The 130,497-nt window shown below is 49.0% G+C and overlaps 2 protein-coding genes across 5 annotated transcripts; one reads left to right on the top strand and one right to left on the bottom strand.

Annotated features, from left to right (window-relative positions):
- The first annotated feature begins 10,164 nt into the window (after positions 1-10,164).
- On the top strand, positions 10,165-23,764 carry SCML4 (Scm polycomb group protein like 4). The gene is made up of 7 exons (XM_038761370.1): positions 10,165-10,305; positions 13,028-13,157; positions 16,737-16,937; positions 17,285-17,479; positions 20,198-20,458; positions 21,780-21,928; positions 23,547-23,764. Exons 1-7 carry the CDS (start codon positions 10,168-10,170, stop codon positions 23,670-23,672), a joined length of 1,200 nt encoding a protein of 399 aa, XP_038617298.1. The 5' UTR covers positions 10,165-10,167; the 3' UTR covers positions 23,673-23,764.
- Positions 23,765-31,632: 7,868 nt separating this feature from the next.
- LOC119940764 (sine oculis binding protein homolog) lies at positions 31,633-129,993 on the bottom strand. 4 transcript variants are annotated; one of them, XM_038761061.1, is made up of 8 exons: positions 129,370-129,993; positions 111,570-111,708; positions 109,064-109,249; positions 100,428-100,579; positions 69,301-69,396; positions 64,148-64,216; positions 37,683-39,748; positions 31,633-33,293 (listed from the first exon to the last, which is right to left on the bottom strand). In XM_038761061.1, the coding sequence occupies exons 1-7, from the start codon at positions 129,463-129,465 to the stop codon at positions 37,685-37,687; spliced, it is 2,802 nt and encodes a 933-aa protein (XP_038616989.1). In that variant the 5' UTR covers positions 129,466-129,993; the 3' UTR covers positions 31,633-33,293; positions 37,683-37,684. The 4 variants fall into 4 exon arrangements, with proteins under 4 accessions (XP_038616989.1, XP_038616990.1, XP_038616991.1 ...); XM_038761062.1 differs by lacking the exon at positions 64,148-64,216; XM_038761063.1 differs by lacking the exon at positions 69,301-69,396.
- Between the last annotated feature and the right edge of the window lie 504 nt (positions 129,994-130,497).

The raw sequence follows: 130,497 nt of genomic DNA, 5'->3' as shown, positions 1-130,497 counted from the left end.
CCCTCCCCACAGCACCTGTATATATGTTTGTACAGATTTATTACTCCATTTTACTTGTACATAGTCACATATTATTTTGTTAATATGTTTTGTTTTGTTGTCTGTCTCCCCCTTCTAGACTGTGAGCCCGCTGTTGGGTAGGGACCGCTTCTACATGTTGCCAACTTGTACTTCCCAAGCGCTTAGTCCAGTGCTCTGCACACAGTAAGCGCTCAATAAATACGATTGAATGAATGAATATTGTGTGCCAAGCACTTTTCTAAGTGCTGGGGGCAGTTACAAGGTAATCAGGTTGCCCCACATAGGGCTCACAGTCTTTATCCCCACTTTACGGATGAGGGAACCGAGGCTCAGAAAAGTGATGTGACTTGCTCAAGGGAACACAGCAGACGAGTGGAGGAGTCGGAATTAGAACCCGCGTCCTCTGACTCCCAAGCCTCTGACTAAACCACGCTGCTTCAGAAAATGTCGTCCTCCAGCCCCGGCAGGTGACACGATAGCAGGGCTGCGCTGGAGCGGTGCGCCCTTTTAATGATGATGATGGCGGCATTTATTAAGCGCTTACTATGTGCAAAGCACTGTTCTAAGCGCTGGGGAGGATACAAGGTCATCAGGTTGTCCCACAGGGGGCTTACAGTCTTAATCCCCATTTTACAGATGAGGTCACTGAGGCGCAGAGAATAATAATAATAATGATGGCATTTATTAAGCGCTTACTATGTGCAAGAATTTAAGTGTTTACTATTTTTTCTTTGTTTTTTTTTAAATCAATCAATCAATCTTATTTATTGAGCGCTTACCTTTTGGGTGCACAACCCCGTGGGCCCGCACCACCCGCGCCTTTCCTTTTCGCTTACTGAATCCCGCCCGCCTCCAGCACACTGCCGTCCTCCCTTGGGGGATGGGCACCTTCTGGTTTCCACGGCAACAGAGGATGGTCCCTTTAAAAACCGCCGCCTTGGGACCTCCCATGCCCTTCTCCAGGGCGCAGTCGAGAGGGCTGTAACTCCGGCGCCGAAGAAGGAGCCCAAGTCCTTTTGCCTTCCAGCCCGTGCTGACAAAAAACTCCACTTTTTTCTCAGCTTAGTTGCTGAGGGGCGAAATACCCTAGTGCAGTCATGTGCATCCATCCATTCATTCATTCATTCAATCGTATTTATTGAGCGCTTGCTGTGTGCAGAGCACTGTACTAAGTGCTTAATCCACACATAAGCACTATCCATCATCATCGTCATCATCATCAATCGTATTTACTGAGCGCTTACTGTGTGCAGAGCACTGTACTAAGCGCTTGGGAAGTACAAGTTGGCAACATACAGAGACAGTCCCTACCCAACAGTGGGCTCACAGTCTAAAAGGGGGAGACAGAGAACAAAACCATACATACTAACAAAATAAAATAGAATAGATATGTACAAGTAAAATAAATAAATAAATAAAATATATCCACACGTAAGCACCTGCATGTGCCCCTCCCAGCACCTCTCACATACACACATTCTACCCACCCACACCCACATACCCATCCAAACACACACACACACTCTCACTCCCCCCTCCCCACCCAGCCCACAGGCCCACACCCATTCCTTCCTCCCCGTCACTCACTTTTCTATGTGGAAAATGCGTGTGTTTTTGAAAGCCAGTGGTTAGCTCACTCTCCGGACATGATGTGGTTGTGGCTGTGATGAAAATTCCTCTCTGTAGCTATGGTACGCTGAGTTTTCTGCCGCTACCGAAAGCATTAACGTAATGAGATGTTTGCAGCCGAGTGGCGAGCCGCTGGAGGCATGTAGTGTGCTCCTGATGGCCAGGGAAGAGGTGGATTTTTGCGGGGAGTGTGGCAGATGCTAAAAGCCACCCAGCCTCCTGGGCTCCGGGCCCTGCTGTGGGGAGCTAAAGAGGGGCTCTGCCAGCTGCATCAGTAGGTAAGGGGGGCTGGTGGTTTCGGGCTTCTGAGCGGGCAGTTCGGGGCCTGATTGTAGGCTCCCGTAAGGGAGGTGAACACTGTCGGAGGCTGAGTGCCCAGTGGTGTTGCACGGTGGATTCCACCCTGCAGCCCCAGTAGCGCTGACACCAATCAAAACTTTCACCCAGAGCCCGGATGACATGCAGGGCTCTGGGAGGAGGGTGGGAATATCACTGATTCCTGCAGAGGAAGGCCCATGGGGAGGCTGGGCGTCAGATCCTAGGGCCCCTTCCTTTGAGCATTTGGGAATGTTCATTGCGGTTCAGAGTGGCTCAGTACAGCTGGTTCGGTGTGGCTCAGTGCAGTTTAGTACAGCCAGCTTTGTGTGTGTGTGGGGGGGGGGGGGGTCAATACAGCTGGTTCAGGGTGACTCAGAGTAGCTCAATACAACTGGTTCACTGTGGCTCGAAGAGAGGCTCCACCGCTCAGTACATCTGGTTCAGTACAGTTCAGTGTGGCTCAGTCTGGCCAGTTCAGGGTGGCTCAGAGCAGCGCAGTCCAACCCGTTCAGGGGGTGGGGGTTAAAGTGCCTGAGTACAGCTGCTCAGTGCTGCTCGGTTCAGGATGGCTCAATACAAATCGTTATGGCCAGCTCAGTGGGGTTCATACAGCTGTTTTAGTGTCACACTGCACAGTGCAGCTCGGTAGTTCTTTGTGGGCAGGATTCATGTCTACCAGCTCTTTTGTACATTCCCAGGTGCTTAGTACAGTGCTCTGCACACAGTAGGTGCTCAATAAATATAACTGATTAACTGGTTGCTTGAGAGCCTTCTCAGTCCTCAGTGCCCAGCGGACTCTTATTATTGTCTTTCTGAAGCCCCTCATCTTAACCTGTGTAACAGCCCGGCAGTATTCACCTTGGAGTGAATAAATAAGCCAACAGGTTGGCTAGGACTTTTGCTATGGACTTTTTCTTTTATAGTATTTGTTAAGTGTTTACTACTTTTCAGGCCCCATACTAAGCATTGGAGTAGATATAAGCTAATCAGATTGGACATAGTCCACTATCTCATGTGGAGCCCCACAGTCTTAACCTCCATTTTACAGATGAGGTAAGTGAGGCACAGAGAAGTTAAGTGACTTGTCCAAGTTAACAAAGTAGAAAAGTGGTGGAGCCAAGATTAGAATCCTGGTCCTCCTCACTCCCACTAGGCCATGTTACTTCTCCGATTGGTCAGAGTGACAGTGTTCGGTGATCTCTGCTCTTGGCAGATTTTAAAAAATGTTTTTTGTCTTCAAGATGCTGGCACCAAATTTTCTGGTCCCTGACCAAAAGGTATAGATGAGAGGCCACCCCTGGGTGGAAGAAGTATTGAGTTCATTTTGGAAACCAAGTTGATTAGAAGCCAGTAAATTCCTAATAATAATTCTTAATAAAAACTGTGGTGGTGTTCAGTTACTATGTGCTAAGTACTATATTAAATTAAGCTCTGAGACAGATACAGTTAAGCACATCAGACAGCCCCTGTCCCACATGGAGTTCACAGCCTAAATCTGTGGAAGCAGCATCGCGTAGTGGATAGAGCACAGACCTGGGAGTCCAAAGGTCATGGGTTCTAATCCTGACTCCACCATTTGTCTGCTGTGTGGCCTGGGCAAGTCATTTGGCTTCTCTGTGCCTTGGTTACCTCATCTGTAAAATGGGAATTAAGACTGTGAGCCCTATGTGGTACAGGGACTCCATCCAACCCAATTTGCTTGTATCCACCCCAGTGCTTAGTACAGTGCCTGGCACATAGTAAGCACTTAACAAATACCATAATAATAATGATTATTATTATTATCTGATTTTCCAGGCTCTTGTGTCCACCCCCTTGGGGGAAATGTGGTCCAGATATTTGTGCCATTTCATATCTACCCGCTCTATTGTATTGTACTCTCCCAAGCATTTACTACAGTGCTCTGTACACAGTAAATGTTCAATGAAAACTATTGATTCACCCCAGGCTGCAGGAGGGGAAAGGGTGACTGAGCGAGGGGCAGGTCCTCATCTCTGGAAGGATTTAGACCTACCAGTGACCTCTGTTGTTCAGAAGGGTTTCCTGTGGGCCTGTTGGCAACTGGCAGGGTTTTATGTCCCCTTACTCCCTGGTTTGGGAAAGGTCTTTACAAGGGATGGAGAGAGTGACTGTGTGTGGGTGTGTATATGTGTGCAGGACCATGCCCTGAAAGTGTGTGTGTGTGTGTGTACGTCCACGCTAGCCAGCAAACTCTAGCTATTTGCTAAGCACTGAGCTTACTGAGCTTTTTGGGCACCAGAATTTCAGGCAACTCCACCTGAATTTTTTTCTCACACTCTGTGTCATTGCTTTTTTTACTTTCATTTTTCACTCCCGTGATTTCATATGGTATAACTGCTTAACCAGTGTAGGTACCATTTGTACTGGAGCTACCCCAAGGATGCTGGTGAGGAATGAGAGCTCTGGGAGGGTCGAGGCAACCCTCCTCTGCCCTCGAAGCCCTTCCCCAGAATTCTGTGCTGTGAAAACATTGGAAACATTTATTGTTTCCATGGGAGGGCAAAGGGAGAGGGAAAGAGCAGTGGCCTTAGAGCTAATGGCAGCACAGGGATGTGGGCATAGGGGCATGGGCAAGGAGGGCACAGCTGCAGGGATATGAGCAGGAGAATGGGCACAGGAACATGGGCAGGGGTGTGGGTATAGGAGAGTGGGCACAAAGGCATGGGTACAGAGTGCATGACCCTGGGTTTGAGTGAATGGGAGCCTTGGGGCGAGTCCATCCATTCTGAAAATCCCTGGTCCTGACCCTGGTCCCAACAAGGCAGTCGGGGGCAGCTCTCCAGACTTTCCCAGCTTCTGGGCCTAGCTGGCACTGTGCTGGGCAGTTCCTGCCATTTGTCAGAGGGGAACAGTTGCCTTCTGTCCCGCAATTCAAACAGTGCTTGGGGCGTTTTCTAAGGGGGCTGGGAACCTACTGAGATTGCCCACTCCCATTTGGGACCGGGGGAAAGGTAAAGCTAATTCCCTTCAGTGTCCTGCCCATTCACAAACTTCTGCAGCAGTTTCAGGCCACGTCTTGTGCCCTTACATTGGGCAGGGGTTGCATTGGTTGGCACAGAATGTGCTCCGTTCAAACATTTAACCTGAGATCTAATCGGAGATTAATCTCAGCTCCAGATCTGGCAATGATTTTTTAATATCACTGCAAACTCTCACCTCGGTTTGTTGGAAGCTGAGATTGTGTCATGTCCTTTATCTGTACGAGGAGTGAGAAAGGTGGGGTGCAGGCACGGTCGGGGGCTGGTGTTTCTGTGGTTGGTGTCAGTGATCTCAGCCTGAGGCGGGCCAGAGTGTCAGCAAAATTGTCGGCGAGTCTGGTTGGGGGTCCCTGTAAGCCCATGGGAGTCTTGCACAGGCACAAACCAACCGTCCAGCAGCCTTTGGCCTGGAAGAGGAGCTCAAAGAGTTTGGGGAAGCAGCATGGCCTACTGGGAAGAGTACAGAGTACATGGTTTCTAATCCCAGCTCTTCCACTTGTCTGCTGTGTGACCTTGGGCAAGTCACTTCACTTCTCTGTGCCTCAGTTACCTCATCTGTAAAATGGGGATTAAGACTGAGCCCTAAGTGGGACAGGGACTGTGTCCAATGTGATCAGCTTGTATCTACCCAAGTGCTTAGTACAGTGCTTGGCACATAGTGAGTGCTTAACAAATACTATGTGATACTAAATAATACTAAATTATTAGTATTATTACTGTTATTATTATTACTATTATTATTATTGAGTAAGTGCTATCATGTGCCAGGCACAATGCTAAACACTGGGTAGCTGGTGCCCAGAACCTACCTGAGCTTCTCTAAACAGGTGATGAGACAGAGAGAGCCTCACTCCCTTCCCCAGAGTGCTCAGCCATCTTGAGGGCGGAGAGCTGGGGTGCTGAGCCAGGGCCCTGCTCCTTGGTCTGCAGTGAATTTGCTGACTCCTTGGCTGTCAGATACGCTGTGTGAACCACAAGCCCCCTACACTGGGATCCTGTTGGTTCCTTCTTTCTTCCTCAGCCTGCTGGATCCGCCCACCTGCCTAGGTCCATGCTTGCGTCGTTGCCCAGATTCATGCCCAGGTCCATGCTCAGGTCTCAGATAACCTACTGGTGCATGCAGTGAGCTCTCTAGCAAAGGGTTCTCATCCTCCCACCCCCCCTAAATCAATTAATCCTATTTATTGAATGCTTACTGAGTGCAGAGAGTACCGTACTAAGTGCTTGGAAGAGTACAACATAGCTGAGTCAGTAGACACGTTCTCTGCCCACAGTGAGTTTACAGTCTAGAGGGGGAGACAGGCGTTAATATAAATAAATTACAAGTATGTACATAAGTGTTGCCTGTTTACTTGTTTTGATGTCAATCAATCAATCAATCGTATTTATGGAGTGCTTACTGTGTGCAGAGCACTGTACTAAGCACTTGGGAAGTACAAGTTGGCAACATATAGAGACAGTCCCTACCCAACAGTGGGCTCACAGTCTAGAAGGGGGAGACAGAGAACAAAACCAAACATATTAACAAAATAAAATAAATAGAATAGATATGTACAAGTAAAATAAATAAATAAATAGAGTAATAAATATGTACAAACATATATACATATATACAGGTGCTGTGGGGAAGGGAAGGAGGTAAAACGGGGGGGATGGAGAGGGGGACGAGGGGGAGAGGAAGGAGGGGGCTCAGTCTGGGAAGGCCTCCTGGAGGAGGTGAGCTCTCAGTAGGGCCTTGAAGGGAGGAAGAGAGCTAGCTTGGTGGATGTTGGGAGGGAGGGCATTCCAGGCCAGGGGGATGACATGGGCCGGGGGTCTGTCTCCCCCCTTCTAGACTGTAAGCCCGGTGTGGGCAAGGATTTTTCTCTATTGCTGAATTGTACTTTCCAAGCGCTTAGTACAGTGCTGTGCACACAGTAAGCGCTCAATAATACGATTGACTGGCTGAATGAATGAAGTGCTGAGGAGCTGAGGGAGGGGTGAATAAAGGGAGCAAATCCAAGTGCAAGGGCGACGCAGAAGGGAGTGCGAGAAGAAGAAAATAGGGCTTAGGGAAGGCCTCTTGGAGTTGTGCCTTTAATAAGACTTTGAAGGTGGGGAGAGTAATTGTCAGCTATGAAGAGGGAGGGCATTCCAGGCCAAAGGCAGGACGTGGGCAAGAAGTAGGCAGTGAGATTGACGTACAGTGAGTAGGTTGGTATTAGAGGAGTGCACAGTGCGGGCTGGGTTGTAATAGGAGAGCAGCATGGTGAGGTAGGAAGGGGCAAGGGGATTGAGTACTTTAAAGCTGATAGAAAGGAGTTTCTGTTTGATGTGGAGGTGGATGGGCAAACACTGGAGTTTCTTGAGGAGTAGAGAAACATGAACTGTAGAAAAAGATCCAATCTACCTTCTCCCATGATAGATGAGGTCCCCTGGGTGTGGAGGAGGAAGAAATGCTGAAAATACAGGAAAGCATTTAATCCCTGAGGAGGCACCCAGGATCTCTAAGGAGTGCTGGCTCTCTGGTTTATGGTCCAGCTCCTTGGAATTCCTTGTGATGTTTGAAAACCTGAGGGGCAGCCCAAGACAGGAGTGTGCCAAAAGATGCCCATAAGTTTGTAACCAAGGCACGGCCTGGGCCCAGGGCCAGTTTGGCAACTGGTTGTACCAATTTCTTAACTTGTTTATGGAAGTTTTGGTGAGGTAGGAAGGGTGGGGTTGTCCCCAATTTATAGATGAGGAAACTGAGACTAGAGAGCAGAAGTGATGTTCTCTCTTTCCTAGTCAGCGCTCTTTCCCCTGAACCCCATCCCGGGGTTCCAGTAACACTGCTTTTAAAGCTATCCTCCTGGTAAATTTTTTGGAGTAGCTTGGCCTCAGAATGTATAAACAGCTGTAAATATGCCAGCGGGACTGTTCATTCTTTAGACAAAGTGTCAAATCAAACAAAAAAAAAGGAAAACCACCATCGCTTTCTCAAACTAAATGTAAAACAGAGAACAAAACAGGAAACAGTGGTTGGTTGAAAGAAAGGAAAAACATCAAGCTGCCTTCCCCAGTGTCTCTGCCGCCACGGCGCTGAGGCTTGTACCCATAGCGAGCCTCTTGCCTGCAGCCATGACCACGACCACGAACATACATGGGCCGACAGTCTTCGATCTGCAGGGCTGCTCATACGTGTGCGGCTGTGCAGTGTGTACCGCACGGGGAAGACTTGGCCGGCCGGGGATCGGTGAAAAGTAAATCAGCCTCTCCCATCCCTTCTGGCCCACAGCGCCTGGGCGGGCAATGCACCTCAATGCCATTGCTTTGGAGTCACCAGCCAGCCTATCCACCAATGGATGTACTGAGCTCCTTCTCAGGGTGAGGTACTGTCCTGAGCACGGGGGAGAGCATAGCAGAAGCCAGACACATGTGCTCTGTTACGTTTAAGCTTCGTGTTGGCCATCCCAGCCGGCCACAGGTAGCAGGCAGGGTGGGCCGAGCCCCTGTACTGGCCCCAAGACTCCTCCAGCCCTCAGTCAGGAGGTCCACATGAGGGAAAGGCTGCTTAGTGGGGGCATCCCAAAGGGTAGCCATTGGGTCTGGTCGGCCAAGATCATGTGGTTCTAGCAGGACTGAGCGTATCGGTGGTGATGGGCCTCAGAGGAAAGTTTGGCAGGGTGGGAGGGGCCCAGGTGCTTCTCTCCAAGAGCTCAGAAAGTGGGAAAGAATTCAAGCAGTACCACCCTGGGTCAGCTGCCAGTCTTTCCCTCAGCCCATTCTACCTGGGGGCGGCCACTAAGGGTGTCACCCTGGATCAGCCACCTGGATCAGCTGCCTGGGGGGCTGCCACCGACGATGCTTGGAGACGCGCCTCCTGGACCTCTCCCCAATCCCCCTGGCCTTGGATGTGCCAGTCAACTCCCTCCAGATAGTCAATCATGAGCTTGTTTCTACCTTCTGGAATTTCTAGCAGCTCTCACTTTCCCCTCTCCGGGTCCACTGTGGATTGTCCAAGCCCTGAACTCCTGATCTTCCCAGGCAGACAGATTCCTGGGGCAGCCAATACCATACAGTTACCACTGGCTGGGTGGTTTGGAGGGCCAAAGCAAAGTCAGGGTCTCTTGAACAGTAAGCCTTGGTGAGCTAAATCAGTGATTCCAAAATAGCGATCCACTGAGGGAGGGGCACCTGACCTTAGGAGTCCTCTCCCTGAGTTTGCTGCAGCTTTGTCTTGCTATGGCAAGAACTTGATGATCAGGGCTACCTAGGAGAGAAAGAGTGCACACCTTGGCCCTAGCTCCTGCTGCTACTACTGGGAAATGGCTCCTTTTCCTGGGTGTGGATGGTTGTTGGGGGGTCCAGGAAGCCCCTCAGTTCCACCTGGCAGAACTCTCTTCCTTGGCTTAGCCCCACCAGGCCTTGGGGACCACCCGGAGCTACAGAGATTGGAGACTAGCCCTGCGTCTCGCTTCCTCTCTAGCTCTGGCTTTCTGGCTGGGAAGAGAAGAAAGCTTTCTGTCTGAGCTTGAATGTACACGAGATATTAGCTGATGAAGTGAACTGTTTTTCAAGAGTTGTATTTTCTCTTAGGGAGCACCAAGCACTAACAAATCACTGAAATGAGCCTAACACCAATCCCTGCCCACAACCACCAGCCATGCAAGTCATGGCTTTTGGGGTGTGGGGAGCTTCTGCTGCGCTTCCTGACAGTCTGGGTCTGCTGGCTAATGGTGTAGTGACATCTGCACTTACATCTCCACCCCCATAAACTGGGAAAGTGAAAACAATCTGTGTGTGTGTTGCGTCTGCATGTTTGTCTGTCAGTCTCTGAATGGGTGCCCTAGCCTGGGTCTGGGTGTGTCAGAGTCTCGGTGCAGTGGTGTGGCCTAGTGGAAAGAGCTTAGGCCTGGAAATAAGAGGACCTGGGTTCTAATTCCAGGTCCACCACTTGCCTGCTGGGTAACCTTGGGTGAGTCACAACTTCTCTGGGCCTCATTTTCTTCATCTGTAAAATGGTGACTAAATACCTGTAAACCCCCTTGGATAATGAGCCCCATTTGGGACAGGGACTGCATCCAGCCAGTCAGAGGCGTTAGGGGAGCATCAGCATGAGGCCCCATCTGGCCCCGCCTTGGATCCTGATGGCCTCGACAGTCATGTCTCGTTCTGCTTTGTGTCCGTGCAGATTTCCAGGCTCGCAGGCTGGTGGTGAAGAGAGGCTGGGCCAGTGGGGATGCAGTCGCCGGAGGCTCCAGGGCGGAAGCGAGGGCGGCCCGGGAAGATGTCTAGACATAGCCTGTTCTCAGCTCCTGCGGGGTCCATACCGGATACGGCCACCACCAAAAGAAGAGGGAGGAAACCGGGCTGCAAGGTAAGTCCAAAGTGGCCCAGCCTGAGATGGGACACAGCAGGTCTGCCCCGGGGCCAAGATGGAGTGAGGCTGTTCAAGGAGCATTGGGTTGTCGGGGGGGGAGGTGGGGGCGAGAGAAGAGCAAAAAAAAAACAAACCAAAAAAACTCCTCTCGGGTCAGCACCTCACCCTGTCTCAGGTGCTCCGGCCGGCCAGGGGTGGGGAGAAGAGGCCATCGTGACCCCAATTTACAGATTGGAAAGGTTGACTGGAACTAGGCAGTGTTGGGCGGCTTGAGGTAGAGTCTGGTCATCGAAAGCTTGAGAAGCACGAAAACCCTCACGCAACCTGCCTGTCTCGAGTCCATGCGCCAACTCTCTGCTCCCAGCCCAGCAGCTGGCTGAGCCCCTCATGGATCTTTTCACAGAGAAAGCAGTTGGCCACTCTCAGACCCTTGATTAAAGAGCAAAGCCTGGACAGCATCAGAGACAAAGGGGAACCGAGAGCCAAAATTTCAGCTTGCAAATTCAGAGCTTGACTTGCAGTCAGTCTCTTCATCTGTAAAAGAGGGGTAAGATCCTTGCTCTCCCTGCCTCAGTCTGTGAGCCCAGTGTGGGACAGGGATTGGGTACAACTTGATTACCCCATATCTACTCCAGCATTTAGCCCAGGACTTGGAACGTAGCACTTACCATCTTTAGAGTTGAGACCTTAGCCAATCCCTCTGGTGGTCTAGTTAGTAAGTAGAGGTGTAGCATGACCTAGTGGAAATAATAATAATTATGGCATTTGTGAAGTGCTTACTATATGCCAAGTACTGTTCTAATCAGGTTGGACACAGTCCCTGTCCCACATGGGGTTCACAGTCTTAATCCCCACTTTACAGATGAGCTAACTGAGGCACAGAGAAGTTAAGTGACTTGTCCAAGGTCACACAGCAGACAGTGGCAGAGCAGGGATTAGAACCCATGATCTTCTCAGCCTAGTACTGGGCTCTATCCACTATGTTATGCTGCACCTCTTGGAAAGAGTGCAGTTCTCGGAGTCAAAGGACCCAGGTTCTAATCCCGGGTATGCCACTTGTCTGCTGAGTGACCTTGGGTAAGTCACTTCACTTCTCTGTGTCTCAGTTTCCTCATCTGTAAAAATGGGGATTCAGAGCCAGTTCTCCCTATTACTTAGACTGTGAGCCCCATGTGGGACAGGGACTATGTCCAACCTGATTAGCTTGTATCTATCCCAGAATTTAACAAATACAATAATAGTAAAATTACCATAAAATAAATATAGTCTCTTGGTCAGTCTCTTAGCCAATTCCCCTTGTGAGCGAATTAATAAGTAGAGGAGCAGCCTGGCCTAGTGGATAGAGTCCAACCCGATTTGCTTGTGTCCACGCCAGCATTTATTACAGTGACCAGCATGTAGTAAGTACTTAACAAATATCACAATTATTACTATTATTATTATTTATTAGAGCATGGGCCTGGGAGTCAGCAGAACCTGGGCTCTAATCCTGGCTCCACCACCTGTCTGCTGTGTGACTCTGGGCAAGTCACTTCACTTCTCTGTACCTCAGTTACCTCATCTGTAAAATGGAGATTAAGACTGTGAGCCCCATTTGGGACGGGGAATGTATCCAAACTGATTAGTTTACATCTACCCCAGTGCTTAGAACAGTGCTTGGCACATAGTAAGTGCTTAGCAAATACTATCATTAATTAATTAATTTGTCAACAACAAAGTGAAGAAGAGCGATCCAGGTGAAACCCTTTCTTGCTTGGCACGTAGTAAGGGCTTAACAAATAATATATTATTATTATTGTTGTTATTGGTATTATTATTATTCTTATTATGCCCTTGCCCCCACTGTGCTGGGCAGTAGTAATTCCTGCCAACCAGTCTGGTGCTGGTGGACTTAGGGCAGTAAGCTGGCCCTTCCAGTTAATTGGCTCAGGTATTTTGTTTCTCACTGTGCTGTCTGGGACCTTGACTCAACCCCTGGGCAGGAGTCGAGGCAGAAAGGTGAAGGCTGCAGTGGCCAGTGGTGGGCTTGGGTATTAGCAGCAGAGGTGGTACAGGAAAGAAAGCAGGTAGGCCTGGGTTAACTCTCCTGTGGGATTGGAGCAGTTGGGTTTAGTGGGGCTCCCTGAAGAATTTTTTTCCTAATTTAAAATAGGTCTTTTTTTTGTAATTTAAAATGAAAACACCACAATTCTGACAACATTTTTAATGTAAGGTGAAACATTTGAATTAGCATTATGATGTACTCTTGCTCCATGCAAGTCTTAGAATGTGTAGCATTTGCATAATGATTTTCCCGATGTAATTATGGATTTATTTTGCCGGGGGCCCCTTTGTCCTGAGTCCCTGGATGCCAGCCCCTAAAGCTTTTAGGTTAACCTGACCCAGAGACCAGGTGTGCATGGAGTTAGGCCCACACTGTGCTGTAGCTCAGTGCAGAGTGAGGCGTCTCTGCAAGGCTACCAACTCCAGCCTTGAGGAACCACCTTAAGGAATAAGGTGGTTCCTTATTTTAGCCCCACACCTTCCTGCCAGAGTTTCTCCAGCCAAGGTCTCCCCTTGTTGCAGGTGTCCATGTGCACCCTGGTCTCAAGCCAGGCCTGAAGGGGAGCCTGCTGGCAAGGGGAGAGGGGGCTCTCTGGCCATCATAGTGCCAGGGGATGGGAAGGGAGGGCATTCTACTCTGGAGGTCCCCAGTCCACCAGTTGGCTCTGTCTTGCAGCTGAAGCCTCCTGTTCTAATGACCCCCCTGAGCACTTCACCTCCGCGAGGCCCCCAGGAGCCAGGGGTCAGCTCGACCCTGCCCGATGCAGCCATGGTGTCCAGCTCCTCCACCCTGCAGACTCTCAAAGGTGCGTCGGCTGCGGCCAGGGGAAAGTCTGTCTGATTGCGGGCAGTAGGATGGCCACAAAGGGGCTGCTCTCTCTAGTAGTCCCCAAAGTTTCTTTCTTGAATTTGCTATGCAAGAATATTCTATCTGTCCTCAGATAGGAAACCCACCATCTTGCCTGGGTTGGCAGAACATTATTTTCCCATTGGCACCAGGCCTGGCTACTGCTGCAGGCCCATCTCCCTCAGCAAGCTCGCCCAACCCTCCAACCTACTATCCTGCCAGCATGTTCTGTGGCACTTGGAAGGGGATTTATCCTGCCGAGGTAATTCTGGGGTGAGCCAGCTGGGGCAGGTGCTTGGCATAGACTTGGAAACCAAGTTAAGCTTCCGTGAAATTGCAAACAGAACTTTCACAGAGGAAATAATAATCTCATAGCGAAGGCTGTGGCCTCCTGCTCCTGGGGCCTGCTGGGCTTTGCTGGGGAGATGGGCAGGCAGAGATGGTTCTCAGGAGCAGGGGGAGGAACCAAGCTAGAACAGGTAGACCTGTCTGTTGTAGCTAACGCTCCTGCCCTAGGGGGAATGCACACCCGATTTTCATCATTCTTAGAATCTCCTGACGCCACCACTGAATACTGGCTTCCCAGAATCTCTAACTCCTCCAGAGTGCCACATTATTTCAGTGGATTTTTCCAAGAACGGGGAAAAGGCTGTTTCACAATCCTTGAGACGTGGGCAGATGCCTCCTTTCCTAGTGCTGACCACTCACCGAGTCACCCTCTGTCCCAGTTATGGCACCTACCAGGTGCCCACCAGACCACTCCTCGAGAGCTGTGTATATGTATATATGTTTGCACATATTTATTACTCTATTTATTTTACTTGTACATATCTATTCTATTTATTTTATTTTGTTAATATGTTTGGTTTTGTTCTCTGTCTCCCCCTTCTAGACTGTGAGCCCACCGTTGGGTAGGGACCATCTCTATATGTTGCCAACTTGTACTTCCCAAGCGCTTAGTACAGTGCTCTGCACACAGTAAGTGCTCAATAAATATGACTGATTGAGAGCTGATCCTCTGCAGGAGGGATGAGCTGATTGCTTTTCTCCTTCATTCACTGCGCTGCTCCTGCTTCTGCTCCTGGTCTGACCAGCCCTGCTTTGGGGAAATCTAACAAAGCATGTTAACCTGAGGCGGAGCACTTCCCAAACACCATCTGTACATTGTACAGATGTTTGTTAGTAAAGTAGAACAGTGCTCTGCACACAATAAGTGCTCAATAAATATGACTGAGTGAATTGTAACCCCCTCGGAACCCGGCGGCCCGCATACTGACACCCTCTAATGGCGAGCCCCAAGAAGACTCTAGATGTACCGTTGACACAGAAGGGCTAATCACAAATCAAAAATATTTATGGAGTACCTACTGATCACTTTGGAGAATTCAGTAAAGTTAGTAGATGTACCCTCAAAGTTCTTACAATCTATCTAGGGAGGCAGACACTAAAATAAATTACAGGAAAGAGGAGGTAATATGGTATAAATATACTTATGTAAGTAATCAATCCATCAATCAATCATATTTATTGAGTGCTTACTGTGTGCGGAGCACTGTACTAAGCGCTTGGGAAGTACAGGTTGGCAACATAAATAATAATAAGTAATAATAACAATAATAATAATAATAATAATAATGACATTTGTTAAGCACTATGTGCCAGGCACTGTACTAAGCACAGGGATGGATACATGCAAACCCGGTTGGACACAGTCCCTGTCCCACATGGGGCACACAATCTCAGTCCCCATTTTATAGGTGAAGTCACTGAGGCACAGAGGGGTGAAATGACTTGTCCAAGGTCACACAGCTGACAAGCGATAGAGCCAGGATTAGAATTTTTGACCTTCTAACTCCCAGGCCTGTGCTTTATCCACTATGCCATGCTGCTTCCCCAAGTGCGATAAGGTTGCTGGTCGGGTGGAGAGATGGGGTTGAGTGTAAGTATCCATGTGCTTAGAGGGCTGGGAAGTGTTGAAATGGCAGTAGAAGGGTTATAAGGTGGGAAGGTGAGAAATTTGTCAGGGAAGGCTTCCTGGAGGAGATGAGATTTCAGAAGAACTTTGAAGATGGGGTGAGCAATAGTTTGCCTGATATGAAGGAGGAAGCAGTTCCAAGACAAAGAGAGAGGAAGGACAAGAGGGTAGGGACAGGAGAGACAAGAACAAGGCTGAGTGGGCAGTTTAGTGAGAGGAACAAAGAGTAAGAGTGAGAGGGTGGTGGGTGAGGAGAGTGGATAAGTAGAAGGAAGATGACTGAGTGCCTTAAAGCCGAATTTCAGGAGTCTCAGCTTGTTGTGGAGAGGAACGTGCATCTACTGGAGGTTTTTGAGGTGTGGGGAAACATATGCAGAATTTTTGTTCTATAAAAATGATACCAAGAAACAGTGTGTCCTAGGGGAAAGAGCATAGACCTGAGAATCAGAGGACCCTAAGCTCTAATTCTGCCTCCATCACTTGCCTGCCATTTGTCCTTAGACAAGTCACTTCACTTCTCTGTGCCAGTTTTCTCATCTGTAAAGATTCAATACCTGTTCTCCCTCTTACTTTGACTGTGAGCCCCAGGTGGGACAGGGACAATGAATGATCTGATTATCTTGTATCTACCCTAGCACCTAGTAGCCCTTACACCAGTGCATGGCCCATTGTAACTATATAAGGGACGAGGCTGGAAGCAGAGAGGTCAGCGAGGAGGCTGATGCAGAAGTCAATTCTGGATATGACAAGTGACAAGATCTGTGCAGTGATGGTTTGTGGGCAGGGGAAGGAGGGGGGTCCTGGAGATGTTGTGGAGAGTGCGCTGGCAGGAGTTGGCATCGACTGAATATGGAGGTTGAAAGAGAGGGAGGAATCGAAGACAATGCCAAGATTGTGGACTTGAGATTCTACTGGTCACTAATGTTGGAATCAGTTGGGTCCATTAGAATTGCTGGGGAAGGAGTTATTCCTCTTATTTCCTTGTGAAGCCAGTCAGCCCATTCTGGAAAACCCCCAACGAAGACAACAGGAGGGGCCTGTGACCTCTCTGCAGGGGCTCCAGCCCAGCAACATTTTGGGGTTTCATCCTGCCCTCTCTGAGCTCTTCTCGAGCTCAACAGCAGGAGAGAGAACTGTTCCCAACTGAAGGCTGTGGACCCAGAGCCTCGGGACACCTCAGGGTTAGGAGACAGGGACCAGGGGGCTTTTGAGGTTATGTTCTCTTGCCCAGTGCAGGTGGGGGAGCAGCTAGGACCAGTGGAGAGGTGTTTGGGCTCCCTGCTCCCCATCGGGGAGGTGTAGACTGTGAAGCTGCCTTCTCCGCTCCCCCCCCAGCAAGCCCAGTTCCCTGAGCCTGGTGACTGCCAGATATATGCAGCCGCAGCCAATCTGGCCTCAACCTGAGAGCAGGCTGAGCCAGTTCAGGGGTCCAGGCTTGTTCCTGGGGGCCCTGCGGCCCAGCCCGGAGGCCTCAGGGGCAGAGTCGGAGAGAATGAGACCTCGGGGCTCAGGGCCCCGCGCTGACACTGTGCTGTCTGTCTCTCTCTGTCTCTGTCTCTGAAGTTTGCATCTTCATCAACAAGCAGGCCGGCTCTGGTCCATATCTGCAGCGACGGCGAGTGCTGCGGCTTCCGGCCCACTTTGGGCCTGCGCGGCCAGCAGCAGCGCTGCAACAGGTGGTGCAGGCCTGCATCGACTGTGCCCGCCGGCAGAAAACCGTCTTCTCCCTGGTCACGCAGGGCTACGGCCGCGAGCTCGTGTCAGGTGAGCCCAGGGTCAGAGGAGCCAGGAGGATTTGGCCTCCAGCACTGGAGGAGGCATGGGCACCTGCCGGGGAGCTTGTGGACTGGGGAGCTGAAGAAACAGTGGAACCTCAGAGACAGGGGGAACAGAAGGAACAGAGGAGTCTGGGAGCAGAGGGAGCAGGCCAGAAGTCCTTGGGTGGGTTTTCCTGAGATAGGACTATCCTGGACAGGGGTTTCTGCTCAGAAACTTGAGATATTCAAAGGACCACATTAATGGAGCTTGGGCCTTGGTCTTAATTGGGTTAGGGGCCCTTCAGCCCCAACCCCACAAGTGCTTGTGCCCAGCCCTGTCCCTTGCTCTTTCAGTCTCGGCCTCCTTCGATGGGCAGCAGCACCAGCTGAGCCTGCCAGTGGTCAACAGCCCAGGCTACGTCCTTCGCTTCCTCCAGCAGCTGTGCCGGAGCCTGCTGTGTGACGATCTGTTCAGCAGCCAGCCCCTTCCTCAGCCCGGTGGCATGGCCGGCCCCCTGGGGGAGCGTGATGCCAGAGGGATGGAGGCTGGTAGGCTGTGGGGCCGGGGCTGGGGAAGGGGGACAGGGTGGTAGGGCCGAGGAGGGGGATGGGATGAAGTGTCTGGGGCAGGGGATGGGGTGAAGGGTCCCCCGGGGGAGGGAAGTGGGGCTGGGGAATGGGGATAGGGGGAAGGGCTGGGGGATGGGGGTAGGGAGTTAGCTGAAGGGGAATAGGGAGCTGGCTGGGGTGAGGGATTGGGAGGGGGGCTGGTGAAGGGGGTTGGGGAGGGGGGTAGAGAAGGTGGCATGGAGGAGGACTAGGGAGGGAGGTAGAGTGGGGGGCTGGGGAGGACGGTAGGACAGAGGCAGGGAAGTAGAGGTAGGATGGTGGAGCTGGTGTGGGGGTAGATGGCTGGGAGCTTTTCAGCCTGCAGGGGGTGGTTGGGGGAGGGGGTCTGGAGCCCCAGCTGTCCCCCTTTGGTTCTGGATGTCTCCGTACGGGGGTTGGGGGTAGTGGGTTGGTGGGGGGTGTTGGAGGGCAGAGAGTGTGTCAGGGATGGAGGTGGTGGTGGGGAGTGAGGAAGGTGGTGAAGGTTAGGTTGGAGGTCAGAGGGAGGCGGGGAGAGGTAGGAGTGTGTGCCGGGGTGCGCTCCTTAGTGGGGGAAGCCTGGCTCCCGGTTCGGTTGCGTTGGCCTATGTTGGTTGCGTAGGCTGATCCTGCCCTGCCTTAGAGGGAGCTCTGTGCTGACACAGGGCATGGGGCTGGGCACTTCCTGTGGCCACAAGTGGTTCTGGATGTGGCATCACCTCCACCCCAGGGCTCAGATGCGTGGGGGTGGGGGTGGCCGGAGGGTTTGGCAGCCTGGGCCTATGCTGGGATCAGTTTCCCACAGGGATACGTTGAACATCGGGGCCACTTCCACCAGCTAGCCCAGACCAAAGAACCAAGACCAGGCAGGTCTCTCGAAGACTCTTCCCTCTTCTTGGTAAACACCAATGGACAGCAGCTGCCTTTTTAACAGGACCTACTCCATGGCAGATTTCCTGAGCCCTGAACAGATTTGCCTCTTGAACAGAAGGTGCCATTTCCTCTGGCTAGATCTCTGGTTCTCCTCACCGGGGTAGGGGCAGGGCTGACTGAGAGGCTCCATTGGCTGAGTCTTTGACTGGCAACAAGATCCCATGTTCAATTCAAGTCTCCACAGCCCTGGGTTTGGGCACACAGATGGCATGGGGAGACTGTAGCGGGGCTCCAGGCATCCTCCCTTCACCTCCCCTGCTCTCTCTCCCTCTCCCCTACTCTACCCCTCCTCTCCCTGCTCCCCTTCTCCTCCCTCCCCTCTCTGCTCCACGAGGCTGTGCTCACCGCTGCCATGTGCTGGCACTCAGCTGGGAGCCTTGCTTCCCTCGCAGAGAGAACTTGGCGAGGTCTGTGGGCCTGACTCTTTTAAGACAATAGCCACCCTGTGTGCCGGGCAGCAGGGCAGTAGCATGTTGTCCTAGCTGGGGCTGACAAACTGCATCCATCCCTGAGGGGGAGCCCAAACTGCTCCCGCATGTTCCAATCCATTGCCCCAAGGGCCACAGGTGGGGCCCACAGCACCAGGAAGGAAGAGCAGTCAGGGATCTAGAGAGGTCACCTAGGTGGTGTTGCCCATTTCCCAGCTGCATTAGAGGGTGCCATGACTTGATTTCCCCTAGAGAAGTGGGAGTAGCCCTGAGAGATTAGGATCACCGTTCTGCCTGGATTGGGTGTCCGGTCCCCTCCTCGGCAGCCCCAAGAGATGCCTCAGTCAGCCACTGCAAGCTGTGGACTTCGCAAAATGGGCTGCCCTCAGCCTTGCAGGGGCTGCCTGGGCCATGGCCCAGATGACCGGGTCCATTCTTTGCTCCTCCTCTTCAATCAATCAGTCAATCAATCAATTAGTGGTTTTCTTTGAGCACTTAAAGTGTGCAGAGTCCTTAGTAGACGTGATCCCTATTCAGAAGGACCTTGCAGTCTACAATCTTCCTCCTCCTCCTGTAGACCATCTCCACAGAGCATGGACCATGTCCGGGAGAGGAGGCACAGTGAAGTCCCTCTGCAGCACTGGGACGGGCCCTGCTGCCCATAGCCTTTTTCTAAGCCTCAAAGCTCACCCCTTTACATACTTAGACTTCCCCCCATCATCCATCTCTCTACTCTCTTTCTCCCATTGCCAAACTGCTTCTGTCTTCCCATTAGACTGTAAGCTCCTTGAGGGCAGGCTTAGCACAAAGGCCTTAGCACAGTGCTTAGTACATACAGCATAGTGGATAGGGCATGGGCTTGGGAGTCAGAAGGTCACGGGTTCTAATCCCGGCTCCACCGCTTGTCTGCTATGTGGCTTTGGGCAACTTAACTTCTCTGGGCCTCAATTACCCCATCTGTAAAAAGGGATTAAGACTGTGAGTCCTATGTGGGACAGTGACTATATCCAACCCAATTTGCTTATATCCACCCCAGCGCTTAGGTACAGTGCCTGGCACATAGTAAGCACTTACAAATACCACAGTTATTATTATTATTAAACTTCAGCCAGTCAGTTCTTGACCTGTTGGAAGCTGTGAAGGGAAGTCTGGTCAGGAGGAAATTAGAAATTGTTGTTTATATGGTTTGATTCCCACGGGCCCCCCGCCTTTCAGCCATAGCTGGTGAGGGACGTGGGCCCCCGGAAACGATTTCCCACAACTGGAGGCTTGTGATGCCAGGCTTTGACCTCTGTTCCCTGCATGGCTTCTTTCTTAGCAGAAACACCACTCTCTGGTGAGCTGGAGAATCCGGTGGGCGTGAAGCGCTTCCATGGGGATCCTACTGGCTCAGCCTCAGGCTGCTTGGGCTCCTCCCCATCGTGCCCCTTGCCCGGTCACCTCAGGGGAGGAGTCACTCACTACTCTGGGGCTGCCGCCTCCTTCTCCTCCTCTTCCTCCAGAGCATCAGTGACCACAAAGAAGCATCTCACATCCATTCCCATGAGAAAAGGAACTTATCTCAAAGAAAACCGAAGAGGTAAGATTCAGCATTTGATTCTCTCCAGGGAGCCAATGGTTGACCAGTTGGAATTCTTACCCCCAGGCCTGTAACAATGCCCACCGCCCCCCAGCCTCGTTCACATGCTCACAGCCACGTCGACTTTGCCCCCCATGAATGCTCCTTGGGCATCAGACTGTAACAAAGAGACTGTAGCCAAAATCAAATGCCTGTCATATGAAAGGGTCTTGGGTCATTCCTGGAGCTGTTCCGACAGAGATTTGTTATTCTACAGAGTCTAAGAAGAGAGGTGTAAGTCCGTCTGCCCGCTGAGGCACCTCCATTATGGCACTTGGAAGGCAGAGCAACCTGTATGACCTCCCAACATCTTGACCTTATTGTAGCACTGAAGTGCACCCTGCCCATCCCAGCCCAGCCCAGTCAAGAGGCTTACCAAGGGGCTACCTATTGGGCATCCAACCTTCACTCAGTCATAGCCTGGGAGAAGCAGGCTCAGAGAGAAAGGGTCTTGCGTGGCCCTAGATGAGTCTGAGTGTCAGACTACCGGAAGGTCCCAATTTCCTAATTCCCAGTTCCAGCCTCCCCTTGGCCCTGCCAGGAACCTATGGGGCAGAGAGCACTGGGTCTGGAGGGTGGCAATCTCCTTGATGCTGGCTGACTGACCAGTGGGGGCTGCAGCCTTGGAGAGGACCCTGCAGTGGACAACCTCCCTTCCCCTCCCTTATCTGAAAGTTGCATTTGATTTTACCCAACCCACCCACCGGACGGGGCCCAGGATCCCAGCTACCAGTCGCAGTACTGTTACTGCCAGAGTGCCCTGCTCTCCCACCCCACCCCAGGGGCAGCTGTGGGATCTATGGGGGAGGGTCCTATAGCAGTGTGGCTCAGTGGAAAGAGCACGGGCTTTGGAGTCAGAGGTCATGGGTTCAAATCCCGGCTCCACCCAATTGTCAGCTGGGTGACTTTGGGCAAGTCACTTAACTTCTCTTTGCCTCAGTTCCTTCATCTGTAAAATGGGGATTAAGACTGTGAGGCCTGTGTGGGACAACCTGATCACCTTGTATCCCCCCAGCACTTAGAACAGTGCTTTGCACATAGTAAGTGCTTAATAAGTATGATCCCCTCTCCTTTCCCCCCTCTCTCAGCTCCCAGGGTCAGCTGGGGAATCCAGTGTCTCCCTTTTCCTTTCCCTACTCTTCCGACTCCCAGGAAAAGGGGTGAAATCTGGTGGTGGGGGTGGGAGCCAGAACTGGAGGGATTCGGCTCTCACAGGTGTGTGTGCGTGTGTGTGTGCACATCTGTCTGTCTGTCTTTGTCTTTGTGTGTTGTCCTTCCTCAGCTGCAAGCAAGCCTTCTCCAGACTGGCAGCCAGCAGCTGGACCTTGGGGCAGAAGCCCATCCGCCTGGACGGTGGATGATGTGGTCTGCTTTGTGAAGGGCGTAGATCCTCGGGCATTCGGACCCCATGTGGCACTCTTCAGAAAACACGTATGTTGAGCCCGAGCCTACCCCCGAAGCCCCAGATCAGACACCCTTCCCCGGTGGGCAGAACCAGATGAGGGGTACTTTCCAGTGAGCCCCGATTCAGAAGAGCTGATGTTGCCCTTGCCCCAACCCACCCTGAGCCTCCTCAGGAACCCCTGCCTGACTCTCTCTCTCCTGACATCGAGTACTTCTCACGATGAGGCAAACCCAGTGTTTCTGGTGCTCACCTGATGCTCACCTGGGTCCCAATGACCTCCAAGACCACCATGACCAGTGGTCTCTCCTGGCCTTCCTGTCAGAGAGCTGCCTCTGTTCACCCAAGGGAATGTCACCACTCGGGGACAGGACAGCCTGGAGATGGTGGGGGGCAGGGATGTCACACATTTGGGGCCATCCTTTGTTCCTCATGCAGTGTTTTGGGGATATGGAATATTTCATCTACTTCCAATAGCAGCCTTTGTCCAATGGAGGCCAAGCAATCAATAGTATTTGTTGAGCATCCATTGTACGCCCAGCACTGTACTGAGCTGCTGCTTGGTACATAATCCCTTGGGGTGGCATTCCCCTTGTTTGGGCAGCGATAGCAGTTTCTTTCAAAGAAAATGTATTTTATTCCCGGACTGGCTGTGAAACGGTGGACAGTGCCCTCTGCTGGCCCAAGGCCACTCTGCAAGCCGGAATGACCAGCCTAATATCACTGCAGACAATAATAGTAATTAATCAATCAATCAATCAATCGTATTTATTGAGCGCTTACTGTGTGAAGAGCACTGTACTAAGCGCTTGGGAAGTACAAGTTGGCAACATATAGACACAGTCCCTACCCAACAGTGGGCTCACAGTCTAGAAGGGGGAGACAGAGAACAAAACCAAACATATTAACAAAATAAAATAAATAGAATAGATATGTACAAGTAAAATAAATAAATAAGGTACTTGTTAAGCGCTTACTATGTGCCAGACACTGTTCAGAGCACAGGGGTAGATGCCGGTTAATCAGGTTGGACACAGTCTCCCCACCATGGGGCTCACACTCTTAATCCCCATTTTACAGATGAGGTAACTGAGGCCCAGAGAAGTTAAATGACTTGCCAGAGGTCACACAGCAGACACGTAGCAGAGTCGGAATCAGCAGTCAGGTTCTTCTGACTCCCACACCCGTGCTCTATGCACTAAACCTCGCTGCTCCAGCTCGCCTGCCCCTCCCTCCCTCGCCTGGCCTCTTCGTGGTAGTGATAGTAGATATTTGGAGAAGCAGCCCACGCTGCTTCTCTTAGTGGAAAGAGCACGGGCTTGGGAGTCAAAGGTAGTGGGTTCTAATTCCGGCTCCGCCACTTGTCAGATATGTGACTTCGGACAAGTTGCCTAACTTCTCTGTGCCTCAGTTACCTCATCTGTAAAATGGGTATTAAAACTGTGAGCCCCACGTGGGACAACCCGATTACCTTGTATCTACCCCAGCGCTTAGAACAGTGCTCGGCACACAGTAAGTGCTTAATAAATACCACCATCAAGTAAGCGCTTAACAAATACCATCATCATCATAATATGCAAGTGGGAATTAGACTTGTTCTCTTACCCCTTGCCGCTTTCTCCCCCTACTTCCCCCTGCTCCCATCAGGAAATCGACGGGAACGCCCTCCTCCTCCTCAAGAGCGATATGGTTATGAAGTATTTGGGGCTGAAGCTGGGACCCGCCTTGAAACTCTGTTATCACATCGACAAACTGAAGCAGACCAAGTTCTGAGCTCCCTGTGGCTGCGCCCCCCGCCCACCCGGCCCGAGGGTGGAGACCCCAGCGGACCAAGCCCAACATCGCCGAGACTCCGCCAGCATCCCCCCGACCCACTGGCCAGTGATGCCTTCAAGCTTGGTCATCTTGGAGCCCGAAGCCGCCCCCTGTCTCCGGGCCCCCGGGCGCCCTTGGTTAAAACTCCAGTCGGCGGCGTCCCGGGGCCAGGACTGTTTGGACAGAGGGTGGGGATGGGACCAGCGGAGAGCGATGCCCAAGTGACCCTGGGCCTTGGCGAGTGGAGAGGGCCCTGAAAAAATGCCACCTCTTTCGCCCCAGCCCCCGCCAATTGACCATCGCAGGCCGTGGCAGGGACACGCACTTTCCCACCCAAGTGGGAGAGAGAAGTCCGTTTCCACCCCTGTTGGTGCCAACGCAGGTGCGGCGTCTTCTTCACCTTCGGGATTCTACTTGGGGCAAGGCAGACTCTCAAAGCCGGGATTTTAATGTGCATCTTAAAATGGATGCTGCTACAGAGAAGAACCCCGAAAGGGATTCCCTCCCTCCGTGCCACTTTTTCAGTGAAATAACAGAGAGAGAGTGTGCGTGCCCGTGGCCCCATTGCATGTGTCTGTGGTATACTTTAAAAGTAGAGACGTTTCTATTGCGTCAGTAGTTTTTAATATGTTCTGAGTCAGTATTCCCTTGTGGAGTCATTCTCAGTAAAGGTTGTGGCAGTTTGGGGGTCTTTTCCCCCATGTTTCTTTCTCTGCTCCTGCGACAGCCCTCCCCTCAGGACCTTGATTGACTTTAATCATCATCATCATGGTGTTTGTTAAGCGCTTACTATTGCCAGGCACTGTACTAAGCGCTGGATTTTGCTGATGGTCCTTGCTCGACTTTGGATTTTAAGTGGCTGGCCGCTTCCTGATCTTCCTGCATGGCACCGATGCCCATTCCCTCCCTGTCCCAGATTTTCTTCCAGCCCCTCCTGCCCGGCTCCTGGGGCGGGGCATAAAGCAGCGGGAGAGCCCTTGGGCCATACCGGAGGCACGGGGTCAGGTTGTGGGAGGGAGCCGTGGAGCCCTTGGGGTGACCCCACTCCCCCCGATTGCTCTCGTGCTTGAGCCGGGCCCTGGGTAGACCTAGGGTCGCGCTCCGTCAGCCAGGCAGCGCCGCGGGCCCCTTGGAGGGACGGCATAGGCCGCAGAAGTTGTGGGTTTTTTCTTTGTTTGTTTTTTAACGAAGTTTGGGGTTTGGCGAGGCGGGGGTGAACCCGAGGATGACTTGGTTGGGAACCAATTGGGACTGAGACCTCTCTAGGGGAAGGCTGGGGCCTGGGCCGGGAGGTTTCCCCGAGCACGGTGAGGCTGTTTGGCCCCGCGGTCCAGCCAGCAGGTCCAGCCCGGAGGCCCAGCCCGGGCCCCGGGAGGGAGGACGCCCAACCACCACCCGCGGGGTGAGTAAGTACCGCCACACTTTGGGTTCACGGCTTCGGGGCGCTGGACATGCTAGGGGCGGCGCTAGGCGCATTTCTCCATTAATAGTAAATAGTAATAATAATAATAATAACGGTATTTGTTAAGCGCTCACTAGGTGTCAAGCACCGTTCTAAGCGCTGGGGTAGATACAGGGTAATCGGGTTGTCCCACGTGGGGTTTACAGTTGTAATCCCCATTTTACAGATTAGGAAAGTGAAGTGGCTTGCTCAAGGTCACACAGCAGACAAGTGACAGAGCTGGGATTAGAACCCACATCCTCTGAGTCCCCAGCCCATGCTCTTCATGGGTCCTTGGCCTCACTCATCAAGTTCAGGAGCTTCTGCACCTGCTGCGACAGCTGCGCGTTCTTCCTCCCACGTGGGCCATGGAGAAGGGCGCACAGAGCGCCAGGTGGTCGCGGTGAACGGTGGCCCGGAGTTTTCATATGCTATTTGGTCTCCAATTGCCAGTCAGGCGGTTCAGTGAAATATCATTTCGCTGCTGATTACTCTAGAGGGAGAAAATGTTTTCATTCTCCTTCTGATTCTGCGCTTGGCAAACGCCCAGGAGTTTCCTCTCCACTTGCGGTCTTCGATTAGAGTCCAGGCCAATGTTGGGAGCATTGTGTTATGTTCTGCGTTACCATTACGCAAAGGCCCGGATCTTGGATCGGTAGAAAGATGTGGCTTCTGCAAAGGGGAGAGTAACAGAGTTCAAATGAAAGTCCATCGAATGAGTGATCAGAAGTTCTTTTCACTGTACCTCAATTAATTTTGATTCTTAACAGTTTCCGGCTTTAAATGGCAAAACACATGCTTCCATAACTATGCATACAGATATGTTTATGTGTAAACAGTCATATAACTGCATTCAAATATAATAATAATAATGAATAATGGCATTTGTTAAGCGCTTACTATTTGCGAAGCACTGTTCTAAGCACTGGGGGGGATACAAGGTGATCAGGTTGTCCCACGTGGAGCTCACAGTCTTAATCCCCATTTTACAGATGGTTGAAGTAACTGAGGCTCAGAGAAGTTAAGTGACTTGCCCACGCTGCTTCTCTATTTCTTGTTGTATTTTACTTGAGAAGCAGCGTGGCTTAGTGGAAAAAGCACGGGCTTGGGAGTCAGAGGTCATGGGTTCTAATCCTGTCTCCTGTCAGCTGTGTGACTTTAGGCAAGTCATTTCACTTCTCTGTACGTCAGTTACCTCATCTGTAAAATGGGGATGAAGACTGTGAGCCCCCCGTGGGACAACCTGATAACCTTATATCCCCCAGCGCTTAGAACAGTGCTTTGCACATAGTAAGCGCTTAATAAATGCCATTATTATTATTATTATGTGACTTATCAATCAAAAAACACAAACGAAAATCTTAAAATACATCATTTACAGCGTTGCAGGAGTCCTCTGCAGCCCTCGCTTTATTCTCTGTTTGCTCCGTTCGGGCAGATCTCTGCGCGCTAGAACTCATTCATCGTCCGGTCGCCATAGCAACACGGATCGCGGTGGGTTTGCGGGAGGAGGTTGGGGGAGCGGCCGGGCGAGTGTCCGGAGGAATTTCGCTGCAATTCAGCGAGAAAGAAAAATGTCTCTTCAGCCACATGCGGACCTTAGAGAAAGCTGCCGGCATCCAGACCTCCGATGAGTGCGTCTTCCCGTCGGAATATTATTTGAACCCTTCTAAAATTCAGCCAGTGCCCTGCCAGCCCAAAGAAGGACCTGTGACTCTAACGATTGACTATTTAATACTAACTAGACCCTCATTTCCTCGTCTCCCACTCCCTTTTGCATCGCCTTTGCACTTGGTTCGCACCCTTTATTCACTCCTCCCTCAGCCCCACAGCACTTGTTTTTATTAAAAATAATAATAATAATGGCATTTATTAAGAGCTTACTATGTGCAAAGCACTGTTCTAAGCGCTGGGGAGGTTAGAAGGTGATCAGGTTGTCCCACTGGGGGCTCACAGTCTTAATCCCCATTTTACAGATGAGGTAACTGAGGCACAGAGAAGTGAAGTGACTTGCCCAAAGTCACACAGCTGACAATTGGGGGACAATTGGACCCATGACCTCTGACTCCAAAGCCCAGGCTCTTTCCACTGAGCCAAGCTGCTTCTCAATAATAACAATAATAATAATCGTATTGAGTGCTTACTGTGTGCAAAGCACTGTACTAAGCACTTGGGAGAGTACAATATAAAGTCACATTCCCTGCTCACAATCTAGAGCATAAACATATACGTAATTTATTGATATTACTATCTGTATCCCCCTCTGTACTGTAAGCTCATCGTGGGCAGGGAACATGTCTACCAACCCTGTATACATTGTATTTGCAACATATACATAGCATGGTCTAATAGAAAGAACATGGGCTTGGGAGTTACAGAAACTGACTTCTAATCCCAGCTCCACAAGTCACTAAACTTCTCTGTGCCTCAGTTACCTCATCTGTAAAATGGGGATTCAATCCCTGTTCTCCCTCCTACTTACATTGTGAGCCCTGTGTGGGACAGGGACTGTGCCTGACCTGAATATCTTATATTTAGAAGCAGCGTGGCTCAGTGGAAAGAGCCCGGGCTTTGGAGTCAGTGGTCATGGGTTCAAATCCCGGCTCCACCACTTGTCAGCTGTGTGACCTTGGGCAAGTCACTTCACTTCTCTGGGCCTCAGTTACCTCATCTGTAAAATGGGGATTGACTGTGAGCCCCCCGTGGGACAACCTGATCACCTTGTATCCTCCCAGCGCTTAGAACAGTGCTTTGCACATAGTAAGTGCTTAATAAATGCCATTATTATTATTATTATTATTATATACACACAATAAGCGATCAGTGAATAAAATTGATTGATTACCCAAGAGTGAGAAGACGAAAAGAGCAGTAAAGCTGTAGGTGGAGGAAGCCGTGCGTGTGCAGGAGGTGGAGGGAAGAGGGGGCTCAGGGTCCCTGGAGAGAGGAGAAGTAGGCAAGGGGTCTCGATGGGCTCAGGCCCCTTTAGGAAGCGGGACGTCTAGGAGCAGCAATTCAGCCTCCGCCGCTTCTCTTCTTCCTTCCACAACTTCTCAGCCTAATGGATGGATGGAGCGGCGATGGTCACCCCTGAGAGCCCACTTCAGAAGCAGTGGTAAAGAGGGGGACCCTCCCCCCCGCGTCAGCCCTTATCTGTTCCCCTCTCCCACACCACCTCCCCCCGGCATCTGAGCCATCTCGGTGAACCCCCACAGCTACGGGGCAGGGAAGCTTCGGGACCCAGGTTGCCAAGTGGAAAAATATTTGGAGGTTTGGAAAAACCTTGCACATAAATTCCCAAAGGCATGAAACGCCGAGAAGAGAGATGAAAGCAGAAGCCAAGGAAAAGCCGGGCCAGTGCCAGGGCTTTTTGTTTTTTCTTTTTAAATTTTATTTTTAAAGAGGCAGATGAGAGAGAAGACAGGAAGGCATGGGCTTCCTTCAGTGATTCTCCTGCCTTGGGGAGCCTCCCCCCATCACTCTCCTCCCCCACTGGTTCAGGATTCCCCTCACTGAACTGGAATTCGATGTGCCCCGTTTTTCGACCCTTCTGCCCCGGGCTCGCCACTGGCCTGGCTTGGGAGGATGATGAGGAGCATGAGGGTGGGTTTGTCCAAAGGGACCTGCTAGGAGAGGCCAGGCTGATGGATTTGGGGGGGGCCTCCTTTCTGATCTGGACTCATCTGGCCGTGGGCTTGAAATTCCCAGCATGGCCTAATGGCAAGAGCACGGGCTTGGGAGTCAGAGGCCATGGGTTCTAATGCCGGCTCCTCCATTTGTCTGCTCTGTGACCTTTGGCAAGTCATTTCACTTCTCTGTGACTCAGTCACCTCATCTGTAAAATGGTGATTAAGACTATGAGCCCCACGTGGGCCAACCTGATTAACTTGTATCCACCCCAGTGCTTGGAACAATGCTTGGCATATAGTAAGCGCTTAACAAATACCTTAATTATTATTATCAGAGTGACCACCTCTAATCTGGCCCGGCCCGGCTTCACTCAGTTCGGAAGGGCCTTGGGCCCAGGGGTGGGGAGGGTGGCAGGTGTTTGGCCTTGACGCACTAAAGTCAGGAGTCACTCTCTACCCCCTCTGCCCTCTCTGGCCTGGGAACTTCTTTCCTGTTGCTCACCTTGGTGCAAGCAGTGGTTCAATTTCTCAGTTTTTGGAAAAGAAAACCTTGCACGGGGTTAATGTTTCCCCAAGACAGGGACAAAATAGGTGGCTGAAGTCAGGTCAGAAGGGTGAATTGAAGTTTTATTAAAAAAAACCCTTGAAAGAAGGATCAATAAGAATAAAATATCATGTGGACTCGCAGGCCCGACCCAGAGTCTGATTTCAGCTACCATAGCTGAAGAAAAGGCCGGAGGGAACAGGAAATGGTGGGAGCTGTGGATGTTTTCAATCCCCTTCTCCAACCACCATGATATTTTGCTTTGTAATAGTTATATTTCATAAAGAAAGGATTGGAAGTTATAAAAGTAATGTTGCCTAAGGCTTCTAGCCAAACGTACGGAGAACCCCAGCTTCCCACCTCTTCCACAAGTCAGCAAGATAAATCTCCCTCCTGAACGATTCCTCTGTTTCCCTCTCCCTCCTCCCTGCGGTCTCCTGGGATTTGTCTTGTGGCACCATTTTGGGTGCCCTCAAGCATCGACCCTCCAAGCCAGGAACGCCTTGGGAGAGGTGGGATGGGAAGGTAGAAAATGATCTAGATCCGATGGATAGAACAGTGTCACGGTGTAGTAACTGGATGGGACAGCTTCCTTCATGCAAAGGCGGCTCCATTCTGGAGCCAACATGAGGTGTGTGTCTGGGGGTTGGGGAGAGGAGGAGAGATGAGGCAGTTGGGCCAAGGCCTTGCCCCACTGCTCCCCTCCCTTAAAGCAGGAGAGGGGTGAAAGTTGGGGGGCCTGGAGCTGGTCTTGTCCCTGGCCGAGGTGTACATGATGGTATGTTTCCCCACTCCAGGCTGGGGCCGCTGTGCCCAGTGGGACCTGTCCTGGATGGCCAGATCCCCAGAGGAGAGGGATGCTCCAGCTGTCCAATCTGAGCTGTGGGGAAGAGCAGAGAGGCACCCTCCCCCACACATCTGGAGCCCCCCTTCCTCTGGCTCCACCACTGGCATGGAAACCTGAGAGAGGAACGGGTGTTGCTTCCCAACAGGCCACCTCTGAGGCCTGCCTGCCCGCACCAGGACAAATGTTTTCACAGGCCAGGTGGCTTGGGCCTCTGGGTGTCCAGGATTTCTGATTCAGTGGGTGGTAGGGGCCTGTGGCAGGGGAGTGTGGAGGCTGGTGGGTGCAAGAGAGGAGAGGCCCCAGACCCTCTGCCCAGTTGGGCAGGTCTCTCCCTCTGCAAAACCAGTCATGGCAGCACTGGGACATCTAGGAGGGAAGCAGCATGGCCTAGTGGATAGAGCAGGGGCCTGAGAGTCAGAAGGACCTGGGTTCTAATTCCGGCTCCGCCACTGTGTGCAGGTCACACAGTCTGCTGTGTGACTTTGGGCAAGTCACTTCACTTCTCTGTGCCTCACTTACTCATCTGTAAAATGGGGATTAAGAATGTGAGCCTTCATCTGGGACAGGGACTGTGTCCAACTTGCTCAGCTTGTATCTACCCCAGGGCTTAGAACAGTGCTTGACGCATACAAGCTAATCAGGTTGGACACAGTCCCTGTCCCACATGGGGCTCACAGTCTTAATCTCCATATTACAGATGAGGTAACTGAGGCACAGAGAAGTGACTTACCCAAGGTCACACAGTGGACAAGAGGCAGAGCTGGGAAGGTCCTTCTGACTCCCGGCCCATGCTCTGCCCACTGGGCCATGCTGCTTCTCCTGTGGCCTGCAGATGAAGCTAAGGTGCAGGGACAGCAGCCTCCCAGGGATTCGGCCAAGGGAAAGGCTTTTCGGGGGATGCTGGACTCCAGAGACCACCATCCCAACCTGCCTAACTGCAGAAAGCCGGCAGGGATGAGGAAGAAGTGAGGTGAGGCCAGGCAGAAAGGCAAAACCTCTCGATCAGGCTTGAGGTTTCTCTTGACACTTCAGACCCCTTTCACGCTATTTTCTGAGCAGAAGAGAGATGGGAGAAAAGGGCTAGGAACACGTAGAGCCCTGGAACCTTTGTCTGTCACAATTTTTTTGGTTCAAATTGTTTTACAATTTCAGGGCTGGTTGGGAAGAGAAAAGGACACCTTACTGCAAAAGGAAAAGAACAATAATAAAAACAGCAGCACGTTTAAGTGCATTTTTTCTTTATGTTTTATTTTGTTTTAATAAATCTGACACCAGTCAGGGAGAGACAAAAACACTGTGAGCCCAGAAGGACAACGAGCACAAATTGGTGTTGTTCCTCCATGTGAGGGGCCTTACGGGGTGTTCAATTTGCTTCTGGAGATTTTTTTTTCTCTTGTTCCTTGTTATAAATCTCTCCCCCAGTGGGAGCTCCCCACCCCTGCCCATCCCCTCCTCTTTCCCCAACCCTCCCACCCCCCAATTTTCTTCTTAAAAAGTGAGCTGTGTTGCCCAGGGCACCTCCCCAACTCTCCCAGCCCTAATAAATAAGGAGCACCTGTAAAACAGTAGCTTGACTTGTTAAGTGAGTCTGTACAAAGGAAAATAGAGAAATACAGTATATATACATAGCGTCCACAGTGCCCATGTGTACACGGCTCCCGTTCCTGGCTTAGATCCCACCCTGTCCCCGCGCCTCGTGACAGCAGCCTACTCTCTCTGCTCCTCTCAGCTCTTCTCTGCGGCCTTGAAGGCCAGGGTACCCTCTGAACCCTTCAGGGTGGACAATTGCTTTATTGGAGTTAGTAAACAGATACACTGAATCACAAGGTGATTTTTTTTTGTCTTTTCTTTTTTTGTCTTTTTTTTTTTTTTGCCTTTTGTATGTCAGAATGGGGCATGTCACAACCGTCTTACCAACCCCGTGCCCGTATACATGCTCTAGTGGACTTTTGGACTCTCGGCTACCACTGTACAAGTGCACACAATAAATCTACCCTGTCATCCTCCACCCACTGACTGAGGGTCGAATTGCACATTTCTCTTCACCATGACAGGAGAAAGCAAACAGTGAAACAGAATCACGGGGCATCTTTCGCGCTTTCCCCCATTTCCACCAGGCTCCCACACCATTCCAATTGCCAGGAAAGGGCTCAGCGTGCACAGAGACTGTCTCTCTAGCTTTCTGGATCACGGAGAACCAACAGGGTTGAAATTTCATCCACGCCTCTTGCGACGCCTAGCAAATATTCCCCGTGGATTATTTTACACCTGGAGGGAATTTTGGTCTTTAGTTCAACACTCTTGCACTGTCCCCAAATGGGGTGCTAGGTCGGGGAATTTAAAGAGAAAGCTGAGAAGAATAAACATTTACTGAGTTCTCTTGGCATTCAGTCTCTGAAAAACCACAGTATAAACTATTCATGCTGCTTCTTACATCTGTCAAATCAAAAATTAAAAGCCATAAAAGTGTAACACTGAAAATATGGCATTAAAAAGGACAAAGGTGGCCATTGTAAAAATAACAAAAGTATATTAGCCAATAAAATATTCTAACTCTTCATTTAAAAGTGCATCCTGGGCCAGTTGGAGATGACGCAGAGGCGTCGCCGTTTCCGCCCTGCCCCTTCCCCCACCGAAACTTGAATAGGTCCAAAACCGTACAATGCAATCACGACTCTTAGTGTAGCAGCAAAACCACAGCAGTTTTTGAAAAGACAAAAATGTAGGGAAAAAAAAATCCAGATCCTCGTCCCACTTCCAATTTCTGAGCCTTGAAAGACAGAGAGAGAAAAAGTACTCCATGCCTAGGTTGGTCCGTGTGGTCGGTCGATTTCCTTTCACTTTATCATGTTTTGGTTTTGTTGCAATCGGGCCAAGGCGAGCCCCCTGCTCCCGTGGGCAGGCAGCGGCAGGGCCCTTCTGGGCCCAACGGCAGGCAGTTGGAGGCTCGGCTTGGCGGGGCGGCTCCTAGGAGAGCCTTGTCGTCAGGAGGCTGGCCTGCTCCCTCGCTGGCGTGTGAGCCCTGGGGGCTGATGGGCAGGCCAGCGGGTGTCCGTGGTGGAGTGACGCGTTCGCTCTGCTCCCTTCCTCCAGGCACGCTGCCCTGCAGCCAGTAGCCCTGCAAAGCAGACGACAGAGCCGGTGGTCAGTGCCTGGGAGCCCCTGAGCTCCCCTGGGCAAACAGCTGCCCAGGCCCCACAAGCAGTCCAGCCCCGGGAGGGGGACACCCCAAGCAATGTCGGCCAAATTAGGGTGGGCTCTGATCTGGAGGGTGGAAAGGAATAGGGGGCACCAGCAGCAGAGGGATGGCTCCAAATGATTCCAAAACAACAGGCAAAGGGTGTCCTTTCCTGATTCTCTGGGCCCTGGAGGAGTCGGGGGTTTGGCCTTGGCCAGCCAGGAATCAGCAAAGGATCAGGGGCTCCTGCTTTTAAACCTAGGAAGTCATCAACCACGCCACCCATGAGGCTGGCCCCAGATGGAGGTGGACCTGAGTGGTGGACGGTCTCACCACCCCTGGAGGCCTCCAGGGTGGTTTGAGGCTTTCCTGTTCCCACCTGAAACTGACCACCCACTTCTTGCTTCTCGTGTCTTGCTTCGCTGCTGATAGACGCTTCCATTTAAACCCCATCTGCCTCCATCACCAGGCACACTTGGTTTCAGTCCTGTAGACTGTAAGCTCCTTGTAGACAGGGAGCATGTCTCCCATCTCTGTTTTACCGTACTCTCCCAAACGCTTAGTACGATGCTTGGCACACAGTAAGTGTTCAATAAATACCACTGATTGATTGATTGACTTGAGGTGGAGGCTCACATTGCCCTCCTTCCAGCCCTGGGTGGTGATGGGGATTTTCCTCCCCGGAATCTGGGTGCTCCACAGCAGGCCCTGCCAGAGCTGCAGCCTTCCACTGGCAGGGCGGGGTTGGAGAGAGTGCTGTAGAGCCAAAAAAGTCTACAGCAGCAGGTGGTGGTCTTAGACCCGGACAGTTGTCCCAAGGAAAACTCTGTTGGCTAAGAAATCAATACAAACTGGTTTAAGAGGGTGGCAAAGCTTCTTGGGGTGAGGTGAAATCTACATGGATGTTTTACACCCTGCTCCCAGTGGGGGCAAGGTGAAATAATGACAGTAAAACTGAACCAAAAACTAGTTAACGATGTTCATTTCAAGGTGCAAATGCCAGAGAATGCCAGCGCTCAGAGCAGCATTAAGTCACTATGCCAGGGGCACTTTTGGAAGAAAATCTGCTTGCCAAAATGTGCCAAACACTACAGATATACTGTGAGAATTATGAATAACCTTTCCTTTGGAAGTTTCTATAGGGCGGGAGAAATAAAAAGGAGGTAGGTGGTCAGAGAAAAGAGGATTCAGTGTGGATTAGTAAAGTCTAGTAGACATGTGGCTTGTGCTTCTGGTGTGTATCTCTCAGGCGTTCAGTACAATACACTGCGCTTATTGGCAATGTTCAATAAATACCATTACACTGTGAGCCCCATGTGGGGCGGGGACGGTGTCTGACCTGATTATCTTTTATCTACCCCAGCACTTAATACAGTGTCTGGTACATAGCAGGCGCTTAACAAATACTATTGTCGTCATTACCTCCCTATTAGTAGAGGTGGCCAGTCCTCTCTTACTGGACAGACACCCTCTCCCCAGCTGCCTGCAGGGGAAGGCTGTAAGCAAGGCCTCTGCCTCTTTGTTCTCCGCCCAGGACGGTGCCAAAAGCCCAGTTTCTCCAATCCTTCTGAAAATAGCACACTCCTCATTACCATTGGCTTATGGAAAGGTGGACATTTCAAAACTTGGCCTTTCAGAATGGCTTCTTCAAGGGTGATGTCTCACAGTTGGTATTTTTATTTATTTACTTATTTACTTTTTGGCCTTTTCTTTCTCTGTAAAATTTTTATGGGTTTAAAACTCATCTCTGGACAGAGACCAAACATGTACAATTCCAGCCTAGGAGAAAATATTTCAGGCTTTATCGAAACCATTGTGGAGCCTAAACTATAGCGTCTGCCGTCCCGAATGCTCTAATGATCCTGATTATTCTCTGGGTTCTATTATTGTCCGGAAAAGTGTATGTGCTTCCCCCAAATTCTGGCGGCTGCGTGCAGCTGCACCGCACCACCCTTCCATTTCCCACCTCCCGCTCTGTCACATTCTGAGCCCTGCCAATGTACGGGAACAGTAGGGAGAGGAGGAGCCGGGCCCTTTCCTTTGCGGCAGCTCCCAGGGCCAGCAGGTGGAAGAGTTGCTCCCGGAGGCTGGCACCTGGGCACCAGGCAAAGCCCACACTGCTCCGCTCTCCCCTCCAAATAGCGTGGATGAAAACGGTCACATCTATTATTGTTATTATTCGATAGACAAGGTTGATTAGATCTTGGATTATTTGGGAATGGCCATTAAGGGTCATATTTGGGATGCCACAGTATTAAAAATGAAGGAGGATGGGGAACCTGGATCTATTTCTGCTTTGGCAAATGCCTCAAACCCTGGGTGAAACATTTTGGGTTTGGCAAAAACCAAACCCTGTTTTGCCAAGCCCTTTGGCCTTAATCTGTAAGCTCCTGGGTATCAGAAGGGAAATTTAATCTGCATGCTCCTGACTTATTTGCACTTCACTCCATCCAAATGTTGTCTTGAGAAGAGGGAAATCTCAGGCCTAGAAAGCGAAGTGGGTTGTCTGCTTGTCCTCAGTCCTTTTCCCACTTCTCCCTGGCCAGGTCACAAACTCCAGGGGTGGCCTTGGGTTCTTGCTGCAAAACTGCAGGTAGCAGTGCTGCCCTGAATTGATTTAAATAAGTCACCGATGTCTAAGTTCCCCTCTGGACTACAAGCTCCTTGAGGGCAGGAAGCTACCGTACTCTTCCAAGCACCTAGCTCAGTGCTGTGCACCTACTAGGTGCTCGGGACATAAGATCAATTTGTTGACTCATTTAGGCAATCCAAAGGGGTCATCCCTTGACCCTTCCTTCACCTCCACCCAGGTTACACATTCACACGATGGGGAGCAGCTAAGCCTTAGTTAGTATGAGAAAAAGAACCAGGACTTTTAGATTTGGGTCAAGTTATAGGTGAGCTAACTTCATTTGCAATATTTCAAGCTTTCTGCCTTTTCTGAATCTATATGTCAGACAACCCTCAGTTTGGCCATTTTTACATGAATTGATGTTAATCGGTCAGGACACAACAAGAATGCAGTTGAAGTTAGGCCCAGATCTTGGGGAGTCCGTCCGCTGACCTTATCATCTCTCTCCCCTCCCTCTCTCTTTCTCTCTCCCCATCATCATCTCTCTCTCCTTCTCTGCAATAATATTCACACCTCACTCAAGCCCTGTATTCTGGTGGGAGAGAGAAAGGGGTTCAGGATAAAAGTAGTTAAAATGGCAGTTTCTGCAGTTCATAACAGGTTATAATAATGATGATATTTGTTAAGCGCTTACTATGTGCAAAGCACTGCCATCACAAAGCGTAATAACAACATTTGACTCTTAACCAAATGGGCTCCAGATATTTCCAAATTGTTCTAAATATAAGCTTAAGATGCAAAAGAGTTGATGATGGGCCACAGAATGTGATGGAGATAGTTTAAAACTGATCATCATTCTTACCGCACAACACCCACTCTATCCTATTTGAAAAACCTGCGGGTTTGAGCATTTCCACTCACACAGATTCAGCTCCCGCCTGGATTTACAAACAAGACCGGCAGGCTGAGAGGTAGTTTTCCGCTCCCTCAGCAAACGCAGTTCAGCGGCTTGGCTTCCAGATAATGCCTTGTGGCAGGTGGGTATAAATCGAAGAAAGTAACATTTCCAAACGACCAGGAGACCACAGCCGGGCTTCTTCTCACCCCCTGCCTGCCCGTCTCTCTGCCCTCCTCGCTGGGGAGCCCGACTCCTTGGTGGGGAGCCGAAGCTTCCACCTCCCTGAGCCTCCGCGCAAACACCCACCTGTGTGAGCGGACCGACTAAGGCCTAAGAGTCAGTGCAGGCTAGAGCACGAAGGGAAGTTGCTACAAGTTTTTTTGGGTTTTTCTGCCCCTCCGGCTATGGATTACTGTAAACTGCTCAGCCCTCTGGGGGGACTGAGTGGTGCGGCTCTGGACAGCCCCTAGGAATCTCCTCGCAGAGTCTGGGGCAGTGGAACGGAGGGAGTTTCCCCGAGCCCAGCCCACTCTGGTCTGAGCCGGTGAGCAGAAGATAGGGGAGTGGTGGTCCCAGCCCAGTTTGGGTGCCTCCCAGTATGAGGCCCGACAGCTGACCTGCCCCTAAGCTGAGAGTGCCACTGAGACTGGGCAAGACCAAAATATCATATGAGCACAACACTGGTTTCCCCAAGTTGGTGTTTCTGGCCTGGGCCATGAAAACCCAACCCTCCACTGCCCCGGCCACCATACACCCCCGGGGACACCCTGTTCCCATCCCCTCAGAGCCTCTTTCCCCCGCCACTCCCACCTCTCCCCACTACAGCAAGTTGAGAGAGCGCCCACTCAGGGACACGAACCTCTATTTGTTCTGGTTGCGGATCCGGAGGCACCTCCTCTTGAGCGGTGGCTCTAGATCTTCGGGCCCGGCGCCCAGCAGGGGGGTGGCGATCCTTCCCGGCGCCAGTCCCGCCTTGTCCACGGGCTTGGGCACAGGCTGGATCACGCAGCCCGGCTTGGGCAGCATCCTCAGAGCGTATGCGTGGTCCTCGTCAGCTGGGTGGTTGAGGCCAGGGTCTGTCTTGTCGCCCCCGGAGAGGGCCTCCTCCCCCAACAGCTTCTTGGCAGTCTCTCCATCCAGGAGGTGGGGGGTGGCACAGTTGTTCTCTTTGACAGACTCCAGCTCGCTCACGGCCGGCTCCGGGGGCGGCGGCTTCTTCTGCAGCAGCGGCGGTGGTGGCGGGGGAAGAGGCGGCAGGAGGGGCAGGGGCGGCAGCAGGGGTAAGGGTGGTGGGGGCACCTCCACTGGCTGGTCTGAGCCCCGCAGCCCCTCGGTGCTCTTCATACCGTTCACAATGACATTGCAGACGGCGGCACCTGTGTCCGGCCCTGCGGCGGGTGGGGTCGGCCCGAGCGTCAGGGGTCCCGGGCCACCCGTCAAGGGCTTGATGTCGGTCGCGGGGTGACCGCTGCCGTCCCTGAAGCCACCTCTGCCTCGCCGCTCCACAGCTCCGACAGGCGGGCTGGCCGCCCCAGGGCGGGCCTCACGGTCCTCACGCCTCGCCGGCCCAGGTGGGTGCAGGGCCCGCTGGATGACATGGTGTAGCCGGGCCCGGTGGCCCAGTGTCAGGTCAATGACGCCGTCCTGGGGGCCAGGAGGTGGCCGGCCAAAGTCGAGCCTGCCACCAAGCGGGCTGCCCGGCCGGAGAGTCAAGTCGACCACTTGGCTCTTCCCATGGTCCTGGGGCGCGGGGGCCTGACCCGAAGGCCGACCGGAGCTGCCGGGGGGGGTGTCAGAGGGCGCGTCAGGGGCCTTGGAGGGGCCCTGCTTAGGGTCCCGGGGGGATAGGGAGCGGCCGCCCGGCTTGGCCCCAGGAGAGTCGCCGGGTGGGCTGGGAATGAGGCTTTCCCCATTGCTGGAGAAGCCACTGGGGGGCTTGGAATCTCCAGCATGGGGGACAGGGATGGGGATGGGGATGGGCACGGGCAGGGGCACGATGACTGGGTATGGCACGAGGAGCGTGGGCGGGGGCACCAGCGGGGCGAGAGACGGCAGGCCAAAGTTCATCATCTGGGGCAGGGGCAGCGGTCCGTTGGGCATCATGCCCACTGGCGGGTGCGGGAAGGGCAGGCTGGGCAGAGGGGCCCCGGGCGGAGGTGGGGGCAGCAGGCCCGGAGGGTTTCCGGGCATGGTGGGCGTGGTCGGGGGGTGGATGTGTGGGGAGAGCATGGGCCTGTGCATGGGGCTGGAGGTGGGGCCCAGGCTCCGGGGCCCCCCCGGGGCTGGCCCGAGGCCAGGGAGCAGGGGGTTGGGCAGGGGGCTGTTGGGGGTGGAGGCGTGGTGGGGTGGCCCACGGATGAAGGGCGGGCGGATCTGCTGCAGGATCTGCTGCTCCATGAAGATGGGCAGAGGCACCGGCCCTCGATTGGTCATCACCATGGGCGGACTCCGGGGGGGCACGCCCATCGGAGGAGGCACAATGCCGGCCGGGGGCTGGACCGACACTGGGGGGAGGGTGGGGGCCTCACCAAGTGTGGGCATGGACTTGGGGATGGGCGTGGAGGCTTTGGCGGGGCAATGGGGGGTGGTGGCAGGTGGGGAGGTGGCGGCCGACGGGCCAGGGCCCTGGCTCTGGCCGGCAGCAGCCGGCCCGGGGGACGAGGACTTGCGGCGAGCCTCCGCCAGAGGCAGGTTCCAAGAGTCGGGCGTGAGCAGCTGTGCACCGGGACCGTCGGCCTTGCTCTCCAGGGCAGGGTGCAGTGGGCCGCACAGCCCAGCTGGGAGGTTGGCCTGGGCCTCTTTGTAGAAGATGTCCATCTTGTACTGATTGAGACACTTGGCGCTGCAGAACTGGAGCCGACGCTCCCCGTCCCCGAAATCCAGGTACTCCTTGGTGTGTCGGATGTGCTTGCACCAGTCGCACACCTACAACACAGAAGCAAAGATACCAGCCAGTGAGGCAGACAGCCTCCCTGGGTGGACGGAGGGTGTGCTGTGGCCTGGAGTGGGACCACCCTCCTCTGCCCAGGGACGTTCGGCTCTCCTGATGACTCTCCCCTACCCAAGCACCTTGGAGAAGTGCAAAAAGTGGATGACTGGATAGATGTTGGTAAGCACGGTCACCCGCCCCTCTGTGCCTCTGGGGTGAGGGGAGGGGAAGGGGGCGCCGAGCCTGACCCCTTCAGCATCACTAACTCGTGGGAGTGGGTCTGGGAGCTGGACCGAGCTGGCACATTGCTTGGAGAAAGGGGCAAATCTGAATATATTTGAGAGCAAAGGTCCCTCCCCAGGCATTTCGGTAGGGGGTTTCTTAAGCATATATCTTGATGCTCTAGTTCTTCCTCCTGCTGGTAATCAACTTTAGGATCTACTTCTCTCTCTAGATGGTCAGCTCCTCGAGGGCAGGGATCATGCCCACTGACCCTATTGTCCTCTGCCAAGTCTTCAGGGCAGGTGGTCTGCCAAATAGAGCTCAGTTCATGCTCTTGATGGACTGATTGACAGGAGAAGCAGCGTGGTCAAGTGGAAAGAGCACATTCTGGGAGGCAGCGGACCTGGGTTCTAATTCTGGCTCTGCCACTTGCCTGATGTGTGACCTCGGGCAAATCACTTCACTACTCTGGGCCGCCGCTTCCTCGTCTGTACAATGGGGATTTAATACCTGCTCTTCCTCCCACTTAGACTGTGAGCCCCCTGTGGGTCAGGAACTGTGTCCAACTTGATTGATTATCTTGTATCTACCCCTGCGCTTAGTATATTGCTTGGATCATAGTTAGTGCTTCAAAAATTCCATTGTTATTATGATTATGATGATGATGATGATGATGATGATGATGATCATGTCATTCACCTCCTCAGGGCTCCAGTCAGCCAGGTGTCCAGGTGTCCAGCCCTGCAGTTGGAATGGGGTCCACGAGGCTGAAGAGCAGCCCTGAGGACCTAGCCCTGCCACCTCTGCCCTCCAGGGGATTGCCTGGACCTGGCTGTGTGGTCGGCCAAAGGCCGGGCCATTTCCAACCTGGGCTGGGGCAGGACAACTTTCTGCGCCACCTGCCCACTCTGCTTCAGCTGTCAGCTTTTGGGTGACGTTCCCTGGCAGACGGCTTATTTAACAACTTTTCAAACACTGCAGGACACTTTCCAAAAGTTGTGCTGGCTTTTCCTCCTCGTACCTACCGTGGACCTGGCAGGAGGCAGGGCAGATGTAGTTTACACTGGGCCGTGGAACTAATGGAACTGTGAACGCTTCCTATCTGGAATCTCCAGACACCAAAGTTCAAATGACAGTCATCCTAGGCTTCAGAATCCATGACTTTGGAGAAATTATTGTAATTTCATTAACACATTAATTTTGCAACACCATCGGTTCACACAGATGGTGAAGACATGATCTACAATTCAAATATGACTCTTGTTTGCACAAATGCCTTTCCTTCATATGGCATTTTAAGCAAGAATTAGAATGAGTAATCTTGCCATAGCTATAAACAGATAAACAGATGTCAAATTTTTCAACAGCTCTTTCGGTGCTTTTACTTTTGGGAACATAATTTTATCCACACAATCACTTTTTGTCATTTCCTCAGTGCTCAGATACTAAGTTCATGGAAATTTTAAATATTCCTCTCAATGAATGGGTTATCATTAACCTTCTGACCGTGTCCAAGTGAATGCTGATGGGTTTCCAAAAAAATACCAAATCAGCTTTAGAGAGGATTCATATTTTCGAAAAAGAAATAAGAAAAAATAGTTGTTATAAAATACTAGCTTTAAAAAGTTGATGCATTTTAATAGCAATAACAAATAATGCAAAACAAACAGATGTTGGGTTATTGATTAATCATCTCACTGTGTGCTCAGCTGTCCTTTATTGTAAACAGAGGAGACATTTTTTTGGGGAGGTGCTGCATGTGTATGTGTGTTCATTCACTCCTGGCTCCTTTAAACTCATTTTTGGGCAAATGCCTAATTGCCCTTTTCCATGGAATAAGCCAGGTAGTTTGTGATCAAACAGCCACAGAAACTGCACATATTTCCTTCCTCCATAAGCTTTTCTTTCAGTTTATTTTAGCCTTAAAAGAAACAGCCCTTTGAAAAATGGCATCGACCAAGTTACCTCTATAAATGGGACCGAAAACCCTTTGTAATTCTCAAATCTGCCCTAGTAATCCAATTGGGGAAAGGAATACCACTAGAAACCTATTGTTGATAGTTAAATCATGCTGCCACGAAGAAATGGAGAGATGTTTACCTTCCCCTCATTCCTTCCTCCCCACCATATCGGTCCAGAGGCATGAAGGATCTGACTGGTCCTCACTCGGGCCACAGCTTTGTTGAGGGGAGGGTCTGGGGGGGGGAGGGGGGCAGAAGGGAGCTGCCTTGCATCCCATGGTGATGATGATGACCCAAGCTTCTAGGACAGGAACTGCACACATAGACTGAGATTGTGGGACTCACAATCTCCTTATCTCTGATCTCTTTATCACCTATGTGCCTCGGTGCTCCTTAGGGAGCTTGGCACATAGTTCAGGCTTTACAAATACCACAGCTAATTCAATTTTATTCAGCTGACTCCCTCCTTCATCTGGAGGGTAAAAAGTCATCACACTGGCAGGATCCAAGCAGCTTTCTATCTTGGAGTCCTGCACATTCCGTTTCTAGAGTTAGTGAACGTGGTACATGACAGGGTTTTACCGTTCCTTTTATGGGATGCAACCATGTGCAATACCATCATATTCCCAAATTAGGTTATTGAAGAAATCCTACTACTTAAATTTGCCAGACTGCAGAGGGAGAAGTCATTGAGAAAATATGAGGAGTACAGGAACTCTCTGATTTATCAATGGCTTAGATTAGCCAATGAAAAGGAAACACATCAGAAAGCACATAAATAAATGCCTTTTGGATCACTTTATGCATCAGCAATCAGCTGAGGATTTTATCAAATTACTGTGGTGCCTTATTCCTCTAGTACTTGGTTGTCTCCAGGGACTCCAGTGTCACCTCCAACTAAAAGCATATTTTCTCTCCTACCTACTTTAACCTTTATGAATCTTGCTTAAAAAGAAAAAAACAAACCTCCCAGTTTGTCCTGTTCCTTGGTGAATTACTGAAAATGAGAAATGTAGTACCCACTTCGCTTAACTGAAACATTGATCATGGGCCTGCCACTCTATTTTATTGCCAGATAAAATTCATTGAAGAAACCAAGGCTAAAAGCCATAATTGTGTTGCCCAGCAAAAGCATCAGAGTGAGCTAACCGGTAGTTCACACTGTTCCAAGCTTTGGAAGTCGCTACGTCTAACAACATGGCTTGTCTCTCTGCTGCCTGGGCCACAACTCAGATCTACAGAAAATGGGGCAGAGGGGAGAAATTCTTCAAGAAAAAAAAATTGTCACTTCAGAAATGAACGCAAGATGTGTCCAGAAAGACCTATTATTTAAGATGAGACCAATGAATTTCTGATCCTGACGCCTATCTCACGAGAGACAATGAGAAGGAATGGGCCTCATCCAATTCACAGCTTGCTAACCAGAGACTCCAGTAATGAAATATTTTTCCAGTGGGTCTATGCCAATTACTTAGATTGTGGGCCCCAGGGGAAAATATGTATCTCTACCTTTCAGCAGAAGAAAATAAGATTTGCATATTCACAAAATACATGGCATGTGGCTTATAAACTCCTGTTTTCTAAATAGTAACATTGGGTTTCTTACAAGTGGTTTTAAATCTTTGAACTGCATTATTTTTCTCCCATTATTATGCACTGAAGTGCAGGTTCCTGCAGATACTCAAAAAGAAGATATTTTTAAGTGTGATGCTTTTACTGGGATTTGGCATGGCTTTTAGTGACTGTCTTGTCCCTTACTGAGCAAGGTGCTGGGCTAGCCCCCTTGGAGGCGGCTGGAGAAGACTGATGTGAGAAGTTGCAAGATGCGGGTGTTGCCTGAGACCCAGCCGGGAAGTTGTAGCAAACATCATGTGACAAAAGCACCGGGAACTGGATGGACGAAGGCAGCCGCCCTTCCTGGGCTAAGCCCAGGTCTAAATAGAATAATAATAATAAGAAGAAGAAGAAGAAGGATTGGTATTATGTGTAAGACCTAGGGTAGATGCAGTACAATCAAATCAGACACAATCTCTGTTCCACATGGGGCTCACAGTCTAAGGGGGAGGGAGAACAAGCATTTTAATTCCCATTTTACAGATAGGACAACTGGCGCCCAGAGAAGTCAAGTGACTTGCCCAAAGTCACACAGCAGGTACGGGATGGAACTGGGATTGGAACCAGATTGCCTGACTCCCAGTCCTGTGCTCTATCCATGAATACTTTAGGAATTTATGAGGCAGCGTGGCCCAGGGCTCAGAGTCAGATGGCCAGGTCGCAGTTCTGCCTCTGGCCTGTTGCATGACCGTGGACCAGTCGTTTAGCCTCTTCGGCCCATTGCTCCCGCATCTGTAAAATGGGGGCTTAGACAAAACCTCCCTTTCCCTTCCTCACAGGGACATTGTGATGACAAAAATGAAGTGATGTGAAAGTGCTTAGGGAAGAAATGCAGTGCATGAAGGCAGGGTCCAATTCTGAGATCAGATGTGGAACTTGGGGCTCAATGGCAGCCAATAGCCCACTCCCCAGACTGCTCAGAAAATGTTCTTTCAGCAGAAAGGGGACTTGCTTTTGACAGAGGGATCCCAAGGCCAGGCCTGTTGGATTCCCAAGTGCTTTCCACCTGATGTTTCTTGAGAAGGACAACATGCTACCCAAGCAGAGTCTCGAGTGGGACCCAAAGTTGCTCTGAAGATGTCCCTAAAAGGCTAAGCCTATCCCTCTGGACTTTGAGCTCGTTGTGGGCAGGGAATGTGGCTGTTATGTTGTACTCTCCCAAGTGCTTAATACAGTGCCCTGTACGCAGTAAGTGCTCAATAAATACTACTGACTAATTGATTGATGCAGCATATACAACCATGCTGGGGTGGAAGCTGATCTGAGCGGCTTCTGGCCTAGGTGGTGAGTACGCTGAGCAGCTGCCGTTGGGAGCCTATTAAAAAAGCTGTCTTCTTAACAGGGACCTGGGGGCAGGCAAGAGTGAATTATGAAATCTCTTGCTAAAAATATGCTTTTTCTTGATGGAGACCTTAGCAGCAGCCTAACGATCCAATTTTACTAATGATTTAACCTTAAAAAAAAAAACAACCTTCCATCTCATCTTCCCTCCCAAATCCTCTCCTCCACCTGATTTCCCATCACTGTTGACATCGTTACCACCGTCCCTGAAGCCCATAACCATGGCATTATCCATGACTTCTCCCTCTTTCTCAATCCCTATAATTTTGTCTGTCATTAAATCCCACTGTTTTTTTCCCCAATCAAATGGCGACCCCACTGATCCAGAAAACGTGTCATAACTCACCTTGACTATTACCTCAGGCTTCTCACTGGTCCCCGGGCCTACAGTCTCCCCCTTCTTCAGCCTATATTTCTCTGCCTCCCAGATCATTTTTCTAAAACATTATTCTGCACACATATCCTCACTCTTCAGAAACCTCCACTGGTGCCCATTTGTCTCCATGACAAGCAGAAATTCCTGACCATCAGCTCTCTCCCCCAAACTCTCTGTTCCTCTTAAGCTAACCTACTCATTGTGCCTCATTCTCATCTCTTATAAAAATAATAATAATAATAGTTAAGCACTTACTATTTGCCAAGAACTGTTCTGACTGCTGGGTAGATATAAGATAATGAGGTCGAACACCATCCCTGTCCCATATGGGTTTCACAGTCTAAGTAGGAGGGAGTACGATTTAGTCCCCATTTTACAGATGAGGAATCTGAGGCACAGAGAAGACTGGCCCCAAGTCACATAGCAAAGTGGCAGAGCCAGGATTAGAATTCAAGTCCTCTGACCTCCCATGTCCCCTTTCGACTAGGCTATGCTGCTTCCTCTCCTGCTACTAACCTCTTGCTCACATCCTTAGCCCTGCCTGGAACTCTCTTCCCCTTCATAGCCAAAGTCCACGGCTCTCCCCATCTTCAAACTCCTTCTGAAATTGCATCACCTTCAAGAGGTCTCCCCAGTGTCCACTAACTCCATTATATTCTCCCAAGCACTTAGTATAGTTTTCTGTACTCAGAAAGTGCTCAATAAATACTCCTGACTGAATGATGCCTTAATTCCTCACTTTGTATTCTCCCCAACCAATCACTTCAGCACTGCTTTGCAACCTAAGAATTTAAGTATTCACAGGGAAGCAATATAGCTTAGTGGAAAGAGCATAGGCCTGGACGTCAGGGGACCGGGGCTCTAATTCCCAGCTCTACCACTTGTCTGCTGTGTAACCTTGGGGATACCTTGGGCATAAGATGATGGGAGGGGAGGGTCAGACCTGGTTTTTGACTCTCATATGATGCTCTGGCCCCAGGCAGCGCTCCAGGTCACTTCTATGGGGCTAAGGAGCCTGGTTCTTGGTTGCTTGGTAACACAAATGTGTGCCATTCACTGAGTCTGGGGCACCCACTCCCCTCAGACAGTCTCCGTTCTTGCCCCAGGGAACCAGAGGAAGATGGGGATGGGATCTTTTGGCTTCAGTAGGAATGTGTAGAGCTTGGGTGAGAGAGGGTCTGTCTCTTTCATTTCCTTTAGGGATATTCCCTGGTGAAGCTTTCTGATTTCTGACCTGCAGGACAGGGGTTCCTCTCTGGGCTCCCCGAGGGGTTGCTGGTCAGCTGTTGGCTCCCAACAGTGCTTTGGGCGCACAATCTTGCCGCTGCCAGGCCCCACCCTGTGCTGATACTTCCTCTGAGCTCATCTCAGTCCACCACCTATCCATACCCAGACTGCATCTCCCCTGCCGGTGCTGCCCAGCACTGGCACCAAACACTGCTGTAGCAAAGTTTTTGGAACTCCATTTGCACCTGCTGTGGCCTTGGCACCTGCCCCTCCATTCTGACCCTTGGCAGTTTTTGACTAGTAGAGGTGGTAGTAATAGCAGTAACAGTACTTTCCGAACACTGTGGGCACAGGGCACTGTTCTAAGTGCTTGGGGAAATATAGCACTTTCCCGAGATGCCAGTTTATACGTCTCATGGCTCAGGCTCCACATTTCCATTGAGACAAGAAATAAATATGTCCTCAAACCTCAGTTGAGGCAATAACAGTGACCTCCCTTGTTTCTCGTCCACCTTAACTCCCAACCAGGGAGATTTGTCTGGGAACATTTTTGCCTCTGAAACTGGGAGCCTGGGGGGCTGACCCTGGACCAACTATCCTGCATCCACCCTGGCCCTTGAGCATGCTACGGGACACACAGTCAGTGCAGGATCAATGGCATAATAATGACTGATGAATACCATTATTTTTAACCAGAAACTGCTGTTGATAGTACTGTGATTATGAGAGGCTGTAAGGAATATCGCAGAGCCCAAAGCTGTTATCGTGGTCTTGTAACCAACTTCAAGGCTGGGGATGCCACATACTTTCCCTGAGATGTAGGCCAGACTCACGTTATGACTAGGGGCAAGTGGGTTTTGGAGAAGGAGGGATGCCCAGTCCAAGAGAGGAGGGAAAAAATAGTCCCCTGGACTGAGGCTAGTATAATCGCTCCTGTGACTGGCACTTCACAGTCCACCTGAGAGCCCCATGGTGAACTAGATGTTACTGGCACGACCATCGTCTTTGCCTGGGTTAATGTAACTCTTGCCTTGTTCTCAGGCTCCACCACTTGTCTGCTGTGTGACCTTAGGCAAGTCACTTCACTTCTCTGTGCCTCAGTTACCTTATCTGTACAATGGGGATTGAGACTGTGAGCCCCACGTGGGACAGGGACTGTGTCCACCCCAAATATCTTATTTCCACCCTAGCGCTTAGTAAAGTGCCTGGCACATAGTAAGTGGTTAACAAACAGCATAATAATAATAATAATAATAATAATGATGATAACAAGTATTAATATTACTACTGAGTGCTTCCCCATTCATTTCCAGCACAGCTGAGGCTAGGGTCCCGGGCTACTCTGTGAGAGGAGTGAGCACACTGTAGCCCTCACTACAAAGGTCATTTGTGTGTTGCAGTCATCAAAGTGGAGTGCAAGGAGGGAAGGCCAGTTAACTGGGAGTTGTCCAAGTGCCACTGAGATCTGAGGGATGGGTTCTGTTAACATCCCCTTACTGGATTTTAATCATTAAAACAGTGCTTGTTTGGAGGTTCGTTCTTCCTTCTTAGTTTAAAATAAATAACCTGCGTGTACAGCCGCTAAACCTCTTGTGGTAGATTTTAGGCAAGATGAAGTCCTGGGTAATCTTGCAAGGGGGACTTGGTGCCATTTAGTGGTTGAGCTGAAACTCACCTGGCTTGCCCATTTGCCTTGGCTCCCCAACATGTTCACTGCTCTACTACTAGCAACAGTAGCAGTATTTAAGAAGTGCTTACTGTTCAGAGAACTGAACTCTGCCTTGGGAAACAATTCACCGTAGGGAATTAGACATGGTCCCTATCCCTCGGGGGCTCACAATCCTCGGGGCTAATGAATTGTATCTGAGGACCAAATAAGGCACGGTGAGAACCCTGACTCATTCATTCATTCAATCGTATTTATTGAGCGCTTACTGTGTGCAGAGACTTAGACAGAGGGTAGTGACCTGAGAAAAGGGAATCCAGGCAACCTCTATAGTGGAAGGGGGAAGGGAGTCACACCAAGTGAACTGTGCCCTGCCGGAACAAGAAAGGGCAATGTTTGGAAAAAGCAAGGAAAGTGCTCTGTGGAGACTGGAAGAGACTGTGCCAGCTAGGGCTGAGCAGCGTGGTGTAGTGGCTAGAGCACAGGCCTGGGAGTCAGAAGGACTAATTCTGCCCCTGCCACTTTTCTGCTGTGTGACCATGGGCAAGTCACTTTACTTCTCTGTGCCTCAGTTACCTTCATCGGTAAAATGGGGATTAAGACTGTGAGCCCAATGTGGGATAGGGACTGTGTCCAGCCCAATTACCCTTTTATACCCCAGTGCTTAGTACAGTGCCTGACACACAGTAAGTGTTTAACAAATACCATTATTATTATTAGCATAGGTGCAAGTGACCCATTGTCCTCTCCCAACTCAACATGAGTGGACAACACTCCGTTACGCTACAGAGGCATTCTTGGCTGAGGGTGGGAGATGTAGGGGGCCCGATTGCTTGTGCCCATCCTGGGAGAGAGTACCTTCACCTGCAGCATTGACTATACTGTGGATGGAAAAGAGTTCCTGCATTTGTGATCCTGGAACCCCCACGCCTGTTAGAGCCACACTGCAGCAGTGATTCGGAGGTAGGGGAGCCTGGCATCTGTGACCAGAACCATTGCCACCTGAGGGAGATGGCTGTCACTGTAGAGACAGGATGGAGGCTTCCTCTCTGGAGTGGTGCTCCTTGGGAAGTCCTGCTGCTCTATCAGCCACCGCCCCATCATCTCCAAGAAATTCCAAAATGGGTAAGCAGTTCAACTGTAGATTTTTGCTTGTCTTTTCTGACCTTTCGATGTTGCATCTTCTTTGGCCCAGTGTTGCTCTAATTTGGCATACCCGAGGATGGAAATGAAACATTTCCAACCTGCAGGAGGCAAGCCCCGTCACCCAAGGCGAGGATGGGAGGTCAGACTGCACTGGACTCAGATGGCCTGGGACTCGAGTGTGGGCAGGGAATGCCACCGACCCCACCCGGGGCTGCCACCTCAACCATCAGTACACCGCAGTTCCAGGATAAGGTGACTGTGGCAGGGGTGGTGGTGTCAGGCTGCTGCAGGGTGTGAAGACTCGTTCTTCCTTTTGGTTCTAGCTCCAGAGTTTTTTTTCAATTAATGCTGCCTGCAGATTAGCTGTGTTTCAGGGCTCTTCTTTGAAAGCAAAGCCCAACTTTACTTACTGTAGGAAGTGTAGGATTCTCCTTGCATCAGGCGCAGCATTTCCGCCAGGGCAGGAAAAAGTAGGCCTGGGGTGGCTGCTGCTCCCTGAAGTGTCTTTCCCAGGTATCTAGTGCTGCTCTGGCTGGTGGATTAACTGATTTGATCTCAGTGATTTGATCTCACAAGGCTTGTGGTTGGGAGGCGGTGTTCTCTGGGCGCAAAGTTCTGTTCTTTGTGGTGGTCTTGGCCATGTTTCAAGGCAGAAGCAGAGAATTGGGTGCTGAGTGTCCTGTCCTCTGTGGACAAGTGGGTTCTGAGGTCCCGGCGTGCCTTGGTCCCAAGTGGGAAGAAATGTGCTTGCGAAGCTCGGGTTCTTCATAAGATCACGTCTCCATCTCCGGAAAGGGAACAGGTTTAGCTCATTTAAACTGACAGCTCTCCATTACCCTGGGGCAGGGTTCGGAGAGCATGGGAAACTGAAACGCATACTTGATGATGATGATAATAATAATGATTATTACTGTCATAAACCTTTAATATATATATAAGCACTGTTCTAAGCACTGGGGTAGATACAAGTTTCAGGTCAGACAAAGTACCTGCCCGACATGAGGCTCACAGTTGATGTAGGAGGGAGAACACAAATTTCAACTCCATTTTTACAGATGAGGAAACTGAGGCACAAAGAAGTTAAACAACTTGCCCTAGGTCACATAGCAAGCAATTGGCAGAGCCAGGATTAGAGCCTGGGTCTTCTGACACCCAGGCCTGTACTCTTTTCACTAGGCCATGTGGCTTCTCATAATTAGAAAAACTCATCTTTACCCACTCATTTCAGCCCCTTTTCCCATCAAAGATTTGTTGGGGAAGCAATATTGACAACACCTGCCCCCCACCCCTCCTTCTCCCTTATCCTGTCCTGCCCAGCAGCTATGGGCAAGCATTCAAGCGAGGGGGAGGAAAGGCAGCAGTGGGTCCAGGGAGAGAAAGGAGAGGCTAGAGCCTGGATAATCAGCTGCATCACTGATGACTAACTGAAATCTTTTGACCCATTTCTGTCCTCAGGAAGATTCTCCTATCGGAAATTCTTGCTGACTAGAAAGCAGATAAAGCCAAGTGTCTACTGGAAGATGCTAAGAAATGTAAAGCCCAGAAAGGGCTCCCTAGATGAGGGTTTCTGCTTAGAAGGCAAAATCTCAGGCAGTATGGAGTTGGGTTCTCTCTAATTACCCTGGCCCAACTCCAGGGGCCAGAATTGGAGGGTTTTCTACAGCAGATTTTCTAGCGAGAAAGAACTTGGAATTTTGAGCAAATTCTCTAGAAATGTATCCTTAAACCCATAAAGATATGAAGTTTTCCCTTCATATTAAACTTACAATTTTATTTCCTTAATGTCAACCCATGACTCCTGCCCTAATTATATCCCATGCTTTAAGCTAAATACACCCTCTTCCCCTTAGAGGAATACCTGTGCTTCAGATATTTGACCTCAGTTTCTTAGTTTTAACTTACACACACACACACACACACACCCCATATATCTTTTCTTTGAATTTACTGTAGATTTTACACTTGACTAGCATGGGTACGTGTGGTCTTGCCTCACGTAAAGCTGATAATCCCTCCAGTATTCTTCCTTGTTGCACTGTTGCACTCCCCAACACCTGCCAAGTAAGGGTCCCATATCCCTTCTCCTTGCTGTGCAGAGTACTTCCTGAATCAGCTGTCCTAATAGTGATCTTCTTTCCTGTGGCCAAGTTGCTTTGTCTCCTGCTGCTTCTCCTAACCGTCCACTGTGGGCCAGATAGTTTGAGGCTTGGCTTCCTGGTGTCTAGAAAACATTCCTCGGGCCTTCTCCATTTACCATTTCCCCATTTTCCTGCCCCCACAGAAGATTAGCTGGGGCCTATTCCCTACTAAGGAGTGAGTGGAAGTTGGGGGTGGGCAATGCCACGTTCTAGGGCATCATTGCTGTGACTGGGTCTTGTCTGCTGCTGAGAATGAGCTATAGACTTACTTGCAAGTGGAATTGCTCTGGAAGCTGAATATGGCCATCGTGGTGGGCCCGGTCTCACCACCCTCAGGTCTATTGACTTTCATTTGGTCTGATTCTTCTTAATAACAATAAAAAAAATGGTATTTGTTAAGCACTTACTACATGTCAAGCACTGTTCTAAATGCTAGGGTAGATACAAGCTAATCAGGTTGAACACAGTCCCTGTCCCACAGTCTTAATCCCTATTTTACAAATGAGGTAACTGAGGCACAGAGAAATTAAGTGACTTGCCAAGATCACACAGCAGGCAAGTGGTGGAGCCAGGATAAGAACTCAGGTCCTTCTGACTCCCAGGCCTGAGCTCTACTCACTAGGCCATACTACTTCTCTTACATTCTTGTCTCTCAGGACCTGAGAGCATATATTAGCCATCTCTCCTAGGTTTTGTACTTGTGCCCGGCCTGCCTTCATTGGATAAAGTGCTGCCAGGAGTAGGATTCAGTGGCTGCGGGCTGCTGAGGGTCTGCAACAGGGGCATTTGGTCTGGGTGTGGAGTCTGCAATGGGTAGTCTGCTAGGAAACCAATTTTTTTCTGGCTATCGGTCCACTGCACTTTCCTGATTCTGACAAACAGTTCAGAAACCTCTACTGATTGTCTTGTCTGTGTGCTCCCAGAACCCTGCCTTCAACCTTGAGGAGTTCCAATCTGAAAGAGTCAGGGACTTTCCACAATACTCTTAACTTGGGAATTGAGTTGTCCAATAAATGGTATTTATTGAGCACCTACTGTGTGCAGAACATTGTACTGCTTGGGAGAATGTAATTCATTCAATCACATTTATTGAGCGCTTACTGTGTGCAGAGTACTGTACTAAGCACTTAATGTAATGTAATTGAATGTAATGTAATTGATCAAGGAAGGTTGCAATTATATTCTGACACCTTGGGTGTACAAGCATGGCTGCCAAAGTTAGGTTGGGCAAGACTGGCCCTAATTTATAATAATGGTATTTATTAAAGGCTTAGTATGTGCAAACACGGTTCTAAGTGGTAGAGTAGATACAAAGTGATTAGACTGAATACAGTTTCTGTTACTGTGGTGACCTTAAATTCTCAGATGGCCAGCTGTATCATGAATGGATAATTTTAGGGGCTTGATAAAATATTTAGGACAGGCAGCCGGTGTTTTTGATCTAGTGGTGATGTCAGGTTCTGTTGCAATTTCCCCAAGCCCCATGCTTGGAGCTTGTTTTAGCACCGTTCCTGGGTGTGAGGTGTCCTGGGGCTTTGTGGAAACTTGGGAGCCTGGGGTTTACCCTGCCCCTGGGGAGATGGCCCGATGTCTGGTCAGCAGGGAAGAGGAACGAAGTTCCATGCTAGGTTTCTCAGCCTGCTCTTTTCCCCCTTTCTTCTTGTGGGCAGTCAAAATGGTGGCACCATTCCCATAATGACCAGGATAATAACTGTGGTATCTGTTAAGCACTTGCTAGGTGCCAAGCACTTTGCATGGTGTAGTGTTAGATTACAGGCCTGAGAGTCAGAAGGTTGTGAGTTCTAATCTTGGCTCTGCTACTTGTCTGCTGTGTGACCTTGGACAAGTCACTTCCCTTTTCTGTACCTCAGTTACCTCATCTATTTAATGGGGATTGAGACTGTGAGCCCCATATGGGACAAGGACTATGTCCAATCCGATTTGCTTGTATCTACCCCAGCACTTAGTACGGTACTTGGCACACAGTAAGCCAATTATTGAATTATTATTGAATTATTATTATACAAGAGAATCTGGTTAGACACAGTCCTTGTCCCACATGGGGCTCATAGTCTGGGGGGAGGGAGAAACCGAGGCACAGAGAAGTGAAGTGACATGCCCAGTGTCACACAGCAGGTAAACGGGGGAGCTGGGTTTTATCCAAAGAAGGATTTTTTCTCCAGGCCACAGTGCTTCCAGGTCCTAGGAAGTTTCCAGGGAATTCCAGATATTGAGAGCAATCCTGGGAAGAATGCCCCCTTCCTGCTTGAGCCCCTCAGGGGAATCTGGGAACTTGCACTCCTCCATGGCTCTAGCTGAGAAGGGGCTCCCACGCAGTGCTGATGCAGGGCTGTCCAAGTGCTTCCAGGTCAGAAATTCTGCCCCGTTGTTTCCGTAGCCTGCTTGAGAGTCTAAATTTCTCCAGTCAAGTGGCCCCCGTCTGCCAGGGCCGGGGGACCTGAGGAAACAGATGGGACAGCTCTGAGTTTCTTCCCACTGGACAGCCAGATTCCGGCTCTAGATGGCTGGTTTCGCCTTCTGATTTTTGTTCTCTTTTCACCTCTGTCGGTTTCCGGTCATCACTGGAAAACGGCCGCTCAGATTGCAGCTGCACCCAGCTCTCGTCAAGGCCTGGAGTTGCATTTTCACAGAAACAACCTTAATGCAAACTTCTGCTGTTACGCTCACCATATCCAAAGTCCATGCAGGCTCCCGATTTTCTCTTGCATCATGTCGTGCTCTCACCAGAGGGGGGCGCCATTGGCTGACGTTCCCTAATCCTGCTATCACAGCCTAACTGTTACCTGTCCTGGACACCTGCATCCTGGCAGAAGCAAGCGTTGAAGTCGCCTATGGGGGTCAGAAAGGGAGAGGTGGGGAAGCGAGAGGCAGAGTGGCCCACACTTCCAGAATCCTGGCCTGAAAGTCCGGGCCTGCCAGCTCCCTGGTCAACCAGTTCTCCTTGAGCTAGGCAGCGGGGCTCGGACGCGAAGGCTCTAGGGGTTGGGTGAGGAAACTGCCCTCAACGTAAGTCTCAGGGATTTCTCTTTCCCGTTCTCAGGGTCACCCCGAGTGCACTGGTCTACTCGATCCTCTAACTGATCTGGTTTTCATTGAACATATTTTTATTCATGACTGTCATCTCTCAACACGAATCTAGTTAGCTAGCCAGGCATCCTCCCTGGAGAGGAGGCACTGCCCATTGGTAGCTTCTCCCTCCCAGGCTGGACTCTTCCTCAGCCTGCAGTTGGCCAGGGGCAGGAGGTTGCTCAGTCCGAGATGCCAATGGTGCGGAGGATTTCAGGAAACCAGACTGTAAGGAGGTCCCTGCCTCACCTCCAGGAGACTCGTGAGCCCCAAGACCCAGGGAGCCCCACCTACCCAACAGCCAATTCCAACCAAGGTGGCATTTTGCTCATTCCAATTCCCAGGCTGCCGGATTGAAATGTGAATATCTTGCTTGTGGTCAGATATTAGGGACAGCAGGCCATGGTAGCATCTACCACTGTGCTAAGTGATTAGTACAGTTCTGTGCACACAGTAAGCGCTCAATAACTACCACTGATTGCCCTTTCAAGCTGGCTAAAAATAATCTCACTAATAATAATAATTATTATTATGGTATTCGTTGAGCTGTTACTATGTGCCAGGCACTGTACTAAGCGGTAGGGTGGACACAAGCAATTTGGGTTGGACCCAGTCCCTTGTCCCACGTAGGGCTATTAGGGCTCACAGTCTCAATCCCCATTTTACATATGAGGTAACTGAGGCACAGAGAAGTTGAGTGACTTGCCCAGGGTCACACAGCAGACAAGTAGCAGAGACTCCAGCCTCCAAACCTGCATGAGGTTGGGGGCTTTGTTGTTGGATTGTTTCCTTTACTTTCCTCTTCTTTCCCACATTAGCATCCTGTCAACACCCTTCCCTCTCTCCCATACAGCATGACTCAGTGGAAAGAGCCCGGGCTTGGGAGTAAGTGGTCGTGGGTTCTAATTCCGCCTCTGCCATTTGTCAGCTGTGTGACTTTGGGCAAGTCACTTCCTTCTCTGGGCCTCAGTTCCCTCACCTGGAAAATGGGGATTAAGACTGTGAGCCCCATGTGGGACAATCTGATTACGTTGTATCCTCCCAGTGCTTAGAACAGTGCTGGGCACATAGCAAGTGCTTAACAAATGCTGTCGTTACTATTATTACTATTATACCTGCCAGGTGCTGAATGGGTCAGCTCCCATGGCCACACAGGGCTTGAAACAAATTCTCGGTTCTCATCAGCATAGTAAGCGCTTAACAAATACCAAAATTTATTATTGTTATTATTATCACTATCAGTGGGCTTGCTCCAGAGAGTTGTCCATGAAGGGAGGTGGCGGCAAAGACCAGGCCATGCTTCTGAAAGAGGCTGGGTTGATCAAGTGACTGCACAAGGCAGGTGGAAAGGTGGTCCAGGGAACACTCTTCCCTCTGCTTCCAAGCACAGGCAGAAATGTCAACAGGTGCACAGCTGCTCTCGTCTCTGCATGTTAACTTTGTCCTGGGTAAATGGCACCCTCGCAGGCTCTGTATGTTCAGTTCACCATGTGTCTGGCTGCTCGCATCTTCCCAGAACGATATTCGGCCACTCTGCTTAGCACTTGTAGTAGAACAGGGTAGAGCAGATACTTTTGGAGGGGCCAGGGAGCACAGGCCAGAGCAGACAGCACCGTCGGAGCAACACCTGCCAGGCAGCTCTGCATCCAGACTGGTTGTCTAGAGCTGCCATGGTGGGGTTTCTAGAGCGTGCTTGGCTAGGACGTTGCTGCTGTTGTTCTTGTTATTGTGGTTGATGATGGAGTCTTTCCTTGGGTGTGTGTGGAGGAATTGATGATAGTGCCACTCACCCTCACTCTCTCGTCCCTGCATGTTGTGTTCTTGTTGGGGCACGGAGGGAGTCAGGGAGTGCCTGCCCAACAATGGGAGCCTGTCTGGATCAGCTTGCTGCTGTTGCTGCTGCTGCTCTGCTGGAAGAACAGTCACTGCGTCTGTGTAGGGCACGGATTGTACTGCAGCACGAGCTTTCCTCAGTGTAGGCTCTGCAAGAATCTGTATCCCCCTGTGAGCTGCTGGCCCGTCCCAGGATAAGGTGGGCACTGGGATGCTACCCAGGGCTCCCTAGGGTAGGGGCTGCCAGGTTCTGGCCAGCATCGTCCAGACAGAGCAAACAGGTCAAGCTCAGCTCCAGGCTTATGGCACTCAAGGCCTCTCCCCATTTCAATGGTCTGGTTTCATGGCGCTGGGGTCTCAGACACATAATTTTGTCGGGGCCATTCTAATTGCATCTTGCACTTTGCTCAATGAAACTCCATCTACTTCTCTGCAAATAGATGGATCTCGTGCCAGATTGAAAGCCTAATCCTAAAGTCCCCCAAGGCCTAATCCCTCCACTCAACTACTGTATGTGGGAGTGAATGCCTGGGCACTGCCAAGGGGCTTGGCTCTCCTCTGCATGTCCAGGAGCCTGAACCAGGGGCCCAGAGGAAGTAATGGTCCCCACACAGCTCTCTCTGAACCAGATTCTAACCTCTCTAACCCGCCAGGTCCCTGACCAGGCTCAGAGTTTCCAATCAGGGCTGAAGAAACCCAAAATGGCCACTTCCTGGCCTGCTTGTTCAGTGAAGCCTGTTCTTTCTCCCAGCCTCCAACCCACCCTCACAATCCCTGCCCCTTCTCACCCTGCACTCCCAAGGGAAAGTTGGCAATCTCTAAGTGTAGGAGGAAATGGGAACACGCAAAATTGGCCACGTTTGAGGCACAATAGGAAATTGCAATGTCAATCAAACAGACTGACATCCAGATTGAACAGTGATCGGAACTTATGCAAACCTCTATGAGGTTGCAGCTGCTGCTGTTTCTTGGTGAGATCAGTGCCAGATGAGAGAAGGGACAATGTTCAGGAGGTCAAGCCTCAAAACAGTTCCAACCAAATTCCCAGAGGAAGAGGGGGAAGCACCTTTTTCTGTGGGGAGGATGCGTCCACCTGGCCCTGCAGCCTGGTCTAGTCTGGTCTGTCCCACATGGGGGACTGGGTAGCTTATTCTTCAAACAATCAGAGCCAACTCTACAGGCACCCAACTGTGAGAACCGTGGTTAGTGGCAGTGCACACAGCTGGACAGAATTCTCTTTCCCCACCTCCCTGTCTCATCTGAGGTCTTGCCCTCTGCCCCAGTAATGAACCTCACTCCTGCCCTCTCCAGCTCTGGACCAAACTGGGCCACCTGTACTGCAGACACAGCCAGGGGCCAGGGGAGTGCAACCAGCCAAAGGGAACTTCATTGCCAGTTGTTTGGACAGCTCAAAAGGCTCAGTCTTTGACTGGACATGGAGGCGGCCACAGGGAGCTGGGAGGGACCATGAAATGGGGGAACCTGCTTCACCCTCTCTGGTCCTAGGACCCCAGTGCCCCCAACGCTAACCTTTGCAGTGCACCCAGAGGCACTCAACTTCTCAAGCCCTAGCAAGGCCAGGGTCGAGCAGACAAGAGCGGTCGTTCCCCTCCTTGATCTCCAATTTGGGGTCCCGAACATTGCTATCCGTTACACATGGGAGGGACCAGTGAACATGGGTTGATCGGACGTGAAATAATGTTGCTTAGCAGGTGTTCACAGTCCTCAAGCCCTTAGACAAACGGCTCTGAATTAAAGATGCAAAAGAGAGGAGCAGCTAAGTGGAACAGCATTTGGACCTATCTTGTTTGACTGTTTACCCCCATGATGTCAAAACAGGCAGACTTCCCCTCAGCTCCTGCCTTTGTCCCACAGTGCTCTCCAGCCCTGATGATTTAGGGATGCTCCAGGCGGTTCAACCCGAAAAAAATGCTTGGTTGGGGTCAGCCTGAATGACACCTGACAGCCTGACTCACCCCTCACATCCAAGCCGTCACCAAAACCTGCCGGTCTCAGCTCCGCAACATTGCCAAGATCCGCACTTTCCTCTCCATCAAAACCGCTACTCTGCTCGTTCAAGCTCTCATCCTATCCCGTCTGGACTACCGCATCAGCCTCGCCTCTGATCTCCCGTCCTCGTGTCTCTCCCCACTTCAACCCATACTTCATGCCGCTGCCCGCATTGTCTTTGTCCAGAAACACTCTGTGCATGTTACTCCCCTCCTCAAAAATCCCCAGTGGCTACCAATCAATCTGCGCATCAGGCAGAAACTCCTCACCCTGGGCTTCAAGGCTCTCCATCACCTCGCCCCCTCCTACCTCACCTCCCTTCTCTCCTTCTACAGCCCAATCCACACCCTCCGCTCCTCTGCTGCTAATCTCCTCACCGTTAGGCCTCGTTCTCGCCTGTCCCGTCATCGACCCCCGGCCCACGACATCCCCCGGGCCTGGAATGCCCTCCCTCTGCCCATCCGCCAAGCTAGCTCTCTTCCTCCCTTCAAGGCCCTACTGAGAGCTCACCTCCTCCAGGAGGCCTTCCCAGACTGAGCCCCCTCCTTCCTCTCCCCCTCGTCCTCCTCCCCATCCCCCCGTCTTACCTCTTTCCCTTCCCCACAGCACCTGCATATATGTTTGTACATATTTATTACTCTATTTACTTATTTTACTTGTACATATCTATTCTATTTATTTTATTTTGTCAATATGTTTGGTTTTGTTCTCTGTCTCCCCCTTCTAGACTGTGAGCCCACTGTTGGGTAGGGACTGCCTCTATATGTTGCTAACTTGTATTTCCCAAGCGCTTAGTACAGTGCTCTGCACACAGTAAGCGCTCAATAAATATGATTAATTGATTGATTGATCGACAGCACCCTGTCTGTTGAAAGACCAGATGCTTCTTCCACAGGTGGCTCTACAGCAGTAACCATCCATCAGCCCTAATATACTGACCAAGTATTTGACAGCCAAATTTAATACTGCTGTGACTAACCTCAAAGCTGATCAAACAGTTGCATGGCCCTGCTACTTTCTGGTAAGGTTACATCCTGGTGGACTTGCACTCATGTGAGTCCACATTCCATCCTGTTTCGGTAATCATCTTAACCCAGCCTGGTTTTCCTGCATTGTTCCCATTGATTTGGGGGTGGGGGTGGGGGGCAGGCAGCAGGAGGAGGCGGAGGCTGTTTGCTAGGGCTGTAAATAAGGGGTGGTAAGTAGAAGCAGTGTGGCCTGGGGGAAAGAAGATAGGCCTGGGAGGCAGATGACCTGGGGTCTAATCCTGGCTCTGCCACTTGTCCGCTGTGTGACCTTGGGCAGGCCACTTAACTTTTCTGGGCCTCAGTTACCTCATCTGTAAAATGGGGATTAAGACTGAGCCCTAGGTGGGAAAGGGACTGTGTCCAACCTAATTATCATGCATCTACCCCAGTGCTTAGTACTGTGCCTGTCACATAGTAAGTGCTTAAGAAAAAAAAGTAGATAACTTAGGGAATGCTCTTTGTGGAGCTCTGAGGGCTGGTAAGGGCTGGTTAGCCTGGGCCACATTGTGGGTTCTTCTCTCTGCACAAAGTAGATGCTCAGTAAATACCATTGATAAATTGATTTCCTTCCTTCTCTTAAGAGCCTCATTTCTCTGCTGAGACTTGGGGATCAGTTCCAGAGTTTGATTTGGATAGCCCTTCACCAAGCTGACCTGGAAGGGGCATGACAAGGTTTTCGGCTCCCCCGTTTCTCTCCGCTGGAGCTGAGGAAGGACAGCGTGAACTTGTCTGCTGCAGACCCCGACTCTACAGGAGTTGCGAAGGCTCCCTGGGCGGGCCTGACCAGGAAATGCATGAGAAACCTGGTACTGCTACAAACTCTGAGCAAGAAAGGTAGATTCATTCTGAGCTTTCTGGGAATCCCCAGGGATGGTGGAGGACACCTCTCTCTCTCTCTTTCTCTCTCTCTCTCCCTCTCTCCATATGACTCCAAAAGTTAATGGTCATTGCATTCATTTTCATTTAGCAGATATAAAAGGAGAGTAATTTACAGATCTGAGAGCAGGTCATTACAGGTGTGTTATATTAGTGTATTTATGAGTCTCTTGGGACTGGCCTGCTGGGATAGCCCATAACTTTCTTAATGTGTAATTACAGACCACTGGACTATAATTGATTAATTGAAAAAAGAATGTTGGCAGATGTAGGCCACAGCTTCTGCTGCTCACTAAACGACTGCATCCTTGCTTCTCTTCAGTAAGGTAAGTGAACTACTCAAAAGTAATTATGTCAGTAGTGAAAGTCATTAAATTTTAAGTAATTATTTGGTATCAACTTCTAGAATGAAATTCAAGGTTTCCCCTTGTTCTGTATCTTCTGGAAGCCTAGAGCTGGTTTCCGACATGATTTACCCAAAGGTTGGATGGATCAGTGCCATCCACTGTACCACAGCTCACGGATGCCCTCAGCCAGCCAGAGACGGTACGTACCAGAGTGCCAGGGGAGATGGGTGGAGAGGGGAAGGAAGGGCTGGCAGCCTGCCGTCTGCCCCAGTAATGGCAAGCAAACAATATATCACCACCCTGAGAAGTACCCTGCTACTTCTCACCATGCTGAGAAGCAGGATGGCCTAGAGGGTAGAGAGCCCGGGTCTGGGAGTAAGAAGGACCTGGGTTCTAATCCTGGCTCCACTACGTGCCTGCTGTGTGATCTTGGGCAAGTCACTTCACTTCTCTGTGCCTCAGCTACCTCATCGGTAAAATGGGGATTAATACTGTGAGCCCCGTGTGGGAAAGGGATTGTGCTTAACCCGATTTGCTTGTATCCACCCCAGTGCTTAGTAGAGTGTCTGGCACATAAGTGCGTAACAAATACCACACCCTGAAGTGGCCACTTCCCATGATTCTTGGTGGCAGCGGGCAGAGGTGGTGGCTGACCCCCGTGTTGGTTGGCAGGATGGGGCATGGACTGGGTGGCAATGTGACTGGTGCCTTGGGAGAGCCTCCTCTCACCGGCTGCCCAGGTGTGGCCTGGGGCCATCATTTCCTTGGCATTGATTCATTGCTGGATGTTCCAGTGACAGAATCCAAACCATTCTCCTCTACAAATTCCTTCCAGCTCTTTCAGCTAGGCTTCCAACTTGAAGCTTCTAGTTTGTATTTGCAGTGTATATTTTCCATTATTTCAGTTCAGCCAATCCATATTAAGCAAAGGCTGGATCTATTATATAAAAGTGACTCGAGTAGATATTAGTATTGCCATTCATAGCTAAAATAGATCAAGACCCAGAGAGTTTTAATGCCCCAATTCAGCCTTGTTCCCTACCTCCATCACTTTTGGCCTGAATATCTCTGGCAAACATCAGAAGTGGAGAGTTGGGATAATTACCTATACAATTCAGGACAAATAAAACCTGCTTCTGACGAAAAATCGGTGTGAATTATTCAAATTGACTGGATTACAAATTTACTGGATCATTGCCCAACTCTTCACTCCTCCTCAGTCACTATGCATGTACAATACTGGTGCACATAGGGTCTGTGGCCCTGCAGGAGGGCTGTGACCGTTCTGAACTGGGATGTTTGTTCAATGCCCAAACATAGCACCAGCAGAAACTAAGGGGAGCCCAGTAGGTGGATGGCAGGTGGCTCCCTCCCCATTCAGTGGTTTTCCTGCCTCCAGGTCTGGAGCAGCAGAGCTCTGCCACATACGAACCCACATCCAAGGCTGTTGAGCCTTCTTCACAAGAAGAAAGTGCTCACAAGAAGGAATGGGGTGGAGAATCTTGGGGAAGGTCTCTCCCCTAGTGCTTCCTGAATGGTGATGGTGAACCCTCTGGACGGAGAAAGGTCCTCAGGATGCGGGGACTAGAAAAGTGGGCTGAAGGGGAACATGTCTTGTTGGGGATCAGGGAAGCTGGAAGCCAGAGGAGCAGGAATGGCAAGTACACACATGGTGCAGGGTTTCACTACACATTTCTTCTGGTATGCTGTCTGGGGAGCCAGACGATGTCTGTCCCCAACCCAAGCCTGTCTGGATGTAGAAGGAGCGGTCGTGCAGTCAGTCCGAAAGGGGCTCAGGGAGAGAGCATCCAGGCAGCTGAAAGCATTTCTTAAAGGAAGAAGGGAGACCAAGAGTGTTGGGTGGGAAAGATGGCAACAGGAATTGGAAGTGAAAAAGAGGAAGGAAGCAAAGGCAGAAGGACAAGTTGGTGTCATGGTTGATGAGGCTACATGCCTACGAATGACAAAGGAGAAAAAACACCCAATTGTCCTGGAGTGTGGGCAGGAGTGGTGTCCTTGCAAAACCCACACTAGGGAAAACTCTCTCTGAACCCCACACTGACTGACCATTTCTGACCAAGACCTTCAGGGGTCCTAGCCAGCCCCCTTCTGGTTGGACAACAGACTCATGAGCCCTTCCAAGCCCTGACCCCAGGTGACATGTTCCCTCAGTTGCCTTGAATAACAGGCTTTGGCCTAGGACTTGGGGCCCTGGGACGTCATTTCCACCCGGAGTTCAGAGAAATACAGCAGGAAAAGGTTTGTCTTGCCCAACTTCACCCCACCCCACTGCAAGAGAACCCACGTAAAAACTGTGTGTGGAGGTCACGCCGCTGCTGGGTTAGGCTGGCTGGGGAGGGAGGATGGGTGGGCAGGCTGGAACAGTTTCTGGGCTGGGGGTCCCATTCCTTCTCTATGGCTGGGGGCTGGGGTCCCAACCAAGAGAAGAAGGAGGAGGAGGCACAGGGAAAAGGAGCAGTATAGGTGTTGCAAGCAGGACCACGGCTAGCTGCCATTGTCCAGAAGACCAATGCATCCTCTACACTAGATCCCTAGGGGCAATCGTCCCCTGTGGCTTCTGCCCCAATGGGAAAAAAATTGGTTTTTTTCAGAGGCTTCAACGTTTAAGAAAATTGACCTTTGGATCCCATTTCCCTGATTTGCTTCTACAAAGGGAATGCTCAACACCAGCCATTCCTCTTAGAAAAAATTGGGTTTCCTCCAGCTGGGCCTTGTGGCTTAATTTAGCACCCTTCAATTGAGTTACTATTCAAAAGAGGGCAGGCCCAACACTTCCTGAATTAATTGCTTCCACACATTTGACACGGGATGGATTTGCTTATGTGCAAATTGTACTTTCAGAGTCGTCTGTTGCTGAGACTGACGGGTACAGGACAAGGACCGGGGTGCGGCTCTGGTTAATGAGTTGAGTGAGGAGACTGGACCGGCTGGGACCAGGGGAAGCAGTGGAGATTTACATCTAGCTCTGCTCGCCTGCACCTCCCACAAGCTCGTTGCCATCACCAAAGGGTCCTATAATCAAACAATCAATCAACTGATGGTATTTACTGTGTGCAGAGCACTGAACTAAGCACTTGGGGGAGTACCATACAATAGACTCGGAAGACATGTTCTCTGACCACATGGAGCTTAAAGCCTAGAGGGGATTATATTATTTATAAGACACATATAGCTAATATACCATCCTGTAAGTTCCAGTAAGACCCTTCCAAGGATTAGGAACATTTGCCAAATAACCTGCGTTAAAGCACAAATGATCTCGTTTAAAAAGGAATTTGTTTTTTATCAGTCACACCCCCTGCAAGATTCATTTGAGCTCCTAACACGCCCAGACAGTTTAGTATTGGAGCTCTAAAGAAACCTGGCAATCAGCACAAATGCAAAAATGGTCCTGGAAAATGTCTAGATGCCATGGGAATTTCATCAGGATTCTCCTCCCTCCCCACCCCCACCCCTTGTCTCCTCCCAACCCCACCATGCCCCCAATGGGAAATGAACTCACCTGGGTGAGTTGACATGTGGTTATTTGCAAGGCTGATGTAAAGTCCTTGGTTCTCTTATTACAGAAACGCTGAAATACAAATGGGGAAGATACCCTGTCCAGAGAAACCGCCAGCACACTGAACTGGGTGACTTCTTGGGAATTTGATTACAGTGCCACTTGCCACCATTCCGAAAGGGAGCTCAGACCCCAATTTGCAGTTGCTATCCTGACGTGAAGATGAGGCAGTGGAGGGGGTCATGAGCAAACGCTCCTTCTTCCAACCCACCTCAACTGGCCAATGGCATTAGGCTCTGCAAAGGTAGGAAAGCAAGTTTTTTCCATGGGACGGTGAGGGCAAAGTGGCTCTGGAAAATATCAGATGGGGGAGCCCAGAACCTCTCCAGCCCCTGACCTTTCAAACTCCTCTGGATTGAGGAAAACTGAGAGGGTGACTTCAGAGATTGCTGAGGGCAGGAGGGGAAGGGAGGGGAGAGGCAGGAAAGAAAGGTAACACACCCAAGGGGAAGAGAAACTGGAGCAAGAACAGAAGGCAAAGAGGGGTAGGGAAAGGACAGAATGAATGGGTCCAAGGGCAAGAAAAGTTTCAGACAGATAGATACTGCTGAGATGTGAAACGACAGGTGGAAGTAGAGGGTTGCAAAGCTGGAGACAAGAGCCATTACTAAAACCACATCCCCTCACACATGCTAGATCTTGAGGGGCGGTTGGGGAGCGGTCCTTTTGAGAGGCAGAAGGGCCGCCTCCTGAAGGATAGCCTCCCCAAATTTCCTCAGTGGTGGGATTAAAGTTATCCTTATCTTTAAAGGCAGTTTGTTGTACAGGAAAGGGTTTCCACACCTCAGAGTTCTGGGAACAGCCTTAGTGTGGCCACTTACAAAGCGTCCGATGAACCCATGAGGCCGAGCGCTCAAGGGCTGGGACGGCCCAATGCACTCCCCACTCTGGGTCCCTCTACAGGAGCTTTGGCCCTCAGGCCTTTTGCTCTAAGGTGGAACATCTTTTGGTGGTGTTTTTGAGAACGTGGGGCTTAGGAAACTGACACCCAATGTGCTACTGCATTAACATTGACATCAGTCATTGTGTGGTAATTAAATCTGAACTTTACACTCATCTTCACCTTGAGCTCCTGGGTTTTGGAGATTTTAGGGACCATGGGACTTTCTAATCCTACGTAGGTAGGCGATGGAGGTAAAGAAGAGCAGTGAATTGAATGTAGACTTTCTTCTGTTGAATCGCCCGCTTGAGTGAGAGGCCTTTATACCCACATGCCAAATTTTAAAAATCTCTCAGACCAAGAAAACGAATGTCCTCTGCAGGCATTTCCATTTTGCTGCTGATTGAGGCACAGCCCCTCCTCCATGATGGCCATTCTTCCTAGACCCCACCCCCTGTGGCTGGATTGGACGCTGCTGTAGTCATGGGTGACACAGTGGCAGAGGTGTCCAGACTTACTAGGAGGTGGGGAGGAGAGGCTGTCAGTGAGGAGAGAGTTCTGCGGCTGCTTCAAAATCCACTGCTTTGAGGGGCTGGAGCTTGGGCCCTATCTGTCCGTACTGTCATACACTTCCACAAAGTGTATGAAAGGTTCAGCCCAGTCCAACTCTCTCCTCCAACAGGCACCTTGACAATTTGCCTAAACCACTCACTGCCCCAGGAGTGTGGCTCTCCCTCTGCCTCCAAAGGCTCAGACTGCCTTCTGCTACTTGGTCTCAAACAGCATGGTCTAGTGGATAGAACATTATCTTGGGACTCGGAAGGACCTGGATTTTAGTTACAGCTCGGCCACTTGTCTGCTGTGTGACTTTGGGCGAGTCACTTAACTTCTCTGTGCCTCAGTTTCCTGAGATGTAAAATGGGGATTAAGACTGTGAGCCTCATGTGGGACCAGGATCGTGTCTAACCTGATTTGCTTGTATCCACCCCAGCGCTTAGAACAGTGCCTGGCACATAGTAAGTGCTTAACAAATGCCAAAGTTATTAATTATTATTACTAGTGACTGAGCACCTACTCGATGCAGGGCACCTGTATAAAGTGCTGGGGAAGTGGAAAACCAGAAGCTTACACTCTCCAAGGGGGAGGCAGACAAAAATGTTTCCAAGCTCCTTTGGACAGGGAATATCTATCTTGCTTTCAGTGCACTTTTCTTGCTTTCAATCTACTTTCCCAAAGCGCTTAACACAGGGTGCTGCAGCCAGTGGGCCCTCAAATCCTCTTGCACTGAATCACTGGCTAGCTTGGTGACTAAACCCAGTGGAATCTTGGCTCTCCTTAGAGGATGGAGCAGGGCTTTGGAGCTGGGGAAAAGAAAGGGCTTCCGTTCTAGGTTTCCTTAACTCCCATTCACAGTCATTCCTTCTTCAAGGCTTTCCTGGGACCAGGTCCTAACGATGGGAGGTTGAAAGCCAGAAATTTTCCTTTTGGCTAAGTCTGGTGCCCGTTAACAGGGCTAAGCCCAGCAACCTGGACACAATGATGGTGTTGTATGCGGAGGGGATGGAAGGATGTGCACATGGGGGAAAAGTTCTCCACTTTTATCAAGTGCCAGTTGCTGGGAGATTTGGGATTTTCAAAATTACTGAGAGTCACTGCCCAAAGACTCTTGGCCACCAAGCTGGTCAGCCACATTTTAGGGTTCAATGGAAAGATCAACACCTGGCATTTGCAAGCCTACATTTGCTCTTTTTGGTTACATCCATTTCTCCAGCTTTAAAAGTAGCTGTTCCAAAGTGCTGAGAGCTGGCGCCCACTGGCCCAGGGTTGGCTTGGGAAGTCTCTCTCAGCCCATGGAAAGGGGAACTCCCTGTGAGCGAAGGCCTCGGTCCAGCGCTCCCCATCCATGCACTAACCACCAGATTCCCTCAGTGCTGGGATGAGGGAGCACCCACATTTTCCATGTCCAGACCCCACTGGAAAGAGTGGAGACAGCGCTCCCACCCTTCCTGGACCAACTCTTTGAGAAACAGGCTGTAAATATCACCGAGCACACTCAAAAGCATTTCCTATTCTTCCAGAATAATCGACTTTCCCTTCTTTTCAAATCCCAGATTTGTGATGCTTGGTAGCAAGCAGGAAATGAGCACTTCTCCCACCATCGCAACACCAAGAAATAACTTCTTGTTTTCTCTCCTCCACCACAAATCTCCTGCCCCCTTTTATCTAGGCAAGATATGCCAAACACATATACTAAGCAAATGCCACCATCCCCTGAAATGGCTACCACACAACACCACACTCAAGCTGGTCCTGACTAAACATAGCCTTTAACTCACGACAGCTGAGGTGGTCATAATCCTTCACCTCTTCTGCTACAAGCTGGTCAGCCAGTACTCAAACCAGTCCATTTTTCCAATAACATAAGAAAAAAGAGAACTGTCAAATTACTTTTATGACTTCCTCAAATAAGGCCCAAACTCTTTCCAAAAAGCACACAGAGAGCAAACTCTAGCACAGACGACGCCCGACTCCTGCTGGCAACCACAGAGACGAAGGCTTTGAACCAGGTGTGGATGCAAATGGCTGCACCCTCAAATGGTGCAGCTACTCTAGCGGGGGTGAGGTGGGAGGCCTGAGGGTCCCATTGGCTCTGTTTCCACCTCACTGGACACAGAAGGAAGGAAAAACCTCACTGCAATTAATTTATGAAGCCATTAGTCCAAGGACCACCTCCTCCCCCACCCCACCCATCCTCTCAACTGCCACTTCAGTGCCACCTAAAGCATATAAGTATTCACAACCTCCCATGGCACTTCTGTATGTACCTTTATATTCATCCATCTAGCCCACTAGATTGCAAGCTCCTTGAGGGCAGGGATCACTTCCACTAGCTCTACTGAACTCTACCAAGTGCTCCATACAGTCCTCTGCTCAGAGTAAACCCTCAATAAGTAATCGATTAACCAGTTTTTGCTCAAGGACCAGTCACGATACCTCATAACTGAGGGTGGTCCTCTCTTACACCTCAGTCACTGGGGCTAAGACTGAAAAGGACTGTCTTTTCCCCATGCCTCCTACTCTTTGGACACTGTGTTTGTATGGAGTAGTTGCTGTCTGAGCAAAGTTCAAAAGCTTACTTTGGATGGAATTTGCTATCACCTTTGTATTAGATGGGTTAGGGTTTTCCTGAATTTGGCAAAAAAAGAAAAAAACAGGAATTAGACTACCTTAAAGTATCCTCATTTTAGTCCAACATTCCCATTCAATTGGAACAAATGTTTAGCTTTGAACACATTTGAAAGAAAAAGGAAGATATACCGGAATTTATCAAAGCAGGGTTTGAATCTCCTTAACTAAGTGACAATTCATTCTCTGTTTATTTTAAGTAAACAGAAAATTAATTGTGCAGCCCTCATTTTCCAAAGCTAAACAACAACATTAGGTGCCAACAGATTCGTTCAACAGAAATATAATCGGCACTGCTGCCTGCTTTTACTCTTGTCTAATGGCAGAGGCTGAAATGAACTGAGGCAAAATGTGTTCTGCTTTCCTCCCTTATTTCTTCCATTCCTCCCTCCTTCCTTCCTTCTTTCCCTCCCTCCCTCCCTCTCTCTGCCACTTGCCTCTCCCTCGTGCCTCGGCAACAGCGGCCCTGGCTTCCACTCCTTCTGCCTAGAAACGAAAGGAAGTTCCTGGGGGCGTTTGGCAAGCACACAGAGCATAAGTGGAATTCTAAAAGGAGAGTGCGCTGAGTGTCCGCTCGTCCCTCTCTCCTGGCAGACTCAAGGGTTCCAGAGTTGGGGAAACAGGGAACAGTTTGGAGGTGGGGGCAGGGGCATAGACATGTATACACATGTGTGAAGATAGGAATATATATATTCCTATATATATATATATGTACATATATACAGAGAGAGAGAAAGACATAGAGAGAAAGAGACAGAGACTATAGACTATAGGCTTTCTTAAACGTATGGTGTCTCATTATCTAGTATGCAAAACAAGCTAGTAAGACTGGGCCCTTCAAGTTTGATAATCAGATATAAAAGATGTGCAAACAATCTGAGATCTTATACTTAGTGATACATTTAGAACTGTAAACAAAAGACTAGAATAATATTTCATCAACGATGTAATCATGAACAAACCCTTTCACAAACGGTGTTCACTGTGCTAAAGTAACATTCTAGACTTGTTGTAAGTATGTTATTCTTACAAGTAGTTCGCAGTTATTCTTGAAGGCAAGCCTTGGAGTTTCCTTAGCATAGTGCTGCGGGGGGAAAGTTTCAGCATGTCCATCTTCATCTCTAGCCTGAAGGGAAATATAACGGCCTATTTAGGGATGGGCACAGAATGGAAGCACAAAGCTAAAAGCACAACAGCTCAGAGCATTCAAACACACGGGAATCTAGTTACAACATCATCATCATTAAGAAGTTTATCTAAATATGCAGAATGCCTTTTGATAGCAAAGCGTGGGATTTGGGTTTTCTTTACATAGTTTAAGCTGAACATGCAAACTCATTCGGGTGTCATTGTCAAAACCATAACATTTCAGGGGGTTCAAGTTACTCCACTGCATTTACAAGATCATATGACAAACATATTTGGGTGAACTTTTCAGCATGCTTGAGCAATCACTCAATAATGGATTCTATTGTCATTTCAATAGCCAGGCCTTCAGAAGAGAGATTTGCATAATTATGGTCTGCATGCCAATACCATTGGGGAGAAATGGATTTCCCCTCTACTTTGAAATAAAGCTCAGAAAGGAGAGTGATCTAGCAAGAACAGTGAATACTTGGATCAGATGCAATACGAAAATATTTGGTTAAATCGCTGTATTTAGAAGGACCGGTTCTCGTGATCTGCGCTGCTAATTAAGAGAGCTGAGGTCTAAATGGAGGCATGAATGAAAGCCTTTAGCTCTGTGGCCGCCTGCTGCGGTATCTTCCTCCTCATCTGCCTCATTGTCTGCTTGGGAGTGAGAGCCCAGGAAGGGGAAGGAGGGGAGAGGAGGCGTGGCAGCAGCACGCTCATTTGGGTGACCCTCGCACTCGGTTCCGCTCTTGCCTCGCTTGCTCCCTAATGGTTCCCTCTCCCCCAACCTCCCCAGCTGAGGGGTCTTGGTCCTTTATGGCTGCCAGAAAATGATGCCTAATCCCTCATATAATGCCTTCAAATGACGAGCTCCGGCTCCTTGCCAGCCAGATGGAAGTTGTTCTCCTCTCAGACGGGCAAGGATGAGCCGCTCATGCAAGCCCCCCAGGACTCAGCAGCAGGTTGCTCTGGCTGTTGCAGTGGCTGGTTGGGGCCCAGGCAGTCACTGTGAGCTCCTGCTAGACCTCGGGGAGAGAAGCAGGGGGTGGGTATGCCTTCGCAGCGGGACCGCAGCACTTCCCGCTCTCCTTTCAGCAGGGAAGTGGGCAGGCAGGGGTTGGGGACGGCGGCCGGGACTACTGTTGGACACCTCCCGAGTGCCAGCCCTGGTGTCTACCTTTGGGTAGGACTTTGGCAGTAGGTGCTGGGCTGAAGTAAGAGGAGCAGCTGAAGCCTTGGCCTCTGGTCTTCTGGAAGCCTCAAGGCGGCCTCCGAGGATCTGGCCAGCCACTTGACTCTCGTCTGGTAGCTGGATCCATGGGGAAGCGACTCTTCCCAGGATCAAAGTGCTGAGCTTTGCTGAAACGCTGCCTCCTTGAGCAGGGCTGGCCTGCCTAGGGTGGCTCTAGATGGGCCAGGTGAGAACTGGGAGGGTCCGGGCTAGTCTGCCAGAGCTGGTTCCAGGTGGACCCAGGGTGAGACTAAAGGTACCTTTGAATACCTGAGCAAGCAACGGGTTATAGGCCTAGTTCCTCTGTGATTTAGGGCTCTTGAAATTTGATGGTCCTCTAAAATGGACTCTGTTCTACCTAAAACCTATCGGGGATGGTCTTCCTTGAGGGTGGCAGGGGTGCCCCCACCCACACCCCTCAGAACTGGTGCCACATTATAACTCACAGACCATAGCTTTGAGGCGCAGGACCAGATATGCTTGAACACACAAGCTTTCATACAACTAAACGAGGACCACTTTCTTGATACATGCTTAAACCCATCTATACATGAGTAGTCATCATGAAGGGGGTCTCAGGACATGCTAAAACCCACACTCTATATGGACTTCACATGACTAGCCATCACGTAGGGTGTCTCGGTCCACCGACTCACTATACGCATATATCCTCACCAGGCTACTGGAAGAACCTTCAACATTTCTGATAAAAAAAAAATTCATCTGTTCTACTCACATGTAATTCCCTCATTTCCAAACAAAACAAGCTAAAGAACCACCACCCACCCCTGTGCCCAGGGACACTGAGGCCTGTGGAGGTTTGGTCTCTCACAGACGTGCCCAGCCCCACATCCAGGCCTGAGGAGGATGGGAATCATGACCCCCTCCACCCCATCTCTTGGCCAAGGTCTGTGCCCGGGTGGAGGGGGGAAGCTCAATTTGCTCACTTTCCCACTTTCTTAGGCCTCCCTTTCTCACACTGTGAAGATCGCCTGTGCCTTCCTGACAGGCAGAGAAATTCCAGCCACTGGCCACTTGCTCCGGATCTGTCACCCAGCTACACAAATGGAAAGCACACGCATAGTGCAAAGAAACCCAACACCCCATCCCTTCTTCACCCTTTTCCATGCGCATGAGTGCACCTGCACACGTGTGCGCCCTCACACCCACACACACGTACCCCTGCCACCCCGCAAAAAAATAATTCTGGGGCATTCCCACTTAGAAGAAAAACCAAAACTGCAAGCTTTTCAAAACAGTTCTTGTAGGACGGTGAGAGCTAAAGTGCCAGTTCACCTAAACATAATAATTATGGTATTCGTTAAGCACTTACCATGTGCCAGGCACTGTGATAAGCGCTGGGGTAGATACAAGCTAATCAGATTGGGCACAGTCCCTGTTCTACATGGGGTTCCCAGTGTCCAGAGAGGCTCTTTGGTTTCTGTGGTTGGGACTGGAGGAGGGCACGGTAAATGCAGCTTCTAGATGTTATCCTGGAGGGCTAAAGGCAAATTCCCTTGGGAACACTACTATTCAATGCCAGCCTTGGGCAAAGGACATCCCTGCCACGCTGGCTGTACACCGGGTCTCGACAGGTAAAGTGCAGACAGTGGATGCAAGCAAATATAGAGCACTCCAAGGAGAAAGGGAAGAGAGGGGGTGGGACAGGAGTGTAGAGGATAGTGTAGGGCTGGGGTTAGGGGAGGGTATTGAGTAGCGGGGGAGGCGGGGGATGGACAGGATGTGCTCTGTTCTGGACAGACACTGCTGAGAATAAGACTGGGGATTTTGGTGCCTGCCACTGCCCTCCCGGACCCTGCAACAGTACCCAGGTGCCTCGTGGGTGGTCAGATGTCTAGTTTCTGGACTGAAGACATCAGTTACCATGGATCCCCAGCTTGTGGGAATACTGAGCTTTAAAAATGTGCACAGTAAAGTCAGAGACAGGGAGGTGGGGTCCACTGCTACTCAGGGTGAACAGCCAAGAGTCAAAACTTTCATTTATGAATTAACTGAGAGAAAAGTGTGGGGAGATACCTGATGGGGGAACCCATTGGGGAAGGAACACGTGTAGGGAGAGTGATTGGAGCCAGGAACCCTTTAGAGGTGAAACCATTTCTGCAGGTCTATGAAATTTCATTCTCACTGGATTTTTCTCAGCCATCTAGGGCCTTATGGAAAACCTATTCTCCTAGAAGTGGTTCTTCAGGCTTGAACACATTTGGTACTTGCTCCACTACACTTTCATCCCGACAATCTCTTTGTATCCTCACAACATCCATACGATATAGGAAGAGAGCGAGTAGGCAGGAAAATCACTAATTCACCCCTTCCTCCACACTCCAAAATCAACAAAGTGGAGGTGGGATCAGCCGCTCCAGAATCAGACCCATCTCCTCCCAGGAGCCAAAGATGAGAGTGTTCACGCTTCTCTTGGCTTTCCACTGCCTGGGGTGGGGGGGCTTCAGTGGACAGCCTGCAGACCCTCCAAGTGCCCCAGCAGTGCCCTGGATTGCACCACAGCCAGGAAAGTGGCAAGGGGTTGGGAAATGACAGTGAACTCTAGCATCCAGTGGGCAGAGAAAGGAACCCTGGGCTTCTGCTGCCCTCTAGATGCTCTCGCTCTCACTCAGTGCCCATAAGCACAAGTTTGTAGCATTTTACATCCTGCCTTGCCCAACTGTGATCAAAATATTAGAACCATTGTTCCCCTTGACATCTCCTTGTCACAGAAGATGGACTCAGGAATTCCAGAACGCAACTCTCCACCTAACAAGGTAGGTTAAAGGGCAAAAACTTCCCACTCCAAAGTCCCCCGCTGAACCAGAGCAGAAACAGGCACAAGAGAGGGCAAACGACTCCCACAGATCACCTGCTATTTATTGCTGTGGCTACTACTACCCTCTGGGGAAACCCTTGCCTATATCAGAAAACTTTACTACCCAATCTGGAGTCTAAAAAAGATGAAGGCAGCCGGCAGGCCATGTGAAGCTACTGTGAAACAGGTGTTGTTTATAGCCTCCGCACACATTCCCTGAAATAATGGGTCAGAACACGAGGGTTGATTGACCGAGCTCTGGTCTATTTGATGACCGGCTCAGTGAGGGGGCCTCGGGGGCTCTCACAATGGATACAGTGGCAGATACAGTGGCAGCCGAATCCCAGCTTGGGCATGAATGGAAACACACCTTATTCTTGCAAGGCACCCTCCAGCTGGGCTTGCCCTAATTGCCATGTTGTTGCCAGATGGTTCTGGAGAGCCCTCCTATGGGTGCTTTCCAATAATTGTGGTATTTGTTAAGTGCTTCCTATGTGCCAAGGACTGTACTAAGTGCTGAGGTAGATACAAGATAATCAGGTCCCTCAAGGGGCTCACATTCTAGGTAGAAGGGAGCACAGGTGTTAAATCCCCATTTTGCAGTTGAGGGAACTGAGGCACAGAAATGAAGTAACTTGGCCACGGTCATGCAGCAGATATGTGGCGGAGCCAGGATTAGAACCCAGGTCCTCTGACTCTCAAGCCCATGTTCTTTCCACTAGGCCACACTGCTGCTAACGACTCCTCTCTGGGACACGGGCAGATGGCCCATCCGATCTGTCTGAGTCATTCATACTCTGGAGACCCTTTCCCCTCACCCTGCTCCTCACCTCCCAGATGTCTGGTTCTGAGGGTCCCCTGCCTTGGGGCCCTGCTGGGGTCTAGGCAGAGGCTCTTCTCTGGACATACTTGGGGTCCTAGCACTCGGAAACCCTTGAGCTAGAAGGGCTCTGGGGGAAACCCCAGGGGTCCTGAGAGGGTCAGGAAGGAATTGGCCTGAGGAGGAGTGGCCAGATCAGGAGAGGGCTGCTTGAATGTACTGCTCCTGTTGCAATTTAAATCCTGATGTGGATCTGCTCATTGTCCCTGTTGGTCCTCCTCCTAGCAACAGTGCTTGCTGATTGTGTGCCAGAAACAAAGCCCACATTCCTTGTCCACAGGGAGCTTGGGAGTGGGGTTTGCAGATTTAATTCTTCTTAAACCCAGTACAGTATTCTGCGCGATGGAGCAACTTTTTTAATGGTATTTTTTAAGCACTTATTATGTGTCAAGCATTATTCTAAGCACTGGGGTAGGTTCAGGCCAGATATAGTTCCTGCCCCACAAAGGGCTCACAGTCTAAGTAGGAGGGAGACCAGAGATTGAATCCCCATTTAGTAGATGAGAGAACGGAGGCACTGAGAAATGAAGTTACTTGCCCAGGGTCACACAGAAGGCAAGTGGCGGAGGCGGGATTAGAATCCAGGTCCTATGGCTCCCAGGCCTATGCTTTATCCACTGGGTCACTCTGCTTCCTATACTTGGCACATAAACTTTGGTGGTGATCACATGTTTAATTAACACTTCTGATCAGATGACCAATAAATAATGACTTCTGGCTATTTGTTAATAATAAAACATTGAGGAGAAGGAAAGGAAGGAGACAAAATAAAGAGTTCAAAACTGCAGACAACATTGAGGAATTAGGTTTTTCTGAGACTTTCCTTGACCGCCCCAACCACAATGCAGGGAGCAGTCTGTAACCCGTGGGCGAATCAATGGCTGCCTATAGATCTCTAAAGATCTCTGTGCTACTTGTGGGAGGCCCTTGTGTGTCAGTGGCTAAGTGTGGTGGCCCATGCCTGACCATGGCTATCCACGGGAGCTTGTGGGGGCCTGCAGGGCCTGAAGTACCAGTGCAAGCTGGTTCCTCGGGAAACTGGGGATTGGCAGTGCTGAACTAGCAATGACTCTGGCCTCTGACTGTCATGTTGTATGAATTAACCTCATGTATTTTATCATGGCATCCCCCTCACCTGTTCCCTACCCCTATTTAATAAACTCTTCTTCCAAGGAAGGGGACCATGACCAGGATCCCAAGACTTCACACTTTCCTTCCTTGCCAGATGGGTTGGGGGCTCCCAGGCCATACCCACTTCCCGCTGCTCCACTGCTCTCCCCTTCCGGGGACATTGGAAGCCAGGCCCAGTTCTAGACGGACAATCCACAGCCCATCACTTCAATTTTTTTTCCATTTTTTTCATCTTATTCATCATTGGGTCTCCTGATTGGGTATGGGTTAGGGCACCTCGACTTTTGCTTTAGTTTCCAACTCTCCCAGAACTGCCATTCCCAAACTATGGAATAGCACCAGTGCTCCATCCCAGCCCTTCTGGGGCTCACTGGAGCATCACAGCATAAGCATACAGCATATAGCACTTAGCATTGCCATGGAACCACTAACCTAGAAGCCTGAAGGGTACAGGGCCATCGGGGACGGGGTAAGCAGAGACCAGAAAACCCTATGTTGCCAAGAGTTCTTCGTCCACACTTCTTCAAGGCCTTCAAGGAACTTCATTGTACTTCCTGCCTCCAAGGATGTAGCATTTCAGGGGAGAAGCCACTGACTTTCTGAAGCTCTGCAGAGAGCAGAACGAAGCCCTACCAAGAAGACTGGCACTGGCAGCCAGGCCCCTCATGGGGAGAGGGTGAAGGGATGGCCGATTGGGCATCGGTGCAGAAATCCTCAGACAGCCAACCACTGGTGAGCTGGGCACCATTATCCAAAGCTCTACAGAGTCTGAATCTTTGCTTTGACTTTTCCCATCACTCTTTCCACTTTTTCCCTCAGCCTAAGGGTTTTCTCTTTTCTTCTGCATTTAGTTTGTTTGGTAACTTCAGCTCCAACCTACTTGGCTGGTTTGGAGGCCGTCAGATGGAAAAATATACAGTTCTAATGGTACATCACACATTCAGCTCCAACCCATGAAGTATAGCGCTTCAGAGAGCATGTGGCTGGGAATTTGAAATCTGTTTACACACGTAGGCAGCATGAAATTTCCATTGTATACTCGGGTGTATAATTGCCTCACACTCTGGAGCTGTGAGAAACAAATTGCCAAATGTGCTAATGCCACTGTACTGTGTTTGGGGCCCCGGATCCCCTCGGTTCCAAACATTGAGGTTTCGGATAACTGGCCGGCGATGCTCCTGGGAACGTAGTCAGCTGGGGGAAACATCTGCATGAACAGAAAATGAAGGTTTGCCCCCTGCCCTTCAGATGCCAACAACCAGGAAAATAACTGAGCCCAAGGCCACATTCCTGCTGTGGCCAGGTGGGGAATGGCATTAGGATAATGGAAACCATTACGAAGATGAGCACAAACTATCACCACTGGTGTTTCTTTCCCCATTAAGAACTCTAGCAGAACACAAGTTATCTGTCTTGGAACATAAGCAGGAAGTAGAGTTTTTGAGTCCAAGCCAGGGAACGCTATCCCTCTTCAATCAATCAATCAATGGTATTCTTTGAGCGCTTACCATGTTCTCAATAATTACTCAACAGTCCTTGCAAAATGCCTTGGTGCTGGACAAGGACGGGCACCCATGCATTCTCTCAGACACAGTCTCGGAATCCGGGAGACCCTTGACCCTCCTGACTCCCACCTGCTGTTCTGGCCTGGTTACCGTAATCTCTGGCTCTGGGCCAGCAGGTGTTCGTTGCTCATAAAAGGCAGCTTCCTGTCCTGGAGTGCTCTGCTTCCTAACCATTCCCCTCAGCTACGACTCAGCTCCTCAGAATCATCCCATGTGTCTCTTTCCTGCAGGCCTCACATCTGCCGCTCTCCCTCCAGACCACTGGGCCATTCCTGGCTGTGAGTTCCTGCTCTGGGGAAATCTCAATCTCTCCTTCTCCCTCTCCCTCTCCTCTTCAGTTTCCAGCTTTCATCCCCACTCAGCCAAGTTCTGTCCCTTTCCCTGCATTCTAGCACGGGTCAAAAGGGCGAGGTAGGCTATCTCTGGCATTAGAGCTTCCTGGGCTAGAACCCAAGGCTAGATCACCTTACCATGGGTTAAGGCAGTGAGAGGTTCACAGTGAGACAAGACGCTGTACCAGGGGCTTTAGATTTGGATGACCCCATGGTGATCTCCTAAATAACTGGACAGAAGGAGAAGTCAGAAGGGTCGCTCAAAAGGCTAGGAAATGAGTCTTCAGTCCATTTCCCTCAGCCAGGCCAGATAAGTCCCCACTCTACTGCCAAGCTGACTCTGAGGTGAAGTCGATCTCCAGGGCAAATGTGTGCGGATGAGCATAGATGGTTCATCCAATGGGTCCCGAGGAGAGGCCGAACCCCCGACTATTGGAACAGGCCCACATTTCCCTGCAGTGTCCCCTGAAGAGCTCCCACCCGAATACACTTCCGGCAGCATTCCCAGGGATGGAGGGGGACAGAGATGGGGTGGGAGGGTGGAGGAGGGAGGAGACCACATTAAAAAGAATTCTTGAGCTTCCCTTCTCCTCTCCCATCCTCACAATAAAGACTTCACTGGAAGAATGATCTAGAAGAATTATGCTGACATGAGGATGATATTCAGTTGCATTTACTATATACTGCTCAGAACTTTGAGAAATGGAATGTAATATGACACTTCAAAGAAAAGAGAAACAACAGTTCCTCCATAACGGATTAAATCTGATCTCACTACTGTGGTTAATATTCACCACAGTGGCACCTCTCACCAGGGCCTCCTGCTAGGACCCAGTTATTTTCCATCAGCTCTCTGGCACATTCCCTGACTCCCTTCTCACCCAGCAATGATCCTGGGCAGGAGGAGAGGTAGAGACTGGACAGAGGAGAGGGAGAGAGAGAAGGATGGAAGAAGAAAGGGAGGGAAAGAGAGAGGTAGGGGAGAGGATTGGTGGAAGGAGCAGGGTGATAAGGAGGCAGAAAGGTATGATGTGGCAAGAGCCAAAGTTTAAGGTGAAAAAGTGCTGGCTGGGGGGTAGCCTTCCATTCTGGAAGGTGACTGGCTTAGAAAGTGGCCTGTGGTTCTTTCTAAAGGGCCAGTCTAGGCCTGGGTCCCACTGACCACGCTGCCTCACTGAAAAGCAGCACAGCCTAGTGAAAAGAGCACAGGCCTGGGAGTCAGAGAGCTTGGGTCCTAATCCCGACTCTACCACAAACCTGCCATGTGACCTTGGGCAAGTCACTTCATTTCTCTGTGCCTCAGTTCCCTCATCTGCAAAATGGGGGTGCTATCCCTATTCTTCCTCTTACTTAGATTGTGATCCCCAAATGGTACCTGGTTATCTTGTATCTCCCCCAGTGCTTAGTACAGTTCTTGGCAGATAGTAAGTGCTTAACCAATACTATTATTATTGCTATTATTATTATTATTATTACTACTCCACCACCATTTATTTATTTTCTCCTGGCAGGGCCGGCACAGCCACCATGAAGCGACAAGCTCTCTGTGTTACCGGGTGGTGGTGGAGCTTGGTCAGCAGCTGCCCACAGACTGTTCCGCACACACGGTCTGCGTCCACTTGGGCTGGCTGTGCTGGAAGGGCTGGCACAGTGGGAAGCAGCCTGTGCAGCAAAATCCCAGGCCAGAGATGTTTGGTTGGCACTCTAAGGGGGTGGGGGTGGGGCCTAAAGAAGCGTGGCTCAGTGGAAAGAGCACGGGCTTTGGAGTCAGAGGTCAGGGGTTCAAATCCCGGCTCCGCCAACTGTCAGCTGTGTGACTTTGGGCAAGTCACTTAACTTCTCTGTGCCTCAGTTACCTCATCTGTAAAATGGGGATTAAAACTATGAGCCCCCCATGGGACAGCCTGATCACCTTGTAACCTCCCCAGAAGCTTAGAACAGTGCTTTGCACATAGTAAGCACTGAACAAATACCATCATTATTATTATCATTGTTATTATGAAGGCCCACCTGGGAGAGGGATCCTTAGCATGTGCCACCCAAACACTCACGGGGAGGCAGGCGGACCCAGGGGCAGGGGCTGACCTGAATGAAGCCTTCCTCCCGCTGTTCTCCCTCAAACCTAGCCAGTGGCTCCTCTGCTCTGGCCTCACCCCACAACCCCCAACCACCTTCACACCCTCGGTTCCGGTTCTTCTGGAAGAAAAATCTCAGCAAAAAGCAAAAAAGTGGAAATAAAAGGAAGAAAAAGGCGAGGGTGGTTGTGACAATTTGTTAAAGTAATTTGATTTAGTGCTGATTCCCCAACTTGTTTACATTTCCGCTTTGTGTGATCTTCACCACCCAGCTGTGGCAGGCTCATTTCCATTGATGGACTACGTGGTGTTGAACACTGTATATGGGCCACAACTCTATCAAAGCAGAAAAGGATGACTACATTCCCTGAATGAGCACTAACAGCCAAACAGGAGACGGAGCAATCCAAAATGAATTTGGAGAAGGGAACTCTCTACAAATCTCATGCACAGGCCCACATCACTCCCCTCAACCACCCTGGAGGGCCACACCCACATCAGAGCGGGCAGCCTGGGTGTCGTGAGTCTGTCTGACCTACCTGCCCAGTCCACGTTCCTTCTTAGCTACCTGTATCTGCTCACTGGAAACACCCATGGGTCAGGACAGAATCACCTGATGTTTTTGAAATGGGACTCTGAGCTCTATGATGGCCTGAAACAGGGAAGAAGAGGAGGAGGAGGAAGCCCTGAAGTCAGGATGTAGAAAGGAAGAAACAAAGGTAAAAATAGATGATCTGTAAATTCCTCGAGATTTGCATTTTGTTCCCTATCATTAAGCAGATTTGCAGTTATCACCCCTATCGCCTCTCCAAACCACAGATGCCTTTTTTTCTTTTTCTTTCCTTGGTTGTGGTTAAAGCTGAGTGGGAAGCAGAAAATGGAGAACTCTGGGGGAAGGGGGAGTTTCTGTGATTAAATAAAGGAAAGAAAGCCCCCAGAAAATGAGGTTCAAAGAAGAAAAGGTAAGGAGATAAAGGGGTCATTGACATCATCAAAATGAGCTTTAAAGATTTGTTGATTTTGACCATTTACCAATAGCCCAGATAGATTAGTCAGGGGTGACTACCAACATCTTGTAAGCAGGAAGCTAGAAGTGGGCCAAACCCACCCAATCAGAAAATCCTGCCAGAGGTGCTGCTTGAACCAGGTCCTGAGGAAAAGGAAAGAGCCATAGGCAGTGGATGTTATCCATGCTCTGGTGACTCCTGCAGCTGATGGGGATTGACAGCATAATTCTCCTTTCTGGGATGACCACCACTCCCTGGGCAACCCCTTTGCCTCGACACCCTCTTAAGTGGCAGTGTCTTCAAGAGGAGGAACTTTTCACAGTGCACAAGGTCTTGTTACCTCAAATCCAAGGGTCAACAGCCAGAATTTAGTGTGGATGTGTTTGTGAATGTCTCCCTGTGACCTGTTATGCACATCATCTAGTGCACAATAAGATGGAATGGATGATGCAGAACCTGATCCCACTGAGGGCCAGTGGCAAGTTCGCCGTCAAAGGACATGGCAGGGGAGAAATTGTCAGTAAATTTCCCCTTGGTTCACTCTAGCCCTCGTACAGACACTATATAGGCCCTAATTAGACCTCAACCACAAAAGTGGAGTTGGTGATCCCCACCAGGGCTCAGCCTGATGGCTGACATGACTGGGAGCATTACTCGTGGTTCAGCAGTACTGGTGGGGATGCCATCTCTGTGGAGGAACTTCTTGAGTGGCAGGGGGAATCAGGCAGAACTCTAGCAAGGAGGCCATGGACTAACCACAGCCACAGTTAAACATAAATGCCAAGGGAAGACTTGGAGCACCTCCTAAACCTGCCTTGCCAACATGTGATACTCTATAATTGGAAGAAAGCGTGTTCTAAACCATGACTCGAGATTCCCCATTCTATTCTCCAGTATGGCGGCTTGGAAATAGATGGTCCAAAGCTGGTCCGATTTCAAAGCCCTGCATTACTCTACTGGAGATGGGGAATTGTGGGGTTTTTGGGGTTTTTTTTTTACAGATATGGCCCCTTGTTTTTGCATGTCTCCCCAGTTAGGGATATAAGCTTCTGAAGCAGAGAGTCTCATCTTCTAATTCTATTGTAAGTGCTTATTACAGTGCTCCACACATAGTAGGTGCTCAATAAGTATAACTGATTAATCTGACTCCAGTGCAACTGGTAATAATCATCCTGGGGCTGCTTTGAGATCTTGATAAATTTCTCAAGGCAACCCAACAGCTGCTGAATCCTTGGCTTGTGATGGGATGAAATGCCTTTAGCATTTAGGGAAGTGTGATGTGTTTGTGGTTAGGGGGAGGTTATAAGTGCATACAGATATATATATAATGGGATATAAATACATTAGTTGATTCTTATTAAAATATGCTGCCCATTTCATTCTCTACTCAAATTGCTGGAATGACCAAATGATCCAATCTCACTCCAAAACACTTTGTTTCATTAGCTCTAAAAGCCTTTTTTTCTGTTGGTCTTCAAACATGATTTTCTACTGAAGAATCAGAGGTCATTAAAAAGCAAATGTGAGGTGATTTAAGAATATTTTTGTTCAAGGACTACACGCCTTTGTCTGTCTCTGTGGGCATCTACATTTTGGCTCAGGGCAGGGCCTAGGAATGTGGGACTCTCGATCAATTCAAAGCACATTCATTCAATACCGAGAGCTGTAACCATTATTCAGCCTAAATCAGACCAACACAAATGAAATGGCCCTTTGACATCAGTCAAGATCAGTCTTCCAGAAGCTTTGATTTGAGGGAAACTCATTAAGAAAAGGAATTAACAGAAAATATCATTTATCTTACTTCAGAAAGTCAAACAGAAACAAGGAGCTTCTCAGCCTGACAAGTAATCTGACCAGTGCTGCTCATTCTCTATGCGATCCGGCCTAAGATGTCCACGCCCAAACCCCAGTTAGCTGGGGAGCCATTGGACAGGCACTGATCCTACCAAGGTAACAGTCAGAATCACCTGCAATGTGCCAGTCTGCCCACTGCAGGCTGCAGCACTATGAGGGACTGTCCCAATCAATGGATATACAATCGGTTAATAGATGGGGTAATGAGATGGGATGGAAAGTGGAATCGACAGAAAAGAACCGGAGTCTTTGCAACGTTTACGGTGTGTGTTGAGAGACAATTCTTCTCTACCGTTCTGTTTCTCATCTTCTGTTCACGTTACCTGAGCTAGGATATCCAGTGAGGGGAAACTCAATGAGAGAATTAGCCTTAGGGGTTTTTTGGGTTGTGGTTTTTATTAGAGTAAAAGGAACTCAAAATAATGGTCAGACTTTGCTCTCCAGGCTATCTTTCCACACTATGTTAATGTGGAAATAGAGGACCACACAGACCAGAGGACAGTGTTCATGTTCTCAATATTACTCACGAATAGCCATAAATATTCCTCAATAAACATGATCGCTAGATTAGTCTGTTGCAGGCCCGGCACTCGGCCCATGCTCAATAAAAGCTCAAAATAAATGCCAGTCAGAGTTCACCAGGTTTACCAACTTTGGGGGATTCAGTGGAGGTCAGTATTGAGTGTTCGCTAGGTCACTGAAATGGACATACTAGCATCTTCCTGTAAGTTTGGGAAAATGTTATTCCATATTTAAGAAGCAGCGTGGCTTAGCGGAAAGAGCATGGGTTTGGGAGTCAGAGGTCATGGGTTCTAATCCCCACTCCGCCACTTGTCAGCTATGTGACTTTGGGCAAGTCACTTAACTTCTCTGTTCCTCAGTTACCTCATCTGCAAAACGGGGATTAAGACTGTGAGCCCCACATGGGATAACCTGATTACCTTGTATCTACCCCAGCGCTTAGAACAGTGCTTGGCATGTAGTAAGTGCTTAACAAATACCATTATTATTATTATTATTTGATCCTGAACCTTCTATACCAAAGCACTTCGTACAGTGCAACAATGGACACTCAGGAAATACCATTACTCCCAGGGCCAATACTACACCTGCCCTCTAGCAGTGCCCTGGCAACCACTGGCCATGGGAATGGTTAAAAATGGCCAGAGGGGCACATCATGAGATGGATGAGAAATATCAAACCACTAGGCTATCATGCTTGAGGCTTTTAATTTATTCATTCATTCATGCATTCAATCATATTTATTGAGCGCTTACTGTGTGCAGAGCACTGTACTAAGCACTTGGGAAGTACAACTTGGCAACATATAGAGATGGTACCTACCCAACAATGGGCTCACAGTCTAGAAGGGGGAGTCAGAGAACAAAACAAAACATGTGGTCAGGTGTCAAGTCATCAGAATAAATAGAAGTAAAGCTAGATGCACATCATTGACAAAATAAATAGAATAGTAAATATGTACAAGTAAAATAAATAAATTTAGCAAGAATCACGTCTACCAACTGTATTGTACTCCCCCTACTTCTCAGTACAGTGTTCTGCACAAAGTAAGTGCTTGATAAATATCATTAATTGATTAACTAGCAAGGCCCTTGCCAGCAAACTTGGACTCACCACAAACTCCATGTCAACAGTGGGTTGGAAAAGGCTCTTGGAGGGGCTACCAGGCTTGTCTCAGACCAGTTTTGTCCCACATGGCAGGCCCTGGCCTTCCTCTTGACACTGGGAGGAGTGAAAGCCTTCTTACTACGCCCAACACAGAGAGAACTGTCCCAGGAGCAATGTCCCAGGAAGCCCACTGAGTTTTCTGATGGAGCCCTCCCAGGGTGACTGGAATCGATACAGAGCTGATAAGATGGGTACTGATTCCCCATACAGTTTTCCCTCTTTGTGAAATCCCATCTCCTTCAGAAGGCTGTCCCTAACTAATCTCTCATCTGCCGACCCTCTAACCCCACAACTGCCAATTCAGCACTTCTGCACCTCACAAGCGCTTAGTTCTCACTCCCGCCCTTAAGTAGTGCTTATATACATCCTCCCCCCGGCCCTACCTCCTTCCCCTCCCCAAAGCACTTGTATATATTTGTACATATTTATTACTCTATTTTACTTGTACATATTTACTACTCTATCTTATTAATGATGTGCATATAGCTATAATTCTATTTATTCTAATGGTTTTGACACCTGTCTACATGTTTTGTTTTGTTGTCTGTCTCCCCCTTCTGGACTGTGAGCACGTTGTTGGGAAGGGACCATCTCTATATGTTGCTGACTTGTACTTCCCAAGCGCTTAGTACAGTGCTCTGCACACAGTAAGCACTCAATAAATACAACTGAATGAAATACATACTTTCTGTCTGTAATTTATTTTAGTTTCTTTATCCCCTGCTAGATTGCAAGCCCCTTGAGAGCAGGAATCATGTCTACTAACTCTCTTGTACTTTCTCAAAAGCTCAATACAGTGCTCCACACAGGTTTAAGTGCACCACACTGGACCCTTCCCAGCACCAGACACTTTAGGGTTGCTTGTGCTGCGTTTTGGAGAGGCAGCCAGCATGTAGCCTCTGCACCCCTGTCCCACACTCACATCCATATCCCAGCTCCCGGGGGCTCTGTGGTCAGCAGAGCTGGAGGGGCAGGAATTAGGCTTGGTACTGCCAACATTGACCTGCGAACCTCTTCCAGGCCCCTGTCAGCAAGGCAGGTCTGAGTGACACACTTCTCACATTCCCGCTGTACAAATTAGGTCTGAGATTCCCTAGTGGTCAGTGGCTCCTCTTATCCACTAGGTAGAAAACTGGAAAGTTAGAGAACTGGAAAGGTGGCAAGGACAATAGTGGTTAGATAGAATGGAGAATTCTGAGACATGGTTTCATGAAACATTGGAATGAGAAAGGGAGAGAGGTGGGGGGGGAGGCACAGTGAGAGAGGGAGAGGAGTCTCCTTCACCAGAAATCTCTATATACAGGCAGATCCTCAGGATGACTGCAAACTAGTCAGGAGTGTGCAGAATAGTGTACTGAGAGGAGTGAAACATCATTATTAGCAAGTGGGTGTCACCAAAATTTTATGAGAATTAGCAAATAGCAGCAGTGGGAAGCAGAGAAATAGGGAGAAGAAACAGACTAAAACAAACAAACAAGCACAGGGGAGCTGACATCAGTCATATTTTCTGGCAAATTAAGCCAACAATGGTTGAATTTGAAGACTCTCCTCTGCCTGAATTAGTTTTGGAGTGGCGGATGGGCCAGCTGCCCATCCCAAATCCCTTCAGCACCATGATTCTGTAATCACTGAGAATGCAGGATCCAATCTGGCCAGGAAAATCAAATAGGAAGTTTTTAATAAACTATTTAAAAGAATCATCCAGATATTGCTTATACTACCAAATGGAATGCAGAATCAACTTTAGCCTTCTCTCCCCTGAACCACACATTACAGCATGCCTACTCCCAATGTTGCTCTTCTGTCAAAGAAACAATCCCTATACACACATCATTTGGGGGCTCAGTTTGCAATCGTCTGGGAGTCAGAAGGACCTGGGTTCTAATCCTGACCCCGCTATATGTCTGCTGTGTGACCTTAGACCAGTCACTTCACTTCTCTGGGCCTCAGTTCCCACATTTGTAAAATGGGATTAAGATTGTGAGCCTCACGTGGGACAGTGACTGTGTCCAACCTGACTTATATCTACCCCAGTGCTTAGAACAGTATTTGGCACATAGTAAGCACTTATGCATAATAATTACTAACAGGCAAACTTCCAAAGAATATTTTATGACTGGAGGCTGAGCAACCCACCCTATCATTTTTGAACCCTATCTCCTTCACATTGACCCCACACTGAGCATAGCCCCTACTGGTCCCCTGCCTGCCACTAGCCCTATCACTATCCACCCAGGTTCTCAGCCCTGAAGTTTCAGAGTGAGACTTATCCGTCATTCCTGACTGGAGACTCCATCCATCCAGCAAGGACTCAGCTGTCCTGGGAGAGAGGAAGTCAAGTAAGGAAGGGGGCAGGTAGTACAGGCTGGGCCACATTCAGGCTCTGCCCCCATTATAAGCAAACTAGCTTGAGGGCAGAGACTGCAGGATTGCTCTGTAGGTGTCATCAATGCAATTGGCTGGAACTTTGTTCTGAGGCCTTACGCCTTAGGGCAGTTACAATTTTTACTGAGCACTGTGCTAAATCCTGGGGGAAGCACAAGATAATCAAATCTTCAGATCAGAATCAATCCATGTTCCATAGGGGTCCCAATCTAATAGGGAAGAAGAGCAGGTATCTTCTCCTCATTTCACAGAGGAGAGCAGGAAACTGATGCCTAGAGAGTTTGACTGACTTAACCACGGTCACACAGCAAGCAAGGGCAGAGGTGGGATGAGAATCCAGGTCTCCTGACTCCCAGGTCTACTGTCTTCTCCTGCTTTCCTGGGAAGCAGGCCCAGGTTCAACTTTGGCCTGGAAAACTTCTGTGAAACATGTTTGGTGGGTAACTCTGCAAATATGGCTGCTTGAAATAGTCACCAGGTCTATTGCTGCTGACATGTGCCCTTGTTCCCTTAGTCACACATGGCCATACTTGTACCCAGCAGACTGGCCTGTAGGCCCAGTGTTGTGCCATGGGCACAACTGCCCCTGAGGTAAGACATTTATCCATGCCTCTTTGCCAAACCTGCTGGCAAAGAAATGGTTTTGGCAGGTCCCTCCCCATGCCCTCTCAGCACCCAGAGAGCAGACTATGTTCCGTGCCCCGCATGCACTGGGTCTGCGGCATTGCCTGGCGACATAGTGCAGGGTGGGCTCCTGTGCCTCTCGGAAGGGGCTACCCACAGCTGATTTGTATCTGCATGGAAGATATAAGGCACCATTTCAGTGGAAAGCCAGCCACTCTGTGGCAATGTGGAAGGAGCAGGCCATCAGCAAGCCACTCGGTGAATCAAGGACAAAGAGAAGATTTAGTGACGGAGCTCCAGATTGCCCATTTCTGCCGTTTCAGAATGACAGACTGCAGCTCTGCTCCATTAGCGGCCCCATTTTCCTCAGATACAGTCTCAGAATGCTGGCTGCTTGGAACACTTACCCATTCCCAACTGCAGCTCCCCCATTCTGGTGGCAAGGACAGAAGGCTAAGGAGCTGCTCTTGCTCCTCCTCCTTGTTCTCTCCTCCTCTGTCTCTTCCACCCCATAGTAACATCTTTGGGCCAGGGGTTAATCCATATTGCAGTGCTCCCTCTGGCAAGCATTACTGAAGCCGCCACAAAAGACCACCAAAAGTTCTGACTGTGCTGTTGAAAACATTTCCAAATTCTCTTATCCCCAACACCACAAACCCCACCATTGTTCAATCTGCTGCTTGGTAAATTTGAGACTGTGGGGATTATTAAGATGAACCCTTTCGGTAATACTAGGAGAGAGGGCTGAGGAACAGGAGCGGGAAGTCTTTGGCTCCTTTTGAGCAGTTTGAAGCCAATTCTGGAAAGAGAGGATCCGTCTGAACCGCTCACCAGTTATGGTCCTGCACGGGCCCTGTGCTACTGCAGCCAGAAGAAGCAGAGGCACTGGGTTATTTTAATTAATTTAATCATGTGACTAATTGGCTTCCACTGCATTTCTGTGGTAATTGCTTCCTCAGCACTGATGGACAATTGTGTTAAATGTCACTTGGAAAGAGCCCACGGAGAGCGGGGCTGCCCGGGAGCCCCGGGAACAGTGCAGCTGGCTCCAAAGCGCTCCCTGCTAGGATTCTGCCACCCCACAGCATGGGCTCAAGACTGGGCCACCCTCTCTGCTCACATAGGAATGGGACTCGGCACCCCATTTCTAATGTTTCTGACTGAGGAGTTTGGGCGCCCGCTCCTCGGGAAGGAGAGGAAAGACATTCCTACATGCAGGGCTTAAGGATGTGGCTTTGGGTTGGGATTTCATGGAAAAGGGTCCCCACAGCCAAGGCACCAAGTCGAGGGGCTTGCGGGACACGAAGGCGGCTCACCAGCGAAGGATGAGGGACCTGGAAGCTTCCGGGCACTACCCTGTCTCTGCTGTCTGACTGCTCTACCCCCCCTCTCCCTGTCCCACAGCACTTATGTATATATGTACATATGTATAATTCCATTTATTTATATTGATGCCTGTTTACTTGTTTTGATGTGTACATATCTATAATTCTATTTATATTGATGCCTGTTTACTTGTTTTGATGTCTGTCTCCCCCCTTCTAGACTGTAAGCCCGGTGTGGGCAGGGATTGTCTCTATTGCTGAATTGTACTTTCCAAGCGCTTAGTACAGTGTTCTGCACACAGCAAGTGCTCAATAAATATGCTTGAATGAAAGAATGAATGCCTTCTGATGCAATCTCATTTCTTCCCAGTGGCTAAGTGGGGGGTGTGGGAGGAAGGGTGTGTGGGGGGGAGGGGTTAACAACCGGGCTCCAAGCCCAGTCGACTGCAGCAGATGGCAGAAGGAGAGCTTCCAAATTCTTTCACAAACTGCATTTGTTTGTATGTGTGCAATGTATTCTAGCACCTGTACGGGGAGAAAGATGCAATCCCTGATATCCCTACCCATGGGGGAAAAATCCAGCAGAACTACCCACGGCCAAGCAGAGATGCCACCGCTGACTGGCAAACCTTTCCACTGGGATACAGAGCAGGAAGCCAGCAGGCAACAAATTGTTGGGATTTCATCTTGCCCGGAGCTCAGAGGAAGGGTTCCGGGAAGTTGCTGCCCACGAGCTCCAGAACTAACCTATGTGCCTGCTCTTTCTCAAAATCAGGTAATTAGGAAAGGTAAGGAGAGTGGACACTTGTCTTGCCTTGGCATTTCGGAACCATTTTGGAACTGGGCTCCCTGGAGCTCACCAAGTCTCAATTATGGACCATAGAGGTGTAGGAGAAAGTGAGTTTTTTATGCTGACAACTACTGGAGAATTCCATTATCCATCGGGCTTCCCCATTATAACTAATCCCACCCCCTCTAGACTGTAAGCTTGCTTTGTGTATGGAATGTGTCTACCAACCCTGTTGAACTGAACACTTTCAAATGCCTACTACAGGCACTCTGCACACAGTAAGCGCTCAATAAATACAATTGATTGGCATTTCGCTTAATCCTCAGTGGTTTTGCAAACTTGAAATGCTTAATGATGGAGGCACACTTCCCCACCATATTATGGTCCTCCACCAAATGAGCATCAGCACCTGAAACAGCCCACATCAATCAGTGGTACTTACTGAACGCTTACTGTGGCAGAGTATCATACTAAGCGCTTGGGAGAGTACAATACAACAGAGTTGGAAGACACATTCCCTGACCCTGATATCCTCAAGCAAACTGTTGGAGGGGCAAGAATGAATTTGTCTCCCCCTGAAGACACACTATTTGCTGCCTAGAGCTGGTCCAGGATAAGGATCAGGCCTGTACTCTGGCTGGCTCTTTAGCCTTAATTATTTTTCTCCAGGATCCCTCCTTAGGGAGTGCCCCTAACACTCAGTGAAATCGTTGCCCTTTAAAATCCAGATAAATTACTTAAGAGGCTCATACTTGGCGTTCATATTCATTGTGCCTAGAATCCCTCTTGATTTATTAAAGAGTGGTTTCTCTCAGAGGTCTGACCCTCTCCAAGCTTGGTTCCTACCACACTGTCACTAAATGAAGCCAAGATGCCTGGGAGGTGTGTGGGTTGCGTGTGTGTGTGTGTGTGTGCGCGCGCGCACACGTGCGATCATGCATGCAGAGAGACATGAACACCATGCTATTGTCTCTCAGGCTCCAGACCCAGGGACTATTCTGACAGCCCACTGTCATCAACAGAGCACTGAATTTCCTTCAGGCCTCTCAGATGGCCACCCTTGGGTTCTGGTGGTTTAGAGCATTTAAGCTTCTTTGGTTGCTCCAGTGTCTTCCCTGGAGACTGAAATCTCATTTGAACCACCCTGAATTCCTGTAAAGCTTGCTTCTACAGCCCCCACCCCAACCCTAAACTGATGGTGCTGCTTCCCTATTCACCCTCATCCCTCCTCACCCCTTGAATAGCAACAGGCCTGCCTAGGCTGCCTGGGTGTGCCCAGGCTGCACTATCACTGGTTCCTGGCACATCTCCTCACCCTGATTTTTCCTACCACACCTGCGGGTGCTCCAGGTTTCCGGTTTGTCTTCTACCCCTCTGCTATTTGAGTCTATTTGCACTTTTCGGACAATGTCTTTTTAATCCTAATAAACTTGCATAAGGTGCCAGGCTGCTTAACCAGCCAGCATTACTGTCCCCCTTTTGCTTTTTGTTTTTTTGGCTTCGAGGTATATCAACCATCTGTGCCTCTAAAACAGTTTTCTTAAATAGCCTCCAGGCATATTTGATGATTTTTTAAGTTTTTCACTTTAACCTTCAGCCTGCTGTTAACCATTTTCATCCCGATTGTTCAGTCATGCTATTGGGCGTTTACTGTCACTGCTTCCCCAAGGAGGACTGGGGACAGAGGAGGGGCCATCCTGGGCGGCTTCCAGGCTAACTGGGCTCAGCTCCTTCCTAACTCACCGAGTCCCTATTCCTCCGTAGCCAACACCTGCACATCACCCAAACCAAATCTCCATCACCCATCCCCTCTGCTCCATTAGGCATCGGAGTAACATAGTCTGTTGTCCAGAAAGAGCAAAAATGATGCTTTTGCACCATGTCCACACCAGCCACTGAGCAGTGGGGATGTTATGTGCCTGTCTAACTGCTTGCCTGTCTTGGCATCTGATGGACTGTCACCATCCTACTTAGGCTAGAACAAAGGACACAAAGAAGGAAGGAGAATGTCTCTCCCACCCTTACTTACAACACACACACACACACCCCACCCCACCCACCCCCACCACCACCACCACCACCAAGCCCCGGTACCCTTCCCCTGGACAAAACTGCCCTTCCTCTCCCTGCTGGAGTCCAGTTCCCTGCCATTCTGACATGCCCAAAGAGCCCATGAAAATCCTGGACTAGGCTGCTAACCTTCATTGGGACCTGGAGTTCACATCAAGTCCCTGAGACTTTTTGTGGTCTGATGCACTCACATCCCCAGAGGCCTCAAGCCCAGTAGTGAGACTTGACTGCTTTCACGTCTGTCCCTAAACTAGGGAAATAATAACAGTGTTCCTCAGTCACTCACAAGTAAATTAACAGTCCATATTCTCTTCCCTCTCTTTCTCCCCCCGCCTCTCTCCTTCCCTTCCTCTTTCCCCTCTCCACCCCAACATTCCAAGAGAAAATCTAAATTGGTTTAGCACACTTTGGTAATGTTACACCCTGTTATGCTAGAACACGTGTTTCCGCTACACTCCCTGAATGGGACACGATGGAAGAAGTAGAGAATGTTCTTCTCACCACCCAAGTGTGTTCTGGTAGACCCCGATCCACACGTAGGCCCAAGAACATATTCGATGCCGGAATAAACAGTCATACACAGGCTCAGGTCATGGGGAGATGCTGCTAAGCTTCCCAGATCTGCCTGGGCCTCGCTGCGCTGCATTGTACAGGACTGGACCGTGCATCTCTTGGCATTTGGACAGCTTCACATTATTCAGTGCAGTAAAACAGCAAAGAGGGACAAGGGGGGGAAGCATGCTGTGAGTTGAGGTCATAGTGACAATACAGGAATTTGTATCAAAACATGACCATCATGGTGGAATCTCTGAACCATCTACCCATTACCCTATCCATTTCCCATCAGGTTTGCTAGGATGGGATTTTTCCATAGCATGAGCTTGTTTTTTCTTCATTTTTTTAAATGGTGTTTGTTACACACTTACTCTGTGTCAAGCACTGTTTTAAGCGCTGGGGTAAATACAAATCCATCAGCTTGGACACAGTCCCTGTCCCATTGGGCTCACAGTTTAAGAAGGAGGGAGAACAGGTACTGAATCCCTATTTTTACAGTTGAGGAAACTGAGGCCCAAAGAAGTTAAGTGACTTGTCCAAGGTCACACAGCAGGCAAATAGCAGAGCTGAGGTTAAAATCCAAGTTCTCTGACTCAAGGCTCAAGCTCTTTCCACTAAACCATGCTACTTCCAGGAATACATCCCCCACGTCCTAGCAGAATTAGTTGGATTAGGACATTTTATTTTTAACTGTTAATGGATTGAATCACTTTGACTGCAGGGAAACAAATCAAGTAAGTGATTGGAAGGATTCAGTTGATACCCGAACACAGACCTAAAATGGACTAATTTATCTCTAACATGATCCTGACAAAATGGTAAGCAATTGATTTACTACTTACTATGTACAACTAAAAACTAAGCTTTTCACTCTATTTTCAAATGCATCTCCGTGTGAGTTTCTAGATACCATACATGACAGAACCTAGAGACCACTGTAGGGGTTTCCTACTTCTCTGGAAGGCAAGTCCATGACCACGGATCAGTCGATTGATTGACCATTGATTATTCCATCAACTGTCTTTCCATAATTGGCTGACTTGCAGATTTTTCTACTTCCCAGAAACTTTGGCTCTGTAAAGAATAAGCTTGTTAGCCCAGATGTGTCCATTCCATTCTTACAAGTCTGTGCCTGCTATATTTTGAATTTTATCACAGAACTTTCTGTGGATCTACTGTTCGATATTGTTCTAGAAGGATACTAAATAATTTCTTCAGAGATGGTTCAAAGAATGTATCCTATTTTAAGATGGGAGGAAAGTCATAATTTTGTACATTAATTATGTTGCCCCTGAGAAAATTCAAAAGACCCTGAACAGATTGACTCCTGCCAATAAACCTGGCTTCTGAAATGACAAAGTTGAGTGCCGTAACCCCTTGGTAGGTCCCAGGCTCTCGTACAGATGGAGCAGGCGGGCAACAATCCTAACCCTGGGTGGCGGAGGGAGAAATCGGGGGGAGAGAGGGGACGGGGGAAGAGGGGGCAACTGAGGTTAGGATCAGGAGACTAGGTTGAAGACTAGAGGTGTGAAGGGTTCCAAGAGAGGGTTGCCATTTTCTCTACCAAATGCAGAACCATCTCAACCAAAGCATTTAAATTCAGAGGTACGAGGGAATCACCCACTGCAACTCCAAACTGTAGCACTGGAGAATGGTTAGACGGACACTGGCTAAGCTAGGATTTTGTGCCCAGTCCCAGACAAATTCAACACAAAATATATTGATCCTTCCATTTACAACAGGAGCTGACTGGTAGCTGTAATCCTGACCTGCATTGGGCCAATAAGCTTTGTTGTGCCACTGATGGATTAATAAAAAATCTCTATAACACTAAGCTGTGGGTGACATTTTAAGGAACTAGCCATGAGCAGATTTTATTTTCTAACTATTGTGTAGTGATCAGAAATCAGACACTGAGTATTAAAATAAGTGAATACCATACTTCCTATGATACCACAATCTTTTCCCATCTATGGAGAAACACACTTCAAAAAATCAATCTGCAATTTAAAAACAAACTCTTCTGCTGTGACTGCATCTTACTTGTACCCAAAACCCATGAGCTGAGTTAGTGCTAGGAGTCCTGAGCTAGAAAGCTAGGGATAGAAAATGACCACACCCCATCTGGCACTGAAATTAGGTGAACTGTGACTTCGGACGTTGACTTGGGGCCTCATACACCAAGGATCTCTGTCCGAATTCCATGCTACAGAAGCCTCTTTTGACTGAAGTGCTCAGTAAACTGCAACAGATCCCAAGAATCTTTCCTGGATTTGTTCACCAACTGATCTGTTTGTCAGTTCTTCCTGATCAGTGCACAGTGTTTTCAGAAGAGGCAGGTGGCAGGTCTGACAATGGTAGACAGGGCCCTCGTTCCCACTCCTTCGTGATGGGGAAGTCGGGAGAGATCACAGCAGAGGGTGGTTCACTCTCCCCAGCTGGTGGATGGAGACACAAATGTATCCCGATCGTATTTGGTCTGCTGATAACCTCTATCCTCTAATGGGTCAGACCGAGAGTTGAGGAGCTGCAGGATAAAATTGTGGTTGGAGCTGAACCAGAACTGTCCAAAGGGACGATAACAAAAAAACCCACGGTGTGTGTGCGTTCTTGTAAAAGGGCGTGGGCTAGATTCATATTCTGAAACACTCTTAGTACTGTGTTATTTCTTACAAGTGAAATGCCAATCGTGCCAAGCTCCCTAAGCGGCTACATATATGCTACCTCTCTTTCCTCTTCCCCAACCCGACTTCCTCCTCCCCAATGCAGAGACTTTACAGAGTAAATATTTCCCAAGAATGTGAGGGCCCATAAAATAACCCGGGGAAGACTATCCATCTTTGAGGAATGAGGGGCTGGTTGCTTCTTAGCTAGCCTGGAAAGGGCAGCAAGTGGATGGTGGCACCTGGCTTTCGTAGAGAGGTGGGAACAGGCTTTCTGGTTTACCCCAAGGCTGAACAGCTCTGTCCAGGTGAATAGGCCCAATTTTGCACCGCAGGAAGTCCCTATCCCAGGAGTTCTTCTGGATTTCTTTATTGTCAGACAAACATGCAAGGAAAAACTCCACGATGGGCCATGCAGGGATTGGGAACTGGCTGGTGTCAGCTCAAATAAACAGGTTTCTTTCTAAGCAGTTGTTGACTGCAACCCTCACCCCTGCACAGAGAGCCAGATGCTACACTCCAAACAGGCCTACGCATCAACCCCCAGCAACAGTGGGCATGCAGTATCGTCACAGGGTTGATATTGAGAGGGACTTTCCTTCTAGCTACATTGGACCCCTCTGACAATTCCCAGGGTAGGAACTGGATTTCAAATGGTGACATTCAACTGCAAGAGATGGGAGATACTTTATCCATTATATCTACAGTCCAATAAGTATGCAAGAATGACAACTTCCCCATTCCCTCCTAGGTGACTTGTACTTGGGTTCCTGAGGACTTTCCCCTTTGAGGTACTGATCAATCAGTCAATGATTTATTGAGTGATTACTGTGTGCAGAGTATTGTACTAAGTGCTTGGGAAAGTACAGTATATTAGTAGGGTTGGTGGGTGTGATTCCCTACCCACCAGGAATTTATAGCCTTCGGGGGGGACAGATACTAAATAAATTACAGATAAGGAAAACAGCAGGGTAGCAGTATTAGAAGTAGTAGAAGTAACACTAGTAGTACTTTGTTAGCTACGAATGTTTAGATTTTGTATTGATCTGCTTCATTGATTCTAGTGGGTTAATGGGGTTTTTAGTCACCTCCAGTCATTGAAATTACAGTGTCTAATACACCCAATTCAGAATTGAGTTGGAGTTACTGATATTTACTACGTGGCTTGTTTTTTATTCTTCTAGGTTAAAACTCTGAGTGAGTAGCCATTCCTTTCGCATTTCTGCAGCTCTCTTTTTCCTCTCTCCCATTCATCTTCCTTAGCTCCTAACATTCATTCAACTTTATTTATTGAGCGCTTATTGTGTGCAAATCACTGTACTAAGCGCTTGGGAGAGTACAATATAACAACAGACACATTCCTGCCCACGGTGAGCTAACAGTATTGGACAAACTCACTAGTGCAACAAGGATCTAACATTCCTGGAATACAATGCGCGAGGGTGTGTCAATTCCATAACGGTCTTTTCAAGCCTCATTTGCGTGCATGGATAGGTCCTCATTCACTGTCAAATATCAGGACAGAATACCGTGGATATGTATGTACGTGCATGTGTGCTCATATGTGCATACAGGGAAAATAAATGCTTCCCACCCAAATGCCAGGTGTTAATGTGGGATAGCTTCACAACTCTTCAAATGACTATTATTGTATTACTAGTGGTTTCACCATCATTAGTCCATCTTGGCTCAGAGTCCCCCAGGGACTCTGCAAGGGATGCTTAAATCAGGACAATGCCCACGATTTTATTCTTGCCTCCAGGAGTATTTTTATAGTATGAATACTCCCATCGACAATGGTCTATCAATGCTCCAACATTTATTCCAACAGGCAGGAGAGGTGAAAGAAGGGAGGGAGAGAGTTAGAGAGAGAAAAAGAGGAGAGAGAGAGAGGGAGAGAGAAAGAGCACACAAGAGCACAAGCATCTGCAATTTGGTTTGTTTACTCTTCCCAAGAGGGCCTAGAAGACTCCCCTCTTTGCTTCCCCCTGGGGATATTCGGCTCTTCACTCAGGACTCATCTCCTGACATGCTCAGGGGTCAAGCTGCATTCCCTACTGCAAACAAGAGTGTCCAGAGTTCTCCAACATAGCTAGCATGGCGACAACAGCTAGAGCACTCCCCAGTGCAGTCACAAATGTACAAAAGCTTATTATTTTTTAAACGGAGGAAATGGATATATTGCCTGAATTTTTTCACATCAGGGGACATTAAGTGCAAGGTCAGCCAGCAGGCAAGTTACAGAGCTGGAATTAGAACTCTGGTCTCCTGATTCCCAGTTCTGGACTCTCTCCATTAGGCCACATTGCTTCTTTGGATTGATGGTACTAACAAAACCCTGATCTCCTGCATGCCTGCTGACAGAGGTCCGCAAATCAGCGACGAGGCTGAGTGTCGAATAAGTGAAAATGACTGCAGCGCATTGCCCAAGCAGTACATTTTTCTCTTGTCTTTCCTGTTCAATCAGGGCTGCGGTGAAACGGAAACCTGAAGAAAGACTTCTTCTTGATCCAGCTACATTCAGAAGAAAGTTGTCCTGCCAAAGGGCCATCCCACAGTTTCAAATGCTCATACAAAACTGGCATGACTGGCAGAGTTCCCCAAACAATTACAAGAGACCTAGAGGACCACCTTGCCAGCCTCGCCTCCCTCGACACGCTGATGACAAAAGAAGTTCATCTACGTACCCTAGAGGAGATCAGAAAGGCCACCAGAGTCATCCCCGAGGTGCAGCAAAGATCCAGGACCCGTTACCTACCCAAACCCTTGTTCCAAAACAAAGTCAACACCTGGACCCTGACGGGTATACCAGGTAGTGCAACTAGGATCCATTCCCAACTGCGTTGCCCTTTTAAATTCCATATCTGGAAACATGCAAGCTGGAATCCCCAACCACATGTGGCTGTAATCTAATAACTTGGACTCTCCAAGTGCTCAGCACAAAGCCGGCAAACTTGTGATAACCCGGGGGTCTTTCAAAACTAAATCAATTCACCCAACGCAACAAGGACGCAACCCTGCTTATTTGGCAACACTCAGATCTGGAGTTGGCTGCCAAGCCCTGTCTTGTGAAACATAGCTACTAGGGCAACTTACTGTTCTTGTTACGGTTAGAGCCTTAGTAATGTGTTTTGCACACAGTAGGCACTCAGTAAATGCTACTGATTTCTCAGGGGTGAGTGGATGTTTGATACTGCAGATAAAAGAGAAACAGCCCAGGTTTGGAAGTTTGAGGACCAGGCGCAATTAGAGAGCTGTGTTTCTGGCGGGCCATATTTTCTGCATGTACCTGCTAATCCGCCAACCACACATCTGCAAAGAATCCAGCAGGCGGCTACACAGCCACCCACTGGGCATCCCAGTGCAGGAGTGGCCTGCCTTTGGCCTGATCCCAGCTGCAGCCTGGGCTCTAGAGGCCTGACTCACCTCCTCTCTCTGGGCAGTGGAGTGGGTGCCAGGAGGGGAAAATCAGTTCTCCGGGAGTTGCCTTATCTGGCCCCCATCACCTCCTGCCATGCCAACTGAACCGACTAGAGTCTACGGAACAGATGCTTTCCACTCTTCTCTCTTCCCTCACACTGCTCACTCGGCTTCTCTCTCTCCCCCAGTTTCTTTAACCCTGCACACATCCCGGGGGGGCAGGCAGTGGTGGCACACAAACCCCTGCGTTCAACACCTGCTCTTAGGTGCCGGGGAGAGTCCTTCCTAGTCCTTGATTTTCTGTGGTAAAGATATGCAGTCTCTAACCTTGGAACTAACTAAGATTACTTCCTCCAGGCCTTTCCGCTCTTCAAAATCAAAAGAGAACTACACTATCTGTACGGTCTTATTACAAATGAGCTTTTCATAGCCCTTCTCGGGACCAGGAGGGAGGGCAACACTGACTAATACAATCCTACAGGAAACTCAAGTCTTATTAACCGACCACAAAGTCCTATCGGCTGACAGAGAAATGCAGTGGCCGCACCTATTTATCGTAACACAACACTACATTGTTGCAAAGATAACTCTGCTGGAAAACCCACATAGAGCAGGTGAAATGGGACCCGCTTATGCCTCTGTTGGAAAAATGAGGTGGTGTAATACGGCATAATTTTTGAAACGCATAAATAAACACTGGGATCCCTGCTCCGACGACAAGGCCTATTGGTAAACTATGGATTCTGCCGTGAGGCCACCGGGGTGCAGCCTGATATTTCAGAAGCTTCCGGCAGCCCACCGCCCGGGATTGGAGATCTGCCTGTAGCAGCTCCCTGTCGGGCGAGTAAAACGAGAAACTCGGGACCCCGTCTGTTTCCATTGGAATTCCACGGCTGGACTAGAAATACCCAGAGAACTGCCTCCGGCTGACTTGTGGCTACCCGCGAAGTTCAAATCTGGAAACCTCACGGAGTGGATTCAAATGCTATCTGGGCTATACTGTATTACTCTAAGTCATAATAATGTTATTAACAATAATGATTAATGCTAATACTAATGACATTCACCTCGTGCCTGCCTTCCCAAGAACTTGAAGTCTCTGTAGCAGAATGCCTAAATGTTCGGACTCCCATTTTGGGTAGCCCAGGTTCCTCCAGGTAGTCCTAGGCTTTAGTAAGAGCACCTAACACATGGGCTGCCTATCCTGACTGAAACAGTGTAGTAGCTGCCACTCTCCTAGTTTTGGAACGTGGCCCCTGCGGGACCCTTCAGATTTCATAAAAGGAAGAGGAAGTGCCCTGCAGTGATATGTCAGGACGGCATCCCAGGCCTCTGTTGCATTGGACAGGAGTGTTGCGAAGGGAGAAAGGGGCCCTCCCTTTGTTGGTCACCCTGGCAACAACAATGGGCAGGAAGGGGAGCCTCTTGGCGGTCGCTCCCTTTAGTGGTAACGCCTCAAGCTAGACCAGGAGAGAAATGGTCCGACATGCAAAGATCATTCCCAGTGACTGTCTCTTGCCCCTACTCCCTCCTTCTCTTGTTCCCACCCCATTGGCCCCTGCCAGTCGGGGGAAGTGAGCTCTCTGGTTCTCCACCTGCCTGGTACGTTGGGAGCTCCCATTTCAAAGTCTGGAAGGAAACTCCTCCTCCACTGCATTCACAGCCCAAACACGGGGACCTTTTGGTAGGGGACGGGACACAACCTAAACTGGCAAGAGAAGGGGATTTGCTGCCACCAGGCTCCTTGTGTGATGCGGCCCCATAATCCAGCTCTCCTAGGTGCTGAGGGTCAGGTGGAAGTTAACTTGATTATCAAGGGCCAGATTTGATTCTGTCTCATGGAACCAAAAACGCCTGGCAACTTGAGTGGAGTTTATGAATGGAGAAAGCTTTTCAGATCAATGGAAAATAGCCGTGTATTTCAGTAATCAGTGGCAAAATGCCACAGAGTTCTTCAAGGACTAAGAAATTTGTTATTTATGCTTCTTTAAAAGAAATCCTTAGGATTCAGTTCCAAACAAACAACAGCTAAAAATAATCCCTGGTTCACAAGGAGTCACCGCCCAGATCCAAAAACAGCATTCCGGGGGCTCTGGGAAGCTACGCCTGTGGAAGGCTAAATGTGACTGAAGACAGTCGATCTCGTGCTTGACTAGAATGTTTCTCACGTGTAGCGGCCCATTCGGACCAATCCCAAGTGATCGGTCAATGGGGTGATCACTGCAGGACTTGCTCTGAGGGCGAATCTATCGAGAGGCCGCTGGACCGGAGCAGTAGCCGCCTGTTCTCCACTCTGCCACCTCTCCCTCCACAACCTTGAGCTGGTCCTAGATGTCTGGCCTGTTGTTCTGAGGCTTCTACTCTGATACAGTCTACCCATCCATCCTCCCAGAACTCAATCACCAAACTGAGAGAAACTATGAACCAGGGCTCACATACATCAGGGGCTGACTGTTCGGACGGAGGATATGTACGAACAGTCAAGGGAACAGACAAACAGAAGGATCAAAAAGAGAAAAGCAGAGGGCACAAAAATTTCGGCCACAAGCTAAATCAGCACGAGGATTAAGCCAGCGCAGGCTCCATCTCGCTCTAGTTCTCTTACCTTGTTTCTCTTGAAGTAGGCTCTTCGGCATGCTGCAAAGCACTTCTCGCTGCAGAAGCTTTTCACCTCGCTTCCCATACTCAGGGAATAGCGCTTGATTCCCACTTTCTGGCACCAGGCACACATTATTTGTACATTTGACACATCATCTTCTATAATAAAAGTATAAAAAAAATGTTCACATCAGAGGCAAACATTCCATCAGGCCAACCCCCACTCCTCTCTCACCCTTCCGCCCCCGGCCCCGAACCTCCCAGCTGCTAATGCCATAGGATACTTGGATTTTTCCAGTCTCATTCCTCCCCAGTAGAGCCCAGAGGGCCCCTGGGACTGACAGCTTGGCCCGGAGAGTGAGTGAGTGTATGTGTATGTGTGTATATGTATTGGGGGCTGGGAACCCAGTGGCGGAGGGGGGCATGCTCTAGGGTCCTCCTGTCCCTTGCATAGTGAAGAGGGAGGGGTGATTTGCTTACAACACAGGGGACCAGCTAGGGAAGTACTTGCTGTTCGACAGTGTGCTTTAACCACCTCTCCCTGCCTGGTCAAGTGACTCCCCAGCCCTCCCACCCCGTACCACTGCATTATTACCGGATCTAGGGAAACCTGCTACTCTGACAGCCACCAATTTGAGGACTGAGGTAGGCCCATGGCCCAGGGAAGTTACTCTGAGGAATATCATTCAAGCAAGAGGAATCAGGGAGAATCTCTTTTCCTGAGGATGCTGAGAACCACCTTGAAATCCTCCATTTATGATAAGGAAAGGAGGAGCTGGAAGCTTTGAGCAATGGTCAAATGGCACGTTTATGGAGGGAGAAGGTTAGGCTGGCCATACTGGTGCCAGCCTCCCCATTGTTTTCTTGCAGATGGTGGGTTTGGGTTTGTACGCCCACATTGATATATCGGCCTTCCCTTTCCCACGGAAGGAACTCAAGATCACATCATTCCTGAAAACGTCAATTGCATTATCTCCCGGCACCTGTCCCTTCCCCCACCGCGACTGACTGGGCTAATGCTACCCCATTTAGAGGGAGAAGGAAGTGTCTCTGCCTGCTGGGTCTCCCTGAGAGTGTCAACTTCAATATCTCTTTGTTCTGGGAGTTTGAGCGCCTCCAATCCCTCCTGCCCACAGATGGTGTAGGAGAATGACTGCCATCCATCCCGAGTCAGATCGCTTTTCCCTGCACCAACTCATCTTCATGCCAAACCAGACTCACGCTGCAGCCATGAAACTGGGATCACCCAGACAAGGCCCACCTGTCTCACCACCTCTGGGAGTGCTCCTGGCTGCCTGATTCCAGAAAAATGTCTCCAAAGACTAATGGCTAAAGCAGTCCTTGCCCCCACGGCCCGGAGCCACATTCGGGTTCCGTGGGGCTAACCGCACACTTGTACTGATTCCGAGGGAAACGGAGGTTTGGGGTAAGGCCCCTCGGCAGCCTGCAGAATCACAGGAACACTCATTTGGCTTTCCCAGGTGTCACAACTCAGAATTACGCATTGAATTTTATTCACCTTAACCAAATAAATATTATCACAATGGTATTTTGATTTCACAAATTAAAGCCCAAGTGATTTATAGCCGCAAATAAAATGAGATTCCCAACAGAAAGAGGTGGAGAAGGTGTCACTTCTTAGTTTTAATCAGGTCTTTCCCCTTATAACCTTCTTAAATGGAGTCACAATATAAATTTTTACTTAATGCACCACATTTAGCACTTATAAGGTATTCCAAGGATTTTTTTCCAAAATGTTCTGGAGTTCCTCATATATCACATAGCTAAATTATTTCAGAATCACACACACACCCCCTACCTAAGAAAGGCCCAAGTCACCATGAATTTATCTTGGGGCACAAGGAGGAGTTAAAATATTAGGTGAAGAAAATCTGATTCTGATTAGAGAAATATTTTTCATTCTTGAAACTAAACAAACTAAAATGAATCCTGAGTACATTTTTACCTCTTATCCCACTGGGTTAAGCACATTTCCAATCCCAAATTTCTGAGCCAAAGGGTCGTCCGTTGCCACCAAAATTCACTCACACAGTCTGTCGGCAATACCCGGAAAAACCGAAAGGAAGAAATGGAATGTGGAGGGCTGAGATTCCTTGACATCGACACTCAGGGAAGAGCAGACTGTCTCGGATGGCCCCCAAACCCCAGCCCAGAGCTTGAGGCCAGGTAAAACATTCTTTAACCCGTTTCCTTGGCTGCGAGCAAACCAACATGGCAGAAGAGAAAGTATGGAAAACTGGGGAAAGCCATACAGACCCAAGGCTAAGCCCATTGGGCTCCAAGGTGTGACCAGCAAATAAAAGCCAGAGAGTCGGGCTCCAACAATATCCCCATCTCCTCTTCATCCTCCACCCCATAATCACCACTTCCCACCACTGGACCCACCTAACCCATCATTCTCTTCAGCGACATGGCTCTTTTACAAGAAGCCCAGTGACTGAGAGAGGCCAGGCTCATTTAAAGTAGATATACCATTAAGGAAATAGGCATCATATCAAATCAGCTGCATTATCAAATAGCAATATGGTAAAATAGGACCAAAGGAACCGTGTAATTTGTGCTCTTTAAAGCAATTGGAAACTTCTGAGAAGAGAAGAGGATATCTTCCATGCTTAAATAAGACATCATTCCCATTTATTTTTCCTCAAATTCAATTTCATAAAAGCAACAACTTGGAAAATGTATTTATCCCCTTCTTCATCTTCTGTCATACGATTATCAATTACTGATGTCAAAAGAGCCTGCTGAGAAAATTTATTCCAAAAACTCAAGAATGCATTTTCAGTCTCATTTATCCCAGTGCTTGACACAACTTTAAAAATTAATATTTCTGACTCACTACTGTTGGTGAAGGACGAGAGTAGCTGTGATTAATGGTCACCGTTAGTTCTGGTAACGAAAACAAGCCACTAAATCCTCCTGATTTTCCTGGAGCTCAATTTCAGTCTCAAAGAGGCTGCCCACCCCCCAAAGCACACTCACCTGATGGCCATTAGGTAGCCAAGGGAATCTGTGTCTCAAGGACAATTCGGCTGGCCCTCGCCCCTGGGCAGGGAGGGCTGAGGGAATATTTCCTCCCAAGTTTCACCTGGGCATTCATTTCCAAAAAACAACAAAAGGAACTGAAGGACCCAGGTTCTAATCCCGGCACTGCCATGTGTCTGCTGTGTGACCTTGGGAAAGTCACTTAACTTCTCTGGGCCTCAGTTACCTCATCTGTAAAATGGGGCCTAACACTGTGAGCCCTTTGTAGGGGACATGGGTTGTATCCAATCTGATTAGCTTGTATCTACCCCAATGCTTATTAGTACAGTGCCCTTAAACACCACGTAAAACAAAACAAAATCCAACAACAACACAACAGACATACTGTTTGCTATATTAAATCCTGCTCCCAAAGGAGACCAGTTTTTGGTAACAAGACAAAATGATCGTATAATAACAAATAAATATGCATCAGACTAGAACTTGCTTAAGAGTATTCAATTAATCAGCACAAGTTTGTTTCGCCTCTGTAGCTCTTAATTAGGCAGAATGTTTGGGGCACTTTTTCCAGGCCAGTGAGAAACAGCTAAAGAAAATTTCCCCATTTCAAGCCAAAAAAGAAGAAACATAGGCTAATTACTCTGATATGAAATCAGAATTGCATTTTTGTTTATTTGGCAGGGAAATATGATGGGAAGACCACATTGGGCTGGTCTAAAAAGCATTCTTGAGGGAAATTGGGGAATCTCCTTCTCAGAGGATACAAGTTCCATCCGTCCACCCTATTTCCTCCTGCCACTTTAGCACTTCCATGTCACCTAAGCACTAAGCACTTGGGCACGCACCCTCTGCACATCCCACTCCATAACACTAATGCACACTAATGGACTCTGTTGCTTCTGCCTACCTGTAATTTATTATACTGTCTGTTTCCCCAGCTAGACTGTAAGCTCCCTGAAGGCAGAGATTGGATCTACTACTTTTATGGTACTCTCAACTGGTTGATAACTGAGAAAGTAAGCAGTGGCCCAGTGCCAACCTTGGGTCAAACAAGAGATGGAGACCTATTTCTCTGCCCTCTTCTCCATCTCCTCTCCTGGCTCTGATGGGAATTGAAGAGCGGGAGGCAGTAGGAACAAGAAAGGGAGAGGAAGTGGGAGAGGGAGCAGAAGGAGAATGAAGCTTGGCAGGAGATGTTTGTACGCGCTATATTTGACACTTGTATGGGTTGTTGGAGCCAATGCAAATTTTATAGATTAATTCAAATTTCTGGGAGTCAAATGTTTTTGACAACTATTTCCAAGAAAATTACACATTACCAATTCAGAAAAGTGGGTGTAACAGTCTCCACTTTCTTTTATCTACTTTATGCAGGTTTAGACAAAGATGTGTAAGATTATGGTTCCAGTCTTTTGGTAAATCCTTCCAGCTCAACCAGTTACAAATATCATCCCTACTTCTGAGATGGATATCTTCTGGGCTCAGCTTGCACCCTATCATGCAGGAAGATATACAAGGGATCACGGGTCATTTTCCAGCGGCAATGCAGTAACTGCAATCTGCAATCTGCTACTTGACTGTACACCGTCCAATGATACAACGGTAGACAATGAAAGCCTACTAAATCAAGAAAGGCAGCGTGTCTTTGAGGACACTGGCAGGCAGAGAAGGAAGACAAAGTCCAAGTGAAATAAAGACCTGCTGTCTTCCTTAAAGCTGGGAAGCCCAGACCTACTACTGAAGCCACCTCCGGATTTGTTGACCAGCACATTACGATCTACAAGCCAGATTTAAAGTAAAACAAGGCATGCTCTCTAACAGCAGGGGTCTTGGAGTGCAGCCAGCCCACTGCAATCAGGCACTTGTCATCTCTCTGCCTGACTACTACATCAGCTTCCACACTGATGTCACGGCCTCCAGTTTCTCCCATCTTCAGGCCAGAGTTCCCTCTGCTGTTTGGATTATCTTTCAAAAATGTCTGGTTGCAATAAAAGAGATAAGCTTTCTTCCCTCCACCATGTCTTCCGGATAGGCCGTTCATTGCCTCTTTGGGGCAAGGAAGCGTTACAGTAGCTCAATAGTCCATCTTTGAAACAGGATTTGGGGGGTTCGATTTCATTTGTTTTTTGCCACTGTTTCATTTGTTTCTGTTACTGTTTCAAATGTGTTTTCTCCCATACCTCCAGGGCATACAATTCTCACTCTGCTCCCACTGGGCAAATACATTTTTGGGAAAATATATCTGGCACATCAGGAACATTTACTAAGTCATCAAATCTCATTTACCTAAAGCAATTTTAATTAATGATTACATATATAAGATTAGACATTTAAATGAATGCTAAAATATCCAAGTGAGTAAATGCTATGCTTTCCCAGGGGTTGTTTGGAACTCATCTTTCTCCTGCAACCTCTAAGGATGTTGGACCATAAGAGGAGTAATGGCAGTGCTGCAGAGCAAACTCTGGCTCCCACAGAGCTCTCTGGACAGCTCCTCGTCAGAGCCGGCAATCCCACGGAGCAGAGCGCTCCCTAGCTAATAGTAACAATAACTGTGGTATTCGTTAAGTGCTTACTATGTGCCATGCACTATGGTAGATACAATGCAAAGAAGCCTGACGCTCCAGGCGATTCGGCCGTGGATCTGCCTCCTGCTCAGTCCTGGGTGAACGTTTCTGGTTTTTTGTCTAACTAATAGTTCCCGAGTGCTTGCTCCTGCAACTCTTAGTTATACAAGTCACAAGACTTGGGTTGGTTTTTTTTTGTTTTTTTTTTTCAATCAAGCTTACATCTATGTCTAGGAGCAAAAAAATGAATTTAGGGAGCGCTGTGAAACTAACTCATTTTAACTGCTGGGTAATGTTCACGTTTACACAAAAAATGTGACTTTTTAATCCTAGACAGTAAACTGATCTTAATGGCTTGATTCTCATCCCTAGCACGCAACCCTACCTGACTCCTTCAGTGTAAACCCCTGGGGCCTCTGACCAAGCTGGCTGAAGATATGAGCCACAAACACGACTCCTAGACAACTTGAAGTAGGTTTTTGCAGGAATATTCAGGGAAAATTTCAAGGGAAAGCATTCCTGTCCCGTCCTCCTCAACATTCCAGGTTTTCTGCAGAGATTAACGACATAATTATGACAAAACTGAGCTCATGGGACCAAATTTCTTGCCTTTCCAAAGGTAAGTCCCTAAACCATGTAGACAGAAGGTGCTCTTCATTTAATACACATAAACTTCAAGGAAGGGAAAATCAATGCCTTATTGCAGTTAGCCTGGAAGAATGGAAGTACCGGTTGTGAGTTGGACTAATGAACGCACAGTCCAGTGTACAGTTTCTGATCGTCCAGTCATGGGCCAGACCAATGACCACCCAACCCAGAGAGCTGTGTCTGACAGTGGCTGCAGGATGTTCAGAGGAACTGTGGGATGCCTGTCGGACCTATCATTTAACTTTATGGCAGGAAAACTCCAAATCCACTGGAAAGATTACATTGTGACAAGTAATAATCATGGCACTGGCTAATAATTATGCTTTTTATTAAATGCTTACTTAGTGCTAAGCACCGGAATAGATACAAGATAATCAAATCAGGCAGTTGAAGAATTGTCTTGGGATATTTATTTGAATACATTTTCCTAAAAAGATGAATAAATGAGACTTGTCATTCTAAAATGGACTGTCCTTTATACAAGTTGATTGGATTCTGATTGGAAAAACAGAAAGAAGATTTCTATGCTACCTCACACCTGGTTAGATGGTGGGAAGAGAAAAGCATACTTATGTATGAGAGAAGAGCTTCCCCACAATCATTATTTATAGAAGCACTGGTTTATATCTCAGTCCATCCATTTGCTGGATTTTAAAGATGACAGTCTCAATCTTTCCTCAGGCACAAATTTCACTGACTTCACTCCCTGAAAATAGGCTGCACGAATCAAGCCTGTTATCCTTAGGATAACCGACCCATTACCATAGAAATGACTGGGATGTCACAAAGCCCATACTGGAGGCCAGGTCAAGGCCCTGGGCAGAGGAAAGGGGCGAGGACCCCAGAGATGGGCACGAACTTGTATGGCCAAAACAGACTTGATGCTTGAGTGACTAGCCTCAGGCTGAACATTGCCTTAGCCATGGGGGGCGGTGCGCTGAGCACCTGCCTTCATGTCCCAGAGATGATTAGTCCTTCCCCACAGCCCCAAGTGCCACTGGTCGGAAGGGAATGGAGAAAACGGAATCTCGCTGAGCTCTAAATCTCAGGCATCCCTGTGGACCCGGGCTGCCCAAGCCAGGGGCCCCTCTGGTGGGGAGGTACAATCCCCTTACGCAGCATGATTTCGAACCCAAAAGCCACTCACCAGGACCCTGGCAATAGCAACTTCTTTCTTCATGTGGGCACCCCATTACCACCCCCAAAATGTATTTATTCCTCACAATCGGCTCAAGAAGCAGGGTGGCCTAGTAGAGTCAGAAGGACGTGGGTTCTAATCCCAGCTCTGGCCCTTGTCTGCTGTGTGACCTTGGCCAAGTCACTTCACTTCTCTGGGCCTCAATGGCCTCATCTGTAAAATGTGGGTTAAGACCGTGAGCCCCATGTGGGACAGGGACTGTAACCAGCCCAATTTCCTTGTATCCACCTCAGCGCTTAGTACAGTGCTGGCACATAGTAAGCTCTTTACAAATACCACAATTATTATTATTGTCACACCCTCGGTTCTGAAGCTGTCCACCACCTTGCCCCGCCTTACCCAATTGATCTTTTCACCAGCTATTTCTCAACTCGCTGTCTTCTTTCCTACCAGACCAACCCTCTAGCTATATCTCGTTCTCAACTCTTCCACCTCCATTCCCTTGCTCACTCTGTTCCCCTGGCTTGGAACTCTCTCCCCACATCAGATAGGCCACAGGTTTCTCCAAATTCAAATCCTACCTCCTCCAATATGCTTTTCTCACTTAATTTCCCAGCATCCTGGGAAATTAGGGTGCAATTCTAAGCAATCTCCAGGCACGTTCTAACAAGAGCTAAATGCCATCACCTGGCACTCTCCAAGAGTTTTCTAAAAATGGAAAAGTAAGAACATTAGTCCAGAGGAGACTGCACCTCTACGGTAGAGGAAGAATCCAGAAGGCACACTGGACATAAAACAAAATCAGTGGCCTGATGAGAGAGAAGAGATGGTCATTTGATCCACCAGAGAGGACCCAGGGTGAAAAACAAAGCTAGTCCCCTTCTCAAGAGACATTTCTGCAACTCCACTGTTAGGGTCGCTAGACACAGCCCCCCTCAAAAATTCATCTCTTTCTTCCCGCTCAATCTCAAAGCCTCCTTGCTCTATGGAAACTGTCGCTTGAATTCTTTATCTTTTTCAAAGCCACTTCACGAGAGACAGAAAATTCCACAGAGTGCCAGCCTAGGCAGCATGCTGAGCTGAGGTTTTCAGGGATTCAGAGTTTTGCTGAAAATAATGCCAACTACACTTCCCAAACAGACTTACCCTGATCAGTCTTGCCCTAAGTATCAACAATGCAATCTTGTACATAGTTAAATTGAGCATTTAAGAATTAGTCATGAGACAGCACTGTTAGAACAACATTCTATGAATCATAATTTTTAAACACATGGAACGATTTACCTGCTGGTGGCTTTATGAAAGGTGGTGGAATTAACGGAACAATAATGGGCACATTCCCATGATCCTTTGACCCTGCTGGTGAGTCAGAAAGTCCATTTCCTGTGGCAAGACCCGAGTAGCTTGGGTTTATATTGAAGGGTGAAATTACACTGTCCTCAGGTAATTTGGGTTTTGGCAAAGAATTTTCTGTAAAAGAAAAAAGATAGATCCAGCATGGCCGAAATATGACTTGGAGAGACCAAGAAATTTCCTTGTGATTGTTTTTCCAAAGAGGAAAGAGTGGAGAGTAAAAATAATATTTTCCTCCTCAACATGCATATTCTAGCCAACTTTTGAAATGAAGACAATAAAACTTCTCTGACCCCATCCATCCTCATCATTCGAGAGTTATCAATGAAAATATGTTCATTCACCGATGGCATCATCTGATTCCTCTGGCCTCCTGGCTGTCCCCATGGAGATGAATTGGGGAGTTTTGAGTGTTGGACAGTGTCCCGACTGAATGAACTGAGGAGGGGGAATTGGATGACTGGAAAGAAAAACGCTCTGTTTCCATACAAACTTTTTGGTAGCGAAGGTAAAAATGATCCAGAAAAAAATGAAGAAAGATTATAAGTGTTCATGGGAGTTTAGCAAGATAAGTTTATCAAAGCCTGTCTGAGTATGGGTGTCATTTTGAAATGAAGGAAAAAACAAAGGAACCCAATACTGGATTTAATTGAATCCTCCCCAGAAAAGAATTATCCTCAAATCAATCCATCAATGGAATATAGTGAGTGCTTACTGTGTGCACAGCATTGTACTAAGTGCAAACAACAAAGAACAAACTAGAGCATGCTTCTGTCCTCCCTCACCACCGCAAAGAGCGTTACCTAGAGAACCAGCATGGTCTAGTGGAAAGATCACTGGCCTAGGAGTCAGAGGGCCTGGGTTGTAACGCTGGCTCTGCTAAATGCTTGCTGTGTGACCTTGGGCAAGTCACTTAACTGCTCTATGCCTCAGTTTTCTTGTTCTCTCTCTTAGACTAGGAGCCCCACTTAGGACGGGGACCGTGTCTAACCTAATCTGCTTGTATCTACCCCAGTGCTTAGAACAGTGTTTGACACACAATAAGCGCATAACAAATACTATTAAAAAACCAACAACAAAACAAAGCAAAAACCTAGGGCCTGGGGATGCAGACTCTTCAGTGCAGTAAGGAAGGTGACTTGCCTCGCCTTTCTTGTTTAGCAGGGAACAGACTGTGCTGTCACGGTAGCACAGCATACACCACTCCTCAGCATGTGAATTCAACGCCAAGTACCAGTCGCCGGAGACAGCTTCAGTGAGCCACAGAAGAGGGAAATGCATGGTCTTGAAGATGGGGGTAGTGCTGAGGAGCCAGCCGACCTCTTGGGTGAGGCTCTGGGTGAAAGGTAAACACTACTCGAACGATCTCTAATGCCATCGGGTTAAAGGGCTCAGGTGGCTTAGGTTGACCCCAACTGGACAGGGCGGATACCCAATCCATGATCTGCCTGCTCTCAGCCTGGTGTTCAGCCCCAGGCCTAACCTGCAGTCAGAGTCATCCCGTAAAGACCCCGCTCCAGTGGGATCCCTGCTCTGAGTCCTCAGCAGAGCCAGCTGGGAAACCATCTTTCAGGCACAGCTGTCCTATTTCCCTTCTGATCTTGACTCGGAGGAACACGTGTCATGGGGGGCTTGCCACTCCCTTAACCTGCCGCACTGCTCTCCTTTTCCCATTCCTTGCCAGCAGGAAAGGTTGAAGGGTCAGAGGAGAGGAGCGAGCTGCTGGGGGAGAAGGCAGAATTTTGAAATGGGAACGAGGTTTTACCTGCTCTGGAAAGATCTGAGCATGCTGGTCATAGTTGGCTCCGATTCCCACCATGCCTTCCTCTTCCAGCTCCCACCCAAGCCAAATAATAATCAATGTGGTATTTGTTAAGTGCTTCCTCTGTGGCAAGCATTGTACCAAGCGCTGGGGTACATACAAGACAATCAGGTCCATCACTCCAACAGAAGTACGCCATGCCCCTCACGTGCAAATCTGATGAGGATTCAAGTCCAGTTATTCACTGAATTCAAAACCTCAATCATCTATGTTGGCCCAAGGGAGGGGCACTTTTATCTCAGGTAAGGTTTTAACGGGAAGCCCCCCCAAAGTAGTGCTCCCGATCCCTGGGCCTCTGGCAATGTTGCTGTTGTTGGCACCCGACAGAATTTTCCCATTTGCTTTCCACTGGATTCTTGGATTCTTCTGGCCAGGCCAGTTTTGCCAGATGCCAGGGCAAGCAGGTTCCTAAGACTGGGAGTCCCACACTGGACACAGACTGTCTCCAATCTGTTTATCTTGGATATGATCCAGCGCTTAGCACAGTGCTTGGCATAGAGTAAGCACTGACCAAGTTCCACAGTGATTACTAGTATTCTCTGCTGCCACCTTGTAGCAGGCTGAAACAGCCGACCCTTCCGGCCTGAACAACGGAACCTTAAAAGTCATTTTTACCTTTGAGAACAGAAATGTGCTGTCGGCTCTCCCCATCCGCAGGGTAGTTCCTGAATTCGATATCTTCGCCATCTTTCAGCTCAACCTTATCATAGCCATACCAGCCAAGGAGCTCATTCATAGTGTTTTCTGCAAAGTTCTGTAAGAGAAGAATTGCTTCCTCAACAATTGTTTGCAAAGGAGAGGTGAATGCAGCAATTGAATTCTATTTGCACTGGGCCAGGAGCTGCCAGATTTTTCCCATCTCCTCCAGACTAACGTTCATTCTTCAAGTCACGCACCAAAACCAAAACGCACTACATCGCACAGTGACATAGGCAATTATCGCAGACATTTACAATTTAAGGAAAATAAGGCAAAATAAGGATGTTCATTGTGTTTTCTCATGAGTAGGAAGTCAATCCTATTTTAGTATATATTCACATTGCTAAAATCTGCTCTTTCCTCTCTATCCAAATTGCTATATGCTAATCCAAGCACATATCCTATTTCGCCTTGGCTACTGCATCAGCCTCCTCACTGACCTCCCTGCCTCCGGTCTCACCCCACACTGGTCCTTATTTCACTGCTGCCCATTATTTCATTCATTCATTCATTCAATCGTATTTATTGAGTGCTTCCTGTGTGCAGAGCACTGTACTAAGCACTTGAGAAGTACAAGTTGGCAACATATAGAGACGGTCCCTACCCAACAGTGGGCTTACAGTCTAGAAGGGGGAGACAGAGAACAAAACAAAACATATTAACAAAATAAAATAAATAGAATATATACGTACAAATAAAATAGAGTAATAAATACATACAAACATATATACATATATACAGGTGCTGTGGGGAGGGGAAGGAGGTAAGGCAGGGGCGATGGGGAGGGAGAGGAGGGGGAGAGGAAGGAGGGGGCTCAGTCTGGGAAGGCCTCCTGGAGGAGGTGAGCTCTCAGTAGGGCCTTGAAGGGAGAAGGAGAGCTAGCTTGGCGGATGTGCGGAGGGAGGGCATTCCAGGCCAGGGGGATGACGTGGGCCGGAGGTCGACAGCGGGACAGGCGAGAACGAGGCACGGTGAGGAGATTAGCGGCAGAGGAGCGAAGGGTGTGGGCTGGGCTGTAGAAGGAAAGAAGGGAGGTGAGGTAGGAGGGGGCGAGGTGATGGAGAGCCTTTACCTTTATAAAAAAAATTTAGTCCATGTTTCCCCAAAGAACCTCCAGTAGTTGCCCATCCACTTCCGCATTAAACAAACAAACTCCTTATCATTGGCTTTACAGCACTCAGTCAAATCTCCCCCACCTACCTTACCTTGCTTATTTCCTACTACAACCCAGCCTCCCTGCTTTGCTCTTCTAGCACCAGCTTGCTCACTGGAAGCAGGATGGTGTATGGGAAGCAGCATGGCATACTGGATAGAGCACAGGCCTGGCAGTCAGAAGGTCATGGGTTCTAATACCGGCTCTGCCACTTGTCTGCTGTGTGGACTTGGGCAAGTCGCTTCTCTGTGCCTCAGTTTCATCATCTGTAAAATGGGGGTTAAGACTGTGAGCCCTGTGTGGGACAGGGACTGTGTCCAACCTCATTTGCTTCTATCCGCTCCAGCATTTAGTAGTGTGCCTGGAACATAGTAAGCGCTTAACAAATACCATAATTATAATAATAACTTCATATTATTATAATTACTATTGTTACTATTATCTCATGTGTCCCACCTCCGACCCCTTGTCCACATCCTCCCTCTGACCTGGAACTCCCTCCCTCTTCATATCGAACCCACCATCACTCTGCCCACCTTCAAAGCTTTATTAAAATCACATCACATCATGAGAAGCAGCATGGCTTAGTGGAAAGAGCCCGGGCTTGGGAGTCAGAGGACCTGGGTTCTAATCCCGCCTCCACCAGTCTGCTGTGTGACCTTGGGCAAGCCACTTAACTTCTCTGCGCCTCAGCTACCTCATCTGTAAAATGGGGATTAAGATGTGAGCCCCATGTGGGGCAACATGATTACTTTGTATCTACCCCAGTGCTTAAGACAGTGCTTGGCACATAGTAAGTGCTTAACAAATACCATCATGATTATTATTATTATTATCTCCTTCACGAGACCTTCCCCATGTCCTCATTTCCCCTACTCCCTCTCCCTTCCGGGTCACCTATACATTTAAATCTATACCTTTTAAGCACTTGATAGTCACCCCACCCTCAGCACCACAGCACTTCTGTATATATCCATCATTTAATTTAATGTCTCTCTGCCCTCTAGACAGTAAGCTTCTAGTGGCAAGGAACGTTTCCCACACTCTGTTGTACTGTACTCTTCCAAGTGCTTAGGTCAGTGCTCTGCACACAGTAAGCACTTAATAAATGCCATTGATTGATTGATTCTGCAAAAATGTTCATAACTACAGCCTCAGAATGAAATATTTTCTGAAAACAGTTAATCACAGTTTTGTGTCACAGATCAATCAATGGTATTTATTCAGCACTTACTATATGCACAGCATGGTACTAAACGCTTAGGAAAAGACAAAAATCAAAGAGGTGGTAGACATGTTCCCTGTCCACAAGGAGTTTACCATTTAGAGGGACTGTAAGATTAATTTAAATTAGAACAGACTTCTGACTCAGATGCTCAATATGTCCAAGACTGAATTCCTTATCTTCCCTCCCAAACCCTGCCCTCTCCCTGACTTTCCCATCTCACAAGCCCGCAACCTTGGTGTCCTCCTCGACTCTGCTCTCTCGTTCACCCATCACGTCCAATCCGTCACCAAAACCCGCCGGTCTCACCTCCGCAACGTCGCCAAAATCTGCCCTTTCCTTTCCATCCAAACCGCTACCCTGCTCGTTCAATCTCATCCTATCCCGACTGGATTACTGCATCAGCCTCCTCTCTGATCTCCCATCCTCCTGTCTCTCCCCACTTCAGTCTATACTTCACGCTGCTGACTGGAACAACTTTGTGCAGAAACACTCTGGGCATGTTACTCCCCTCCTCAAAAATCTCCAGTGGCTACCAGTTAACCTACACATCAGGCAAAAACTTCTCACTCTCGGCTTCAAGGCTCTCCATCACCTCGCCCCCTCCTACCTCACCACCCTTCTTTCCTTCTACAGCTCAGCCCGCACCCTCCGCTCCTCTGCCGCTAACCTCCTCACTGTGCCTCGTTCTCGCCTGTCCTGCCGTCAACCCCCAGCCCACGTCCTCCCCCTGGCCTGGAATGCCCTCCCTCCGCACATCCGCCAAGCTAGCTCTCTTCCTCCCTTCAAAGCCCTACTGAGAGCTCACCTCCTCCAGGAGGCCTTCCCAGACTGAGCCCCCTCCTTCCTCTCCCCCTCCCCATCCATCCCGCCCTACCTCCTTCCCCTCCCCACAGCACCTGTATATATGTTTGTACAGATTTATTACTCTATTTATTTTACTTGTACACATTTACCATTCTATTTATTTTATTTTGTTAATGATGTGCATCTAGCTTTACTTCTATTTATTCTGATGACTTGACACCTGTTCACATGTTTTGTTTTGTTGTCTGTCTTATTCATTCATTCATTCAATTGTATTTATTGAGCGCTTACTGGGTGCAGAGCACTGTACTAAGCGCTTGGGAAGTACAAGTTGGCAACATATAGAGATGGTCCCTACCCAACAGCGGGCTCACAGTCTAGAAGGGGGAGACAGACAACAAAACAAAATATATTAACAGAATAAAATCAATAGAATAGTGAATATGTACAAGTAAAATAGGATAATAAATCTGTACAAACATATATACAGGTGCTGTGGGGAGGGGAAGGAGGTCAGACCGGGGGGATGGGGAGAGGAAGGAGGGGGCTCAGTCTGGGAAGGCTTCCTGGAGGAGGTGAGCTTTCAGTAGGGCTTTGTCTCCCCCTTATAGACTGTGAGCCCATTGCTGGGTAGGGGCCTTCTCTATATGTTGCCAACTTTTACTTCCCTAGCTTTTAGTACAGTGCTCTGCACACAGTAAGCGCTCAATAAATACAATTGAATGAATGAATGTGGTTTCTTACCTGTAATCCTCTCAGATCAAATAATCTCAAAAGAAATCATTTCTTAATTATTGCATACCATCAGGAAGTAGAACAAGTCCCAACCTGGAAAACCTTCTTTTTGCATTTTCCTGAAACCCCAACAATGCCAAGAGATTTTCCAAAAATGGATGTACATTTTACCACACAGGTATGCAATCCAATCTAAACAACACAGAAGTTCATGGCCGAAACCCTCCTTTTTTGTGACATCACTGGTTTCTGAAATTGCATTTTGGGCTTCCAGGAGTATCCTAAAAGTAAAAGGTAACCCTAAACCAACTGCCAACACACATTTTGATAGCTCCGAAGAAACTCAACTTTTAGCCTGATTGGTTCCATCGCAAAAATTCCGTTTCCTGCCATCACACAGCAAAGTCTAACTGATGGTCCCTAGACAGAAGCCTGTGAATTTGGACAACAGGACCTAATGCTGTGTGCTTTACTACTCCTGAGTGGATCCCTCAGTGAGAGGATACAGTGGAAGTCCTGGAATTAACTGTAAAAACTACAATAAAAAAACAATCTTTCCATTAGTCGAAGGAACTTTGAAGGCCCATATTTGAAGTGGTCATTTATGAAGTCATTTTAAAAGTGTAATTTGGCTACCTGAAACTAGAATGCCCAAAATGTGGCTCCATGGCAGGGCCCTGGGAAGTCTGAGCCATGACCTGAGTGCACCATGCTTCCAGCAATTTCTTGGCTTTGGACCACAGCTGGGGTAGCAGAAACAGCCATTCATTCGTTCATTCATCCATTCAATGGTCTTTATTGAGCATTCACCGGTTGGGCTCGGGAAGAGTGCAAAAGAAGCACAAGAAACATTCCCTGCCCACAAGAAGCTGACCACCAAACACCCAACATCCAGCCAGCCAGTCTGCCAGCCAACATTTCAAGCTCAGTGTCAACCTGGCACACACTGTGCTACACCAGCTGGGTGGGTGGGTCACTATGGGTGACTGATGGATGACATGACCAGAGGATCCAGATGACTCTCCAGAAGGGCAACCAGGATGTACGGCGGATGGAGCAATGTCTGCCCAAGGAGACCCTGAGAAGGTTAGTTCTTTTCCCTCTGAGGGGATGAGACTGAAGTCTCCACATTGTGTGGGAGATGGTTCAGGCAAGAAGGCGTTGGATTAAAGAAGCCATGTGGCCTGGTGGAAAGAGCCTCGGTCTAGGAGTCAAGACCTAGGTTCTAATCCCTTGGGCAAGTCACTCGTTTATCTGGGCCTCAGTTTCCTGCTCTGTAAAAATGGGGATTCAATAACTATTCTCCCTTACTTTGGCTCCGGGGTTTAGTACAGTGTTGGCACATAAGAAATACCACAATTATTATTAAGAAGGGTTTGGATAAGTGTTTCACAAACAGCAACAAGAGCGAAAATCTGGAGTACTGGTTAGTCTACCCCAAAGCTCAAAGACAGATCCATCGTACAGAGAAGCACTGTGGCCTGGTGGATAGAGCACAGGCCCGGGAGTCAAGCAGCGTGGCTCAGTGGAAAGATCACGGGCTTTGGAGTCAGAGGTCATGGGTCCAAATCCAGGCTCTACCAATTGCCACCTGTGTGACTTTAGGAAAGTCACTTAACTTCTCTGTGCCTCAGTTACCTCATCTGTAAAATGGGGATTAGGGCTGTGAGCCCCCCGTGGGACAACCTGATCACCTGGTAACCTCCCCAGCGCTTAGAACAGTGCTTTGCACATAGTAAGTGCTTAATAAATGCTATCATTATTATTATTATTACTGGAGGTGGTGTATAGTGGGTCAGACAATGGGTGGTGGGACAGCAAGGGGGTTAATTTGGGCAGAGCAAAGAGCATACTCTGGGGTTGCAGAGAGCTGAAAGAGCAGACAGGGAAGAGTACACTGTCTGGCACACAGTAAGCATGTAACAAATATCACTAAAAAAAAAAAGGGCACAGCAGGCAGAGGGGACCCTTGAAGCCAATGACCAGGAGCTTCTATTTAATGCAGAGAGAAATAAAGAGTCACTGAAATTGTTGAGAAGGGGAATGATGTGTTCGGAATGGTGTTTTCAGACAGAGCCAAGGCAGGGCAGGAAAAGTGGTCAGGAGGATGGTGAAGTAATCCGGCTGGGGGAGTGAGGAGAAGGTGGGCAGGGGCCCTAAGGTGATGAGGGAAGAGTAGATCTGTGAAGTATCGTGATGGAACAGCTGGCAGGATGTGATCAGATGCCTGACATGACAAAAATGCTCTCCTCCACCTCTCAGCTCCCCAGTTTTATTTTTCTAGAAAATCTTCCACAGTAGAGCAGAAACCAAGTTTTGGAAGCAAAATTTAATTCAAGAGAAACAACAATTTGTGCTACATATCACTGCGCCCCACACATTTTGCAGAAGTCCATTCCCTTCCAAAATTGGGCTTGCTGTAGTATGCACATGTGCAGTAGCATGCACACACGCTGTACGTATGCAACATTTTCTATAGTTGCTACTTACTCTAAATCAATCAATGGTATTTATTGAGTACCTACTGTGTTTAGAGCATTATACTAAGCACCTGGGAAAGTACATTACAAGAGAGTTGGTAGACATGTTCCCTACCCACAAGGATCTTGCAGTCTAAAAGGAGGACAGATATTAATCAAAATTAATTACATCTCTGTACAGAAGTGCTGCGGGGCTGAGCGTGGGGTGACTATCAAGTGTTTAAAGTGTGCAGATATAAGTGCATAGGTGACCCAGAAGAGAGAAGTAGAGAAAACGAGGGCTTAGTTGGGGAAGATCTCTAAGAGGTGTGATGGAGTAGAAACCACTGGATTTGGCAAGAAGGTCATTAGTAACCTTATGGAGGGCAGTTTCAGAGAAGGGGGCAGAAGCCAGATTGGAGAGGGTCAAGAGAATTGAAAGAGAGGAAGTGGAGACAGCATGTGTAGACAATTCGTTCAGGGAATTTGGAGAGAAATTGTAGGCAGGAGATGGGATGATACCTGGAAGGAGCCATGGGTTCAAGGGAGGGGGTTTCTTTTAGCATAGAGGAGACATTAGCATGTTTGAAAGCAGCAAGAAAGAAGCCATTGGAAAGTGAATGATTGAAGGTGGTACTCAGGGTGTGGGGGAAGGCATTTTTATAAGGTAAAAGGGATAGGGTAGGTATAAGGGATAGAGTCAGAAGTGCAGGTGAATGGGTTAGGTTTTGAGAGCTGGTTAAGAGAAATCCTCTTGAGATACTACTGCGAAAACTGGGAGAGTCTTTCTGAACAACCATCTTAATGATTAGGGAAACGTGATGAAGCATCCCTAACTTTCCTTTTGACAAGCTGTTAAAGCTACCTTTGCCATGAATTTATCTAAAAATCTCAATCTGTTTGCAGTCATCAGCCTGTATGACTGCCCATGGTGATGAAGCCCCACCCCCAAGTTTCCCACACACTAGGTAAAGAAGTGTGTCTTTTCATTTGTTTCAAACCCACTTGCCTTCAACCGTTCTAATCCACTTGTCTTCTTGTATGCTGTGTGACCTTGGGAAAATCACTTCACGTCTCTGTGCCTGTTACCTCATCTGCAAAATGGGGTTTGAGACTGTGAACCCCACATGGGACAAGGACCATGTTCAACCCAATTTGTTCGTACCCATCCCAGTGTTTACTACAGTGACTGACACACAGTAAGCACTTTATAAATACCACAATTATTATTATTATTATTACTGTTTAGCAGATGCTTCCATGCCTGGTGTTGAGGAATACAGGAAACAATGATATCGAGTTGGCCCTATTCAGCCACTTCCTAATTTGTAAACTTCAGTTGTGCCCCTTGTCAACCTTTGTCTTTCCAAGCCAAAGACTACTAATCTTCTCGGCCTCTTCTCAGGTGGAAGATTCTCCAATATCTTGATCATCTAGGTAGTCTTCCTCTGTACCGCCTCCAGCCCTCATGCCCTTTCAAAGACCAGTTATTGGTTTGCCATATAGATAAACTACATAATGATCTATCGAGAAGCAGCGTGGCTCAGTGGAAAAGAGCACGGGCTTTGGAGTCAGAGGTCATGGGTTCAAATCCTGGCTCCGCCAATTGTCAGCTGTGTGACTTTGGGCAAGTCACTTAACTTCTCTGTGCGTCAGTTACCTCATCTGTAAAATGGGGATGAAGATTGTGAGCCCCCTGTGGGGCAACCTGATCATCTTGTAACCTCCCCAGCACTTAGAAAAGTGTTTTGCACATAGTAAGCACTTAATAAATGCCATTATTATTATTATTATTATGTGCTGGTTCTAATTGCTCCAGGGTTAGTCCCATACATGTAGGGCAGACGAGAGCAGGGAGAGGAAATTGGCTTCTGTGGCGGCTGGTAAGACTTTGGCTTAACTCAAGGAAGACCTCTCCCCAGACAGAGGAGCTGATTAAAAACTGACCCAGGATTCAAAAAGAGTTCATGGAAACAGCTTTACTGGACATCTTTAAGGAAAGCATCTGATCTGCCCTGGATAGTCAGATGGAGGCAGGGCCTGGAGGGGAGGGGCTGTGTCTTCTAACTCCAGGGCACTCTCCCAAGTGCTTAGTACAATCCTCTGCACACAGTAGTCACTCAGTCAGAACTACTACTGATGGATTGATTGACTAACAAATCTCATGAGATCACTTCCAGCCAAGATTCTGTGCCATGAAAGGAATGCTATAAGCTAGGCCTCTTGACAGTAAGTCAGTCCATCAATTGGTGGCATTTATTGAGTGCTCACTGTGTGTAGAGCATTGTACTAAGTGCTTGGGAGAGTACAATATAACAGAGATGGTAGACCTGTTCCCTGCCCACAAGGAGCTTACAATCTAGAAGGGGAGACATCACTATAAATATATTACAGATAGGTACATAAGTGATGTGGGGCTGAGAGTGGGGTGAATAAAGGATACAGGATACAATCTTTGTAAAGAAACTTACATTCGGTTTTCAAGCACTTAATCACGTTGCCCCCTCCTACCTCAGCTCACTACCCTCCTACTACAGTTCAGCCCAAATACTTCATTCCTCTAATGCCAACCTTCTCGCTGTACCTCCGTCTCATCTATCTCACCACCAACCTCTTGCCCATGTCATGCCTCTGGCCTGGAACACTCTCCCTTTCCATATCTGATAGAAGATTACTCTCCCCCGCTTCAAAGCTTTATTGGTGGCACATCTCCTCCAAGATGTCTGCCCTGACTAAGCTGTCTTTTCCTCTTCAACTCCCTTCTGCGTCGCCCTGACTTGCTCCCTTTATTCATTCCCCCTCCCAGCCCCACAGCACTTATGACCATATCCATAATTTCATTTATTTTTATTAATGTATGTCTCCACCTCTAGAGTGTAAGCTCATTGAAGGCAGGGACTGTGTCTGTTACACTGTACCCTCCAAAGTGCTTAGTTACAGTTCTTTGCACACAGTAAGCGCTCAATAAGTATGATTGACTGACTGACTCCCTGCATGGTTCTGTGACCAAAAGTTTCTATCAGGCACCACGGGTGGGGACAGCACACGAGGGAGCACCTCGCAACCCTGAACCCAGAGTTCAGAAAAGATTATGGGCTTCAGTGCAGGACTCCCAGAGGGCCCTCATCTCAAATCAGCAGGTACACACAAAGAACACATTGTTCCACCGATTACATTTCCAATCTGGTACAATTAAAGACAATAAAATATGTATAAAAAGCAAAATGCAAATCAAGTGTCCACGCTTCCACTGGTCTACCATGAACCCTCACTGCTTGTACCCTCACTCTTATCATCGGAGACAACAAGTTGGATGGAGAAGCAGTGAAGCGACGTCCAAGGTTTCAGAATGAGTCAGGAAATGAACCGGGTCGGAGTCCAGAATTTCTGCTCACTTTCAAGCCTAGGGCCAGCCTGGCCCTGGCCCCTGCAACCTCTCTCGACATTGACAAAACAAGCCATGCTCAGTTCAGAGTTCTTCTTAGAAGACGGTCTGAAGTAAATAAACATGGCTTAAACAGAGGAAGCAAAATCCTACTGTTTTTCTATTTGAATTTTCTTAACACCTCACCTAATAGGGGTGGTCACCTCTCCTCTGTAGAAAGGGGAAGGGGGAAGGAGAGGGAGGGACATCCTCTGCAGAGTACTGAACGGCACCGAATGGTCCCTTGGAGGACCACCATCCTCATCCTAGTATTTCCCACTGGCCTTCACTTTGAATCCTCACGTGCCAGGGGAAGTGGCTTCAGACTACAGGAGTAGGTGGTCAGGGGAAATTCTTTGGAATGATCACAGCAAATGGTAGCTAAGGAAGAAATACTGCACCCTCTTTATGGTTGGATGTGGGGTGGATGCTGAAATCTCCACTTGGAGCCTGGGGCAGACTCTCATTCCTGCGGATGTGGCGGTAACATATAAAGGATGACATTGCCCCAAGCTTTGAGGTTCTGTAGGTACCTCTGGGGGCCCCTAAAAGGGTCTTGCAGATTCTGAGACCTCAGAGTTCTGCCTCCTGCCAGTACTGAGGGGGCGAGAGAAAAGAGCAACCAGGCTCTTATCGCCAAGGCCAAACTGCCCAGAAAAGGGGCCAGGTACCCTCTCCATGGTTGAACTGACCAGAAATGTGGCCAATTTGCTACCTATTATCCCTCACCTTGCCAAGGCCACTGCCTTTAAACTAGTGTAGGACTCACAGACCTTAGTTATATAAGAGATATTAATATCTGTTCATCTTCAGATCCTAAAATATATGTTCATCAGGGTTTCAGGCAGCCTTGGGGTTTCCTTTCCTTAATCTCAATTTTCTTGGTGTAGTTTTATTTAGCAGTCTGAAACAGGATAGCTTATTTATTCCTTCACTCCCTGAAAACACCCTGGGTCTTTTAGTAAAAACTTTCAAAATCTCATTCGTTGAAACCTGGAAATGTAGTCGATTTCCCTTTCTAAAGGGAAAACTCTCAGGCTTACATTTTGGTTTACTGTGACCCCTTTCTATTTTTCCCGCTTGAGAGTCCCAGCCACCATCAGAATCTCGATGGTGGCTACGTTTCGTTAGACTATGTTGGCCTTGCCTTCTTTCCTGGGGGTCAATTCCTCTTCCCGGGGAAAGCTTGGCCAGTTTCCAAGCTTGTTTTTCCTCTCTCCCCTCTTTGGAGAAGCCACGTTCCCTCTTCTGGGCGTCTCTCATGCAGAGGGAGCAGCCCTGGCTCCCAAAGCCACACTTGGCAAGCGTCAAGACAGGAAACGCAGAAGGGAGGGAGCCTGCCCGACTCATTTTCTTCACTTCAAATGTTTATTTCAGATTTTGAAGGATGTGGAGTGTTTCTTCCCTCCACCTCCCTGCCTCTCGGACCCAGGGAGTGCTCAGCCCAGAGTGAGGCTTCAAGCCACAAGTAGGCAGCCCCGGTTCCATCGCCACAGCAACGGGTGCATCCTCGGCCGGGGCCCAGAGCGACTGACTGGCGTGGTGACTCCCTCTGGGAGTAGGAGAGTTTGTCCGGAGTACCTCCACCCACCTCTGCCACAGAGCCGCTCCAGCCCATGGCACACAAGGTTTCTGCCTGATGTCGGCCTCTCCTGCCCCTTGCTTGCATGGGTAAGCAGCTCAGCATGGGCTGATGGAGGGGGGATCGAGGAGGAGGAAGGGGCAGTGCCCCCACCCCCAGAGCACTGGGTCAGTCAGCTACCCCCAGACAAGGGAGGAGTACCCAAGACCCTCAGCATAGGCTGGCCTCTGAGCTCGCCTATTTTGGCAATGAGATGGGTAGTTTGGTTTTTCAGAGTCTGCTTGTGTTTGTAGCAATCAAGATATTCAGTTGAGTCCCCCTGATGCCTGCTTCCACGCTTCTCCATTCTGATATACGGGTCTTTTTGAAGGCAAAATGAGGACCATTAAAATCCTAAACCAAAAGAATCTTGTGATGAGTGAGTGTTCTACCAAGCTCTAACAGATGGACCTGCCTTAGGCTTTAGGCATGAGGAGTGACGCCCAATTGTAGGTACAAATTACTTCTCGAGAATATTTATAGAAGGCAAACTCTTCAGACTCCAGGAAGGAGTCCACTGATAGTTTAACAGAGATGAATCGGCAGACTTGCGGTGGATAAAGAAGCTAAACATAAGTAAATGCATAAATTAGTGTTAGTTTAGGAGAGTTGCCAGGTTAGAGGGCTTTATCTAATCACTCTAATTTCTTCCAAGAGTAACCAGGATGAAAAAGCTGACACATCAGAGCTAGCGTTCCTGGGATCGGTACTTTGTTTGACAGTTGGGGGACAAAGGCAAGTATGGATTAAAATGTGTGTTCCAGGGGTTATATTACCTACATATATAAATAACATGTGTGTGTGTGTGTGTGTGTGTGTGTGTGTGGTGTCATCAGTAGATACAGACCGCTATACACATTAGTCTTCATCATCTACTGTCTTGACTAAGCTGCCAAAAATCTAACAATACTTAAATGAATCTGATTTTTCTACCATTGCACACCCCATCTTGGATTACAAAAACAAAACTACTCTTTCCTAACAAACTTCTTATCTTCACAGTATTCACTTGGAGAAACCTAAGCTCCCCATAACTCCAAAGTCTTCTAAGTAAAAAAATGTTCCTCATTTCTAAGTACTATATGAACAAAGCACATTGATACAGATTGTGGACATCAGGAAAGTAAACTGAATTCATAAGAAGGAACCAAAAAGGAGGAAGAGGGAAGAGAAATATTTTAACAATCAAAATTTAAAAATACCCATCTAAATATATTTTCACTGACCCACAGCATAGAGAAGTTTGTGCAGTCATATTTTTTGCACACAGAATTGTATGGATCAAATTTAAATGTTACAACTCTCATCTACATTAAGCTAGTGGTATCAAAAATGTAACTCAATAGCTGGTGTAATGAAACCACCACCAACATTAGCTTTCAGCCATATTAAACCGAGTTGAATGTGACATTGCTGGTGTCATGTGAAAATCTCACATTCTGTTTGTCTTTTCTAACCATTCTTGAGTAAACACTGAATGTAACTGTATCAAACAGCAAATCCTGAAGGAAGTCTCTGTGATGAGGTAATTTTATTGCTCATTCATAGTGTCTTGCATTTGTGGTACTTAAAATAGACACTTGTACCAATGGTCTTTTTATTACCCGAAAGTGGAAAAAAAAATCTCGCTCTCTCTCTTGCTCTCTTTCGTGCGCACACACACCACACTCTCTCTCTCTCTCTCTCTCTCTCTCTCTCTCTCTCTCTCTCTCTCTCTCTCTCTCTCTCTCCCTGCTTTTTCTTTCTGCTCGCTAAGGGAAGCAACTCGATCCAACCCAGGCTGAAATCTGAGTAGGTCACTGTACACCACGATAAAATTCCCTAATCCAGAGCCAAATTTCCCTGAGGGGGCCCTCCTCCTGATCCTTCACTTTCCAAGCTGACTTTTCCATTCCCTCTCTCGTCTTTCCCTCTTTCATTTCCCCTACCTTAAAGCCTTGATATCTGATCCATTGTGGCTGCTCAGATTTCAGTTTTTACAGCTTAGGCCGTCTATTGCTGTATACATTCCTTTCTTTCGGCTCTGCCGTGATTACTTACCAAGGCTTATTTTACACTGGTCCACATGAAAGCAGTTCGGGTGAGGGGAAACACAGTCAGGCTGCTCGGACATCACAGATATGAAACTGCACAAGGGCACATTGTGTTCTCGATGACATTTTGTGGCACACATTTTATACAGTGTAACCAATTTGTTCTGTTACTCCACTCTTCCTGGGCTGATGAGGGGGTGGAGGGGAGAAAGAAAGGGTCAATCTACTACAGGTTTTTATTAAAAGCAGAATGGGGCTCTGAGCGGGCAAAGAACCCTTGCACCTTCTGTCTGTCTGGCTGCTGGCTGGCCGGCCGAGTTGATTTTAAAAGCAAACTTCTGGCCTACAGTTGATGCCTATAGCAGATTGGGGGTCTGTGTCACCCCCCCACCTCCCCACAGAGTGGATTTCCCGGCGGATGGAGGTACGCTGTCTAGAAGCAGGGGCCACAGCTCACATTCCCACTCCCACCCAGAGGACAACACGGACACTTCCCACTACCCCCCTTGGCAAATGGGCGAGTGGGCGGTGGGCCGCTTGCAACTATTTGTCCAATTGCGACTCCATCGAGACAGCCTGAGGTCTGGAACTAGGCTGCCAGCTGCGATACAAAGGAGAAGGAATTGGGGGGGGGGAGGGGGCGGGGAGGGGGGAGAGGTTGAAATCCTGTGTCCCAAGGTTAATTCTAACACTCAATACCACAGCATTAGTTTAAAAATTGTGTAATTTTTCCCCTTCACACAATGTTGTTTTTGTTTCCTCCTCAGCAGTTCAGACAAACATCTGTTATACTGTAGAAGAACAGCTATCTCCCAAGCCACTGAGGGTGCCTGAAGCCAAAGTAAACAACGCAGACCAGAGGATCCAGCACAGTCAGCCTTTATACCCAGCCAGAATGACATTTCACATGTTTTGATTAAAATTAGTTAATTTGTAATTCTAGAACCTATGAAACTTAAAAGCTGCAATCCATATAGATCACATTAAGTGATGCTTTAAAGGGGCAGTGCACATTGGGACAGGCCTCCCCAGCTCCCATCCCCTACGTTCTTCTCTCCAACATAAAACGAAGTGGAAAAATCAAGCTAAACCGGAGGGAGGAGCATTGCAGGGAACCACAGTGACCGCCGCGTGCCTGAATCCCGAAAGCCTCACCAAAAACTATCAACTTCCACTCATCTTTCAGAGAAACAACTCTGCCCATTACTGGAATCAGTGGAGAGTTCAGTTGGAAAAGGGGATGCTGATTTCCAAGGCAATCTGCCATTATTTCATTACAGTCCAAGCTCCTAGTGGGCAGGGAACGTATCTTGGGCTTCTGTAGAACTACACCAAGCGCTTAGAATAGTGCGTCGCATTCAGTAAGCAACATTTTTTTTCACATCTGCCCCAATAATACTGCCCTTCACCCTTCCACCACCAGGTCCTTCCTATAGAGGCAGAGGCAAACAGAACTTGAATACCCACACTGGCATTGAGGTGCTAGAGAGGGAGGAGTGTAGAGGGGGGGAAAGAGTGTGTGCGTATGTGTAAGTGTGTGTCCGCACGTGCGTGTAACATTTGGATGCTGTATTCCCAAGGCAAAACTAAGTAGATGCAGCCTTTCCAATAAAAAAAAATCAAAATACCAAAAAACTTTTCATAGATGGGCTTCAGGTTCATTCATTTTTACTTTTAAATATCTTCTTGAATTGCAAAGTGCCTATGTCCGCAGGCACTAAGTACGGTGTTCTGCGCACAGTAAACGCACAATAAATCCCACTGATTAACCGATGAATAAAAGATTGCACAATGATCAACCTGAATAATCAATTAAAACCATTTTTTGGTTCCAAAGAAAAGCCAAGAGGACACCGAAGGCTTGACTTGAAGTTCCGTTACTTATTTGTGATGGAATTTAGAGCGGCGCAGGCGAGAGAAAAACATCAGAATACGTTGCGGTCCAGCTACGAGGTACAACCCTCACGGGGAGAGAGAGAGAGAGAGAGAGGGAGAGAGAGAGAGAGAGAGAGAGAGAGAGAGAGAGAGAGAGAGAGAGAAAGGTCTTGAGCTCTGTTCTTGTGCAATTGCAAAAATCTGAACATCTGGAGTGCCAACCTATGGTGCTACCTCTAGAACACAGCTGGACCTGCAGCTCTTTGCATCAGACAAGACACTGGAGGCCCCGAGCCCCCCGCCCCCTCCCCCAACCGCGCAACGATACACTCCTGTCAAAAACAGCCCCCTCAGACTGCTATCTTTCAGCAAAACCTACTCTGGTTTGATTAACTGTGAAGTCAAGCATGTAAAGGGGGAGGATGGGGGAGGGAGAGAAAGGGGTGGGGAAGAGTCAGATGGGGAAAGAAAAAAGGATGGGAGAGATGGAGGGAAGGAAGGGTTCCTGGGCATAGTGCAGAAATTATGTGCCGTTCAGACCATAACATTTCACTTTGACAATTTAATTATGCAGTTGCAGCTGGCTATTTAAAAAGGAGGAGGGAGGGAGGGTGGGCCGAAATGAAAGGGAGAAAGGAAAGAGAAGGCGCTTCAGAGAGATGCTTCGCCACGGCATAGCTCTAACTTTGGAGGGTTTGGGGGAGAGGGCTCCCCGGGAAAGATTTTTTTTTTATCAACGGGACCGGCCCAGGGCATCTCCCCCGTTCGTACTCCGGGTCCCCCGCTTTAAGCAACATTATCGATATAACGCGAGGCTCCGGCCCGCGGCATTAGCAGCGTTATCGATTTCGAACGGGCCCCCCGCTTTAGCAACACTGTTGTTGCGCGAGCAGGGACCGTCTGTATGTTACCGACTTGTATTTCCCAAGCGCTTAGTACAGTGCTCTGCACACAGTAAGAGCTCAATAAATACGACTGAATGAGTGAGTCTGCTGTCCCTGGCTTTGACGGCGTTACGGTGCTGCTGCATGGGGCTCAAGGCCCCCCCCGCTTTAGCAGCGTTATGGTATTGCACGGGGCTCCCCGCCCCCCCGCTTTATTCATTCATTCATTCAATCGTATTTATTGAGCGCTTACTGTGTGCAGAGCACTGTACTAAGCGCTTGGGAAGTACAAGTCGGCAACATATAGAGACGGTCCCTACCCAACAACAGGCTCACAGTCTAGAAGGGGGAGACAGACAACAAAACAAAACACCTAGACAGGTGTCAAAATCGTCAGAACAAATAGAATTATAGCTAGAGGCACATCATTAACAAAATAAATAGAATAGTAAATATGTACAAGTCAAATAGAGTAATAAATCTGTACCAATATATATACAAGTGCTGTGGGGAGGGGAAGGAGGTAGGGCGGGGGGGATGGGGAGGAGGAGAGGAAAAAGGGGGCTCAGTCTGGAAATCAATCAATCAATCAATCGTATTTATTGAGCGCTTACTGTGTGCAGAGCACAGTACTAAGCGCTTGGGAAGTCCAAGTTGGCAACATACAGAGACAGTCCCTACCCAACAGTGGGCTCACAGTCTAAAAGGGGGAGACAGAGAACAAAACCAAACATACTAACCAAATAAAATAAATAGAATAGATACGTACAAGTAAAATAAATAAATAGAGTAATAAATATGTACAAACATATATATATAGGTGCTGTGGGGAAAGGCCTCCTGGAGGAGGTGAGCTCTCAGTAGGGCTTTAAAGGGAGGAAGAGAGCTAGCTAGGGATTTTCTCTGTTGCTGAATTGAAGTTTCCCAGTGCTTAGTACAGTGCCAGCGTTACGGCACGGGGATCCGGGTCCCCGGTTTAACAGGGTTACGGTACTACGCGGTGCCCCGGGCCCCCCGCCCCCCGCTTTAGCAGCGTCGTGGCTACAGCGCGGGGCCGTTGTCTCTCCCCCTTCTAGACTGTGAGCCCACTGTTGCGTAGGGACCGTCTCTATAGGTTGCCAACTCGTACTTCCCAAGCGCTTAGTACAGTGCTCTGCACACAGTAAGCAATCATTAAATACGATCGATTGATTGATTCGCAGGCCAAACCCGCGGGGGGCAATCGGCGGGCTCCGTCCTCGGCCCGGAGGTGGGCCTGACACATCCGCCCACTGTTGGGTAGGGACTGCCTCTCTATGTTGCCAACTTGTACTTCCCAAGCGCTTAGTACAGTGCTCTGCACACAGTAAGCGCTCAATAAATACGATTGATTGATTGATGATCCACGTCCCCGGCAGGGCCCGACGGCGGGACCCCGTTAAAAAAAAACACATTTCCATGCGACAAGCGAAGGGACGTAGGGAAAAAATAAATAAAGGACCGACCGCCTGGCCCAAATACCTTCATCTCCTCGTTGATCTCCCTCTTCACGGGATGAGCGGGCTTCCTGCTCCTCTTATTTTCGGGAGGTCTCCCTTCTTTCTCCATTTCTGCCATGTTTTCGGGTCTTTTTGCCGGGGAGATGAAATGGCTGCGGCCGGTGGAGGTGCCGGGGGGGGGGGAGGGGGCGAGGGGCCGGGACCGGGGGCTCTTCTAGCGGCGGGAGACGTCCGGGGCCGCCGGGAATCTCGGGGATGCCGCCGCTTTCGCCGTGGCTACCGCCGGCGCCGCCCGGCTGCGTACTAGACGCCCCGTGGAGTCGTCAGCCATCTTCCGCCCGTCTGCATGGGCGGCAGGGGACGCGGGGCGACGGAGCTGCAACCGCCTGCCTGCGTGTCTGCCGCTCTCTGTGTGTGTGTGTGTGTGTGTCTGTGTGTGCTTGCGTGTGCCTCTGTGTGTGTGCGCGCGCGCCCGCGTGTGTATATGCGTGTGCGCGCCCGTGTGCAGGGGAGGGAGCGCCAGTCCCAGAGCACAGCCCCCTACACCAGCAGCCGGGGGCGGGGTGACCACAGGGAGGAGGGGGCTCGGAGGACAGTCAATCAATCGATCGATCATCAATCAATCGTATTTATTGAGCGCTTACTGTGTGCACGGCACCGGACTAAGTTGGCAACATCGAGAGACAGTCCCTACCCAACAGTGGGCCTGCCCCCGTCACTCAGTCCACGGCGGCTGCTTCGCTCGGGCGCTGGGGGCTTCTCCCGGCGGGGGAGGGAGGGACGGGAAGCCCCCCGTGTCCCGGCCCCATCCCGTCCCCGCTCCCGGATGGAGGACTGGGGCTGGAAGACCCGGGGATTCCCCGGAGGCGCGAGTCCGGGAGGCTGGAGGGGGTGCGGCCGGCGACGAGGGCCAAACCGGCGCCAGCGGAGGAGGAGCAGGAGCAGGAGGAGGAGGAGGCGGCCTGGGGGTGGGGGACCGGGACCGGGACCGGGAGAACACGACCGATCAGAGCCCCCGGACAGCAGCAGCGGCGGCGGGGGCAGCGGGCATCGGGCCCCTCCGGCGAGATCCCTGCTCCGCTCCTCCGGGTCCCCTCCGAAGCCAGGCTCCCGGAAGCTCCTTCCCAGGGGCCGCCCGTGGGGCAGCGTA

The sequence above is a fragment of the Tachyglossus aculeatus genome, chromosome 19, assembly GCF_015852505.1.
Source record: "Tachyglossus aculeatus isolate mTacAcu1 chromosome 19, mTacAcu1.pri, whole genome shotgun sequence".
Lineage (NCBI taxonomy): Eukaryota > Metazoa > Chordata > Mammalia > Monotremata > Tachyglossidae > Tachyglossus > Tachyglossus aculeatus.
The sequence above is the reverse complement of the archived record's forward strand: the minus strand, read 5'-3'. Positions and strand labels throughout refer to the sequence as shown.

Excerpts from the sequence above, each read along its gene's own strand:
- SCML4 (XM_038761370.1), top strand. The coding sequence starts at position 10,168 with ATGCAGTCGCCGGAGGCTCCAGGGCGGAAGCGAGGGCGGCCCGGGAAG. Across the intron at positions 10,306-13,027 it reads GGAGGAAACCGGGCTGCAAG|CTGAAGCCTCCTGTTCTAAT; the intron begins GTAAGTCCAAAG and ends TCTGTCTTGCAG. Across the intron at positions 17,480-20,197 it reads TGCCAGAGGGATGGAGGCTG|CAGAAACACCACTCTCTGGT; the intron begins GTAGGCTGTGGG and ends CTTCTTTCTTAG.
- LOC119940764 (XM_038761061.1), bottom strand. The coding sequence starts at position 129,465 with ATGGCAGAAATGGAGAAAGAAGGGAGACCTCCCGAAAATAAGAGGAGC. Across the intron at positions 111,709-129,369 it reads AGATCAACGAGGAGATGAAG|AACTTTGCAGAAAACACTAT; the intron begins GTATTTGGGCCA and ends CTTCTCTTACAG. Across the intron at positions 64,217-69,300 it reads AGAATAACTGCGAACTACTT|CGTTTCTGTAATAAGAGAAC; the intron begins GTAAGAATAACA and ends TTTGTATTTCAG.